This window comes from Oryctolagus cuniculus, chromosome 11 (genome assembly GCF_964237555.1).
Source record: "Oryctolagus cuniculus chromosome 11, mOryCun1.1, whole genome shotgun sequence".
In the NCBI taxonomy this organism is placed as follows: domain Eukaryota; kingdom Metazoa; phylum Chordata; class Mammalia; order Lagomorpha; family Leporidae; genus Oryctolagus; species Oryctolagus cuniculus.
In genome coordinates this window covers 92,253,040-92,397,218 of record NC_091442.1, presented here as the reverse complement: position 1 = coordinate 92,397,218, position 144,179 = coordinate 92,253,040, and the positions used below count along the sequence as shown (strand labels likewise).

The 144,179-nt window shown below is 38.9% G+C and overlaps 1 protein-coding gene across 1 annotated transcript; it reads left to right on the top strand.

Annotated features, from left to right (window-relative positions):
• Positions 1-28,434: 28,434 nt before the first annotated feature.
• ATP2B1 (ATPase plasma membrane Ca2+ transporting 1) lies at positions 28,435-143,399 on the top strand (the record flags this gene model as incomplete). Its single annotated transcript, NM_001101719.1, is given in 21 exon segments — positions 28,435-28,545; positions 87,059-87,487; positions 98,838-99,035; positions 102,235-102,489; positions 102,579-102,704; positions 106,652-106,792; positions 108,970-109,008; positions 109,768-109,929; positions 111,703-111,917; positions 114,071-114,313; positions 115,915-116,156; positions 119,080-119,317; positions 124,296-124,475; positions 125,164-125,251; positions 125,617-125,723; positions 130,038-130,229; positions 130,456-130,669; positions 131,123-131,334; positions 133,465-133,572; positions 135,231-135,413; positions 142,660-143,399. Coding segments are annotated over 20 exon segments (3,663 nt in total). The 3' UTR covers positions 142,972-143,399.
• Positions 143,400-144,179: the final 780 nt, after the last annotated feature.

Genomic DNA, 144,179 nt, shown 5'->3' with positions numbered 1-144,179 from the left:
TCAAAAGTGAAGCAGCCAGCATGACAAGAGCCTCGAGTGATCACTGACATCATAAATAAGAGTGTCAATGGTTGAATCAACAACAGGAGTCACTGTGCACTTGTTCTCCATGTAGGATCTCTGTCCTTAATGTGTTGTACTATGAGAATTAACAGGAAAGCTAGTCTTCAAACAGTACTTTATACTTTGTGTGTCTGTGTGGATGCAAACTGTTGAAATCTTTACTTAGTATAGAGTTGATCTTCTGTATATGAGCATAATTTAAAAATGAATCTTAATGAAGAATGGGGTGGGAGAGGGATTAAGAGGCGGGATGGTCTGGGGGTGGGAGGGCGGGTATGAGGAGTGTGGGGAGCAACCCAGACTAGACTAAGTTACTGGAATTAAGACTTATTTTATGCATCTGCTCTCACAATATGGCGCTGGCAGAGGAGAAAACAGCTTCTACGCAGCTGCCTCTTGCCAACTTGAGTGATGACCTCCAGGAGCTGATCCTGCTCCTGATTGGAGGAGAGCAGCGTACTTGGCGTGTGGGTAGCAGAGTTGGGATTGGCGGAAGAGGACTATAAAGGAGGAGAGAGACAACATGCACGAGGAACATCTAAGGGGAACATCTATCTGAAGGAACACCTGTGCAGCCCCCGAGAGAGCCGGCCGGCGGTGTGCCACTCCCCCGCGGAAGTGGGGAAAGTGGCCAGGGGGAACCGCCCTTCTATGGAGGTGGAAGGGACGGCAGCCAACCCGGGAAGAACCAGCAGCAAACCCGGGGAGGGCCGAGCAGACAAAAGAACAGCGCAGGGTCCTGTGTCGTTCCTCCACGAAGAGGGGGAGTGACAAGGAGAAGAACCGCTATAATCCAAAAGCTGTACTTATGAAAGTTATATTTATTAAATAAAAGCTCTCTATTAAAAAAATAAAGAAGTGGAGCAACCAGGACTTGAACTGGCACCCATATGGGACACTCATACTGCAGGCCAGGGCTTTAACCTATTGCACCGCAGTGCCAACCTGTTAACTGAGTCTTGAAAAATGTGTTCACCATGAAGTCATAGTGGAGAAAAGCATTCCAGGGACAATAGTCTAGCAATGACGTAGAATCCTGTATCAAAGTAACTATAACAGGGGAAGATGTTGGGAAATGCAAGACATAATTTGAAAGTCTAATCAGCAAGATTTGATGAGAGGTTGGTTGTGAGTGCTGAGAAAGTAGAAGGTGTCCAAGATCATTTCCACATTTTTACCACAGGCAACGCACTGGTGGTAATGCTGATGGTTAGGTAGAGATTAAAGGAGAAGTAAATGGTTGGGAAGGGGAGAAAATTAGCAAATCGTAGAACAGACAGAATTTTAGGGATTGGAGACACTTTCAGGGACAGATGATAAGGAAATAGAAATATAACCAAATGTGAAGGAATCGCTGGGGCACAGAAGGAAACCAAAGCAGGTGCCCCAACGAGATCGAGCTCACTTCACTGAGCACCAAATCAGTCTCGCTTCTTTCAAACGAGTGACCTCAGGAGGCCCTCCACTCAGGCTGGCTCTGCTGCTACTACTGCTAAAAATATTTTAACACTCCTTTTTTAGGCCATTCTTTAAAGTGAATGAGTTTTTTTTTTTAATATCTTCAATAATGTAAATCTTCATTGTTGCAGGATGAATCTGATGGGGGGAATAGAAAAATGTTGAAGGGCAAGTTCAATAAATAAAAAGAGTAAGTGACCACATCATTTAAGTTGATTTTGACTTGAAAGAGTGGATCAACAAGTAGAAGGATTTTCTTATTTAACTTATAAATGCAATATTTTTTCAAGGAACATTTATTTATTTATTTATTTGAAAAGCAGAGTTACAGAGAAAGAGGGAGACTCAGAGAGAGAGAGAGAGAGAGATTTTCCATCTGCTGGTTCACTCCCCAAATAGCTACAATGGCCAGGGCTGGGCCAGGCAGAAGCCAGGAGTCAGGAGCTTCATCTGGGTCTCCCATGTGAGTGGCAGGGGCCAAAACACTTGGGCCATCTTCCACTGCTTTTCGAAGGTGCATTAGCAGGGAATTCAAACAGAAGTGGAGCAGCTGAGACTAGAACCAGTGCCCATATGGGATGACAGCACTGCAAGCAGCAGCTAACCTTATGCCAAAACACTAGCCTCAGAGCTGGCACTGTGACACAGTAGATTAATCCTCAACCTGCGGTGCCAGCATCCTATATGGGCACTGGTTCTAGTCCCAGCTGTTGCTCCTCTTCCAATCCAGTTTTCTGCTATGGCCTGGGAAAGCAGTCCAAGATGGCCCAAGTCTTTGGGTCCCTGCACCCAAGTGGGAGACCAGGAAGAAGCTCCTGGCTCCTGGTTTCGGATGGGCCCAGCTCCAGCCATTGCAGCCATTTGGGGAGTGAACCAATGGATGGAATACTTTTCTCTCTGTCTCTCCCTCTCTTTCTCTGTGACTCTATCTCTCAAATAAATCAAAAAAAAAAAAAAACAAACCAAAAACTAAAACAAAACAAAACAAAACAAAAAAAAAACCTAGCTCCATAAATAGAATCTCAAAGCAATATTAATCCAACAAATATTCATGCAGTGTTTTGAGACAGGTGCCATATTCAAATGTGCATAATAGCAAAAAACAAAAAAAACAAAACTTCTGATATGTTTTCAGCTATTGCAGTATCCATTCGAATAATTATTCAGTTTCCCAAGTTGGCCCCTTGGAAAACATATGACTTACAGAAGTATGAACTCTTCCTGGTTTCCACATGGCCGGGCTAATGCTGATTAAAGAGCTATAAAGCTATAGGTGCATATCTTTTTGATAGCATATTCATAGATGCTGTTATTTTCCCTATATGACTGATTGCCTCACAGGACATGATTATCTTATTCCGTGTTTAATGCAGTGCCTCACACAGAGTAGTGGCAAATAAATGGTTGAATGAATGGGTGCACGGATTAATAAGGAGTGAGTGACTGAGTAAATGCATAGTTCTAAAATGTCGTTCAGATTTGTTCTCAAATGAGCAATCCTCTCAAAGGACTTTCCTAACCAGACAATCTAAGTAGCCCTACATACTTATTCCTGTCGATCTCTTTTTACATTGCTTCATTTTTTTACATGATATTTAGGAATATGTGAAACTAGTGGTTGTATGTATCTGTCTATGTGTCTGTCTCTGTCAGAAGACTATAATGGTGATGGTTAATTTTATGTGTCAGCTTGAATGGACTGAGGACTGCCCAGATAGCTGGTAAGACTTTATTTCTGAGAATGTCTGTGCAGCTGTTCTGTAAGAGATCAGCATTTGAATTGGTGAACTAAGTAAAGCAGATGTCTCTCCTCAATGTGGGTGAACATGACCCAATTGATAGAGTATCTGAACAAAACAAGAAAGACAAAGGAAAGGTAAATTTGCTGTCTCCGCTTGAGCTGAGCTATCCCTTTTCTCCTACCCTTGGACATTGCAGTTTGTGGTCCTGGGACTTTCATACATAGGCTGGGACTTAAACCATCAGCACACCCCACCCCGCAGTTCTCAGGCCTCAGGACTTCAATTGAATTATACCACTGACTTTCTTGGTTCTCCAGCTGGCAGACAGCAGACTGTGGGACTTTTTGGACTCCAGTACTGTGTGAGTCAGTTCCTATAATAAATCTCTTCATATATTTACACACCACACACCACACACCACTCTCTCTCTCTCTCTCTCTCTCTCACACACACACACACACACACACACATGCACTCATCCTATTGGTTTTGTTTCTCTGGAGAATGCTAACAAATACAAGCAGTGGCCTTGGTTAGATTGTTTATGGATGCATCCCTCAGTGCCTAGAACTGTTGCTGGCAGAAGAGTGTCTTTTAAAATAAATAAATGCACACTTCAGTTATCCATTGCTGTACAATAAACTGGCCCAAAACTTAGTGGCTTAAAACACCAACCATTTTATTATACCTTATGATTTTGTGGGTCAGGAAATAGGGCAGGACTCACTGAGAAAATTATTCTGTCAACGGAGGAATCCTGGTGATATTTAGCTGGTAGATAGGCTGGTCTGGATGGCCCAGGATAGCTTTATTTAAATTCCTGAACCTTAGCCGAATAACAGAAGACTAGGCTTAACTGGCTCTGGTGACTGGAGTGCCTACACATGCACTCTTCAGCATGGAGGTCTCAAGGTAAGTAGACTCTGGCATGGCCTTTGAGAGCTCCCAGAGTGAGCATTCAAAGAGATATGAACAGAAGATGCAAGGCTTCTTATTACTTGGCCTCAAAAGCCCCATTTTGTCATATACTATTCATCAAGTAAGTCACTAAGTCTGGCCTACATCAAGGGAAGGAGAATCCTCTCAATGGGAGAATTAGCAAAGCATTTATGGGCATTTTCTAATCTTCTACATGCATGAATGGAATACATGAATATGTAAAATTGGGCAAGGATGTAAAACAGAATACTAATTGCCAAATGAACCAGACATAAGTAGCCAAGAATAAAAGAATTTACAACCATACATTTTTTCTCTACTCACAAAAACAGCATATTTTACAGGGAGATCAAAATCTTGGAGAAATGTCTATGAAATACTTACTATGTATCAGCCATTCTATTGAGCACTCTATATGCATTCTTTCATTGAGTGCTTACAACCAAACTACTGAGTATGTATTATAATCATCCCCTTTTTCCAGATGATGAAACTGAGACACGGAGGCATCAAGTAACTTTCAAGATTTCATAATTAGTGAGTGATAGAAATGAGCTCTGTCCCCAAGTAGTTCAATCACAGAGCCCACACTGTGATCCACCAAACCACAGGGCTCTCAAAGCACACATTATAATATATGAGGGGACTTCAAGAAGTTCGTGAAAAAATGGAATTAAAATAAAAGTTTATTTTGGTCACAATTTTTTTAAATTCATGTGTAAATTTTTCATAATATGCACTTCCATAAGCTTTTTGAATTCCCTTCGGATTGCAAGGCTGATTTTCTCCCTGAGAATGAACAGAACAAGCCTATTTTAAAAGATGAGAAAAACATGAGCTTTAAAATCAGCTGTGTCATAATTCTAGTACTAATTGTGCAACCATACCCAAGTTATTTAACTTATTTTTAAGATTTATTTATTTATATATTGGAAAGGCAGAGTGACAGAGAAAAAAGGAGAAAGAGAAACAGAGATCTTCCTGGCCCAAGGCCTTGGGCCCCTGCACCCACATGGGAGACCAGGAAGAGGCACCTGACTCCTGGATTCGGATTGGCGCAGCTCTGGCCGTTGCGGCTACCTGGGGAGTGAACCAATGCATGGAAGACCCTCCTCTCTGTCTCTCCTTCTCACTGTCTGTAACTCTCTCAAATAAACAAATAAAATCTTTTAAAAAAAAGAAAAGAAACAGAGATCTTCCATCTGCTGGTTCACTCCCAAATGGCCACAACAGTAACAGCTAGGGCAGGCTGAACCCAGGAGCCAGGACCTCCATCTGGATTTTCCACATTGGGGGGGGGGGGGGGGAGGAGCAAAGTATTTGCATCATCTTCTGCTGCCTTCCCAGGTGCATTCGCAGGAAGCTGGATTGACAGGGGAGCAGCTGGGACTCAAACTGGCGCTCTACTATGGGGTGCCAGCATCACAGGTGGTGACTTAACCCACCTCACACAAATTGGCCCCTATTTAAACTTGATTACTCATTATAAAATGGGGATGATAACACACAGTGTGTAAGGCACAGTAAAGATTAAAGAGAATATTTTAAAGCGTCGAGAATAGAGCCATCACCTAGAAAGACTTAAAAAGTGTCAGTTCCTTCCTCAGATACATAACTAGTGCCCTACTTTCAGGGAGAATCAATCCTATGGTGTGTCACAATTTTTCAGAAGAATTTCTCATGACATAATTAAATATTTATATTGAGAGGGGAAAAAAAGTGCTCCAGAAATTCAGATTTAGCTATCTCTTTCCTTACCCTATTCAGATCCTGCCCTACCTAGTGTGAACAATGGAATCAGTTCTCTTAACAAAAGCAAGTTTACCATGGGCAAGTTAGTAGTATGGAGCTGTTAACACAATTTTTCATTGGTAATAGATATAGTTTTATGCAATGCTGATGTTTTACTTAGATTGACCCACAAAATAATATTAGTAAGAAAACGCTCTAATTCATGTCCTACTAGATATCATAGGGGAAGAAATGGTGATATGATATCAGCATTTCTAACTTTCAGAATCTTCCCAACATGATTAGCATGAATATTTTATTACTATATCACCATTTCATATGAAAATTATTTCTTTTTCTACAGCTAAAAGAATAAGATTGGCATTAAGCCACTTATGTATTATAATTTATACTACTATTTTAAGTCTTAAATTACCTTCTTGCCTACCAAGTAACAAAGAATATCGATTGCATTTACCTTCCTCAAGTTTTATACTTTGTGAAAAAGGATGAGAAATAAACCTGAAATCAAGCAGAAGTAGGACAGCTTGCAGCAACCCAAAGAAAAAGAAGGAGAAAAAGGTAGCTGAGAGTTAAATGCAAAATAGTTGAATATAAAAGCCTAGTAGATGAACACGTGAAAACCACAAAACGTGGAAACATTCCTGACTTTTAATAATGCTGCACATGTAAGTACCACATTTAAAGACCATAGTTGCTTACTAGTATAGATTTTTTTTAAGATTTCTTTTTATTTATTTGAAAGACAGTTACAGAAAGAGGTAGAGACAGAGGTCTTCTATCTGCTGGTTCACTCCCTAGATGGCTGCAACAGCCAGAGCTGAGCTGAGCTTTTTCTAGGTCTCCCACAAGGGTGCAGGGGCCCAAAGGTTTGGGCCATCTTCTACTGTTTTCCCAGGCCATAGCAGAGAGCTAAATAGGAAGTGGAGCAGCTGGGACTAGAACTGGCGCCGTATGGGGTGCCAACGCTTCAAGCCAGGGCTTTAACCCGCTGCGCCGCAGCACTGGCCCCACTAGTATAGATTTTATAATGCTCTAAGTTACAAAATAAGGGTTTTGAATCTTAGAGAAGGAGGAGTCCTCTAAAGCAATAGGATATGAGAATTGCAGATGTTAAGAGAGAAATGGATGGGAGAATCAAGTCTAGTGATTCTAATGCTCTTGAAAATTATGAAGTCATGCTTTAATGTTACAATTGAGGAGATCGGCAGAGACATGTGGGTCTTGAAGAGAAAAGATTTAAGAAGAATTTAAGCATGGAGGGTCAAGGAGATTGCTTAGACTTTGAGAAGCAATCTTCCAGGGTGACACTGAACTGTTGTGACAGAGCAGTAGCAGAGGTAACAGCAATTATTAAACAAAGTCTTTTATGGCCAATGTTTTAAAAGGAGTCACAAATCTCTGTTAATTATATAATAAGTGCATTTCTAAAAGCCTCCTATGAATTAACCAGTGGAGACCAATTACAGGGATAATAGTTACTTGTTCATTAAGTTACTATCAGAAAGTTTGGCAGCCAGACAAGGAAACAAAAACAAAAGAAAATGGACTTTTGTCCATGGAGGGCATAAAAACTCTTTACAGTCATGGAAAGTTTTACAAATTGTTGTGCTTGAGACTTTTGTGATTAGCACATACACTAAATGACGTACAGTGGAAAAGTGACATAGGGGAAAGTCTAAAAGTCACATGTCTATCCTGAGTCATCGTCCTTGAAATAATGTGAATGGTCGGTTGCTACATATCTTCTTTTTTTTTAAGGGCCAAGTATAGAGATAAACGTTTGCACAATGGAAAATGATTGCATGGTAACTCAGTATAATATTATACAGGGCCATTTTATAAGGAAGGTGTTATCATCATAGGCAGCTCTTTTTATGTTCTATGACTTGAGACTCACCCAAAGGAATATCTGCTTTAGAATTTAAAAAAATGCCTTCCACTGATTGAAGTGTCTGAAATTCAGATGAACACTCATCACTTTAGGTTTGCACAGCATAGATAGAAGACCCTAGCAGTGTTGTGAAGGGAGAAAAGGAGCCCAGGGTGGAGCACCCGAAAGAGGGAGCCTAGGCAGCAAGAGGGTGCTTGGTATTCAAAAGACAACATACAAAAGGCAGCAAAGGGCAAATGAAAAGGCAAAAAATAGCCTTTCCTAGTATTGTCCATGATTTGGACCAAAGGGAAGGAGAGTTTGATACTGCATATCTTTTTATCATACTCACTGAATTGGCCATCTTTGGACTCAATTATTTTTGCTTCTTACTAAGTTGTATTTTGTGTATTTATTAAGAAGCCTGTTGTTTTTATAGAAAGTGATTATTTTTCATTTTGCTCCTTCCAACTCAATTGCTTCCCAATCACAATTAATGGCTATTGATTGAATGTGACAATTTTAGTTTCAGATGAAATAAATGACTTAATAGACGTCTATATCAGGTCCAAGATATATTTTTACCTAAATATATAGTTTAGTGCAGATAGAGTGATTATAGAAACCATATGTATATTCTAAAGAAATTTTGGGGGGTTGGAACCATGGTGCAATGGGTTAATCCTCTGCCTGTGACACCAGCATCCCATATGGGCGCCAGTTCTAGTCCCAGCTGCTCCATTTCCAGTCTAGCTCTCTGCTGTGGCCTGGGGAAGCAGTAGAGGATGGCCCAAGTGCTTGGGCCCCTGCACCCACATGGGAGACCAGGAAGAAGCTCCTGGCTCCTGGCTTCAGATCAGCACAGCAACGGCTGTGGTGGCCATTTGGGGAGCAAACCAATGAAAGGAAGATGTTTCTCTCTGTCTCTCCCTCTCACTGTCTATAACTCTACCTCTCAAATAAATAAATAAATAAATCTTTAAAAAAAAAGAAATTTTTGTATATACAGAACATTCACACATGATATATGTGTGTGTGTGTGTGTGTGTGTGTGTGTATTGTATTATCCACATACAGGATGTGGACCAAAGAGAAGGAGAGTTATTTTTATCTTACTCGCTGACTTGGTTTTTTATTACCTCAATTATTTTGTTGCTTGCATATCAGGTTACATATGTAGCATATATGCAAATACACATCATTTCTGTCTCTACACATACATATGTATGTATGTCTCAGCCTATATATATATTATATGTATAAATATATGTGTGTATTTATTATATAAACGTGTATATATAGGCACTTAGGAGTTGTATGAGATATACATGCACATTTTAAACTTTAACATCTTAAGACATTATCTTTCTGGATGATTACTCATATCTGGATGATTTAATTTATATCAGAATCCTCTGAAGTCTTCCTCCTTCCTACATCACTTCCCTGGTCTATTTCTTCCTCTTGAGTTACCAACTGCCTTCCCAGACAGTTGTCCTTACCCCCTGCCACCATTAATTCATAATGCTGTCAGAATAATTTTCTCATACAAATTAGATCCCATCCCCTATTGCTTAAAACCCCGTAATGGCTTCACATTGCCCTTCAGGACAAAACTGAGACTTCTTGCCATCCTGTTCAAAACACTGGTCCCAGCCATTCTCTCCATCTTCACTCTCATTTCCAACTTTCAGTTGTGTTCCGTATTCAGCCATTGTGAATCATCTGTAATTTGTAAAGAGCTAGCTCTTTCCTCACACCCTCCCTATCATTTTGTACATGTTGTTTCTTTTCTACCTGTAAAGCCTCCTACTCTTAGGACTCCCAAGGCCAAGCCAATTTTTCAAAAATTCACCAGAGGCGTCTTTTCCTCTGTGAAGTTCTCATTGTACCTATGCGTACTTGGCACTTATTACACTGAAACATAAGGGCCTTCCTTGTGTTTTTCTACTAGACTGTGAGCTACTTACTCTTTTTTTTTATTTTTTTATTTATTTTTTTTTTTGACAGGCAGAGTAGACAGTGAGAGAGAGAGACAGAGAGAAAGGTCTTCCTTTGCCGTTGGTTCACCCTCCAATGGCCGCCGCGGCCGGCGCGCTGCGGCCGGCGCACCGCGCTGATCCGATGGCAGGAGCCAGGAGCCTTTCCTGGTCTCCCATGGGGTGCAGGGCCCAAGCACCTGGGCCATCCTCCACTGCACTCCCTGGCCACAGCAGAGGGCTGGGCTGGAAGAGGGGCAACCGGGACAGAATCCGGCGCCCCGACCGGGACTAGAACCCGGTGTGCCGGCGCCGCTAGGCGGAGGATTAGCCTAGTGAGCCGCGGCGCCGGCCCGTGAGCTACTTACTCTTAGAACCCATCATACTGTTACGGAGCCTGAGCTAGGTACTCAATGTTGGACGCACATGAAAGATTACTTCTACTAGGCAAAAAATTATCTATTCAGGGCTCTACTACCCTGTCCATATAATAGTCCTAATATTTGAAGGTAGCTATTGTGTCTAAATTTAACTTCTTGTACTTAACATCTCTAATAACTCAACATTTTGATCAACTTCCTTGTGGTGATCACAAACTCCTTTTGAACAGATTTCCTATCTAATCTCATCTTGCTTTCTGAAACTCTACTTCCAAAACTCCTTAACATACTACCTAAAATTTATCCAATTTATTTTCCAAGAGTAACATTAGACTTCCAAATAACTCATTTCCTCTTTTATCTCTTACTCGTAATGCTGTCTGCTCTGAGAAAGGAACTGATGATAGCTCATTTTATGAAGTCATCTAATCTTTGCCTCAGAGCCTTCTTCCAAGCAATACCCTAAGTGTGGCCAGACAATCACTGATCAAGCAGTTACAACAATCATTGGGGCCAAGGGCAGGAGCTTTCCATAGCATCTTATTAAGGGAATGTCTGGCTTGAACGAGCTAGAGAGCATATTTGTAAAGTTCTCATGTCTTGGTTCATAGTGTTAAGGCTGCTGGGAAAATCGACCAAGCTAATGAAGTTTCTTTGTTTTCATTTAATTAGCTTTAAAAGCCCAATCTTGAGAAAGTCTCTCATTTCTACTTAGAATAATTTTTAAAAGATATTTGGAGATTCCAGCAAAGAATAAATAATTTGACCAGCGGCGCCGTGGCTCACTTGGCTAATCCTCCGCCTGTACCCCAGATTCTAGTACTGGTTGGAGTGCTGGGTACTAGTCCTAGTTGCTCCTCTTCCAGTCTAGCTCTCTGCTGTGGCCCGGAAGGGCAATGAAGGATGGCCCAAGTGCTTGGGCCCTGCACCCACATGGGAGACCAGGAGGAAGCACCTGGCTCCTGGCTTCGGATCAGCACAGCAACGGCCATGGTGGCCATTTGGGGAGTGAACCAATGGAAGGAAGACCTTTCCCTCTGTCTCTCTCTCACCGTCTATAACTTTCTCTGTCTCCCTCACTCACTGTCTAACTCTGCCTGTCAAAAATAATAATAATAATAATTTGACCAAAGTATGGCACTCCTGTATTGGAAAAGGACTACACCATACATCTAAAAGCTAATCTAGGACCGGCATTGTGGCATGGTGGGTTAAACAAATGCTGTGACACCAGCACCCAAGATGGATGCCAGTTCAAGTCCAGCTTCTTTACTTCAATACAACTCCCTGCTAACACACTTGGGAAAACAGTGGAAGATGGCCTAAGCACTAGAGGCCCTATTACCCATGCAGGAAACCCAGAGGAAGCTCCTGGATCCTGGCTTCAGCCTGGCCCAGCCCTGGTCATTATGGCCATTGGAGAATGAACCAGTGGTGGAAGATTTGTGTGTGTGTGTGTGTGTGTGTGTCTCCCTCTCTCTGTCTCTCTCTCTCTCTTTAACTCCACCTTTCAAATAAAAAGTAAGTAAACCTTTATCTTCTAGTAGAATCTGTGTGAATTGATAAGAACATTTATACATATCTGCTTAAAAAAAGTTGGCTGAGTTAGTCCTGTTAACAAGTTCACCAGCAGATTTTCTTTGTCTCATTCAAAGTATGGTGTATGTAATACGAATTTCTGTATTCCATATTTAAGTTTTTCATATTTCAAAATGAAAGCTAAGTATAGTGTATAAGAGACATGTAGGAAACTCCCCTCACATTACTCCATGACTTGACTTAAATTTGTAAGCCGAAGCATGTATGTCATACGTCGTTTATTCATTTGTCTATAGGAAGTGTCTCTCTAGGCTCCCACTGGCTGTTCAGAATATTTTTCACCTGCAATGTTAAAATTTTTTAACTGTTAAACTGTTCAAAACTGCTGCCTCCCTTTCTTACAGCACTGGAAGGAATGTTAAAACAAGTGCTGCTGTCCTCATTTTAGAACTAAGTGAATAGGACTGACAGGAATTCACTGACTTGAGGGCAGCAGATTGGCGCAGTGGTTAAGTCACCACTTAGGAACTCCACATTCCATATCCCAGAGGGCCTGGTTTAGAGTCCCAGGCCTGCTTTCTATTCCAGCTTCCACTAACGCACACTCTGGAAGGCAGCAGGTGATGGCTGAAGTACTTGGACCCCTGCCACCTACATAAGAAACCTAGATTGAGTTCCCAGTTCCTGGCTTCAATTGGACCAACCCTGGCTGATGTGAGCATTCAAAGAGTGAACTAGCAGATGGGATATGTCTCTTTCTTTCTCTCTGGCTCTCAGAAGATTTTGTTTACCACATTCTCTCTCTCTCTCTCTCTCTCTCTCTCTCTCTCTCACAAACACACACACACACACAAAACACGTGCATACTCTTTTTTAAATAAATAAATAAAATTTTTTTAAAAAATTCATTAATTTGGGGCTGGCGCTGTGGCGCAGTAGGTTAATCTTCCACCTGCGGCACCAGCATCCCATATGGGTGCCGATTCTAGTCCTGGCTGCTCCTCTTCCCGCCCAGCTCTCTGCTACGGCCTGGGAAAGCAATAAAAGATGGCCCAAGTGCTTGGGCCCATGCACCCACGTGGGAGACCTGGAAGAAGCTCCTGGCTCCTGGCTTCAGATCGGCGCAGCTCCGGCCGTTATGGCTATCTGGGGAGTGAACTAGCAGATGGAAGACTTTTTTCTCTGTCTCTTCCTCTCACTGTCCATAACTCTGCCTCTCAAATAAATAAATAAATATCTTTTGGGGGCTGGCACCGTGGCTCACTTGGTTGATCCTCCTCCTGAGGCACCGGCATCCCATATGGGCACTGGTTCTAGTTCTGGTTGTTCCTCTTCCAGTCCAGCTCTCTGCTGTGGCCTGGGAAGGCAGTGGAGAATGGCCCAAGTGCTTGATCCCCTGCACCCACATGGGAGACCAGGAGGAGGCACCTGGCTCCTGGCTTCGGATCAGCGCAGCTCCAGCCCTGGCGGCCATTTGGGGGGTGAACCAAAGGAAGGAAGACCTTTCTCTCTCTCTCACTGTCTATAACTCTACCTATCAAAAAAAAATCTTTCAAAAAAAAAAAAGGATGTACTAAAAAAAAAAAATTCATTAATTAATTTACTCCTTGTCTTCTTGAATCCACTACATTAAGTTGCCTGAAAGAATGTAACCTACTCTATGGCCTTTAAAAAGTTTCCAGTCACTCCATGTCTCTATATCTTAATTCTATCCTACTACCCATAAGTAGTAGTATCCTACTACCCATGTGTAATAACTTAAATGATGATAGCTGTCAGCATTCACTGCTAAAGTATGATTTTTGTTTATTATTTAGGTTTCCAGATATAAATTTTGAAGCCCATTTATTAAGGTTAATTAAGAGCGGAAAATGTTTTTCACAATAGTTTAAAATAGTCTTGCCTTACATGTCCCAATTATTACTGATTTATTTATGTTAATTAAGTGTAGAACTGCCACATAATTCAGATATATATATCTGAAATATTATATATAATATCAGTGATCATCAATATGTCATTTAGAATCTTCAAACTAAGCATTTAGAGCATAAATTTATTTATAAAAATGCTCTTAGAATATCTAAAGTACTATTTTAGGAATGCAATAGCCTCATTATTTTGCTTAGAAATTCACTGCTGAGTTTTTGCATCTATATGAAGGATCTCAGAGGCTCCATCTATAGTAAGGAGCTTATCCAGTATGTTAATTTTTTGAATGCTTCTCAAAAAAAAAAAAAAACCACGCTGCCGCCTTCTGATAAACTGCAGACTTTAATAACACGTCCTCCAAATTAATTCTGTGAATGTAGTACTAAGGTTCAGCACAGCAATCCAGGCTGTTTGATTAGCTCACAGCTGCAAGGCTGGGAGAGCATTTCTTGTCAAGGAGGTGGCTTTGTCGTCATTATTTGGGCTCCGGGTCAGAGTTCGGTGGTCATCTCAAGCTCTCATGAAGAGTGGTTTGTCTTTGTTTTCAGCGAAGCATATGCACTCTGTTCCTTAATCATCATCCAGAAACATGTGCTTGCTTTGTCTGTAGAGCCATGGAGTTGACCTTAACAAAACATTCATGAGAATCTTCTAGAAATAGAAGGCAACTAGATGGTACAAAAAATAATCTAAGTTATTAGTTTAACTAATATATCTCACACAGAGAGAGCCTATATCTCAACTTGTGTACTGTTTCAAAATGTTTTAAACTTATAAAATCTTTTTAATGATGAATATGCATAGTGAATTTTTCAATCCCTTTGGAGCTGTATAGATTTAACTGCACTTCCAGTTAATGATATTATTTTTATATGCACTAGAGAATATGAAAACAATATAAAATGTGGCAGATTATGTGGGAAAATGATGAATTTAAATATCAATTCATTGAGTACCACTGGAAACTACATTAGCTAATATCAACCTCATCAGAACCCTAGAAAATTGACCATATTTTACATAGGAGGACAATGAAGTATCAGAGGAGCTAAGGAACTTGCCCAAGATCACACAGCTGGTAAATTTCAAAACTGGATAGGCACCCGGGCCTGCTTTACATCAAAGCTCAGGCTCTTTCTAAATGTCATGTTGCCTCCTCCTCAAAGCCAAGTTTAAGACTCATCTTTCCCATAATAATCTTTCCTGTTATTTTGAAATTCCTCAGCATGAATGTTTACAGTATATACATATATACTGTAATATGTATAAATTACATAATATATATGTATACACACACATATATATATAAAATACTGCCACATATTTATATCTTTCCTTATAATTGTTTTTCTTGCTGTTTCATGCCAATGCTGCTAGCTGTATACATTCCCTAAGTTCAAATATTGTATCTTCCACTTCCACTAACATCCCCACAACAAGAACCGTTCTGGACAAATTGCAACAACTTTTTACCCTAATAATATCAATGTTAAAGGGAACTTTCACTTTTTACACCATATTCATATGCATTTTTAACAGAAAATATACCCATACATAAAAATATATAATGAAAAATATCTAATATGGAAGATATTAGGAAAAAATACAAAATGTGTGTGTATGTGTGTTTTACAGTTTAAATTCTTGCAGATAAAAAAAGGAGTTAAGGGGGATATATCATAATTACAGTATTTTTAGAATTTACAATAGTAATGGATACAGTTTTAAAACTTTAAGGGAAAATGTCTAAGGCACAGAAATAAGAAGAATATAGGCCGGCCGATGCTGCGGCTCAATAGGCTAATCCTCCACCTGCGGTGCCGGCACACTGGGTTCTAGTCCCAGTCGGGGCGCCAGATTCTGTCCCGGTTGCCCCTCTTCCAGGCCAGCTCTATGCTATGGCCCGGGAGGGCAGTGGAGGATGGCCCAAGTGCTTGGGCTCTGCACCCCATGGGAGACCAGGAGAAGCACCTGGTTCCTGCCTTCGGATCAGTGTGGTGCGCCGGCCGCAGCGCTCTGGCTGCAGCGGCCACTGGAGGGTGAACCAAAGGCAAAAGGAAGACCTTTCTCTCTGTCTCTCTCTCTCACTGTCCACTCTGCCTGTCAATAAAAAAAAAGAAGAAGAAGAAGAATATAGCCGGCGCCGTGGCTCACTAGGCTAATCCTCCGCCTTGCGGCGCCGGCACACGGGGTTCTAGTCCGGGTTGGGCCACTCTGCCTGTCAAAAATAAAATAAAATAAATAAAAAAAGAAGAATATGAGGTTAAGTACTCAATACTTAGTCTTTTCATTAAAGTATTTTATTAACAATAATTATACACATTTATGGGGTATAATGTGACATTTCTTTTTTTTTTCTTTGTGCTCCTAGAAGCATTTTTAAAATTTTTTAAGATTTGGGATGAGAAATTCAATGCTTAATTTTTAAAGATGTGAAGAGGAATTATAAATAGTGAGCATTAATATCACAGTCAGAGAGGGATGGTAGAATGTATACAAAACAGGCCGGCGCCGCGGCTCACTGGGCTAATCCTCCGCCTGTGGCGCAGGCACACCGGGTTCTAGTCCCGGTCGGGGCACCGGATTCTGTCCCGGTTGCCCCTCTTCCAGGCCAGCTCCCTGCTGTGGCCAGGGAGTACAGTGGAGGATGGCCCAAGTGCTTGGGCCCTGCACCCCATGGGAGACCAGGAGAAGCACCTGGCTCCTGCCATCGAATCAGCGCAGTGCGCCGGCTGCAGCGCACCGGCTGCGGCGGCCATTGGAGGGTGAACCAACGGCAAAGGAAGACCTTTCTCTGTCTCTCTCTCTCTCACTGTCCACTCTGCCTGTCGAAAAAAAAAAAAAAAGAATGTATACAAAACAAGCATTAAAATGATATCAGGAAAGAAAGATACACCATATTCCAGAAAATGGGGGGCCGATGCCGCGGCTCAATAGGCTAATCCTCCGCCTGCAGCACCTGCACCCCCCGTTCTAGTCCCGGTTGGGGCGCTGGATTCTGTCCCGGTTGCTCCTCTTCCAGGCCAGCTCTCTGCTGTGGCCAGGGAGTGCAGTGGAGGATGGCCCAAGTACTTGGGCCCTGCACCCGCAAGGGAGACCAGGAGAAGCACCTGGCTCCTGGCTTCGGATCAGCGTGGTGCGCCGGCCACAGCAGCCATTAGGAGGTGAACCAACAGCAAAGGAATACCTTTCTGTCTCTCTCACTGTCCACTCTGCCTGTCAAAAAAAAAAAAAAAAAAAAAAAAAAAAAAAAAAAAAAAAGAAAGAAAATGGGAGGAAATAAAAGGATGTCCCTTAGACTGCAACTACCCTCCCTCTTCAAAAAAATAAAAACATTTAACACAAATCCACAAGGTCATTTATGTATCAGTAGAATAATGGTAGCCCAAAGAGAATTTAACTTGAGCAAATCAAAATGACCAAATTTTCATTCTTTTTTAACATATTATTAATGTAGCAGTGTTCTTGTATTAAAAAAAAAAGGCACTATTACTTGGAAAATCCATTTTTCTTGGTGAAATTTGTGCTTGATAGTAGAGTGACTACATATAACATATCCAAAGAAAACATTTAAGGAACATATGTTTTTTTAAAAAATTAGGTGTATAAAATAAGAATTTGAAATTAATAAGCAAACATTTAACTCTTAATGCTGGGATTGTGATTGATGGTAGCAAAGCATTAAAACAGGCAAGAATTTGGAACTGGAAAGATAGAAGTACAAAGAAATATAGAATTTTGACAAGGCAAGAGAGTCAACCATCAGGACTGTTTTTTTTCCAGAAACAGGCATAATTACAATTTTTTTTTTTATTTTTTTTTTTTGATAGGCAGAGTGGACAGTGAGAGAGAGAGACAGAGAGAGAAAGGTCTTCCTTTGCCGTTGGTTCACCCTCCAATGGCCGCCGCTGCAGCCGGCGCACCGCGCTGATCCGATGGCAGGAGCCAGGATCCAGGTGCTTTTCCTGGTCTCCCATGGGGTGCAGGGCCCAAGCACCTGGGCCATCCTCCACTGCACTCCCTGGCCATAGCAGAGAGCTGGCCTGGAAGAGGGGCAACCGGGACAGAATCCGGTGCCCCGACCGGGACTAGAACCCGGTGTGCCGGCGCCGCAAGGTGGAGGATTAGCCTATTGAGCCACGGCGCCGGCTCATAATTACAATTTAAGATGTGCCCTTGAGGTCGGAAACTAAACAATACACAAGCAAAGAAAGTATAAATAGATGTGAGAAGTCAACCTATTCAGTGGGTCAGAAACTGGGTAGGTGTAAGGCAAAATTGAGAACCTGGAGGACTCAGGTTCTAAAAGCAAAAAAGGAAACAGAACTTGGCAGCTCTTCTGGAACCAAAAAATGTACAATGGCCAGGTGAGTAGAGTAAAACAATCTGCTTCTGTGACAAGCTGACCCCTGAAGTTTCTCCATCATTACTACAGAAAAATCATCAAGAAATCATCATTTCTAGATCGAGAGAGAAGAAATAAGAATATGTGCCTAGCCAGACACACCTACTGCCGGATTTTCAACATGATAAGCATTCAGCAGTCTTACCTACAAAATGTCAAGGTCAGGGCACCCTGCCTGTCTCTACCACCAAGTAACTCCTTGCCTATCACCTCAGCCCTCTCCCTAGAAAACTGCCTAAGCCCTTTTTATGTAATGATGATTTCCATCACTTTATCTCTTCCAGTTCCTCATAGCGATTATTCTTATTATAACGTTTGCCTACCCATTAGACTATAATCTCTAGCTCAACTCAATGAGGTTCTTTTTCATAAACAACTGATTTTAAACAGGATCCAATGAATGTCTCATCCCTGCTCCTGAACAATATCTGAAACAGATCCTTGAACTTTCTAGGACTTTTCAATTTTGGAAATTTAATCCACTGTTGTTAAAAACTTGAATCTCCATCTGAGTCAAGATTTTCTCTCCATCGCTGTCTGTGTACATTCAGGGAAGGCAATGCTCAGTCATTGTAGTTTAATTCCCCACTCCCTCTCTTCTGGTAGCGGTGGCCTTTCCAGTGTTGAGGACAGGGAAAATGGAGGAGAAAAGGGCAGTCTTTTTTTTTTTTGGTTAGACTCCATTGTAATCCTCGCTGGCTGTAATGCCTTCAGTGTGGCAGGAATCCAAACACTTTTGTGGGTGCCTGTGGGAGTTTTTAGAAGAGCCCAGCAAGGCTTTCTACTGCAATTTCCAAATATGAGAGATAGGTTGCCTCAACTCCCTCGTCCGGAGCTGCAACCTTGTAGTCCCTGGACAGGTGTTCTCTTCTGATCAGTAGCTACCTTCCAAATTGTCCCCACGGTGAAACTCAGACATTTATGCTGAGCCACGCAATGGGCAAATAGACAAGGCCATTGGTACTCCAACCCTTACCCTGGCATCCTTCTCCATTTCTGCCTATTCTGCTAAGGTATTGGGTATTGATCAACACATCTGCTGCCTAAGCAGACATCCAGTTAGGGCATGCAGAAATCCCCAATGTTTAAGTGTATGAGTGAGTACCTTGGAAATCCTGATGTCACCTTAGTGAAGTGATCTTCTCTCCCCTTCTTTTAACATTTTAAATAACAAAAACCATCTGCTAATACTGTGAGTTACCTGTGACTAGTCTTGTGACTGCTAATGTTTGCATAAGAATTTCAGGAACCTACTGAAATAAGATGACTGGGATGGCAGATCTTACATCCAGTTAAGCTCCAAATCAACTGATTTCCTGGACTATCATCGGAACAAATCTTGAAAATCTGCCTAATTATCAATCGACTGGACTCATTTTTGTTTTTTTAACCTTCCCCTGCAGCCAACACTTAATATTGAAAACTCCTTTTTACTGGCTTAGTAGTTGAAAGAGCACATTTTGGATCCAGAGAATGCTCTTTGCCCAATACTTCCAGCTTCTTGAAATAAACCCTTTCCTCTTACCACCTCTCATCTCTGGAGGAATGACTGTCCAGCACTGAATATCAAGGACCTGAGTAATTGGTAGCAAGAAGTATATTCTCTTAGTGTTTTTCTGAAGGAAATTTAAAAAAAAATTTTATTTATTTGAAAGGCAGAGTTACAGAGAGAGGGAAAGACAGAGAGATGCTCTCATTTGCTGGTTCACTCCCCAAATGGTCGCAATAACTGGAACTGGACCAGGCCAAAGCCAGGAGCCTGGAACTCTATCGGGTTCTCCCACATGGGTGGCAAGGGCCCAAGCACTCAGGCCATCTTGCGCTGCTTTCTCAAACACATTAGCAGGGAGCTGGATTGAAGTGGGGGATCCAGAACATGAAGAACCAGTATTCACATGGGATGTGGGTGCTGCAGTAGTGGATAAATCTCCTGTGCCATGACACCATCCCCATGAAAATGTTTAATTCACCTTCACTCTCATTTAATATTTTGGAATTCTAGGGAAGTAGTTTTCCATAAGAACTTTGAAGATTCTTTCTTTACCCTTGGTCTGTGTTATTGCTAATATATTGTTAACTGTCATGATACTTTTCCCCCTGTTTTAGCCTCTCTGGTTACTGCTAGGATTTCTCCTTGTCTTTGTAGTCATGCAGTTTCTAAGTGATGTATCTTTGGTAGATTTATTTTATGTATTTCATCATTGGTTCCTCTTTCTCAAAGTCCTGGGTAGAAGATAAGGCTGTCTGATGTTTGTTTGTAATTTTTCTGGGCAGGGTAAGTTGATAGGAACTATACCTGCTAGAAAGCAGGGTTTTGGATTCACATGGTATCTTACTTACATTCTGGCTGCTATAACAAAATACTATAGACTGGATAGTTTGAAAACAATATAAACTTATTTTTCACAGTTCTGCAGGCTGGGAAATCCAAGCTCAAGGTGAAAGCAGTTTTGGTGCTTGGTGAGGGCCCATTTCCTGGTTCATAAATGGTGTGCCCTGACATGGCAGGAACATCAAAAAAGTTCCATTTGGCCTATTTTATAAGAACACCAGTCTCATTTATGTGTGTTCTGTTCTCAAGACCCAATCATTTCCTAAAATGTTGTACCTCCTAATATCATCATCTTGGAGGGTGGGATTTCAACATACAAATTTTGAAGGGGACATGAACATTCAGGATTCAATCTCATGAGGGTTCAATTTTAGCTCTCTGCTTTCACTCAGATCCAGCTACATCTTCTATCACTGAGAGTCCATGCTGTAACAGTTGTTTAGCTGAGCACTTAAGATGCCTGGGTCCTCTATCCAAGTGTTTAGGTTCAATTCCAAAGTCTTGCTCCTGACTCCAGTGTCCTGCTAATGCAGACCCTGTGAGGCAGTGATGCTGGCTTAAGTAACTGAGTTAATGCCACCCATGTGGATTCTGTTCCCAGTTTCCAGCCCCAGCAATTGTGGGCATTTGGGGACCAACTCAGTGGATGAGAGCTTTCTGTCTCTGTTTTAAACTCCATGCTCACATATTTCTGACTTCCATCTTCAATAATTTTCTGGGCTAAGATTTGCTTACTGCATACTTGTTGCTCTACCTTTGAGTTTCCTATTTCAAGAATTACAGATTTCTTGTTTCTGCACTCAGTTGTATATTAACGTTGTTTCTTATATTTTTCTCAAGTATTTATATGCACCACATGCAAATATTTGAGGAGTGGCATTGCATAATGCAGGAAATCTATTCCAGCAGATCTAAAGAAGGACTCTCATATGTGAGTTCTGAAAAAATACTTCCAAATGAGTCTGTTTTGGTCTAAATTGTGTCTCCTCAAAATTTGTATGATGAAGCCCTAACCTCCAATGTGACTGTGTTTGGATAAAAAGCATTTAGGAGGTAATTAAGATTAAAGGAGGTTATGAGGCTTTGGTGTCTAGTTCAACAGGATTGGTGTCCTTATAAGAAGGTGAAGAAGAGAGAGAGATCTCTGGCTGTAAACATTCACACTGACAAAAGGACATGTGAGGATACAGTAGGAAGGTAGCTGTCTACAAGCCAGATACAGAGACCTCCCCAGAAACCAACCCTGATGGCACCAGCCACAATCTTGTACTCCCAGCCCCTCAAATTGTGAGGAAGTAAATATATGTTGTTTTTGCCACCCAGTCTATGGTATTTTGTTACAGCAGTTTGAGCAGACTAACAGGGTCTGATTATCAGTATCATGTCCATTCCTGCTGGGAAGCTCTGCACCACACTCTTTTGAACTCTTAACAACTATTATCATGATGGGAAAACCCAACTCTGAGCCATGAAAGAAAACTGTGCAAGCCTGTATTGTTATAAAAATTGTATTCTAAGTTTACTGGAGTCTAGGGTAACTTTCTTTATCCTTTGCTCATCCTTCAGTTTCTTCTTTCTTTTTTCTTAAAGATTTTCATTTATTTATTTGAAAGGCAGAGTTACAGAGAGAGAAGAGAGGGAGAAAGGGAGAGACAGAGATCTTTCATTTGCTGCTTCACTTCTCAGATGGCTGTAATGGCCAAGGCTGGGGCAGACTGAAGCCAGGAGCCAGGAGCTTTATCTAGGTCTCCTGTGTGGATGCAGGGGCCCCAGGACTTGGGCCATTTTCTACTGCTTTCCCAGGCACATTAGCAGGGAGCTGGATGGGAAGTGGAACAGCTGGGTCTTGAACAGGTGCCCACATTGGATGCCAGTATTGCAGGCGGTGCCTTAACCCATTATGCCATAACGTAGACCCCCATCCTTCAGTTTCTTTATTCTGCCCATTTCCAGTCTTTACTCATTTCTGGGTCACTATAAGCACCTATTATACAAGTGATATTAAGACTGATATTTGTATGTGGTTGGCGCTGTGGCATAGTGGGTAAAGTGGCCACCTGCAGTGCCAGCATCCCATATGGGTGCCAGTTTGAGTCCCCGCTGCTCCACTCCTGATCCAGCTCTCTACTGTGGCTTGGAAAAGCAGTAGAAGATGGCCCAGGTCCTTGGGCCCCTGTACCTGCGTGGGAGACCCAGAGGAAGCTCCTGGCTCCTGACTTCAGGTAGGCGCAGCTCCAGCTACTGCGGCCACCTGGGGAGTGAACCAGCGGATGGAAGATCTCTCTCTCTCTTTGCCTCATCTCCGCCTCTCTGTGACTCTGCCTTTCAAATAAATAAATAAATCTTCAGAAAAAAAAAGATTGACATTTGTATGGCTGTGTCATCCTTCCTCTAAATTTAAATTTATGCTCTTCCTTTTCCTTCACATTCCTTTTTTTTGAAACAATACTTTTTCTTCTACCTCAGATAAAGAGATACTAATTTTCATTTTCATGTGAATCCACTCTATGAGTTCTAGATCCCACCTTCCTCTTGCTTCTCTACCCACTCCCCAATATTTTTCAGCTTTCCTTCCTGACCCCTTTTCCACTGTTATCAAAAATGCATGGGTCAACAAATTGCCTTTCAGTGACTTGCTTTTGATGACTGGTGAATTGGCTTCTCTCCATCATTTGTTTTTGGAAGAAAAAAAAAAAGACTGACTCTGAAAGAAGTTCCCTTGAATCATTAGCATACAAAAAGACTGTGGATATAAATTTAGAATTAATCATTGGAGAGGTGATAGTTCACTGGCTTGATCATTCATTTGAGCCAAATTTTTATTTTAAACATCTATTTTGTGCCAAATTCTGTTAGGCATGGCATGTACTAAAAGTCCTTAATAAAAGTTTCTTTGTATAAATGAATAGATGAGCCATTATAGTCTTCTTCCTCATTTTTGTACCTTAGTAACCTGAGAAGACATTTGTCAGATCAACAAATTCTTGACGAATAAACAAGTGAGTAACATTATCCTTGTGTTCAAGAGGCTAACATCATGAAACTGGTAAACACTGTAGAAGTCAGGATAGAAAAATGCCCAAGTACAAGAACCTATTACAGGAGACAGCCAAAGGAAGAAAAAGAACTAGTGAAGAACACAAGCAGAGAATGTTGTGACAGAGGAGGGAAACACACAATGTTTGGAGATAAGACCTTTAGGGAGTTAATTAAGGTCAAATAAAATCTTAAAGATGGGTCCCTAATCCAATAGGACAGGTGTTCTTATATGAAGAGAAAGAGATCTCTCTCCACCCTCTTGCACCAAAGCACTGTTTAAAAATATTTTTTTAAAGCAGATCTGCTGGCTCTACTCCAAAAACCCCGATTAGAAGCTCTGGAGCCCAGGATTCTGCATTGCAAAGTTCATTATGAAAGTTCTGTGTAAAAGAAAAGGTGGGTGACAATAAAAAAAAAAAAAGATAAAAATACAAGCAGCAACAATCTGAAAAATGTAGGATTCACTACAAATGTGAGAAAATCCTAAATTTTCTTATTGATCACATATGCTATATATACTGAAAGCTGTGAGCCTGGATTATTTTCTCTCTCTTTTTAAAAGAGACTTTTTAAAAAAATTTTATTTACGAGAGAGCACAAAAGAGAGAGATTGATTTAGATCTCCAATCTTGACTTCTGAACTAAAACTGGAAACTGGGAATGCAATCTAGGTCTCCCATGTGGTGGCAGGAACCCAGTCATTTGAGCCATCACCACTACCTCCCAGGGATAGTGTTAGCAGGGAGCTGCAATCAGAAACTGGAGCTGGGAATGGAAGCAGGCACTCAGTTATGAGACACAGGCATGTTAACTGTGCTGTCTTTGACTACTAGGTCAAATGCCCTTCCTGAGCCTGAATTTTTGATGGTTGTGTTTAGCTGCTCAATTAAGCATATCATCACCTACTTTGAACTTCTGATAAATCCCAATTTATTAAAGCCACCATTAGTTCAGTTTTTAGTTACTTGCAGCCAAAAGCACATCTCACTGATTCAGTAAATTTAAGATTTTATTTGCTGGGAGGAGGTTTGAAAGATCTTAGTCAAACTGAACAACAATTAGTGATTAAACTTGGTATGATTTTAACAGGATCACAGATAGTGTCTATCTCACAGGAAATAATTCTGCTCTACTAACCTATTTGACTAGACAAGTAAAACTAGTCTTTGTAGTACATTTATGTGGTGATAAGGGGTAAGGAAAGTTTATGAATAAAAATGACAACATTTATTGAGCATCAAGCACTATGTTAAGAACTTTATATAAATATCTAACCCAAGCCTCGTAATAGTCTCATGATACATCATAACTCACCACTGTTAATGGGAAAATTAATGAGCTTCCTTATGGGGGTGAAGGATATCAAAGGTAGAAAATATATATTTCTTGGATAATGAAAGGCTAGGAAAATAAGGGTGGCAAACTTATTAATCTCAGGTAGTTTTCCTGACATTTCTATTTTGTACCTTCTTTTGCATGAACTTAAATCCCATATACCTTTGGTGGCACACGTCAAGTCAAATCTTCCTTAGGAAGCCTTCCTCAGTGACATTTCCGTAGCAACTTTGCCTTTTTTGATTGTCTAGAGTTTGGATTTAGGACTACACTAAATGACCTAGATTATACAGTACCTGGGATAGGAAAAAAAAGCCTACACCTAGAGGAGCACAGGGCATTCAGGCAATAAATAATTCCTGTCAGATGATGACATCTAGCCATTTTGCATTTTTCACATACAAACACTTTCCATTATGTGACTTAAAAATTTCTATTTTAGGGTTATCTGCAATTATACTCCATTTAATTCACCAAATATAACGAATTTGTTACTAATAGATAACAGTTCTCTGTGATTTTCAGTTAAATAATGTTTCTCTTGACATTTCTCTGTGGTGATCCAGGTGAACTGAAATTTGAGAAAATTTCAACTATGTGTTATGAAGTTCCTTCCTCCCCTGCCTCCCTACACCTGTCAGTCCTCTTTAGCATTCTGCAAGGATAAGGACTGACAGATTCACATATGTATAACTGTGTATTTGAGGAAAGGATAGGGTTTTAAAAATACACTACTGTTATGTCTTTGTCCTATTGCTAGATGCATGTGGCAGAATTGAGGGAATAAGGAACTTAATTGTAATTAATTACACTGAAGATTTTAGAAAACTATCTCCTTTAGTTATACATCTTTAGTTATCGGCTTATCAGCAAAGACGTCAATAGTTCAATTTATGACACTAAAAGGAACATAAAAGTCTGCCAATTATTTTGGAAATACAGCTTACCTTCAAACAATGTTAACATTCCAAATAGTAACTTTTTATAAGGTTTAAATATTTTTAAAAATTTTATGGGGTAACTGAAAATTATATTAACCTTGTAAGATTATTTCAACAATAAATCATATTATTGTATTATTCCTTATTATGTAATTAGGTAGCTCTAGAACAATTAAATCTATGGGGTAAGTTGTGTCTAAGATTCAGAAGATATGGTCATATAGAGTGGCACCATTGAATTGAGGATAGTTCATTTTTTTTAAGGCAACACTAATTGAGTCACCCTATATTTTCTTTTTCTTTTTTTTTTTTTTTTACATTGTGAAGTATGCCATTAAGGGAGGTTTCAGTACTAAGCTTCTAGGAGAAAAGAGCTGAATATCTTAATGAGATGTGCATGGTTATTTCTATACTGCTTTTAGCCTTTATTTTCCACTTGAAGAATGAAAATATAAAAAGAAAACTATACAGTACAATTATCTTGACTATGACAGTAAAGCTTTATCATTGTATGTGACTCATTTTTCATTAAAATGCATACAAATATGTTCAGAGATATATCTATCTATATAGATCTATAAATTTTCATTCATGGACCTATACATAGATCCATGAATAAAATTTTTTTTTGAAATCATGTTCTAAAAGGATACTCAGTAATTTTTTGACCAGAACACTTTAAGAGCATATATTGTATAATTTAGAATTGTGACAAACGCACAAAATGAACAGATGCTAGTTTATTCTATTACCCATTTTGCTAGCGTACTATTGCAATGACTCATATATTACTTTAACGTCAAATTCTTCATTAAGCAGAATGTATAAATCAATTTTCCACTGTGACTTCCTTGGAGGAAAAGTTGGAATAAAGCCAATGATTCTTAAATAACTCTCAGCCCTTTTGAGATGTATTTCAGGAGAAGAGGATACTGGATACTGGAATTTACCTAGGTGAAATTTAGTTAATTTGCTCTTCTGTTAAGCAGATTTGCGATAGTGTCAGCAAGAGCTATTTATTGCACCATACCAACAGATTCTCTAGCAATGATGAACTAGAAGAAAAATGTTATCACCCTTCCCAGGGTTATTTTTCTCGTGAAGGGCACAGCTCAGAACGTTGGTAATGTCTAACCTGGTGAGCACATAAACCGATGAAAAAAATAGTTTTCAATGGCAGTTCCTTGGAATTTTTTGTTTTTAAACTTCTTTTACGTATTTTGATTCTAAGCCTTTAAAAAGGTTTCAACATAGATGCGGTCAGGTAGTGAACATACAAAACACAGCACTTCCAATCGCTAGTGTGCTCTTCAGAAGGCTATGCAAATTTAAATGTGTCCAGCTTGGGAGTTAAGAACTGGAAAACTGCAGAATTTCTCTTCTGGTTCTGATTTAGTGATAGCGAAAATAACACCGGCCAGGTCTCGGAGCGAGAGGGGATCATTAGTTCAAACAGGCGATTAGATGAAAATGGAGCGCGCAGGAACTTAGGTGAGGTGCACATCTTTCGATACGTGTGAGCACGGGAAGGAAAACCGTTTTATTTTAAAGTAAATGTCACGACGGGTGGTTTTCTTTTTCCTTTTAACTTGCAAAAATCTTGAAGGTGCGGACCGGGCGGGTTACCTTTTAGCACCTAAACGGTGCAGGTTCTCCGAGTTTTTCCATTTCCTCTTCCCCTCCGGAAAGAAGGGTGCTGGATAAGATGCCACACGTGAAGTCAAAGAGCCACCAGCTCAGCCAGGGCTGGAAAAGCAACCCCCCCAACGAAACCCGGGGGCTCTGAAGCGGCGATCCTGCGAGGCCTGTCCGCAGCGGCCGAACGCCGCGTTAACCCTTCGCGTGCCGCAGCGGCGATGCCCAGCCTCCGCGGACCCTGTCCGCAGGAGCGCGGCCGCGGCCTCCCCGAGCCCGCAGCGGGAACCAAGCCGGCAGGCACCGTGGTCGCCCGGGGCGTGTGCCACGGCCCGGGACAAGCATCGAGTCCGGTGTGGAGCCAGGGCAGAGACGCGGAGAGGAGCGGCTCAGAAGTCCGCTGGTGGGTGGGTAGGTGGGGGGGGGCTTCGTCTCAACCTGTCCTCGCCAGGAGCGCTCGCCCTAGCTCGCCCAGGTCCTGGGACCTGGAGGGACGCACGTCTAGGGACCCCAGGTGAAGGACGTGTCCGCACTCCTGCGGCACTCAGCGCTCGCCTGCCTCCACACGTCAGGAGCGGCCGGGCCGCGCGCCGAAACGGCAGCTGTGACTGACGGAGTCACCGCCCCGAGAGCCCGAGCCACCCCCTCCTCCCCCGCCGCCCCCTCGCTGCCCCCCCCTCGCCCCGCACACTGACACGTCATGGAAACACGGACGTCAGAGCCTGCCAGCCAATCGCAGGCGTCGGCAGGAGGGAAAGGGCGAACTGGAGGGGGCGGAGGCAGCGGCGAGCCGAGGCGCTCGGGGAAGGAAGAGAGGGAGGGGCGCGGAGGCGCGAGTTCCCCCGCCCCTCACTCCCGCCACCCTTTCCCGACCGCGCGGCAAGTTTTAATCGCCGGGCGCGCGCGGGGCCGCCGGGGCCGCGCCCGCCGGGTCCTCCCCTTAAACGCCCTCTCGGTGCCGCTGGGCTCTCAGTGCCGGTCCCAGCCGCGCTTCCTCCGCGCGCGCGCTTGCCCGCCCCCAGGCTCCCCGCGGGCCGCGTCACGTGACCGCGCCCAGCCAAGGCGGCAGCGGCGGCGGCGAGAGCTTCGGCGGCGGCGGCGGCGGCGGCGGCACTGGCAGCGGGAGCAGCTGGGCCGCCAGCGTGGAGCGGGAGGCGTGTGGGTGTGAAGAGAAGGGAGCGCCAGACCGGAACGGGTGAGCGTTCTCTTCTCCTCGCCTACCCCGGCGATCTTGCTGGTCACCCGGTGCAAACGGGGGGCCCTGCCCGGCGCTGCGCGCAGCCCTCGCGTGCTCGGCCGTCTGCCCTCCGGTGCCTAGTGGGGGGCCCCCGCCCCGATCGGGCCGGGGCTGCGGTGCTCACTGAGGGGGTTGCACCCCGCCCGCAGCTGCCGTTGCGGACGGCGGCGTGGGGCTGGCGGAGCTGCCCGTGCCGAGCGCGGCGCACCCTGTGTGCGGCTCTGCGGAGCCGAGGAGGCGGGTCCTGCGGGGACGCGGGCGGCCACTCGGCGGCTGCCGGGCTCTGGGCGGGGGCCGGCCGGGCGCCGCCTCCTCCTCCTTCGCCGCTGCCGCCGCCTCCTCGAGGTGCAGCGTGAGTAGGGAGCCCCGGGTGGTGGACGCCGAACCTCTCGGCTCCGAAGCCGCCTCCTCCCCGAGGTGCAGCCGCACCTCCGCGTGGTGCCCCGAGCCCTGCGAGCGGCTGCGGGCTGCGGACGCGGCGAGGACGAGCCCCCATTCTCTGCGCTTCCCGTTTTCCCTCGCTGCTCCCTCCCCCGACCCTCCTGCAGCCTGCCTTTCCTTCCCCCCTCGGAAAATGGTTCCCGCTGCCGGGCGAGGTGAGTGGCGGCCGCCGCCCGCCCGCGGCGGGGGCGGTCACCTGCAGGGGAGGCCGAGCGGAACCCGGAGGTCGGGGGGCGTCGCGGCGGGGGTCCTGACGGCCGGCTGCGGAGTGGATTTGGGAGGAGTTGGCGGGGGGCGGTCGGGTGGCCCCTCGCAGGTTGTCCTCAGCCGGTAGCTTCTAAAGGTGAGCGGGCTCTTCGTCGTGCGCCTCAGCGCCGGGTCTGGCGGGGGAGTCGCTGCCCCGGGCCTGAGGTCGGGCTCCACGGGGCTTCTCTTCTACACCCACAGCCCTTGGACGACTTCTCAGAGTCGCCTTGCCCCCGCCACAGCCCATCCCGCCACTGGTAGCCCCCGCCCCGGCGCGTGGTGACCTTGAGGGCAGCAGTGGCCGTCACTCCCTCTCGGCGCCCTGGGAGGGTCACCCCCTCTAATCCCCGGCTTCGGCCCCCCAGACGCGTTGCGGGCGGGGAGCGGGGGTCCCCTGGCTCGGGGTAGCGGATGGATGCGTGTCTGGCAGGACGGTGATTCCCTCAGAGTTGGAGAGCCGCCTCGCCCGCTCTCCCCACGCCTCCCGTCTGGCCCCCCAAGATGTTCACAGCTGCTTCCGATTCGTGTTTGTGGACTTAGTTGAAAAGGGGAAAAGGAGACGGGAAAAAAAAAAAAAAAAAACCACCCTGGCGCCCCCTCCCCGTTTTATGGAAGGGTCGCGGTGGGGGAGGACGGTGTTCCAGGCGCGGGGGTGGGGGCGTGCTCCCGCGACTCGGTCCCGGCGAGAATGCGGTGGCGTGAGCCAGTTGGCGACCCCTGGTTCCGCGCCGCGGCCGCCGGCCGGTTCGGTGTCTGTGCGCATCTTCATTCACCAGTTTTCTGCGGGACTCGCGGCGCGGGCGGTGCTCGCGCTCTGCGTGCTGGGACCGCGATGGGCGGGCAGGGTGGTCTGGCAGGGGGGGGGATCTGCAAAGGCGCAGTGGACTCGACCCTCCGCGGCAGGCTGCTTTTCTTCCTACCTTTCCCCTTGGGTTCGAGCGCTGCAGACAGCCACATTCGGCTGCTGTGCGCGCTACTTCTCCGGGTTATTAATAATCTAATGACTCCTGTTGGTATCGATTGCTGTTCTTGATAAATTAATTCTATGGATTTTTTTTTCCCTCCCATACGTGTGTAGGTATATGCGTTTCTCTGGACTGTCTGCCTTTCAACATGGAAGCCTTTGTTTTTGTGTTTAACCTCCCCCACCTGAGGACAGTCTTGTTTTAAAATAAGGCTCTTGTTCGGCGTGGGTGGTGTGTATTTTATAAGAAGTACTTGCAAGGGCCTGGTTTGTAGGAGGCTCTCACCGGGCAGCCCCTTGGACGGTGGCCCACGGAGTGAAGGGCCTTCACCACTTGCCCTGCTACCAGTCTTCGCCGTCCTTGTGTGTGGCACGGGCGGATTGGGGGAATTAAGAGGGATTGGAAGAGACTCTGCATTTTGTACTTGTGCCTTTCGTTTGGGTCCCCCTCCTCCTCCTCCTCCTCCTCCTCCTCCTCGTGAATTGAAATTTGAAGTAAATAGAACCATTTTTCCTATCGGAGCCTGTGAAAGCCTGGTAGGGGCTTATTTAGCCCTGATTTTGGGGGGGGGGGGCGGTTTAGTTCCCACCTTCCTTTGCATACGACAGTTAAATTGCTGTAATTAAGGGTGGATCTATGTCCTGATTTTGGCTTGGGTGTAACTGCAAAGATCTTTGAAAAGTAACTGTTATTTCCTACCATATAGTCTGCAAAAGTGAGTCACTTTCGGGTGAGTTGAGGACAGAGCGCCACCTTTTAATTTAAAATTTAGTGATTTTTCTTTTATTAAAATGGTGAAAATTCAAAGGATGCCTTCTTGATTTTTCTATCGTAGTGGTCATTACTGACATCCCTGTTTTGACATATTAGGGAGGATTGTCTTCATTTTTCTGTAATTTTTCATTCTTCGGGAGGGATTTCTGTTAGGCAAATAATTTTTTTTAAACAAGGCTTGGGATATAATATTCTGAGATGAGAAACTAGTTTTTATTCCTGCTTATGATGAAATAGTAAGAATGGTCTGGACCAAGTTAGGAAAAGAAGGAAAGTCATAGCAGCATTGTAAATAGATGTCTTAAGTTAGCCCTTGCCTCCAGGTAAGGTACCAACCAGCATAATAGTAGTTTTACAGGTTTTTTTTTTTTTTCTTTTAAGGCTACTGGGCTATTAACACTCAAAATTGGTAAAATTTTTAGCCTCGCTTGAATAAGGTATAGTAACTTTGTCATCTTCCGACAACTTGCCTTTTGTGGTTTTACTGATGATTTTACAATTACTTGTTTAAATAATACAAATGAGCACTTCCAGCAGGAGCACTTAACATTCAAAGTTTAATAAAGGCTCTGTTGGAAAAAGTGGTTTCTATATATGGCAAAAAGCATCTCATACAGAAATAAATAGAGTTTTTAATGCTTAGAAGACAAACGCTGTAGGGACAGATGAATTGCTGAGATTTCCTTCTTTGCTCTCTTACTCTCTCGCTCCCTCTTTTCTCCCTCCTATATCAAAAAGTTAAGGTACACTGTCTCTTTAGGCACAGGGTATTTTTTTTTATCATTATACTACAGATGTAACATGAAAAAGAAAAGATTTAGCTCTCAAGTGATGAATAAATTAACATATGAATGTCACCAAGCCTAGTTTTAATTGCAAAGTACAAGACACTGCCCTTGTATCTGCATTTAAGTTTTAATTGAACACTTGCCATTTCTACATAGACTTCTGTAGAGCATTAGCTATTGGGGTGTAGGTAAGTCTTTATTTAGCTAAAGTTAAAAAATCTGTTTTGAGATGGAAGATGGTTTATGGCTGTGGATTACAGTCCCAGGTTAAAGGATGGTATTTGAGTTACTGGATTGTTGCATGCAGAATAATTTTACATTGATAGGTATGCTTTGATAAGAGCCTTGATTTGGGGGGTAAATTTACTAATTTCTTTTGTTTGACAGAACTATCAGTCCTTAGCATGTGAAATGAGTTTTAGAAGAAATGGCCACTTAGATTAACTATTGGTGGTCTTCTGCTAACCTGAACAGAAAAAGAATATTTGCTTTTTTTTTCCCATTTTACACATACATAATATTAAAACTGATGTTTTCACTTTTTAATTCTGGAATCTTGTCATTAATGAGCAAAATACAAAAAAAAAATAAAGAAGCAGAAACTCTAAGATTTAAATTTTTGCACCTTGGGTAAGAGTATTTACTCCGCTAGTTGGAAAAAAATAGTTTTCTGGTAGGTGTCAAGATTTATAGAAAGGTACTATTATTTGGGAATATATAGAATCTGATGTAACATTATAAGGAGAATTATATATAATAGTTTATTTATATTTTAGAAAAATATTCCATAACTTTAAGATTTATTTTTTAGCTTTTAGAAATGTTACCTGTACACACCAAATACCTTGTTTTGTTAAAATTTAACTATAGAAGTTGTCTATATGTGGAAGTAAGAGGAGGATACATTTACTCACCATTTTTGACAGTTATCAAAACTTGTGGCTCGTCTAATTTCATTTATGTCTTAACACAAGAAATGGATCAGTTGCAAATGGCTACAAAGGACAGGTAATTGAATAGAATTCTTAGGTTTTGTATTTAGCTTACAGAATATATTCAGTAGTGTCCAATATCTAACTGATTCTGAAAGGTTAGTTTTTATGTTATTCATTGTTTTATGGGATACACATTTTGATTTTTCAGCTGGTGTCGAAAGATAGCATTATATCACAGCAGATACCTAAACTATCTCAAATTTTGCTACCTTTGATTTATGAAGTTCTTTGCAGCCTCCCAGGGTGTATTTTCATACTGTCACATTTGATTCTCATAATAAAAAATCCTGTGTATTGAGTAAAGTAGACACAATTGTATCCCTTTCTTTGGTAGGTAAAATGATTTCTAGGCCCTAAGGTCAGTTAGATAGAATGGCAAGAAGTGGAGTCAGGGGAGCTTCTAGTTTTGTTCCTTGCTCATCCCATTATACATGTTTATGTGAATGTAGGAAAACTAAGGTCATGATCAAAATAAATTTAATAGTGGGATATAAATAGATTTCTTTGGGTTTACCTTTGTAAATTCAATCATTGCTTATATTTGGTATAATGTGAACAATTTGTACCCTGATTTATTTAACTGCTAAGTTAATTTGAACATATATCACATACTGTATTTTTAATATTGTGGATTTTTTTAAGTTAAGAATTTGCTTTCAAACCTGTTGGTCTTTGAAATGACTAGGAGTGTCTTAAATCTTGATTTAAGAATAAAATGTGCTATACTAAGTTTCTTTTAATTCTTTCTGTAATTTCTATGCACTTGTTTTTCTGCCACAGCACATTCCATAAGTCTTTTTGAAATCATCAATTTATGTACTGAAATGTAAACATCTAAAATGGTCCTAGATGAGATTTTAGTTCCTGAAATGCAAAGTGTTATTGTAAATCTCACAAGGAGGTAATGATTCTTAAACACGGTGTGCAGTGTGCATGGAGATCTCTTGGGGGTGTTACTGGAAGTGCAGATTTCTTGGCATTGCCCATACAATTCTGATTCAGCACGTTTGGGGTAGGGCCCGGTAGTCTGCGTTTTGAGATACACTGGCATTGGGTTTATAAATGAGTTAAAATTATGTGGTAGAGATAAGCAGGAGACCATCATTGATTCGATTCTGAACATAATTAAATTACTGTTTTTCAGTAGTAGTTTTAAATATAGGAAAGTTTGCATTGTGGACAGTGTTGAGTTTTGTTAGAAATTTAAAAAATTTCTATAATCTACATGTGCACAGTCAGAAGATCCATTTTAGGTCACCTTTTTTCTTTTTTTTAAAAAGACTTATTGGAAAGTCAGAGACAGGGAGAGACATACATATATTTATGTAGACAGAGAGATCTTTCATCTGCTGGTTCACTCCACAGTTGGCCGCAATGGTCAGGGATGGGCCAGGCCAAAGCCAGGAGCTTCATCTGGGTCTCCCACGTGGAAGGCAGGGGCCTCAAACGCATGGGCCATTTTCTGCTGCTTTTCCCAGGTCTTTAGCAGGAAGCTGGATCAGAAGTGGAAGAGCCAGGACACGCCCATTTTGGATACTGATATTGGCCCCTATGGTGACTTAAGTTACTTACAAGCACTGTTCATTCTTAGATTATGCTGTTTTTACTTTCAAGTCTTAATGTCTGCCATTTCCAAATGACTTGAACATGGAGGCTTATTCTGATAAAAATAACACATGCTGTGTCATTACAATATATAGGCTTTAGCCTAGTTCTTTTTGTTAGAAGGACTTTGTATACTCCTTCAAACTAAACCGATATAAATTGGTAGGTAATATTTTTCCTTACTAATTTCAGTTAACAAGCAGCTACTCCTGCAGGTTAATGCTGAATGGTCTTCCAAGCATGAATGAATGAATGAATGGTTTACCATTCTGTACTATGTATGCAATAAAAAGTTATTGTGGTTTCACTTAAATAGTTTGTGTAGTTCTGTAATGTACCGCATGGTCCATTTGATCTGACTTTTGGAACTATTTTATCTTAATACTGTATTTACCTGCATTTAATAATTTTCATATTTACGATCAGTTTTTAAATGCAGTTGTTTTTGTTTCATTTATAACAGTATAGTGAATAGTATGTACTTGCATTTAAAAATACATTTTATAATGAAATTGATTTTTAAGCAGGTCTATTTCAAGACTTGTGCTGACCATGTTTTTTCTTTGTTCCAAAAGCTTAGGCTTGTTGGCTACACCTTAGAGTGAATTTAGGAGTGACAGGTTATGATTTACTAATGATGTGGAAATCGAAATTAATAAAGATTTCTGGCAGAGAGGTCCAGATATACTATGGGCAAACTTTTCACCTTATTCTTTAAAAGCCACTTTCAATTAAATTTTCTAGGTCATTGTCAACTATTCTAATAATGTGATGTTTTTATTTACTACTTTGGTAGGAATATTATTTGGCAGTTTTAAATGTAGTAACCTCCAACTATATAGTTCCTGAAAATCTGGGATACCTGCATTTGTGTTAATATTGTCACCTGGGCCTCTTTGGGGACGACCTAGGATAGGTTTGAATGGACCAGATGCTTGCTTACACTGTGAAATCTGAGACTACTCTGCTTAACTGTAAACTGGTATGACTGCTGTACAGGCCTGATGGATTTAAGAGTGAAATTTATGTTTTCTGAAAACTAGATCTTTAAAAAAAAAAAAAAAAAAAAAACCTGGTTAACTTAAAAGATGCTTTTAAAATAATTTTATTAATAGTGATGTGGACCCATTGTTCATTTTATCAACCTCAGTGATTTCTCCCCAGGAGAATTTTTTAAAATAATCCTGTACTCTCAAGAGTAAAGTCTGCTACTTTATTTATTTTTATGATTTATTTTATTATTTATTTGAAAGGCAGTGAAAGCCAGGGAGAGAGAGAGAAAATTCTTCCATCTGTTGGGTCCCTTTTCAAATGGACACCACAGGAGCTCCAGCCAGGCTGAAGCCTGGAGCCAGGAACTCCAGCCAGTGTCTCTTGTGGGTGGTAGGGTGGTAGGGACTCTCATGCTTGGCTACCTTGTGCAGCCTTCCCAGGCACTTGATTGAGCAGGGAGGTGGATTGAAAGAGGAGCAGCTGCGACTGGAACCAGAGCTTTGCTAGGAGATGCTGGCAATACTGGCAGCTGTGTTTTAACCCACTGTGTCACAATACCAGTCCCATTTATTATTTTTTTAAAAATGTACTTGAGAGGCAGAGAGAGAACAAAAGAAGGGAGACCAGAGAAGTCCCATCTGCTGATTTACTCCCCAAATGCCTGTTATGGCCTGATCAGGGCCAGGAGCTGGGAACCAGGACCAGCATCCAAGGCAGGAACTCAATTACTTGAGGAATCACAGCTGCTTCTGAGGGTCTGCACTAGCAGGAAGCTGGAGTCAGAAGCTGCAGCTGGAAATAACCCAGTGTGGGACATGGATGTTGTAACCATTAGGCTAAACTACTTGTTCTTGTGATCTGTTTCTTTAATCTACCATTTATTATTTTTGACACTTTTGTTTTTAAATCGTGTACCTGCTGTCATTTTTTCACTAGAACTTTCAGTGGTTCCTCATTTTTCTGTTTTTCAAGATGTAACCTGACTCTGAAGGCCTTTTATAAAGTTAGCTTCCTAAATAGTGTCCTAGAACACTGGTTCTAAGAAATATTGAGAGGACTTTTGGTTCAGGGGTGGGAGGGAAGGGGCAGAACTAAAATCCAGACTACTGGTTTATGTAGTTTTCCCATTTGAGACTTTCTATCTAAATGTATTTAGTATTTTGTCCCCCTTATTATACATACCATCCTTTAGTGGAGCATCTCGCCCATTGCTTTTCTATACCACCTAACTAGGGTTAGTGCTTTGCACACCTCCAGAGGGTAGTATTCACATAGCACCCAAAATGAGTCACATTTCCAAGAGTCAAGAGCTTTAGAACTGTAGATTATACCCACAGTGTGACAGGTGCATGGTGTAGCAGTCTCCTCTTTCCCATTACTGTGAGTTCATTTGTGTTTTTCTCCTGGTTAATAGGCTCCTCCTTCTTGTAGTGTGTTTAAATATGCCCACCCTTCCAAAATCTTCCTCCACCTTTTCCTGTCGTCCCTCATAATGTTCTTATTTGAATGCCTCTACATTTGTAGCCTGGGTGTTTCGCTTCTCATCTATTATTACATGTCCTTTTTGTCTTGGTGGTTTCATTTGGTGATAATATAAAGGAGATAAGACAGGGCTTCTTGAGGATATGAAGAATTTTATTCATCCAGTATATGTATAGCCAGTATTCAATGAGTATATTTTTGCATATTTAGAAGTTAGACGTTGGGTAGATTGGTGAATGTGTCAAGCCTTTTTAGCTTTGAAATTTTTAGTTTGTTCAGGATTCATTGGGTAGTCTTTTACTTCTGGAGGATGGTCACATTTTATAGACTATTCTTATTATAGAATTGCTTTTGAATAGGAAGCAACCTTTCCACTTCTGAATTTTTTAAGATTTATATATTTGAGAGGCCGAGTTACAGAGAGAGATCTGCTGGTTCACTCCCTAAATTGCCCCAGCAGCTGGAGCTGGGGCTGATCAGGAGCCAGGAGCCAGGAGCTTCTTCCGTGTCTTCCATGTGGGTGCAGGGACCCAGGGGTCCACTTGGGCCATCCTTCCCCACTTTCCCAGCCCATCAGCAGGGAGCTGGATCAGAAGTGGAGCAGCGGGGACTTGAACCAGCAGCCGTATGGGAAGCTAGTGCCGTAGGCAGAGGCTTAACCTACTATGACACAGTGCTGGCCTCCATTTCTAAATTTTAAAATGATAATTAATTTGGCCTCATGTTAGGATTTATTCTAATGGTAATATTAAAATAGTTAACATATTTTTTGAAGTTTTATTGATTTATTTATTTGAAAGGCAGAGTGGTTTAGGGGCAAGTAGAGAGATCTTCCATCCCCTGATCTTTCCCCCCAAATGGTCTCAGTAGCCAAACTGAAGCCAGGAACCAGGAGCTTCTTCCAGATCTCCCACATCGGGGCAGAGGCCCAAGGACTTGGGCCATCTTCTACTGCTTTCCCAGACCATAGCAGAGAGCTGGATCAAAAGTGGAACAGCCGGGGCTGGCGCTGTGGTGCAGTGGGTTAAAGCCCTGGCCTGAGGGGCCGGCATCCATTATGGGCGCCAGTTCTAGTCCCGGCTGCTCCTCTTCCAATCCAGCTCTCTGCTATGTCCTGGGAAAGCAGTAGAAGATGGCCCAAGTCCTTGGGCCCCTGCACCCATGTGAGAGACCTGGAAGATGCCGGCACTGCAGGTGGCGGCCTTACCTGCTACACCACAGCACGGGCCCCTCGTTTTTCATTTGCTTGTACCATCTTCCTTTCATCAGGATTGTTAAGATTTGCTGTTGAATCAGTAATTTGGTAGTATATTACATGATACAAAATGCCATAATTTGAAGCATATATATATATTATGATTTAAAATACTATGCTCTTGTAGTTACTGTTTCTTCTAGATAAGTCTTATTTATTTATTTATTTATTGGCAGAGTGGACAGTGAGAGAGACAGAGAGAAAGGTCTTCCTTTGCTGTTGGTTCACCCTCCAATGGCCGCCGCGGCCAGCGCACTGCGGCCGGCGCACCGCGCTGATCTGATGGCAGGAGCCAGGTACTTCTCCTAGTCTCCCATGGGGTGCAGGGCTCAAGCACTTGGGCCATCCTCCACTGTACTCCCTGGCCACAGCAGAGAGCTGGCCTGGAAGAGGGGCAACCGGGACAGAATCCAGCGCCCCGACCGTGACTAGAACCCGGTGTGCCGGCGCCGCAAGGCAGATGATTAGCCTAGTGAGCCGAAGCGCCGGCCCTAGCTAAGTCTTGAAAAATATATTTGTTACAAGCTCTAGTTTTTTTTTTTTTTCCCTCATGAACTAAGAATGAACTGTTAGAAACGTTGGTAGATAGGCATCAGGAAGAAGTATAGGTCCCTGTTAAAATTTAAAGCATAGTAATTTGGTTTGTCTTGCAACTTGCCCTCTTCCCTAAGTCAAGATGAAAAGCCTGTACTTGACTTTATTATTTCTATTGAATGCTTGTGTGATACATAGAATAGCAATTTCAAGCATTAGGTAATTAATGATTTATATACATTTAACGTGTAAACTGTTACATTAAAAGATTCTTAAAAATGAAAGCTGCTCTCCAGAAGTTACTCATTTTCCAGTGAATAGCACAGCTGAGACTATATAGGTGCATTGCTGTTGAGTATTCTTTCAACCCTTTTAGATTTTGTAGATTTAATTGTTGGTAAGTTATTAACAACAAATTACTAGGGCTCACTCCTGTTTTAGCATTCTATTAATAATCATAGTAAAATTGTCGGTCAAAGGGAAGCATAGAAGTGGTTTTGGTAGTGAAAATCTGAAGGCAGCAATCAGTGGAACTTGGCAAAAGTAAAATGAGTTAAAGCAGTATGTCTTGTCTTTTTAATACTGATGCTGATGTGTATACTCCACATTGCTGTTCTGATACCTAAAGTCATGTTAGATTTTCAGTTCTTACCCTGAATTCTGGCCTCTACTCATCATCGGAATCAAGTGCGTGATGCTGCAATTGCTGAGTGAATTCAGGTACCGTGTACATTTTCTGACAACTAATGCCATGGTATGGAGAACTATTGAGTTAGAAGGCACTGATGTAAATAGAGTGCTGAAAAGAAGGATAGCTGGCCAGCTAAATGGTACCAAGACTGCATAGCCCAGGAAAAGGATCTCCTTCGGCCATTGAATCTCCTCTACGTGTCAGTTTTCAGAAAAACAAATATCAGTCAGCCAGCCTCTCTGTGCACATTTAGTAGATTTAGGGTGAGATTCAAATTGACTTGCCTTTGAGCTTAAACACCACCACTGTTTTTATATGTGTAGTTGAAATCTGGAGTCTCATTGCCGGCCTTTTTGCAGAAGCATATGCTACCTTTCTTAGAGCCTGTGTATCTATTCCTGCGTGTAACTGGACCTAAAACTTTTGGGTTTAGTATTTATCCTGTAGTGTCTTAAGGACTTTCCAGATTTAAATTTGAGTTTTGTTTGTGCTACTAAAAAGCCTAGTGGCCTAGAGCAAATCACTTTTGTTTCTTTGTTACCTGCCCGCAAAATATATAATAATTAGTCAGGGAGTTTTATTAATTTTTTCTCTTGGAATTTTTATTTTCAAGAAAATTTGAATACTGCCATGGCAGTGTCCCTACCAGTTATTTTTTTTAACCATTTATTTTTTATTCTGCTAGGTTTGCCTTTTGATTTGGTCTTTTAACTGCCTCGCCATCATTTAGTATTTCATTTGTAATATGCTATGTTTCATTTGTGAAAATACTTAACTTACTGAAAAGGTAAATTCTCTAAGGTTTCCAGTTAAAGAAGTGGTTTATAACTGGCTTTCAACTCTGCTGCATGCTAAATGTACGCTGAAATGAGAGTAAGAGAATTCTTCACAGAGCTGAAAATACACAAGGGAGGAGAGAAACCCACACCAAAATTTTGGAAGGAGATGACTTAGTAGACCCAAAAAGCTGAATTCTAAGCCAGTAATGGAAAAGTCCAGAAGTCACTCAGTTTACATTACAGATTTCCCCAAAGGCTCAGAGTTGGGAGAATGGGATTCTTCTGGGGGAGAGGTGACTGGACCACTGGCTGAAAATTTTAAGAATTTGATACCCAAGTATCTTCCTCTACTCTATAGTGGGAGATTTCCCTTTCCCCTTTTTGGAAGGCTGGAAGCTTGTCTGGGGAAGGCTCCGTACTCAGGAATATAGTTGAAAACTAGGGTACCACACTCAGAACCAAGTGAGGCTGTACATATTTATGTTGAGATTCCCAGCCACCTTTTATCACTTAGCTCTCAGAATACTGGCCAGAATAGAAGTATCTTTAAGTAAATGACCAACTAAGGATAAAAGACCTAAAAATTTTGACTGTGCTTGTGCGTGTGTGTGTGTGTGTGTCCCCTCATAGAAAATGTCCCTATCAGATCACCCTACAGTGATTTAGTTAGCCACATATTTGGGTCCAGAACTTATGTTTAGCTTAATTGTGTCATGTTCTTTTCTGTAATAATTTAAAAGATTTGTTACAGCCAGGTCAAGGTACAATTGACACACAGTAAATTTTATGTATTTAAAGGGAAAAGCTTGAATTTCGACACGTGTATTCCAATGAAAAGGTGCCATTCAAGTTAGTAGGCACAATTATCCTTTAAATTTCCTGTGCTTTATTTTTTTTCCTTCCCACTTCCTCACTGATCTGCTTTTTCTCATCATGGATTGATGTTTACAAAACTCTTACAAATATGGAATCAGTATGTGCTCATTTTTGGTCTAGTTTGATTCAGAATAATTATTTTGAGACTCACCCATGTTTCACGTATTAAGAAAGAGTCATTAGAAATTCACTCAGATATCAAGTTCTGCTGGTAATAATTTCACTGACCACAGTTTGTTTATTCATTCTCCCATTAATGGGCATTTTTGTTCCAAAAAGGTATGCTCTCATTATTGTGTTGTAAAAGTACCTGGGAAAGCAGTTTTGTTTGTGCTGAGGGTGGGAGGCAATGAATGATATCTATGAAGCCTAAACTGAAAAAGCAAGACTGGAGCACTGTAAGCATTATTTGTAGAGATGGAATTAGGCACTAAAATGAATATCAATTCAGTAAATTTTAAGTGCTATTCCTGGTTTTCTCTAGCTGGAGAATGGTGTAGGGTGATTAAGAGGACTGTTATACAAATATATATGCATATATATATGTACATATATATACACACATGTATGTAAAAAACCATGTGATTCTGTAAGCGAACAATGCGTGTAAAAGTTTGTCAAAATTAAAAATGAATACACGTATGGATAAGGAGTTTGTGTGTAAATAATACAGGTATCATTCAATTCCTGTCTGTATGAAGTCTTGTGTTACTTAGAAACACTTCAGTATTACAGTATTACTTTGGATAAAACAGTTCATTTTTATAGAAGTAATGTAGCCTTGAGTAAACTTTTGTTTTGGACGTGAAGATAGTCTAAGGACAGTTTAAGGTCTCCTTTCCCTTGATTTCTTTAAGTCTTTTCCACTTAAGAAATTCAGCTTCCTTGTTTATTATGTAGATTAGCTCCATTTGGAGTCTTCCAGGGATTTCCCTTTCTACCCCACTACTGCACACTCCAATTGGCTCATAAAGACCTATAAAACCATTCTTTTCCCAAATAATTACATATAACTCTTCCTGATAAGAGTCTACTGTGTAGGGGCCTGCTCTGTGGCAGGGGCCCAGGACTTGGGCCATTTTCTGCTGCTTTGCCAGGTGCATTTGCAGAGAGCAGAGCAGTTAGCATTGCGGGCAGCTGCTTAATCTGCTGCTCCCTATGTTGACACCCCCATTGATCTTATATTAAACTTCCATCCCCCCATTCTTGTCCTATCTTTGAGGAACTTGATAGTTGATTGAATTTCTAATGGCTCTTTCTTTAGAGGAAATAGAATCTCAGAGGGAGGAAGCAGTTACCTCTGTAGAGGTACCTCTTAGAATTCAGAAGGGGGGAAAAAAAACTAATGTTTGTTTCTCATGGAGCCATGGAAAATAGCCCAGCTTTAAAACACTCTAGTTAACTTTGACTAGCCAAAAGGAACTTCAAATTATTGAAACAGTGGATACCTGTGCAGCTGCTTTCTGCCTGTTAGGTACAGTTCTAAAAAATTTACAAATATTAACCCTTTTAAATAAGTTTCTGTAGAATTTGTGGGTGTGATATAATATATATTATATATAGAAAAAGATGAAAGGGGTTATTAATGATTTTAAAGTCACTGTAATACAGTGACTTATAACTATTTTAACAATTAAAAATGTAACAACATTGTCTTATGTTTAGAAAATATAGAACATTGTATGTAAAACAAAATTACACATAATCTTGGGAAATAGGTAGCTGTAACATTTTAATTTTTTATTATTTAAAAATTTGTATACCTGTGAATATGCTTGAGATAATGTAGGTATGATTATGTACTTTTAGAAAACTGTACCATTTTCTTGTTATTAAAGTTTTTCATTAGCATTGTAATGAGTATAATATTCCATCCCAATGCTAATTGCTTGTTATTGGATGTTTTGGCTTTGAGTTTTTCCTCTGTTAAATAGTCCTCCCATGAGCAACTTTATTCGTAGATGTTTGTCTTCATTGATGATTACTTCTTTTGAAATTACTGAGTTTAAAGGATTTGGGTAGTTGTGATCTTTTGTTTATCATTTATTCCACCATCCCTTCTTCCCCCACTTCTTTGGGGCTGGTCAGGGTGGTGGGATTCTTTATCTTTTTTGTCCGTGTGTACATTGTGTCACACTCACTCTTAGGTCTGTTCTCTGCTTTCTCAAATTCCCATAGCACTTCCAAAACCATGTACTGTGTGTGCTGTTTACATGTTTGACACCTCCATGAAGTACTTGATTGGAAAACAGGTGTTAAATCTAGTCTTTGGCACAATGCCCTATTTTTACCTGTGATCTCTTTAATGACTCTTGAATGAGCATCCTGTGTCCAAAACTTGAGCCCAGAGTGATGTGTCAGCTGAATGACATAATTGAAGATGAGAAATACTTAGTTTTAACTACACTCTGAAACAAAAATTCCACCATCCCTGCTTCTTAGGACTGGGACAGACTACTAAGTAGACTAGAACACTAAAAAGAGGCCCATAGAAGTGAAAGCTGTTCCTTCAAGATGTTAATGAATAGATTAGGAGTTTTTCTAAAATACTTCTTACCAGAATAATGTACTGATCTTTTTTTTTTTTTCCTTAAAAGCATCAAAACTTTCAAGTGTAATTCTGTGTTAAGAGTTCATCGAAAAAAGTTACTGTTTTTGGTTATTGTTAAAGTCAAACTTAAGGAAGTTCAAAGTATCCTGTCACACTTTTTCTATGAGCTTTCAACTTTTGTTTAATACTCAGATTTTGAGTGGAAAATGTAGGCTTTGAAATAGAGTCCTTTAGAGATTATTCACATCACTATGCTGAACAGTAACTAATGTGATCTCCTGAGAAGAGATGCCGGTGTGGCTCGCTAAGTGTGTCCAGCCGCTGCTCCTTGGCTTTCTTTTTTTGTGTCGTGATTCATCAGATGCTGTATGCTTCCAGGAACCAGAGTAGGTTTATGTACAAGTCCCCTTCCTGTTCTGGATTCCTTCCTATAACAAATGAGGATGTACTGCTGTTTTCCTCTATTTTTACACACATACAGAAGAAAAGCATTCTGGAATTTGCTGTCAAATCTACAAACCTTAGTAGTTTTGCTAACGTTGTATCCTCTTCTTCCAGTTCTTTGTAGTGATCTCTGTTCTCTACCTCTGTTATTTTTGAGAGATTTTCTGAGCTGTGTTGAACTCTGCTTGTATCTACACACATCCAAAGTAGTGCCGCTAAGCTGTCAGTTTTGAGTTGCATCATAATATTGGACTACTGTCTCTGTATACCAGTAACACTACACTCCAATTGAATGTTTCCTCAATACAACTGTATTATCAATGTCTTTGTCCTGAAAGGAGGGACAGTTCCTCCTTTGAAGAGAGTTTTTTTTGCCTATGCCCTTTCAATCTATTTGATACTAGGTAGCCCCACTGACAGATGCTCCAGGCAGTTGAAGAAATTTTGATTGGTTTGGGTTCTTAGGAATTGACCTGCAAATGTGCACAAGGAATTGAGATCATCATTGAATGTTACAGGTTACAGCAGCATTGGGGGCTTTTAAATTAAGATGATAACTGCAGAAGTGGGATGTAATTAATGGAGGAGAGGGAGTAGGATAGGTAATGTAATAGATACACATTTGTGGGGCCGGTGCTGTGGCCTACCGGGTAAACCCGCCACCTGTGGTGCTAACATCACATATGGCGCCGGTTCTAGTCCCGGCTGCTCCTCTTCCGATCCGGCTCTGTGCTGTGGCCTGGGAAGGCCATAGAGGATGGCTCGGGTCCTTGGGCCCCTGCACCCACATAGGAGACCAGGAGGAAGCACCTGGCTCCTGGCTTCAGATCGACGTAGCTCCAGCCGATATAACCATTTGGGGAGTGAACTGATGGAGGGAAGACCATTCTCTCTGTCTCTCCCTCTCACTGTCTGTAACTGTACCTCTCAAATAAATAAATAAAAGTCTTTTAAAAAATACACATTTGTATATGCATATTTGAATATTCAGAACAGGTTTTTTTCTCATACTCAAGTAATGCCTCTTAATTACTTAGAAAAATTATAGGTGTAAAAAGGATCTATAGTAAATTAACTGTACAGTTCATCTAATGTTGAGATCCAGGAAAACCAATTTTCTTCTCCTTGAATACAACTTTAGTGGACTAATTGCTATCTGCAATGCTTTTAGAATGGGAAAGAATCAAAGAAGGAGCATAAATAGAAAAAGAATGGGGAGAGATGTGGGGTAATTGTTCTCCTAGCCAGAGGCTATTATTTATCCAGCTTCCTGAAGCATGTAAAACAAAGTAGAGAACAAGGAAATTGGCAGAAAAGGCTTCTAAGAAACCAGAAGTCCGTATATCAGAAACACTTATTACCTCACTCTGTCTTAGGTGTGTGCTTGGTATGTTTCCTCATAAATTTTGATTGATTGTTTCCCAGAATACTAGAAATGAGAGAAGATTAGAGAAACTGCAAATGTTTAGAGTCAAACACAGAGTATCACAAAAAAGAATTGGAAATTGACATTTTGACAGACTATAAGGAGTTCTAAATTTTTATTTTCTGGTGGCTGGCAGTCTGATGCAGCAGGTTAAGCACTGGCTGCAGTGTAGGCACCCCATTGTGGCACTGCTCTGCTTCTGATTCAGCTCCCTGCTAGTGTGCCTGGGAAAGCGGCTGAAGATGGTGCCAGTGCTTGGGCCCCTGCACATACTTGGGAACAGATAGGGTTCCTGTCTTCTGGGCTTTAGCTTGACCTAGTCCCTGCCATTGCAGCCATTTGGGATGTGTACCAGCAGATGGATGATAGCACGCGGAGCGCTCGTGCGCGCTCTCTCTCTCTCTAAATGCCTTTCAGATAAATACATCTAAAAAAGTAAGAATTAATAACATGTAGTATTCATGGACAGTTTGGACATTAAAAACAGTGGCTGTGTCATTGTACCTGGAGTATCTTTGTCTGTACTGGCATGTTTTAGGATTCATGCAACTCCTTCCTAAGGCCCTCCTGTCCTCTTCAGAAGATAGGTACTTCTCAGATGGTCCTTACTGAACTGATGTGTGTCTCGTTAGAGACTGTGAGCCTATACTGACTCATCCCTACTATTACACAGTGATCAACTCCAGTCATAAGAAGAGTTAGCTGCCTGTATTACGGACATGGCACACTCTGTTCATTTGTATATCGTATTCTCCTTGCCTAAGTTCCTCAGGTTACAAAATACTGCTCTACATTTGAGATCCACTTTAAAGGTCATTTCTTTGACGAGGCAGGCATGCCCCCAAGTCACCCTTAGCAGATACATTTCCATGTTTGTGTTCCAGATGCTTTATGTTGACAGTGTTTCTCTGATTTGTGAAACATCAGTTAGAAAATAAATTGCTGATTTGATAGTTGGGGGAAGGGTAAAATGAAAATTAAATACACATACACGAGCAGATTCACTAATTGACAAAAACATGTTCTACTTTCTTCAATGTAAGTTCCAATTCAAGTGTTTGTGAAAATTTTTTAAAAATTTATTATTTGAGGGGCCAGTGCCGTGGCTCACTTGGTTAATCCTCCACCTGTGGCGCCAGCATCCCATATGGGTGCTGGGTTCTAGTCCCGGTTGCTCCTCGTCTAGTCCAGCTCTCTGCTGTGGCCCGGGAAGGCAGTGGAGGATGGCCCAAATGTTTGGGCTCCTGTGCCCACATGGGAGACCAGGAAGAGGCACCTGGCTCCTGGCTTCGGATTGCTGTAGCTCCGGCTGTAGGAGCCATTTGGGGAGTGAACCAACGGAAGGAAGACCTTTTTCTCTGTCTCTATCTCACTGCTATAACTCTACCTGTCAAAATTTAAAAAAAAAAAAGTATTACTTATTTCAAAGGCAGAGTTATAAGAGGCAGAAGAAGGCAGTGGGGAGGGTAGAGAGGTGTCTTCCATCCACTGGTTCATTTCCCAAATGGCCGAAACAGCCAGAGCTGGCCCAATTTGAAGCCAGAGCTTTTTCCGGGTCTCCTATACAGGTGCAGTGTTTTCTCAGGCCTTAGCAGAGAACTGGATTGGAAGTGGAGCAGCCAGGACTTGAACCGGCACCCATATGGGCTGCAGACACTGCAGGTGGTGGTTTTACCTGCTGTGCCAGAGCACCAGCACCTGTTTGTCAGTTTTTAAGTCAGCTAAATCATTTTTCTTTTTGATGAAGAATAACGTTGTAATGACATGTTGTTGCTTTTTATAAGCTATGTTCTGTGATCTTAACTTCCTCTACAATTTACTAATAACTTTGAAACTTTACCAAGTGTTACAAATTTTCTTTAGATTTCCTATTAGTTAATCTCAGTATTTTATATTGTCTTTGTGTTTTTGTTTCTGGCTATGTCCTTAATGTAATAGTGACTCTGAGTGCTAATGCGTGAAAAAGCTACACTGACATTTCTTACTTTGAAATTATGAGAATTGGTAAATTCTTTTCTTTTTAATTGCTTTTCTTAACTTCTGACCATCTGGGTATAAACTCGCTTTTGGTTTCAGCGTTACTTCTTAATTATAGACTTAAGAAAGTATTTTAAACAAAAATAAGGGATTCCAGGGACTCAACATGGAAAAAAGGGTGGAATTTCCTGTTTTATGGGCTAAGAATGCTGGGAAGTGGAAACAATGATTGCTAAAGTCAGGGAAACACGGTATTTCTGAATATCTTTTTCTTTTGTAGTTGTCTGCTTGCAAGTCTGTCTCCCTAGATTGAGTTCTTTAAAGGCTGATTGGTGATAGTTGTACATAAGGAAATAGCATAGTACTTGGTGTATTAGGTCTTAAAGAAATGAGTCGTTTTCTTGAATGATCATGTGTTGGTTTAACTATGCCTGATTTTTAAAAAATGCCTGATAATTTTGTGATATGCTGTCAGAAGATTTTAATATGAAACATTAAAATAAGGTTTTTCTATCTTTGAAGTTTTAGCTTATAGCAAAGATCTCATAACTAAATTTTACATAATGAATAAAGACTTTCAATATGGAGAAGAGTTTGAATATTGTAATAATAAAAGACACAGACCCAGATCATTGCTTTAGTGTAAGAAAATGGATTTGGCTTACCAGCTTTAATATTTGAGGTCATGAAGATAAAAGACTCTGATTCTTTTTTACAATTAAAGAGGAGAACTAGTTGGGTCAGAAGCATACTGCATCTAATGCTTGTTATCATTTAATTTGTATAACAGTCCCATAAATAAGATGATGGTTCCTTTCACTAATGACAGAGAAGTGAGTCAGGTTGCCTTCCCCGGGTGCAGATTGGTGGAAAAAGACACTTGGGCCCCCGCGCTCTGTCTGTAGTCTACTGTTCTGCCTTCTGCACTTGTCGCTTTGGCATGTTACTAGAAGTTTAAAGTCATATCAAGAGCCAGATTATTTTCCTCCTACTTTTTTAAGATTCATTTTATTTATTTGAAAGAGTTACAGAGAGAGGTAGAGACAGAGAGAGAGGTCTTCCATCCACTGGTTCACTCCCCAGATGGCCGCAACGGCTGGGGCTGCGCTGATCTGAAGCCAGGAGCTAGGAGCTCCCTCTGGGTCTCCCATGTGGGTTCAGGGGCCCAAGGGGCTATCTTCTGCTTTCCCAGGCCATAGCAGAGAGCTGGATTGGAAGAGGAACAGCCGGGACTAGAACCTGCACCCATATGGGATGCCAGTGCTTCAGGCCAGGGCATTAACCTGCTGCACCACAGCGCTGGCCCCTACTACTTTCTTTTCTTGGAATGAAAATGTTCTTGGATAATTTTTGAAATGCTTGCCTATTTTCTCAAGTATTGAAGAGAAAGGTACCAGAGACTAGAGATTTGGTTTATTCATATTTACCCTAAATATTGGCTGCAAAAAGGCAGATTTAAATCTAGTTCAACTTCATTATGGGAAGAGTGTTCTATACATTTACAGTGACAAGCAATGAACACTTGATATCCTGATCTTAAAAAGAAGACTTCATACTACCAGGGTTTAGGGGAAAATTGTAATTGTTGTTGAAATGTAGCATTTCCAATAATACCAGGGGAAAAATTTAAGGTCCGTAGTAGAAAAACACTTGAGATTCTGGTAAGCAATCATGTCAGAATTAAGTGCAAGTAATAAATGGTAAAACATATGTGTATTCATTTTTTTAAGTGCATAATTCTGTTGAATTCATCCCACAAGAAGGAACAACTCATTTGGGCTTAGAGCTTTGACATTCTGAGTTGATTCAGGAGGTTCTTTATTGCAAAATAATTGCCTTTCAAAGGGACTTTATGTGATAAACACAGTTTCTATGATATAATTTTTCTACCAACCTCTCTAGTAATGGAATTTATTAGCAAAGTTACTCTTGATAATACATCTTTTGAAAAATAGAGATTTGCTATCATTTAAGATATTTTCTTTAAAAAGCATACCAGGCTCTACAGGAAATTTTAAAATAGTACAACTGTTTTGTTTCCTTTTCTTTTCTTGTTCTTTTTCTTATTTCTTTATTTGAAATGCGGAGCTAGAGGATGGAAGAGATAGAGACGTTTTGTGTCCAGGGGTTTACTCCTCAAATGTCCATAAGGACTGAGGCTGGGCCAGGCTGGAGCCAGGAGGAGCTGGGAACATCTCCCACATGGGTGGCCGGGACCTAAGCACTTGCACCATGTTCTGCTGCTTTCACAGGCCATTAGCAGCGAGCCGGAACAGAAGTGGAGTAGCTGGGACTCAAATCAGCTCCCATAAGGGATGCCAGCATCGCAGGTGGTGGCTTAACCCACTGTGCCAAACGCCAGGGCCAGTGCAGCTGTTTTAAGTAATGGCACACTTATTAGTATGATTTCAGGTTAATTCTTCATACAAAAATAACCATTTTCAGGCTATGTTATTTACTTAACCTGCATAGTAAGCAGCATCTAGAACAGAGTCTTGGATATATTCTAGGTTCAGTAAATTCTTACTTGAAAGAATCTTAGCACTATAGAAAAGTAGAGCAGTTGATGTGAGATTTTTTTGAATTTTTAAAATTTTTAAAGAATTTTTTAATTTTTATTTGAAAGGCAGAGTTAGAGAACAAAGCGAGAGATCTTCCAGTCACTGGTTCACTCCCCAAATGGCTGCAACAGCAAGGGCTGGGCCAGGATGAAGCCAGGAGCTTGGAGCTTCTTCCGAGTCCCACGCCGGTGTAGGGGCAGAAGCCCTTGGCCATCTTCCACTACTTTCCTAGATGCATTAGCAGGGAGCTGGATTGGAAGTTAAGCATCAGGATCCCAAACCGGTGCACTTGTGGGATGGCAGTGTCACTGGTATTTGGCTCTGAGGTTAGGATGTCTGCGTTCCATATTGGAGTGCCTGGTTTGAGACCCAGCTCCACTTCCAATTTGAGCTACCTGCTAATGTGTGCCCTGGGAAGCAGCAAGTGATTGCTTAAGTACTTGGTTCCCTGCTATCCATGTGGGAGATCCAGGCTCTTGGCTTTGGCCTGGTCTGGCTTACCCCCTGCTTTTGCAGGCATGTGGAGAGTGACCCAGCAGATAGAAGTTTTTTCTCTGTCCTTATGCCTTTCTTCCTTTTTTTTTTTTTTTTTTTTTTTTTAAGATTGATTGATTGATTTGAAAGTCAGAGTTACACAGAGAGTGGAGAGGTAGGGGTAGGGGTCTTCCATCTGATGGTTCACTCCCCAGTTGGCCACAACAGCCGGAGCTGCACTGATCAGGAGCCAGGAGCTTCCTCTGGGTCTCCCACATGGGTGCAGGGGCCCAAGGACTTGGGCCATCTTCTGCTTTCCCAGGCCGCAGCAGAGATCTGGAGTGGAAGTGGAGCAGCTGGGTCTCGAACTGGCGCCCATATGGGATGCCGGCGCCTCAGGCCAGGGCGTTAACTTGCTGCGCCAGCACCAGCCCCCCTTCTGCCTTTCAAATGGAATGAAAATAAATACATAATTTAAAAAAATTAATTCCTTGTTTGTCATTGGGTCAGTGTAACTTCTGTGTTAGTACTATTCTACATTGACATTTAGTATTTAGAAAGTGTTAGGAAAAGAATGCACATTGGTGCTTCCTCACATGGGGCACCAAAAATGTTAGGAAAAGAGGCACAGAACAGAGGAGACAGAATACAGACTTGCAGCCAGACCGAATTCAGAGAAGATAAATCTGCAGAGGTTGATCAACTGCCATTTTACTCAGACCAAACACATGGCAGAGGCCTTGACCCCAGCAAGCTGAGCCCTTTTATATCTTAGGTGGGCTAGGGGTGGGAGTGGGGGGTGGTAGGCAGAGATGAGCTTCCCCATACTGGTTCTTCAGGTTTGGCCTACCGGCTTCCAGGGAGTAGGGTGGGGAACAGCACAGGGTGTCAGACTGGACTGATCTCTTGAAAGAAGTCAGGGGTAACAAGAATCCTTAAATAGCTGAGGCTTGTGTCCTTGTCCATCAGTCCAGACTCTGTGTATAGATAAGGACTTGGGGCACCTGTTTCTTTCTGGCTATTTCCTGCAGATACGGGGAGTTGATGTAGGGAGGGGTATCTATACTCTGGATTGGACTGATTGAAGAAGAGCAGTCTTGTGTTTGCTAAATTCTGATATAAACAGAAGATTAGGGGGAAGTATAGGGATAAAGGTGGTATGAGAGTTTCTTCTCTATCTGGTTTATGATACCTTAAGCGAGATACACACTTGGAAATGCTAGTATAGCAAATTAAAGAATAGGGAATTGTTAAATCATATTGAATGTGGAATTAGAGCTGCAAATTGGGAATTGGATGCTTTTAAGTTCCCTCTAGAGGTATGGTGGTTATTATAATGTTTCTAGCCTGGGGCCAACAAGCCCAATGTAAGGGGCTGTTTTACAATTCATTTCCAATGTCTTCTATAAGTGGTAGATTGAGACTAGAGTAAGATGAAGTTGGCTACTGGAAGAATCAATTTCCTTCTGAATAACAGAAAGGTTAAATTACATTTGGTGTCCAGTTCATTTTTTAAGAACTAATTCTTTGAGATGTATTTTATAAAATAGAAAGTTGGAGCCAATTAGAAGCAAGTTGCTGGTAAATATTTTTTTTTTTAGTATAAATGTCCCAAATGTTGCCTGTGACATACCTGTTTGATTGTCTGAAATTTAAGGGGATGTTCTGTATTTTGTTTGGCAGTCCCATTAGAATGTGACAAGATAGGTGTTATCAGGGAGTCTTTTGTCTAAGTTCTAAAACAAGAGCCTAAACAGACCATGCATATGCCAATATCGAAAATAGTTTGAAGAGGATTTATTCATTGCCAATCATGAAAGACAAGGAGGTGTTTAAATTCAGATTGGAAGCAACTGATATTAATACAGTGACCCAAAGCTCTGAACCCTTAAAGTGAACTTGATAATGAGTAAATTGTGATGCTTGTGACTTCTTCATGTGTATTTTCTGGTAGAGAAGACTGTAAGCAAAAGGTAGCTCCAACACCATGGATGGAAACACTAATATTTTTGATGTAATGAAGGACAACATTTAAAAGGACACAGATTTTAAAACTAGAAAGATCTTGTAGAACCTGGTCCAGCCTCTCTTTTATAGATGAGAAACTGAAACTCAGACACACTGCAACTTGACCAAGATTGTACCGTGAGGATGAAAACCTAGATGGGATTCCTACCTTAGTGTCCATGCTACCGTTCTGTGTTATGCTTTCCTGAACCTTGACAGAAATGGTATTCATTCAATAAAATATATGCCAGCTGTAAATTGTGCCATCTTAATTTCCGGTCCAATGTTGGATGCTGGGAATAATAATGGTTAAAGCAGGTAGTCTGTGTCTTATTTAAATGAAAATTCCTTTCTTTTTATCATAAATACTTAAGAAAGGATAAAAAATAGTTTCATTAAAGTATGTACTCCAGAAGCCAGCATTGTGACATAGTAGGCCAAGCCTAGGCCTGCGGCTCTGGCATCCCAGATGGGGCGCTGTTTGTGTTCCGGCTGCTCCTCTTTTGATCCAGCTCTCTGCTCATGGCCCAAGTGCTTGGGCCCCTGAACCCACATGGAGGAGGATCCTGGCTTCAGATCAGCCTAGCTCTGGCCATTGCAGCCATTTGGAGAGTGAACCAGCATCTGTAACTCTGCATGCATCTCAAATAAAAAAAGTATATAAAATCTTCTAAAAAATGTATTTCAAGCTAGAATTCTTGGCTGTTGATCCCTGGAGCTCTGTTGCACATTTTATAATAAATAGTTGTGCAAAACTTTATGTGGGTCTCCAGATATAAGTTAAAACATTTGTGCAGCGATAGGTTTGAACTGCTCCTATATAGTTTTACTAGATATCCTCTGTAGTGGAGAGGAGCATTGATGAGATCTTAGCAGTTACCTGAAAGAAAGTGCTGTAAATTTATCACCTGGACAGACAGACAAAAATCTCACTTTGGCTAAAGACCTCAGATTCTCCTTTGGTTAGATTCTTGCAGAGTCTTGATAGGGGAATATCTAATTTATAAAAAGGTGAGTGCCTTTGGGTACTCACATAGGAGCTCTGGATTGGTCAGCACTGCTCCTGGTTTTCTTCTCACATGAAAATAAGTGTTCTGTGTATCCTTGAGTTTTGTTTTGTTTTGTTTTTATAATTACCTGCTTTAGCATTCCACATACAACTGAATCAATGGGAAAGATGATACTATACATGCTTTATGAATGTTACTTCCTTATTTTGACAATCTAATGAATTCTAAGATATCTTTTAGTGATTCCTAAATAAATATATGTATATATTTGCTTTAACACTGGAAAAGGAAACATTAATTTATTAGTTGTAAAATGATAACTAAAACTTGCCATGTAAATGACATTTATTTTAATCCCATGTTGAACTGATTTCCAAAATATTAGTATTTTTCCATCTAAGCAAATATAGTGGAAGGAATAAAATCTAATATTTATTTTATTCCAGTGCCCTAGTTTTTTAATTTTCAATAGTAGCTCTTTGGAAGAATGAACTAAGTTTGTATGTTTCCAGTAATTCAGGTTTAGAATATGTTTTTAAAACATCTTTTTAATAAATAGGCTACCTTCTTTAAAACAGAGCAAAATTTTCTAATTGAAAAATCAGAAGTTTTATACCATTTTAAAAGCATTTTGTGTGGTGATAACTTTCTGAAAATGAAAGGGCCTTGATGATTAGATTGACCGCTTTGTTGTCCTTGCAGTTTAATAATTAGGAAGACACTACTAGTTTCTGTTTATAGAAAATGAGCAAGCCCAGAATATCTTACATTAAATTAATTATGGGTATGTGGTAGAGACATGAGCATATATCTATCTGCAGTTATTTTCTCTTAGTGTATGTAAGCTACTGTAGTAGTACTTATTGTCATTTTAATGTAATGTTATGTACATCTGTACATGCACCCACACCATGTAGATGAAATGGGAAATCCTTCCCAAATTATGTAACTTAACATTGAAATTGAGTATAAATGTATCATGCACTGAAATAGGCGTAGTAAAATATATGGAAGTGGCCTCTGTCCAGAAGTGCTCTTAGACCAATTAGGTTATGATTATGTCTGGTTGGCGAACATTCATTTTTTATACTGTATTCCTTAAAGAAAGAATGTTATCAGTGTTAGCAATATTTTTGTCAACATTTCCTTGTTCAGTAATGTGTTCTGTTGCATTAGATAAAAGGAGAAATACAGTGTGGTTTAAAATCCTAATGACAGAGTAAGATAAAAGTTTGCTCAAAAATATATCAGTTATCTGGCATTCTTATAGGAAGGAAAAAAACAGGATAGGAATTCAAGAAAGGAGTCTAGTCGTTGCTTAGGGTAAAGGATAGTTCTAAATCAAATTAGCATGGGTTGTAGCTATTGGAAGCAACACTATATTGTCCTTGGAAATAGATTCCTAACAGCTTAAGCTGGATTTACTGGTTTATCTTCTGGGTAGTAGATATAAAAGAATCCTTCTTTTAAAAAGAGTAAAAGATGAACTTGAAGAACAGATGCTGAAGGGAATTTCAGAAATTTTTTCATTTTAAATAAATTTTTTATTTAGGGGCTGTGGCATAGTGGGTAAAGCTGCCACCTGTAGTGCTGGCATCCCATATGGGCACCAGTTCAAGTCCTGGCTGCTCTACTTCCGATCCAGCTCTCTGCTACGGCCTGGGAAAACAGTAGAAGATGGCCCAACTCCTTGGGCCCCTGCATCCATGTGGGAGACCCAGAAGAGGCTCCTGGCTCCTGGCTTTGGATCGGCACAACTCCAGTTATTGTGGCCATCTGGGAATGAACCATTGGATGGAAAACCTCTCTCTCTCTCTTCCTCTTCCTCTCTTCTTCTCTCTCCCTTTCCTCTCCTGCCCCCTGTGTAACTCTGACTTTCAAATAAATAAATCCAGTCTGGGCTGGACCAGGCTGAAGCCAGGAGCCTGGAACTCAGTCTGGTCTCTGGCAGGGATCTGAATACTTGAGTCATCATCTGCTGCCTCCCAGGATGTGCATTAACAAGAAGCTAGATTAGAAGTAGAGCAGGGACACAGACTAGCGTCTGCATTATGTGATGCAGATGTCCCAAGCAGTGTCTTAACTGCTGCGCCTAAGGCCTGCTCCAGAAAATTTTCTTCTAGCAGTGGTGGGTGTTTTCATTCCACACACAGATAGAGAAGGTTATTAAAATTGTTGATGCACATAACAGAGGTTATAATAGTGTGCCAGGGTTGACTTTAAACATCAGAAATGTATTTTTCTTACAGTTCTCTAGGTTAGAAGTGCAAAATCAAGGTATCAGCAAGGGCTGGTTTTCTCCTTGGCCTTATTGCTGTGTGAACACACCACAAGTGTCTCTTGCTCTTAGAAAGGATACCAGTTCCACTGGATAGGGTCCTATGATTAAGGCCTTATTTAATACTTATTTACCTGCTTAAAGGCTGTGTCTCCAGTGTGGTCTCATTGGAACTCAAGGTTGCAGCATAGGAGTTTTAGGGGAGCAAACAGTACAATCCATAAAAAAGCAAAGAAATTCACACCCTGGTATCATTTGCAGTCAACTAGAACGTGATTCTCAAACTTCTACAGGCATCAGAATCACCTGTAAGACATGATGAGTCCTCACCTGCAGAGTTTCTGATTCAATAGTTCTAGAATGAGTGTAAGCATTTGCCTTTCTTACAAGTCCCAGGGTGCTACTGATATTGCCAGTCTTGGGGGTCGTAATGTGGTAATCCCTGTTGTCAGATTAGTGGGGTGGATTAGGAAGGGTTCCTGGAGGCTCTAGCTAGAGTAAGGGAAACTCCTGAGGGGTGGGAGTGATGAGATGGACTGCAAGAGAGATAGAAGACACAGTGCTGATGTTGAGCAAACGTAGTTGCTTCAGTTCAACAGCTATGTCTGCTCTCAGTTCCCCAAGTATGAGATTTTGATTGGAGGTTGTAAGCAAGCACTTCTGTTATTTGCTATGGGAGAAAAATTGACTCTCAACTTTGTTATTAAGGATCCTAATTGCTGGAATTTATCACCTAATTGGAATCTTTGGTCAAGTCTGCCCGTCTGTGAGGCATTCACTGAAAATCATATTAAGTTGCTTCTATGAATTTGGAGACCTATTTCCAGTAAAATTGGGCAAAGGCAGAGGCTACAGTGAAAAATATAAACTAGGAGTAGTGCCTGAAGGCTCAGAATTTAGAGTTTACTTAAACAGTCTTTTTGGTTTTAAAGTATAGTCAATGAGTGAAACTGTAATAGGCTCCGGAAGTTCTTTTTTGTTGATTTAGATCTTGAAAGAAAAGTTTCCTTAGAACTACAACTGTAGGAAAGCTGCCACCTGGAATGGTTCAAGTCCCAGGTGCTCGGCTTCCCATCCAGCTCTCTGCTTGATGCGCCTGGGAAAGCAACTGAAGATGGCCCAAAGTGCTTGGGCTCCTGCACCTTCGTGGTGACCTGGAAGAAGCTCTTAGCTTCTAGCTGGTCCACTGCAGGCCCAGCCCCAGCCATTACGGCCATTTGGGGAATGAACCAGCAGACTGAAGATCTATCACTTGTCCCTCCCTCTCTCTCTATAACTCTGCCTTTCCAATAAATAAAAGTAAAAAAAAAAAGTCAACAAAATCATAAAAGGAAAACAAATCACTATAACTACTAGAAGGAGTTCTGGGAGTCCCGATCAGATTAATATAGATAATATAAATCTCAGAGCTAAAGAGAAGAGTAATTTTTTAGAGAGTAAATGTAAAGCTATGTATCACATGCTCTAAAATGCTTTTTTCTTCTAAAAATTCCTCTTGGTGTGGCTAATTTTAGCTGAGGGTTGAAACATTCCTAATTTATTTTATAGTCATATTTGAATGGCCAAATATTTCCCTAATCCTTTAAAGGTTCTTGTATTTTAGTAAGTGTATAGACATGTACAATATATTTGCATATGTATGTAACCATTTACAAGTATATAGGAAATCAGGAATTCATACTGATCCCCCTAGTTCCATCTAGGTCCACAAGCTTTTTTCTTTCCATTCTGTATCTCTGTTCTTCGATAGTGAAACCTATAGTTCAGAGCATTATTGCTTTCCGTTCTTCACTTCGGTGTATATTGGTACACATGATACAGCTTGACAGCTTCTACAAGCGTGTCACCTGGAAAAGCAAAGGCTCTGACATAAGTTTAACATTTATTTATACTGCTCCCCTTTCCATACTCCGGACCCCGACTCCCCCAGCCTTTAAGAGCAAATAGTTAAAATTAGAGTCAAAAAGTTTCTTGTATTAAGGTTCTCTCCCTGGCGCTGGCGCTGTGGCGTGGCAGGTAAAGCTGCCGCCTGAGGCGCTGGCATCCCATGTGGGTTTGAGTCCTGGCTGCTCCACTTCTAATCCAGCTCTTTGCTATGGCCAAGGAAAGCAGTGGAAGATGGCTCAGGTCCTTGGGCTCCTGCACCCACCTGGGAGACCTGGAGGAAGCTCCTGGCTCCTGGCTCCTGGCTTCAGATTGGTGCAGCTCCGGCTGTTTTGTCCAATTCAGGAATGAACCAGTGGATGGAAGACCTCTCTCCCTCTCCTCTCTGTAATTCTGATTTTCAAATAAAAATAAATCTTTTTTTTTTTAAAGGTTCTCCCCTACCTCTCTTTCATTGTTCTTTTATACACTTGAAATTATAGTTGGTCATTTATTTTATGCATTCAGTTTTTGTCTCCCCCCACCAGCCCTTTTTGTTTAGTTTTATATTTTGAACATATAGAATAATAATGTGCTTTGGAAAGTGCACACAGAAAGTGTGCACTGAATTCTTTCCTTTTCACTTTCCCTTTCCTGTTGTTGGTTCTGGAGTTTCATGGTCTAGGAGTCTCATCTGGCAGTGGCCTTGCTGGGAGAGTCCCTCCATACTACAGGACATCACATGGCAAGAGGTGGCGAGCCTTGGCTGTGTATCACTATGTGGTCTCTCTGGCCCTGCTTACAAAGCCATCAGGATTGAATCATGAGAGTGCCACCTTAGTGACAATTGTTTCCCAAAGACCCTACCTCTGTAAGTTCCCCCGCCCTTAGTACTATTAATTTATGTTTCTGCAGTTTAAACTCCTGCCTTAGTTCAGGAAACAAATCATATTCAGACTGCAGCCATGATCTTTTATGATCTAACTTGAAGGCCTTCTGTGATACTCTTATTAGGTAAAGAAGTCGGAAGTCTGCCTAGATTAAAAAGTAAGGCTATGTAGACTCCACCTCTGTATGCATGTAAAAAATTTGTAGTGGAGTTTTAAAATTGCCATATGACATTTTTACATACTTTGCTAGTCAATTGCCACTCCCAAAGTTGTGACAAATAGTTCATTTCTGAGCTCTTGATTTAACTTTAATATGCTTGTTGAGAGACAGTATTTCAGCATAGTTTGGATTTGCATTTCTCTTATGATTGAAGCTGAACATTCTTCCCTATTTTTAAGTTCTCACTTTATATTTTCATTTATTATATGGGGCTTTTGATAATTTTTCTTTAGGGTATTCCCTTTTTTAGGAAAATTGAATTTTTCTGTGATATTACTAGTAGTTTCTCCAAATTTATTATTGTACCTTGATTTTGCTTACGTTGGGTTTTGTTATGGAGAAGTTTAATTTTTGTGGCCAAATTTATGAATCTTAATGGGTCTGAATTTTTTAAAAATATTCTCTTTATCTTTTTCATTTTTTAAGCTTTTTATTTATTTGAGAGTCAGAGTTACAGAGAGAAAGGTCTTTCATCACTGGTTCACTTCCTCAGATGGCAGCAATGGCCGGAGTTAGGCCCATCCTAAGCCAGGAGCTTCTTGCAGGTCTCCCATGCGGGTGCAGGGGCCCAAACACCTTGACCATCTTCTGCTTTCCCAGGCAATAACAGAGAACTGAATCAGAAGTGGAGTAGTAGCAGGGACTCCAATGGGTGCTGCATGCAGCAGCTTAACCCATTGCGCTATAGCTATACCTTTTTCTTTTCTCAGAAGGATTAACCATGCTTTCTTCTAGCTCTATAGTTTTTTCTTTTAGTATTGTTCCATTTGAAATTTATTCTTATGGCATAAGAATCGTATAGATCGAATTGTTTGTTTGTTCTCTAGCCCCAGTAAAATTTATGGAAAAGTCCATCATTTTCTTCCTGATTTAAGTTGCTACCATCCTAATACACTAATTTCTGTATGTAGTTTGGTCTGCTGTAGGCATTCTGTTTTATTCATTTTGACTTCTCATGTAACTGTATCATTTTATTTTTAGGGGTTTTATAGTTTGTTTCAGCAGTTAGTGCTAATCCTTTAAAAATTTGTTTATTTATTTATTTGAAAGTTAGAGGCAGAGAGAGAGAGAGATCGATCTTCCATCCACTGGTTCATTTCCCAAATGGCTACAATAGCTGGAGCTGGGCTAATCCAAAGCCAGGAGCCAGAAACTTCTTCCAGGTCTCCCACGTGGGTGCAGGGGCCCAAGGAGTTGGGCCATCTTCTTCTGTTTTCCCAGGCTATAGCAGAGAGCTGAATCAGAAGTAGAACAGCCTGGACTCAAACTGGCACCCATATAGGATGCCAGCACTGCAGGTGGCAGCTTTACCCGCTATGCCACAGTGCCGACCCCAGAGCTAATCTTAACAAATTGTTTCTTTGCTGTGGTTTTCTGGCTGTTCTTGTGTGTTTCTTTTTCCATATAAAAAGCTGTAGCATCAGCTTGTCTAATTTCTGGGAAAACCTTGTTCTCATTAAATTTAGAATTCTGACATATATTGGTAATGTTGAGAAGTCCTAATCATGAACAGACAGTGTTTCTCTATTCAAGTCTGTGTTGTTGTTCTGCAGGTGTGTTTCACTGTTTATATAGATTTCCAACATTTCTTAAGTTTGTCCCTGAGTATTTTTAATTTTATCTAGTTGTTGTGATGGAGTTTTCTACCCTTTCTACTCTTTGGTAATTGGTTTTATATATAAAGGATGATGATTATGCATATTAACTTAATCCTTATGTATTACTCAATTGTTTTATTGTTGTTCGTTTTCATTGTTCCAGAGTCTATGGTTTTCCAGTTATAGTCGTATTATGCTATCTTTAGAGACAGTTTTATTTTTCTGTCCCAATTCTTAATGTCTGTAATTGTTTTCTTTTGTCTAATTCATTGGTTAATACATTCAGAATGATGTTAAACAGGAACTAGAGGGCATCCTTTGCTTTTGATTTTATATTGAATACCTCAATGATTGTCCATTTATTAAGATACTTTAGGATTGAAGTTTATATAATTTATTATGTTAAGTATCCATTCTTTCCTATCCACTAATAGATTTTCTAATATTGGACTGTTCTTACATTCCTGACATAAAAGTATTTTTTTCTTTAATGTGATGTTAGAACGTATTTGCAGAAATTCTAACTAAACCATTAGCATCAATTTTTTTTATTTGACAGAGTTAGACAGTGAGAGAGAGAGAGAGACAGAGGGAAAGGTCTTCCTTCCATTGGTTCACCCCTGCCCCCCCAATAGCTGCTACGGCCAGAACTACACTGATCGGAAGCCAGGAGCCAGAAGCTTCTTCCTGGTCTCCCATGTGGGTGCAGGGGCCCAAGCACTTGGGGCCATCCTCCTCTGCCTTCCCAGGCCACAGCAGAGAGCTGGACTGGAAGAGGAGCAACTGGGACTAGAACCTGGTGCCCATATGGGATGCTGGCGCCACAGGCGGAGGATTAACCATGTGAGCCACGGCGCCGGCCCCATTAACATCAATTTTAATAGGTGATATTGGTTTATATTTTTCTTAGATGCCATTGTTTTACTTGCTTCATGAGAAACTTGAAAGTTTTCCCTTTTTTTCTATTCCTTGAAACAATTTTTAAAGAAGATTTATTTATTTTACTTGAAAGGTGGAGTTACAGAGCGGGAGAGGCAGATCTCTCTCTGGTTGGAGAGAGGTCTTTAATCCACTGGTTCACTCCCCAAATGCCTGTAAAAGCTGGATCTGGGCCAGTCCAAAGCCAGGAGCCAGGACCTTTTTCCAGGCCTCTTACGCAGGTGCAGGGGTCCAGGGACCTGGGCCATCTTCCACTGCTTCCACAGGCACATTAACAGGGAGCTGGATCGGAAGTGGAGCAGCCAGGACTTAAACCAGTGTCCATATGGTATGCAGGTACTGCAAGCACTGGTTTAACCCACGGTACCACAGCACCAGCCCCTCCTTGAAGCGATTTATTTGGCATTAGGACTCTAAATTTCCAGAGATTTGGTAGAATTTCTTCCATGCAATTTTCCTCTGTGCTGTTACTTGGTTTTGTCATTTTATTTATTGTACATGTGTTAATTTTTTCTACTTTGTCAGCATGTATAACGTGCACATTCTTGTAAAGATGTTCCCACCTTTGATTCTGCTATTGAATGTTCACCATTAGTGCCCATTTAGTCACCCCATTTAGTTCTGGGATGAGTGAAGTTCATTCTCTAGTAAGTTCTTCGTGCAGAGCACATAGACACATTCATTCTGAGTTCTTGTCTGTTCAAACCTTTTTTCCTTCTGTAGACTTAACATTGGAAGGAAAGCTTGGCTCCCAAATTCTTAAGATTCTTGGAAAATGATGCTCCACAGTTGCCTTTGTTGTTTTTAAAGTCCAATTTTTGTACTTTTTAAAGTAATTGACTTTTATGCCTTGAGTTTTTTCTGTGTCTTAGCTCTAGTAGTTTCACAAGAATATATCTTGAATAGATTGTTGTAGGTCCCTTCCGTTTTGCCGGAATACAGCAGTGCTAGTTTAGATTCTCTTTCTGGGAAGATATCTTGAGTTATACTTTTAAATATTCTGTTCCATTTTTTTTTCTTAAAGGGCTTCAGTTATGTGTTAGATATCTTGTACGTCGTCTTCTATTTCAACTGGTTCCTTATAGCCTTTTTTTTTTTTTTTACTTCTTTGTCTCATTTTCATTCTCTTGCCTTCCTTTCTCACATGTCCCTTATTAGATTTTCACTCAAATCCATTCTTCCTCGGATAGTTTGCATTTCAGCTTTTAAATAAATAGTTACCTATTTGAAAGTCAGAGTTACAGAGAGGGAAAGACAGAGAAGATCTTCTCTCTGCTGGTTCATTTTCCAGAAGGGGACCCAGGAGCTTCTTCCACGTCTTCCACGTGCTTGCAGGGGCCCAAGCATTGGACCATATTCTGCTGCTTTCCCAGGGCATTAGCAGGGAACTGGATTGGAAGTGCAGCAGCCGGGACTGGAAACCGGCACCATATGGGATGTCAGTGTTGCAGACAACAGCCTTATGTGCTATATCGCAATGCTGTCCCCTTACCTATTAATGCATGTAAACATGTAAATGAGAAACCCTTGGAGAATAAGTTGCGGATATACCTCCAAAGATTTGTTAAATTTTAAGAATTTATACCAAATGATTTTGACTTTTTCATGGCTGAAATTGAAATTGTTTTTGGCAGTATACAGGTTCACTTCTTAAGCCAACTCTTGATGTGTTTTAATGAGACAGACGTAAAACATGTCCCTCTTTTCCAAAGGAAGGGCACGTCCTTAGTCTTAAAGCTGTATGGTGTTGTCTGAATGTGTTGGAGGTTGTGCCTGAAATCTGTATGCATGGATAACTGTCTTTCTCACTTCTGGTTTTCCCCAGCAATAATAGTAAATGGGAGTCTTTTCATGCATGAGATTCACTTAAGGAGCAAAGCAGTTATTTGGGAGAGGGATAAATAACATGTGTTACAGTTGAAAGATGAGAACAAATGGGGCTTTAGTTAACATGTTCATTAATCATGGGGCATCACTGAATGTCTGTCATCTATTAGAAGAAAACGTGAAGTGTAGGCCAAATGACCACTTTTTTAAAACATAATTTAAGGTGCCAGTGTTGCGGGTTAAGCAGCTGTATGTCTTGCCAGCATCCTATATGGGCGCCTGTCTGTCATGGCTTCCATTCCAGCTCCCTGCTCCTGGGAAACAGTGGAAGATGGCCCAAGTGGTTGGGCCCCTGGACCCATGTGACCATTAGCAGGTTGGCAATTTCTTTTTATGCAGCATTCTTGAATCTTCTTTGTTTTAGAGATTTTTTATTTTAATTTTCCTACCAAGCAGGAAAAATGGACAAAAGTAGTTACAGCGTCGTTCTTTCACTTCTTCCCCCACCTCTATGGCCCATTCTTCACAGAAACCAGAATAATCTTAAAGTATAAATAAAAACTATATCACATTGCAATTAAAATAATATTCAAACATCTTGCTGTGGCTACAAGTTCCTCAATATCTGGCTATTTGCCCAAGTTGTTGCTTACTGGTCTCTACCTGTACACTGTTCAGAAGCTACATTGGCCTTCTTTCTATCCCTTTTTGGATATTTGAAGCTTATTCCTACCTTGGGATCTTCTAGTTCTCTCCACCCAGGGTGCTTTCCTCACTTATTTTCTTGAGGCTGCTTTCTTGTCATAGGTTTTTTTTTTTTTTTTTTTTTTTTTTTTTTTTTTTTTTTTTTGGAAGGCAGAGTGGATAGTGAGACGGAGAGAGAAAGGTCTTCCTTTACTGTTGGTTCACCCTCCAATGGCCACTGCAGCCAGTGTGCTGCAGCCGGCGCACCGCGCTGATCCGAAGCCAGGAGCCATGGTCTTCTCCTGGTCTCCCATGCGGGTGCAAGGCCCAAGGACATGGGCCATCCTCCACTGCACTCCTGGGCCACAGCAGAGAGCTGGCCTGGAAGAGGAGCAACCAGGACAGAATCCGGTGCCCCAACCGGGACTAGAACCCTGTGTGCTGGCGCCGCAGGTGGAGGATTAGCCTAGTGAGCCGTGGCACTGGCCCTTGTCATAGTTTTAAGAAGACTCTCAAATACTTCTCTTCATCCTTAGTAAACTAGAGCTACTACCTTTCACACTATCCTTTCAGGTTTTGTCCCTCTTAAAAAAGATGTGGAAGACAGATAATTAATTGAATTTAAGGTTTGTTAGGGTAGAAACACAACCATATTTGCTGAGTTGCAGGGTCCTAAAATATTGCCTGGTACACAATAGACACTCATGTTGGGGAATGAATGGAGGTTTTGCCAGTCTGTATGATTTTTTTAAATTTCAATTATCTTTTTCATTACTGATAAAATATGAACATCCCCCCTGCTCCTGCATTTCTCTGAGTGGAGGTTAAGGCGGAGCTTGGAAAGGGACCTGGTGATAACTCTTTGAATTCTTTGACTGTCCCTGACTGTGGGAGTAAAGTGTTTGTTTTGTTTTAAAGGTGAAGGATTTCAAGTGTTTCATGAAAATACATAACAGTATATCAGAAACTGCTGCTAGAAATGTTGTCATTAGTTGTCATTTGGGGACTGAACCAGAGAACTGAAGTGTGCACTTGTTCTCTCTCCTTTCAAATAATTTTTTGAAAAGATAAGTTCAGTAGAAACATATAATTCTTAGTTCCATGAATTAGTGAACAAAGAGTTGAATTTACCCGTACTTCTGTTTGATTGCCAGGAACCATGAAGGTTGCTTTTTGTTTCTAAATAGGAGGATGGTTTGTGTGCTTTCCCTAGAAGCATCTGAATTTAGCTTTCTGTTGAAGTGACTTCCCCTTACACATTGATTCACAGTAAAATGGAAATCATCTTTTAGTGCATTCAAGTCTTGACGTTTAAAAAAAGATTTATTTATTTATTTGAAAGGCAGAGTTTACAGAGAAGCAGAGGCGGGGGTGGGGGTGGGTGCAGTGGAGAGGTCTTCTGTCCACTGATTCACTCCCCAAATGGCCCCAACAGCCAGAGGTGGGCCAATCCAAAGCCAGGAGCCTCTTCAGTCTTCCACGTGGGTGCAGGGGCCTAAGGACTTAGGCCATCTTTTACTACTGTCTCAGGCCATAAGAGAGCTGGTTAGGAAGTGGAGCAGCTGTGACTAGAAACGGCGCCCGTATGTATTGGGATGCCTGTAGTGCAGGCCACTGCTTTACCCACTATGCCATGGCGCCGGGCCCAGAAATCTTGACATTTTAACTTCCTTCAAAACTGGTTAGGTTTTCTCAGTGTCAATTACTTACTTATTCAGGCAAATAATAGTTTCCTTAACTGTTTTCTTCAAAATTTTGAGTATCTGTTGCCTTCCCTAATACTTAATGCTGTGGTGTGCAGACAGGCTTAGATTGAGTTTATAGTAAACTAAAACCTATAGATACTTTTGAAGATTTCTCCATTGTATACATTCTGTGTATGTTTTCCCTCCTTATTAGTATTTGTAGAATATCTTCTTGTCCTTTTTGAACATGGTTTGCTGCCTGGTTGTGGTATTTCAAAATTCTCTGCCACCTGATTGTATTTGAAAATTGTCTTACATCTTCATTTGTGTTTTTGATTCAAATCAACGAAAAGGATGAACATATTATTTAGTTAGTATTCTGTCATTGGTGGAATTCTGATTTTCTAGAGAAGACATGAACAGTGATATAAGATTTGGTACCAAGAGAAATAAAACAAGAACAAACTTGGGGGAAGCAGTTCATGTATCTTAAAGGAAGTCAGTGTAGTATTACTTCCAGTAGAGTTTCTCTTTATAGATACAGGAGGATGCAGAGAGGGTGCGTTTGTTCTGTGGCATTTTCCGTCTTGAAATGAGCAAACCAAAAGTTTCAGTGTAAGCTTGGTCTTGTGTTCTATTTAAAGCGTTGTGAATCAGATATTGCCATTAGTGAGTTAAGAGGAGAATGTTTGAAGGACAAATTAATCTCAGTTGGAGACTATTCCTTAAAATATTCATTAATGTGCTAGAAAGATTTAGGGGAATGTATAATCACTACTTCCCACTTGCGGCACACAATTGAAATTAAACTCCTGTGGATAAATCACTCAAAACAGCTGGGCTCTGCATAGGACTAGCTCAAAAGCTGGGTGCTAGGTCTGTATAAAATGCAAGGTGTTTAATATCCTTTAAGGGCTGTGTTCAGTATCATTTGGCAATGATAAAGGAAGCTTCTATCCGGTGATCCTTCTGTTACTCTACTATGTATTCTATTGGATATACAAAGTAATTAATCTTCAAAACTGAAATGTTTTTCGGAGTAACACTTATTTTGTGTGTGGAGGGGTTGGTTTTGCTTTTAAGAGAGAATGAGCTGTGATTTTTTTTTGTTGATCCATACTGAGTACTTGTTCTGCAGTTTCATTCTGAAAGAGTGTATATGTGATTTGCCACTTTTTTTTAAGAGGCTCAGTTTTTCTTATGCTTGTGTTCTGTAATAATTTTTTTGAAAAAGTCTGCATTGTAAATCTGGGAATTCTATTTTTAAAATGAAAATTTAGAAGGATAATTATGTTTTAGGAATGGTGGAGCCAGAAAGTGGCAATATCTATAAAATAAATATGCTGCATCTGTCTGAAACTTTTATACCTTAGTTTAAATTAAAGCAGTATGAAGAGTTTTCAATAAATTTATGGAAAATGAATTATGAAAAAGCTGTGCATAGATTCAGAAATCTTTTTGCACCAATATAAATATGTAATTTCATTTTTCAAAAACTTTCTGAAGTACGCCTGTCTCTTTACATAGGGAAGACTATATCTCCAAATTTTGCTCACCAGTTTATTCTTGTTACTGTAAGTAGTGTCTGCGTAATCATTAATAATAGAAGTATTCTTTTTCATTTAGAAATTGAAACATAGTACATTCTTATTTTTCAGACCTTTTCTAAGAGGATTGTGATTTTTTGGAACTTTTTTTTTTTTTTTAATTTTTTGACAGGCAGAGTGGACAGTGAGAGAGAGAGAGAGACAGAGAGAAAGGTCTTCCTTTGCCGTTGGTTCACCCTCCAATGGCAGCCGCGGCCGGCGCACCACGCTGATCCAATGGCAGGAGCCAGGTGCTTCTCCTGGTCTCCCATGGGGTGCAGGGCCCAAGTACCTGGGCCATCCTCCATTGCACTCCCTGGCCACAGCAGAGATAGGCGCCGGCCTATCATTTGTTTTTGAAATGATACCTAAAAATAAATGCTGCCTTAAAGTAAAAGCAGCATCTTCTCCCAGAAAGGAAATAGCATACCCATTGTTGGGATTGTAGTGGTGGCTAGGGTAGCCTGGAAAGGACTCCTTCCTTACCTGTTTTTATCATAGAGGTAACTAGTGATTGACTTATATGAAATGTTTTTGATGGTTCTGTGATTGAGTTGTGGTGGCCACTTTTCTGGAATGTAGTAAAAGCACTTCATAGCTTTTTATATATGTTATATATTGAGGAGGGTGTAAATTTTATATTTGCATGTTTTTTTATTATACTAAAATCAAACTGTATTGTTTGTTCATATAGCAAGCACTTAAGTATTACCTGCCAGATCACATGTTCTACTGTGGGGATAAAAGATGAACGTATTGAGCTCAAAGTTGAGAAGAATGTTAAAAGAATGAAAAGTGGTCTCTGAAAATACTCCAGTTAGCTTTTTGAATATTTTGACTATGAAAGAGAAAAATTGACATGTAACAAGATTTCCTACATATGGTTACGAACTGTATGTGTTCACTGAAAAGCATGATCATAACTTTATTGCTAGAATAAGCTGTGGTTTTCTAGTCCATTTTTAATGACGAATTCTCTTCTCAGTTTGTAATCTGAGCAAGACCTTTTCCATTTTCAGCTTCATATTTCCCATAATGTAATACAGTGCTTTTCACATGAGCTTCAGTAAATATAAATGATAATGAAAACCCCTGATCTCTAAAACTTAGGGTACTTCAGTGTTAAAATTCCCAAGAATTTTAGACACAGCTTACTCAGTATAACGACCCTTCCCTTTTCCCAGAGTTTCTGGGATACCTTTTTAAGAATGTTTCAGATTTTGATTTATTTTAGCAGCATGTGACGGTCTTAAGTGTTGAGATATCTGATTCAACTAAGTACAGCTTGTATAATGGCCAGTGTTTCCAATAATGTGGGATGATATTTCACATTTACTCGGTAGGATGTATTTTGTTTAGTTGTTTGATCATCTTTTTAATTGTATATGCTGTCATTGAGTTATGCACATACACATACGTGTCATCTCAGAGACATAGGTGTTATGCTTCCGTGTGCATATGTGCAAAGGCAGGCAGAGCAGGCTGATGAGGAGTAATGACATTGAATGTAGATCTCTGTTCTACCCCTTGATAGCTGTGTGACCTTGGATAAATTACTTAATCTGCCTTGCATTAGTTTCTCTCTACTGTAAAATGGAAAGGAGTAGATCTCATAGGACCATAGTAAACATTATATAAAGTTAGCTATCATCTTTATCATTCACATTGTATAAAACTGACAATATAGTGCTGTCTATATAGTGAGCACTGAAAGTTGGATGGTTTTTCATTTACATTTGGTAACAAGCCAGAGGTCGTATTCTGAAGGTGTGTTTACCATCACGGGCACAATTTCAAAGAATTTGCTTCCAGTACTACTTTATGCCAAAGATTACCTGTCTTCTTCCAAATCCTTTCCATTTTCTAGCCAGTGTCAAAAGATTTTCAAGCCTACATGAGCTTCATGCTCACTTTTTCTTTTTACTGAATTATGATAACTAAAATGAAGATTTTATCAACCAGTGTATTCTTAATTTCAGTTAAGTAATTGTATTAATTAGTAGCATATTTGCATTTAGATATCTTCTAGGTACCTAACTCTGTATATTTAAATCCTCCAAAAGGTTGTAATTCTGTGGAAACAGGGATTATTCTGTTTTGCTTCAGACTGTATTCCCTCATCTGGAACTCACCTATGCCTTGAATGAGGAAATAGTATTTGAATACTTGCTCTTTTTATGCTAATGTCAATAAAGGATTAAAATAATATATATGAATGACAGTTTTCACCTCTTTAAAAACATAGAGGCTAGTTGAGGTACACAATACACAGGTATAAAGTTAGAAAAACTCAACTTTAAATGCTTTAATAAATGAAAATTAGCTATAGATTGTTACCCAGTCCATACTTCCCAGTTATATCTTGGAGAGAATGGTAACTAGTGCCATCTGTGACTGCCCCTGTACTGCTGTTGTTACTCATACCATATTTATGTTATCTTCATTTCCTTCTTTCTTCATTTAAAAGTCCCTAGTCATGCCTGAAATGTAGAGTCCCTCTGTTGCCCTTATCAAGGAAATGGAAATCCTTAAACTTTGAGAGAAAGTTTGGTATAATAATTTCCAACTACCAGGAAGAAATGTTGGGTGCTTATGAAAGAGTGTATAAGATGTCATGTTCTTTTAGTCCTCATGACAGTCTCATGGTGTTGGTAACATATCTAATATTTATTTTAGAGGCAGAATCTAGTTTTTATGAATGACAGGATTTGGAACTCAGAGGTTTTAGGGGGAATATAAAGGAGAAATGTAATAAGATTGGGAAGAAAAAAGATTTTAGCTATTGGTTGGATATTTGGGGGAGGATGAGAAAATAGGGTGCTTTTTCATTTAAGTGTAGATACTTTGACTGAAATAGGAAAGACTAGAGCAGTATTTCCTAAAGTATTCTGTGAACACTTGTTCCAGGAGATATTTATAGGTGCCCCATGGAAAAAAGAGTAGTTAAAAATAAGTTCAGGAAATGCTACATATACTATTTCCCTCTTGTAGATGCACAGTTGTACAAGGTTATGTTATAAAAAGTCTGCCTTACGACACCTGTTTAATTCAGCTGAACGAAAACACCTTTCTCAGAGCAAAGCTATTAACATTCTGTTAATTAACCTTCTCTAGGAAGCCAGTTTGGAAAAATCTGGTCTAGTGGAAATAGGGAATTGGTAATAGGAATTGAGTTTGCAGACTTAAGGTTGAAGTTAGGACTGCAAATTAAGTTGCTGAAAAGGGTTTTGGAGATTTTAGAGATGAGAAAGAAATGAGGCTTGGAAATACAGTTTTGTCATTGACTAAGTGGAAACGAGGCAAATTTGAAAATAGTAATACCCAGTTGTAGTTCTGACCTTAAGGTTATTGAACTACATGTGGGTCTTTCAATAAAGGCACAGGTTTTCAGTACCTCAGAAGAGTACAAATTTATACTGGACTCTGTGATTCACGGCAGGCAGGGAAGTAAAATAGGTAGCATTTATAAATACACATCTGGTCTTAACTGTGAGTGCTGATGAGCTAGTAGCAGACATCAAATTCCTGGAGTGGTATGGAGGTAGTGGTTGGGTAGGGAAAAGCAGAAAGCAGGGAGGAGAGCCAGTCAGAGCGACAGAGGATGAATGCTCAGATAAATATAAAATAGAAATTCTACTTGGAAGGTGAGAGAAGAATGTTTTCATGGACTAGGCAGTCACAGGTGTTAAGAAAGGCATATAAGATCATTTGGCCAAGACCTGGCCTGGTAGCACAATACATTAATATATACCATATATTATTCCATAATATAAACCATAAGTACTGCACATATACCATATCGGAGTGCTGGTTTTAGTCCCAACTCCTCCCTTCCAATCCAGCTCCCTGCTAATGCACCTGGGGAAGCAGTGGAAGATGGCTCACGTACATGGGCCCTGCAACTCACGTGGGAAAACAAGATAGAGTTCCAGGCTCCTGGCTTCCATCTGGCCCAGCCCCAGCGATTGTGCTTAGGTCCCTGCACCCATGCGGGAGACCCAGAAGAAGCTCCTGGCTCCTGGCCTCAGGTTGGCCCAGGTCTGGCCATTGCGGTCCTTTGGGGAATGAACCAGCAGATGGAAGATCTCTTTCTCTTTCTGTCTCTACCACTCTGTGTTTCAAATAAATAATAATAAAGAATTAACAACAAAAAGATCATTGGTTGCAATCCCAATTCTTGTAAATTTTATATGTGGAGAAAAATGAGACCAAGTCAGATAGTGATTTGCTTAGAATTAAGGGCTAGCACAGCAGAGTCAGAATCAGTTTTTTCCCCTGTGTTGTTGCTTTTGTGTACTCTAGAGGTTTTGAAAAGGAAGAAATTGCTTTGTTGAGGTATCTCCTGTCTTGGGGGAAAGAGGGATTGACTATCCCTAAAGGGACTTAACAGGAAGGGATTATATCTCTTGGTAGATTTACCATGGCAAAGAATCAGATTTGCAAACACTGAAATCTAGTTTATCTATACTTATAGATATTTTGGTTTTGGCTACATTAGAAAAGTTCATGAGATTGAAGTGAAAATCAGAATGTCAGATTATTAATTTACATCCAAAAAAATAAAACCATCTTGGGAAACAGACGCTCAAGTTCTGGCTAGCACATTCTCTTCCCCATAGATTTGCCACACGGGAAACCACGTTATAATTAGATGGTTGCTTGGTGAGTATGTAGGCAGAACAAGTGGTATGTTTGGAATGTATAATGAAGTCAAGCTTTTCTCAACCTTTCCAAGACCAATTACCTCATCTGGCAGTTGGTGTTAATAATAGTACCTTGTTCTTAGTGTGTTAGGAGGATATGGTAGAATAGTATGTGTATAGTATAGTGTGAATTGCTTAGTATGGTACCTGGCACAGGTGTTCTCCTTTTACACAGAGAGAGGAGAGGCAGAGAGGTCTTCTATCCGATGGTTCACTCCCCAATTGGCTGCACTGATCTGAAGCCAGGAGCTTCTTCTGGGTCTCCCATGCAGGTGCAGGGGCCCAAGGACCTGGGCCATCTTCCACTGCTTTCCCATGCCATAGCAGAGAGCTGGATCGGAAGCGGAGTAGCCAGGTCTCGAACCGGCGCCCATATGGGATGCTGGTGCTTCAGGCCAGGGCATTAACCCACTGCACCACAGCGCCGGCATCCTCCTTTTAACTCTTGACAACTACTGTCAATGTTATGATTCTTCAAAGCTAGGATACAATTACAACTGGAACCTCATTAAAGCTTAGAGTTGTCTTCCAAACATTGCTTGAATGAGAAAGGCCTGACTGTTGCTTGGGCTTTCATGGTTGACTACTCCTCCTCCCCCCCAACACACACCTTTGTCTGTCTTTAAAAAAAAAAAAAAAAGACAAAGTTCTCATATATCTCATGGAGCCAACTCACTAGTCACAGCCCTATGTCCAACTGTCCAGATGATGGTGACATCCTCAGCTTGATATGGTTAAGATAGTGACCTTGATACAGCATAAATATGTGTGCTATCCATCTCAAGTACAATTACTTATAGACTCAGCTTGGCTCTTCTCCAATGTCTCCTTTTGGAATTATATCTGATTTTATTACCAGTTTTCTTTTTTTTTTTTTTTTGACAGGCAGAGTGGACAGTGAGAGAGACAGAGAGAAAGGTCTTCCTTTGCCGTTGGTTCACCCTCCAATGGCCGCCGCGGCCGGCGCGTTGCGGCCGGCGCACCGCGCTGATCCGATGGCAGGAGCCAGGAGCCAGGTGCTTCTCCTGGTCTCCCATGGGGTGCAGGGCCCAAGCACCTGGGCCATCCTCCACTGCACTCCCTGGCCACAGCAGAGAGCTGGCCTGGAAGAGGGGCAACCGGGACAGAATCCGGCGCCCCGACCGGGACTAGAACCCGGTGTGCCGGCGCCGCTAGGGGGAGGATTAGCCTAGTGAGCCGCGGCGCCGGCCTATTACCAGTTTTCATTCAAATGTATTTGGGAATGTGGCAGTTTTGTTTTTTGGCTAGGGATCTCTTGATTCTGAAGGTCTTGTGAAAAGACACGGCAAGGAAGAATCCGGTGCACTCAACCACGCTGCCATAGTAAAGGCAAAAAAGCATCAGTCTATTTTGATTTAATTTTTTAGCATTGAATTAAATTGGCTTATTCTGTATACCTGATGTCAGATATCAAGTCCTAAGCTTTATTTTGTCCTTTTTAGGAGCTTATGTTGAATGATCTGCTTATTTCATTCATTATTTTAGGGTGAATTGTATGAGATTGCTGATATTCTACAGATTTCATGTACAAAAATGGTAGTGTTGTTTTGCTTAATCTAATATAATTCCCAATTCTAATTCCTACCAGATGATTCCAAATGTTTCTATTAAGAGAGGCTGAGTCAGTTAATGAGGCAACACTCCCCCCACCACCCCACCTCCCCTTTTTTAAATGCAAAGACCGATACCATGATGTGATCAGGTTCTAAGAAGATTCTGTTGTATGTGTCTTCTGTATAGTTTATCACTTTTCTTTTTTACTTCACATTTAGTCTCTTATTTGCCCATGTCAACTTAACATATGAATTATACTTTTAAAAAAATGATTTTAAGGAGTTAGAGAGAGCTGCTGGTTCACTCACCAGATGGCTGCAGTGGCCAGGGCTTGGCCAGGCCAGGAGCTTCATCTGGGTCTCCCATGTGGGTAGCAGGGGCCCAAACACTTGAGCCATCTTCTGCTTTTCCTATGCCATTAGCAGGGAGCTGTCTGTATGAGATGCTGACATTGCAAGTGGAAGCTTTACCCGCTGTGCTACAATGCCATCCCTGAATTATACTTCCTTAATTTATTTACACTGTGCAGTTAATATTATATATTCTCATTGTTAATAACAGTCTGTGCTGCTCCAAATACATTTTGTGTATGATATCTTGGATTTTAACTTTAAAATGTTTGTTTTGGTAAAGAGATTGAGGAATCAGTACTAGGGTAAGCAGATTGTTCCATTGCACTAGAGTTTGATATACTGCTAATATACCAAACTCAGAATACCTAAAAAGTGAACATCCTTTTAGTTTTATTTTACACATATAACATCCAGAGCATTTAGCAAATACTCTGTTATTCTTTAGAAAATAGGATTGCTACTCTGACAGTTTACCTTATTTCCTTTCTCATTGTGTTTTGGCTTTTAACTATTTTCAGTATGTAAATAGTACATGATTATAATATACAAGTATTCCTGTGTTTTCTGCACCACAGAGACTTCCAGATTGATACTTAATTTTCTAATCATTAATTTTAAGTCTAACATAATCTTTAACCATCTAACTTTAATTGTGGAAAGAAAATTTTTTCTCCTTTTGAGGTGTCACCTGTGCTTTTTAAAGTATACCAATGTAGTTGGAGATCAGTTACACAATTCTAGATGTATGAGACAACCCTTGTGCTTTAATTCTTAAATACTGTTTGGTGTCATTTTATGTAAGGACAGCACATTGAAATACTGATTAAGTAAATGTCTTTGTCTATTGAACAAGTATGTATGAGTATTATATGCTTCCTATGAGTGTCATCAGGCCAACATAAGCCTTGTATAATGTGTGCTAAATATGACAGTTTATTGGAAACTAATTAAAAAATGTGTTGCTGCTAGTTGTAATAGAATAGTTACAGTTTATTGAGTGCTTAGTAGTAAGTGACAGGCACTGGTTTTAAGATGTCAGGATGAGTCTAAGGTATTTCATATATTCATTTAATCCTTTCAAAAAGTATTTAGTATATGGTGCTATCACTTAACAAATAAGGAAGCTGAAACACTGGGCTAATTGCCCAGAGTCACTCAGGTAGTATGGGAAAATGCTGGGATTAAATCTATAAAGTTTTGGACCTGCTGTTATTCAGGTTATCATTTAGTGGTGGACCAGGTCCTGAATTCTTGGATCCTGAAATCATTTTTTCTTCTTTTGAATTTACCGTCTCTTTTGCCGACACCTGAAATGGGACTACTATTTCTCTTCAGAGGCATTGCCACATCATCTGCAATTCATTTATGTTACCCTTTGAGCAATTGCTGTGGGCAAGGGCCGTTGGTGTGGTCACTAAGAGATAGAAAAATTACAAGACTATCCTGCCCTAGATCTTACAGCTTGGTCAGGAAGAAAGCTGTGTACACAGATATTATGGTACATATTGAATGTTTTATATAAGGCAGTGTGAAATGGATTTATTCCATGATGTGAGATCAGAGTAGAAGGGGCATTTTAATTGTTCCACGAAAGAGAATTTGATAGGCAAAGGGAATAAGGCTGGTTTCTGTCGGGGGAAACTTAGTACTACAGTAAGAGACTGTTAATTGAAACTTTGCCAAAAAAAATTTTTAAAGGAGTTAGGGAGTCCTAAGAGTGATGCTGGAACAAATGGATAGAAGAAAATTATCTTGGTATTTAGCACACAAGTGGAAGCTGTTAGTCTCCACAGTGCTTCTGTTGATCTATTGTATGGGTGATGGGTGATTTGTTGGAGACTTTCTGAAATGGGTAATGCTGACCACCTAAACACCGCCTAGTTAGGATTACCATCTAGAAAATACGAGGGTACTCAAAAAGTTCATGGAAAAATGAATCAAAATATGTGCTTATTTTGGTGCAAAAAAACTTTGAAATCCATGCATTTTTAAAAATATGTTTTCTGTGAACCTTTTTGAAGATCTTTGTATTCCTTCTTGTCATTGTGTGGTTCATTCATTTTATTTTTTGTAGTTGCTGAGAAAGCAAATTAAACGTGTTCTGATCTCAAAAGATGATGAGGATCTTAGTTTTAGAAAATGATAGCAAAGAGGGACAGGCATTATGGTGCAATGATTAAGCCACAAATTGGGTGCCTGAATTCCATGTTGGAGTGTGTGGAATAAAGTTCCAGCTCTGCTTCCCATCTGGCTTCCTGCTGATGTGCACCCTGGAAAGCAGCAGATGACAGCTCAAATAGTTGAGTTCCTGACACCCACATCAGAGCTTTGGTTGGAGTTCCAGGCCTGGTGTGAGTTTCCAAGTGAGAACATTGTAGAGAAGAGAAGCCCGTGGATGGATTCCTATGTGGTGATACCTTCATTTGCATATGATCAAGATTTTAAAAAGCCAGTGAATGTGGGCAGAGGAGGATTGGTTAGACATTTGAGAACTAAGTAAGCTGTACAGTGAGTAGGGAGAGAAGAATACTCTTAAGTGTCACAGAAGTATAGAGGAAGAAGAGGGCTGAGAAGAAAAACAGGGATCTTTAATCACCATGGAGAGCCACCTCAGTAGTGTGTGAACAGAAGGATGGATCCAGTTTGTCAGGGTTAGGGTGAGTGTGGGTGATCAGGAAGAAGCATTGAACATAGGCCTTTTTTTTTTTTTAAATCATTCCCTTCCTTTTATTTATTTTTTTATTTTATTTTATTTTTTTGACAGAGTGGACAGTGAGAGAGAGAGAGAGAGAGAAAGGTCTTCCTTTGCCGTTGGTTCACCCTCCAATGGCTGCTGCGGACGGCGCGCTGCCACCGGCGCAAAGCGCTAATCCGATGGCAGGAGCCAGGCACTTCTCCTGGTCTCCCATCCTCCACTGCACTCCCTGGCCACAGCAGAGAGCTAGACAGGAAGAGGAGCAACCAGGACAGAATCCGGCGCCCCGACCAGGACTAGAACCCGGCGCCCCGACCAGGACTAGAACCCGGTGTGCCGGCGCTGCAAGGCGGAGGATTAGCCTAGTGAGCCGCGGTGCCGGCCAAGCATAGGCCTTTTTATTGACATTTTGAGATAGAATGATAATTTTGAACAATGATAATTTGAACTGCTGAGGAACACTCTTCATACTATTTGTTGAACTCTTTACTTAGTACAGATAGGGTCAGTCTTATGTGTATGAAGTTATAGTTGAAAATAGATTTTAGTAAAAAACAAGAATGGGAATAGGAGAGGAGGAAGAAGGATGGAAGGTAGAGTAGGGTGGGAAAAATCACTATGTTGCAGAATTTGTATTTATGAAATGCATTGCTAACCTTAAGGTTTCTGGGGAAAAATTAAAAATAAGAGAATAAAAATAACATTTAATTCAATTATGGGAAGACACAGCAATAAAGGTCTTTTTGGATTACTTAAAAAATAAAAAAGAGCTGGGGTAAAAGGAAAGGGGGAGAAGATAAGTTGACAGGTTGATAAAATCCAAAGAGGCACACATTGTTTTATGTGGTAAAGTACATCTGAATATTGGCTAGGCTAACTGGAGGAACCAGTAAAAAGGTAATTGAAATTGAAATGGAAGTAATGGCAGTAGTAGTCCAAGAAGTAAGGTCTTGTAGCAGACTTGAGCAGCCTGGGTAGAGACAAGCACTAGAGTGGAAATTGAAAGAGGAACATGCTATAAATTAGACATGTGTTAGTGGATCACATACGACTGAGAAAAATAGGTTTTTAGTGGAACTGAGAACTCAGTTTTAACATTTTTATCAACATTGCTCAAGCAGATGGTATGTCTGTTCAAGGGTAGCTAATTACCAGATGGGTGTAGTAGGAGGATAAAGAGCAAGTGAGACTTCGAGTAAAATGGAAGCTGCTCACCTTTGGTAGTTAGGGGGCACATGTTGATCAGAAAGGATCTTGACTGACTGAAACTCAAGCTCAGAATGTACGCTCAAGATTCAGTAGATGTTGAGAAACATTTCTTTTTCCATGCAAATTGTTGAACTCTTTACTAAGTAGAGAGTTGGTTTTGTGTATAAAGTTAATTGAAAATGGATCTTAGTGGAGAATTGAACTGGGAATGGGATAGGGAGGAGGAAAAGGGGTGGGAAGAATCACTATACCTAAAATTGTACTTAGGAAATGCATGAAGTTTGTATTCCTTAAATAAAAGGTTTCTGTGGGAAACAGAAAAAAAAAGACAAAAAGATTCAGTAGAAATAAAAGGAAATTGTTGTTTTGGAGAGGATATCTTGAAAATAGAACAATTCCAAGTGATGAAGAATCCAATATGCAGCCCTACCTTGAGGAGTAGCAGCTACAGAGTTCAAAGCAGTCTTAGATTGAAGGTCAAGGATGTGTGAAACCAGAGAATTTGAAGGATTCTCAGTATGTTGTGATACAGTGGATTATGGCTCAGCATATCCCAAATACCTGTTTCAGTTTGTTGAATTAGCTGTAAATCAAGTTATTAGCTTTTTAATTTTTATTTTTTTAAGATTTATATTTATTTGAAAGAGTTATACGCAGAGAGAAGGAGAGACAGAAAGAGCGGTCTTCTATCTGCTGGCGATATGCTACAGCACCAGCCCCTGAAATCCTCTTAAAATATAGCTTATCTTATTTTCAGCCAAATTATTTGAATGTGTTGCAAAAGTGAGTATTGATTTACTGAGCTGTTCTTTCATAACCACAGCTGGAAATTGCAAATGACCATCAGCTCTCAGACTACAAATATAAAGGTGATCAAGAAATGATAAGTGTCTTCTGCCCTTACTTCTATTCAGTTTGTTCAAATACAGAAATAAATTATCCTTGAAGTCTAGAGTTCTTAATTAAGAAAATAGAAAGCTCATGTTAAAATTTATAGATAAAGAGTTATGCCTTTCTCAATATTGCCAACTTTATTTTTGTGAGCTTCTTCAGTGACATAATGAGCATCCTGTTTCCTTAAACATTTAAGTGTAGGTTCTTGTGAATTGACAGGATAGAAGCTCTGAAGAACTGAGTAGGCCGGCAGAGCAGCTGGTGTGACATTCAAGTGTTCATATTGCCATCTAGCTACTGAACAGAAGGAAAAAAACAGTTTTAATTTAGAAATCTCTTCTTTGACTATAGCTGGAAATTTCAACACCATTGGGACTAGAAAATGAGGCTAGAACATTTGGTTCTCATATTTAACTGGAGATATAGTATATTCTTAAATGTGGTAAGATGCACAGGATTATATAAAAAATTAACTTTTCTTATTTTTGAGCTTTTTAAAAGCTTATCTTTTTTTTTAAACTAGAAAATTGACTGAAAAGATCAAAGTTTCCTAAAATGCCTAAGTAGAACAGAATCAGAGAAAACAAAGCATAGCTAGTTTGGGGCAAGATCAGGCGAAGGTAAATATGTAAATTACAGTTCTTTGTTAAATATGTTAAGGATTAATACTTTTAAGTGTTTAAAATAATTGAACTTAAATTCACAATGTAGCAGTATGAATCTCTACATTTTTACTTTGAAGGAAATTGTTTGTATTCTTTTTGTAGTATAATGTTTAAAAAGAAAAGTATCAATACCTGTGTTATTAAATCAAAATAGAGTATCAGCTCCCAGAATAGTTTTGAAAAGTGGTGCACTTTCAGCATCTGTGCAAATTAAGAATAGCATAATAAAGAACCATGACTAATTTGGGTATATTTTTGTCAAGAAATCTTTAGATCAAGATGACAATCCAACAGTGTTTTCCTTTAGTCGTATTTCAAAGGGACACTTAACCTACAGTTGTGGCTCTCTCCAGACCACCATAACCATTGCCAGAAAAGTTGTTAGAAATGTAAATTCTCACTCTGTGCTCCAGATCTACTGAATTGAAGCCATCTTCTGCTGCTTTCCCAGGCAAAATAGCAGGGAGCTGGATTGGAAATGGAGCAGCCTTTCTGGGATGCCAGCACTTGAGGCCAGGGCTTTCACCTGCTGATCCCGCAGTCTGTGTTTTAAGGCCCCCTTTTTGTGATTCTGATGCATGCTAAAGATTTTGAACCACTAATATGCATTATATAGAATTAGCATCTTTAAATTTAATCCTGTTGGTGTATTTTCTTTTTGACTGAATATAACCTTGCAAAATTAGGCCAGCTTCCCAAAGGGATACAGTTATTAATGTTTGGGATAGGATGATACCAGTTGACTTGACCAGAAAGCAAAATTGTCTGTAGTTAACTTCAAGATATTTGTGTTTGAGATCATTTACATTTAAATATTATATACTGTGCTTAATTATTTTGGCATAACCAAATAAACTCTGGAAATGACAGTTGTCAAAAGCCAGAACAATAGTCTTACAGCCCAGGGGTGAATCACTAGTTTATAGAACCTCATCTGCTTTGGACGGGCATATTTCTTTATCAGACTCTAAGGAGTAGGAACTACTAAGGCATAGGAACTACTTTTGAGGTCCAGGATAGGAAAATTGGATTTTTTTTTACACACTCTGAGCCAGGTTGCTGTAGTGTGGTTTCATAATTTTAATTGTGAAATTCTGAAATTTGAGAGAAATAAAAATTATAAGTATGCCTTGTAAATATGGGCAAATAAATTTTTACTATTATTTATAAACCAATATAATTTGGTTGACTATAACTAGATGAAAACAATTAGGGTAAAGATTATCTGTGGCACCTAATCCGTCTCCGCTGACTTCCTTGACAGTATCTGAGAAGTGGACCAAGTAATGGAAAGTGGCAACATGCAGCCAGAGCTGACAGTGTGGTGAGAGCCAGAGTAAAACAGTGGAGGAATTATGGTAGCAGAACATTTCTGGAGTGAGGGAGTAGGTAGCTTAGCAGCAGCAAAGATTGCCGGTAGGTCGGGTAAGACAGAGTAAATGTTCAGTCCATTAGATTTAAGAACAGGAGTTCGTAGTCAATGCAGCATCAGAGAAGCAAGCAGCTAGATTGTAATGAAATGATCTGTCAGTGGGAGGCAAGGTAAAGTAGAAGCAGCAATTAGAGAATGATGTAGGGCGGAGGGTAATTTCTCAGATGACCTTTGCTCGGGAAGGTTTGTTTATTATTTAAACCTACTTGCTAACCTTATTTGCATATTGATTTTGCATTTATTTTTAAGCATGAATAATCATAACTAATTATTTCTCATATCATTTCCTCCATGGTTTATGAAATGCTGCAATTCAGTTTTATATGCCCCAAGGATTTAAGATCCTGCTTAAAAAAAATCACTGCCATGGAGCAGTCATATAATAATTGTGAAAATCTGAAATACATTTTTACTTCTGTTGTTAAAAGGACTTAAGGGAAGTTAAATTGATATATCCTGCCTACCCAGGTGGTTTGAAAATTCTTTAGTACTATGGTATCTCTTTTTTTTTAAAGATTTATTTTATTTATTTGAAAGAGTTACAGAGAGAGATAGAGACAGAGAAAGAGGTCTTCCATCCGCTGGCTCACCCTCTAGATGGCTGCAATGGCCAGAACTGCGCCGATACAAAGCCAGGAGCCAGGAGCCTCCTCCAGGTCTCCCACGTGAGTGCAGAGGCCCAAGGACTTGGGCCATCTTCTACTGCTTTCCCAGGACATAGCAGAGAGCTGGATCGGAGGAGCAGCAGCCAGGACTAGAACTGGCGCCATATGGGATGCTGGCGCATCAGGCCAGGGCTTTAACCTGCTGTGCCACAGCACTGATGCCAGTACTATGGTATCTCTTAACCCTTGTAACAAACTTAGTATATTATTTTAAATATAATGTTATAAGGCTTTGTTTTCTACTGTTTGAATTGTCCTTGCCTGTTTTTCAAATTGATTTCATATTGATTTTAGCTTAATATTCCAACAATAGTATTTCTGTTTGGTAAACATTGAGCTCCTACTTTGTTACAGACAGTATTGAGGGTTAAAAACAAATGGCACAATTCCTACCTTGAATTTAGTTCATTGGGGAAGCAAATCATCTCAACTCTGTAATAAAAGCTATAATATAATAATGAATTAATGCTTCCTCCATTCTAATCTTTTTGTTTCCCATCCTGAGAGATTTGCTCAGGCAGTCATGCCAGATTTATAACTGACAACCACTGTAACTTGCCCCATAAAGTAATGTATTTACTCTCTGCTTCTGGAATGGTTTACCAGATGATAAGTTACTTAGGGAAGTAGGACTAAGTTTAGTCAGCATAGCTGGTATTTGTGATTTTGTTGTGACTAATAGCTCAGGCATTATAGGCTGCTTATTTTCTGCTATATCAGTTCTATAAAACTGAAATATTAGCCGGCACCATGGCTCACTAGGCTGATCCTCTGCCTGGTTGGGGTGCTGGATTCTGTCCTGGTTGCTTCTCTTTCGGTCCAGCTCTCTGCTGTGGCCTGGGGAAGGCAGTGGAGGATGGCCCAAGTGCTTGGGCCTTGAAACACGCTTGGGAGACTAGGAGGAAGCTCCTGGCTTTGGATCCTCACAGCGCCAGCCATAGTGGCCATTTGGGGAGTGAACCAATGGAAGGAAGACCTTTCTCTCTCTCTAACTCTGCCTGTCAAAAAAAAACAAAAACAAAAAACAAAAAACTGAAATATTGTTTGGTGAATTTATTCTTGTTTATAGGAATCATTCTTTACTTGTCTGATATAAACTGCATTTCTAAATTTCTAATTAGGCTGAATAGGCTTTATCCTCTTTTAAATGAATTTTTCTTTAAGCCTCTTTAAAAAAAATGAGAAGTGTAGGTTCAGAGCAGTTTTTGAGTCATTCCTTTGGTGTTTTTGGACTGTTTCAGTGAAGTAATTTGAATATACCAAAACTTGGCTTAAAATAAAAACTCCCCACCACTTGAGATATTGAAGATATGGTTTGATATATGTAATACATCATTTGCTGTTTCTGCTGTTAGAGTGTGATGTTACATGCAAGTACTTACATATAGTAATTTACAATAAATTGTTATCATTTATGAGAAATAAATTACTGGAAGATTTCAAGTTTTTAGGGTCTGAATGATTAAAAGGTTATTTTTTTTCTTCCAGAGAAATAAATACATAAGAAAGCTGGAAAATCATAGTACCTCTTGCTGAGATAAGGAAATTAAAGATGCAAAGATATGGTTTTTGCCTTGACTAATTTTTTCGGTGTAACTGTCACGTGATGTTTATACTGTCCAATCCCTCGAAGTGCACATTTACGGTGGTGAGCTTTAGGCTGTCCCATAATGAGAGTTGGGTGGAGTAGGGCCAGATTGCTTAATTTATTAGGTAGCTTTCACTGTCAGTAAAATGTCAGTAGCAATCACAGTGATTAACTGTAAAGACTAGTTATCCCTCTTCCCATAAACTACCTGTCTACATGTAAAGGAAGTGGAATTAATTTTATGTTTAAAAAAATACTAAGAAAATGGAGATCACTTGCGTGTTCTTTTTTGAAGGACTGTAAACATAAACTGTTTTCATACTGTTGTTGATCAAATGGTGCATCTAATGGCTAGGGAGCCAATACCTATTTTTTAGTACAGTGCCAATTAATTTCCCTGATAGGAGTAGCCTCCTTAAAACTACATAATGTTGTGAGTTATCCTGTGACTTAAATTTTGGTCGCTTAGTGTTTTTAATAATTTTGTGTTGAATGCTTGCTTACCTTTATTAGAAGTACCTTCGTATGTTTTGGAAGAAGACCATTTTGAGTGGTGTCAGTGGCTGTAGATTTGTATTTGATCTCCAAGTCTCTTTTAGTTGTTAAATTCTAGGATTCTTTCCTTTGCAGTCAGGCAGGGCATTTCACTTGGGTGGTAATTGCAGGTTAGCAGGCCAGGAGTTGTTAAGGAAAATCCTCTTTATGGAAATCACAGGACAGACAACATACACACACACACACACACACACAAATCCTAATTATTTTTACCTGTTAAATAACAATCTATGTTAGGGTTAGTATTATTTTCAAGCCAAAAAATTTGAGGTATAGAAACTTGGGAAGGTTATAAAATAAATGCCCTTTCAAGTTAGATTATTATAATAATTGATGTGTGAGTAGGAGGGAACCTACTTTGCTTAGGAGATGAGCAAAATTGTTGATAATTGGACAAGCATGAATATCTGTAAAGTGGGAGGAAAGAAGCATTGAAAGAAAATGTCTTAGCAGAATCCACAACTATCCTTGCAAATTAAGCTTGAAATAAGCAGACTTTCCTCAACCAGTTATGTTCGATTTGCTGTTATTAATTTCAAGTTTTTGGCCCACTCTCAGGTTCATGATTCTTACCGTGTACTCTTTGGACCACAGCATCAGCATCACCTAGAAACTTGTTAAAAATGCATATGATGGAGCCCCACCTTCATCTTACTGAAAGTAAAACTCTTGATTTGGGGCCCAATGATCCATATTTTTACCAGTCCTCCTGGTGATTTTGAATCATGTTGAGCTATAAAGACAACACACCATGATTTGCAAGCAGATTCATAACAATTTCATAAGAAAAAGTTAGTTGTAGTTGGCAGTATATTTTCTGGTTCTTCATCAGTAAATATTTTACTTAGTAAATATTTGGGCGGTCTGGTGAATTTCTTGGGAAGGGAGAGAAATTGAAACAGTAAAATGGAGCTCAGCTTATCTGCCAAACAACCATGAGGAGCAGGAGGACTGAATTGCATCTTGTAGGCTTAGCTACAGTGGCATGCTGCCTATGTTTAAAACCAAATGTAGCAGCAAAATGCACAAGAGGTTAGGTGTGGGAGACACTAGAGGAAGAATCCAGGGGGTGGTGATTATTATAATTTGTGTAGAGGGAAGAGTTATATAGAGGAGACTATTCAAAGGAAGAAGTAACTTAATCCAGTTAACTGAGGCTGGAGAGGATGGATTCAAAGATGCTATAAGGTTTTTTCTTTGTGTTGTTTTTGTTTAAATCCATCCGTTTTTTGAAGTTATAGAGAGAAGTAGAGACAGAGAGATCTCCAAGTGGCTGTAGCACCTGTGGCTAGGCCAGGCTGAAGCTAGAAGCCAGAAGCCACGAGCTTTCTCCAGATCTCCCACGTGAACTTTAGGGCCCTAAGCACCTGAGCCATCTTCTACTGTTTTTCCCAGGCCATTAGCAGGGTGCTGGATCAGAAGTGAGGCCGTCCAGTGGGGCTGGGAGTCTGTGGGCCCCTCAAACATAGGTAAAATGTCCTTCACAATCAGGCTACCAGCTGTGGCTGGAAAACTTGTGTCCAGACTGACTGGCATCTCCCCCACTCATAGCTTCTTGTGCTGCATGTATGACCTTGTGGCTTCAAATCACACCTTCAGGGTGGGTACAGTCTTTCCCCTTGAACTGGCAAGGGAAGGGGCTGAGCCCCAGAGGAGGCTCCAGGAGATCCTGGCTATCTTGTGTGACCCTGTGGTCATGCCTTCAAGTTAGTTTCAATCTTCCACCCAGGGCTAACAGAGGAGGGGACTGAGTCCCTAAGGAGACAAGCCATCCCCAGTAGACGCCCACTATATCCATGAGCCCCACGCCAATCAACATACAGTATGTGAAACCTCCTTCCAGTGGGCCGCACCCCACAGAATGACCCAATGAAAGAAGACAGTGATGCCGCTCGGCCATTCTGCCTGTTCTTCTCTCGGACCAGACGCTTTTTCTGATGTTTGCCAATCAAATAAAAGTTTCCTTTCTATCTAATAAAAGTTTCTCTCTCTTTGCAAATTGTTTCCGGATTTTTATTTTTTTTTTTTTAAGATTTATTTATTCATTTTAAAGTCAGAGTTACACAGAGAAAAGGAGAGACAGAGAGAGAGAGGGAGGGAGGGAGGGGTCTTCCATTCGCTGGTTCATTCCCCAGATGGCTGAAATGGTCAGAATCAGGAGCTTTCTCTGGGTCATCCCACATGGATGCAGGCCATCTTCCACTGCTTTCCCAGGCCATAACAGAGAGCTGGATCAGAAGTGGAGCAGCTGGGACTCTAACCGGTGCCAGATGGAATGACAGCGCTGCAGGTGGTAGCTTTACCCGCCAAGCCTCAGCGCCAGTCCCAGCTTTTCATTTCTATACTAAGCTGAGGAAAAGAACCCATGAGACTTGCTCCAGCAACTGCCCTCCCCCTGGTGACCAGTAACAAGAAGTGGAGCAGCTGGGACATGAACCTGCACTCATGGCAAGTTGATGTTGCAGATAGTGGCTTTATCCGCACACCAAAATGCTGGCCCTGTTTTAAGGTTTTAGACCAAAATGATTATTATAATGGTGATAGCTCTGTGGGGAGTAAGATGAATCCCGTTTGGTTCATACAACTTCACTGTGATTGTGTAAAGGATTTACATGGAGAAAGAAGAGCTGAGAGCTCATCTTTAGGGAAGTTAGGATAACAGGAGGACTTGAACATACAGTGAAGGAATTAAAGTAGTTCCTGATACAATTTACACTGAGTAACCACCATGGATCTGCACAATTCTAGGTTCTCAGGAAATGGTAATAAACAAACATTGTCCTTAGAACAATTATTCCAAGTTGAAGGAGACCAAGTGGCAACATATCATTTCTAATAGTATTAAGGGTCAGCAAAAGAAAAAGAATGACAGAAAAAGACTGAGGTGTGGTAACATGACAGTAGTCATAATGGTAGGTAGTTTTAGGAAGCAAAAAAGATGGTAGAGTGACCAAGGAGAATTGCAGGAAACCCCATTAAAGGTTTTGTCATCCTCTTTTTCCTTTCAGGGGCTGTTCCATACACAGGCTTGGAGATAGTCCAGTTCAGACTTTTTAGAAAATATGTTCAGAAGGCACAATTTCTCTGAGCTTTAACTCTTCTCAGTAAAGTAAGAAGTAGTAACACTCTATAGGGTTAAATTGTTTTGATTAAATAAGAGAATGAATTTAAAGCAGCTATCATAGTTGGAATGAGCGCTCAAATAGTAACCATTAATGTTCCTATTGAATGGAATATAACAGTCTTGTTAAATGTGATTTTGTTTAATAATAAGATCTAATGTGTTTTGATACATAATTTTATTTAAAAGTTACAGTTGGATCATTTATCATCATGTAAATTTTAAAGGCATAAGTATTTTTACAGTTACATGGTATACATGGGTCAGCTACCTGATATCACTTTTAAAAACTATGCTTATAGCAGATAAAGCTGTCTGTAACGCCGACATAACATATAAGTGCCAGTTTATGTCCTGGCCACTCCGCTTCCAACCAACTCCCTGTAAATGGCCTGGGAAAAGCAGTGGAAGATGGCCTAAGTGTAAAATCTCCACATGAGACACCTGAATGAAGTTCCTCATTGTAGCCTTTTCTCTCTCTCTAACTCTGACTTTCGAATAAATAAATCTTTTTAAAAATATGTGCTTATGTCCATAATACTTGGATCTTGCTGACTTTTAAATATTTCTTCTTGCAGATGTGTACATCTCATGATTGAAATGAAGAAACAAGTTATGGGCCAAAGGTCAAGATACTTCTCTGGGAAATGCTGTTGCTGATGCTGCTTGACAAAGTCATACAATGAGTGTCTGGATCAAGGAAGATTGTTGTATTTAAAAGATTTTCATCTTGGAAATAAATCAAGTGAAAATTAGATTCTTTTGGGAAACATTTTCCTCTTGATAAATTATACCTGTAATGGGCGACATGGCAAACAACTCAGTTGTATATGGTGGTGTGAAAAACTCTTTGAAGGAAGCTAATCATGATGGAGACTTTGGAATTACGCTCGCAGAGCTGCGTGCTCTCATGGAGCTCAGGTCCACAGATGCATTACGGAAAATACAGGAAAGCTACGGAGACGTCTATGGAATTTGCACCAAGTTGAAAACGTCTCCCAATGAAGGTAAATTTTATTATGTGCATTACAGTCCTTTGTGCAGAGGGTGCTTTACATTTGGCTCATAAACATGCTTATATTGTCTTGGCTATTATATATGATTGTGACATAATCATGGTGATATTAAAAATGGATTAGTTATTAGATCAGTGCATATAAAGTGTATTTACATCAGGAAATAATGTTATAAATTTATGTATATGTTTTAGAGTAGGAATTGGAATTTAGTGTTGGAATATTTTGTATATGTATTATTACTGCTGTGTGTTTATGATCCTATGTTTGCTCTCAGGCTGTGGAGGATGGGATTCAGTGGCAATAAACCTTGCTTACTATGCTTCATTTTGTCACAGCAGACTTGGTTGGTTTTAGCTTATGGGATTTAACCTAAACCTTCATACTTAGTTTGCAGAGTCCTTAAACCAAAGGGAGTAGATTGGATAGCAGTTAAATTTTCCCCTCACAGACATTTTCTTTGAAATGTTCAGTCTTTGAATTATCTAATTATCTGTCAATCTTTTGCATATCCCCATGTTTATAGAAGGAAAATTCATTGTAACTTTATCGTATTATGACCTTTGAAATGACTTAATAAAGATGACCTTTTAAACATTGATGTTGAACATAAGGTTAGGAAGTTTCAGGAAAATCTTTCCAAATTGCAAAGGCAGGAGTAATTTAAGGATACGTATTTGGTGATTACAACTTGTTTCAGTAAGGATGGAACATTATTATTGTAAAATCTTAAATCTTACATATTATTAGATATTCCAAAACTGATTCAAGAGAAACAATGCAAATTTTTTTTTCTAACTTTTTTCCTGAAATATGCCATGCTACTGCTTTATAATATTCAACGTAACAGCAAAAAGTCATTTCCAGTGATTAAATCGCACCTAGATTATTTAATGTTTTTATGTAATTCTATGTGAATTGCTAACTTTTAATCATAGTTACTTTGATTTCTCTGAGGTAGGCAGTCTTGAGGAAACCAGTGTCAATATTCATATTTATTCTAAAAGGGCTTATTTAGACTACTTTCAGATTTTTTTTGAGATGTTGTAAAGACTGAAGCAACCCACTGTAAGAATTATTTGTGTTTATAGTTGTCAGAAATAAAAGTGAAAACAGCAACAGCTTTCATAAAATACTATTTCCAAAGGAATTTTGTGAGTTCTACTAGTAATACTTCACTAATCATCTAGGCAAGTGATAAATGTAGCATGATCAGGAAATAGGTAGATAGGAATTTGTATGCCCATGGAAATGATCAAGACAATGAGCACTTGTTTGTTTAAATTATCTGCTTACAGTCAGGGAAAGAGAATTAAAATGATTCTTCAAAATACATGATTTTTGATTAGGCAAAACAGTTTTTTCCTGTCTCTTTAGGTCTTTAATTTATTAATTCATTCTCTGACACAATCTTTCATCAGTCCTAGGATTTGATTGTCATGTATTTTACATACTCTCACTCTTCAAAAAGGAAAAAAAGTGTTGGCAATTACTAGAGGACAATTCTAAGTGTATAATTAAACTACACCCCAAATTCAGAGATTTTAATAAATTGTAAGAATATATACAAGCTAGAGTTGCTGGATTTATTTGGTGTTTGCTGTGTGACCAGGTACTATTCTAGACCCTGGGCATACGGGGTGAATAAAACAAACAAAAACATTCCTGCTGTATTTTCACATAAGGAAGAAAGTGATAGGACAACTAAATGAAATGCATAGTTATGTGTTAATGATATATGCTTAAGACAAAAATGGATGGAAAAGAAAATCAGGGGTGGTGATATTAAATTGCTGTAAAGTCTGGAAACAACCAAAACATTTTGTAAGAATGGCAACAATCGGGACCGGCGCCCTGGCTCATTTGGTTAATCCTCTGCCTGCAGAGGCGCTTGGCATCCCATATGGGCGCTGGGTTCTAATCCCAGTTGTTCCTCTTCCAGTCCAGCTCTCTGCTGTGGCCTGGGAAGGCAGTGGAGGATGGCCCAAGTGCTTTGGCCCCTGCACCTGCACGGGAGACCAGGAGGAAGCACCTGGCTCCTGGCTTTGGATTGGCATAGCTCCGACCGTAGCAGCCATTTGGGGGATGAACCAACGGAAGGAAGACCTTTCTCTCTGTCTCTATCGCTGTGCAACTCTGTCAAAAAAAAAAAAAAAAAAAAAAAGGCAACAATGAAATGACAGATAATACTTTCCGTGTCCAGCTGACTGTTAGTACATATATATTAACACATTATTCCAACACTTTTATTCTGTTTTCTTGGCATTCTTTATAGTAGCTTATAAATAAAAAATATTATCCTGGATTTGGGCTGATTCCATTTAAAGATATAAAAACGTAGTTCCATATGTGAATGCTATGTTTTTATTCTTTGATATCATGAAGACATGGTCAAAGTATACCAGTAGTAAGAGCTTTGCTTGCCTTGAATGAAAATATAAATTGCTGTCTGAAACAGCATGGAAGCCTGAATCAGCCAGAGGCAATCGCTATTGACTTCACCCTGCTTCTGGCCACATACTTTTTTTTCCCCCCCTTTTACCACTGTCTTACTGTTTTGCTTTTTCTCTTCTACCTCATTTTAGCCACCACAACTTATAAGCCTTAGCATTTCATTTACTTTCTTGCCCTTTGCAAGTCCATGAAGTTGTGCCTCTTAGAGAATACCACCTGGCACCTACCTTTAGTTTTCATGAATTTATTTTTATGCTTTGTTAATGTAGTACTATTGAACAAATAAATAGGTATAGGCCTGTATTCCAGAAATTGTAGCATTACAGAGTCTGCCATCCAATATAACATACAATACAGATAACAGAAGAACATGCTATAAAGTCTAGTGTAAAAATAAAAAGATCAAGAAATGTGATTTAGATGTCATTAAGAAGGTCAGTGTAGGAAAACAACAAAGATACCAGCGGTACCTCCAGAGTTTGTGGGGAAGTAGAAGAGATATTTATTTCTGTGCAAAACAACCACCTCATGAATTATTCTTTTCACAATTTGCATTTTTCACTAACTTTCTGAAGACCATTTTATAGCAAAGAGAAAATTATAAAGGTAATTTTATGAAGTTAGGGTGTTATAATTAGGTTATTTTGATATAAACGTACATTCTTGGATTTTTTTTTTTTTTTTTTTTTTTGACAGGCAGAGTGGACAGAGAGAGAGAGACAGAGAGAAAGGTCTTCCTTTGCCGCTGGTTCACCCTCCAATGGCCGCCGTGGCCAGTGCACCACGCTGATCAGATGGCAGGAGCCAGGTGCTTCTCCTGGTCTCCCATGGGGTGCAGGACCCAAGCACTTGGGCCATCCTCCACTGCACTCCCTGGTCACAGCAGAGAGCTGGCCTGGAAGAGGGGCAACCAGGACAGAATCCGGCGCCCCGACTGGGACTAGAACCCGGTGTGCCGGTGCCGCAGGCAGAGGATTAGCCTAGTGAGCCGCGGCGCCGGCCCATTCTTAGATTCTGAGTCCTACAAGACAGGTGCTCTAGCAGAGCAAAAATGTTGTTACAGGTCTCAGTTGGAGTTGACTTTGAAACTTACAGACCCAGTTCCTTTAAAAATAAAGTAGTTGGGGCCAGCGCTGTGACATGGTGGGTTAAGCATCCACCTGCGGTGCCAGCATCACATGGGTGCCAGTTCTAGTTTCTAGCTGTTCCACTTCCAATATAGCTCCCCATTGATGGCCTGGGAAAGCAGTAGAGGATGGCCCAAGTGCTTGGGTCCCTGAACCTATGTGGGAGACTTAGAAGAAGCTCCTGGCTCTTGGCTCCTGGCTCCTGGCTTTAGATAGGCCTACCTCTGGCTGTTGCAGCCATTTAGGGAGTGAACCAGCAGATGGAAGACCTCTCTGTCTCCCTCTCTCTGTGTCTGTAAGTCAACCTCTAAAGTAAATAAATATATCTTTATTTTAAAAAAGTAATCAGAATCACTGGGAAGTTTTTTTATGTATGGCAGGGTAAATCTTACCACATTTTCTTTGTTTATTTTGATTCTTTCAATCAAATTATAAATCTTAATTTTATTTAAAAGATTTTATTTACTTGAGAGGCACAGTTGTAGAGAGAGAGGAAGAGACAGAGAGATCTTCCATCCGCTTATTCACTCCCCAAATGGTCTGAACAGTTAGGGCTGGGCCAGACTGAAGCCAGGAGCTTCTGGATCTCCCACAGGATGCAGGGGCCAAGGACTTGGGCCATCTTCCACTGCCTTTCCAGGTGCATTAGCAGGGAGCTGGATCGGAAGTGGAGCAGCTCGGACTCAAATCAGCACCCATATGAGATGTGAGATGTTGTCACAGGCAGAGGCTTTACCTGCTGCACCACAACACAGGTCCCTAAACATCTTAATTTTAATCTATTTGAATACAAAATGGATTGTTATCCAATTGAAAACACCAGCTCTATCAAGATTCTTGCCATAAGTTGAGGTATTCCTAAGAGGTACAAATTTCACATTTCGGTGTTTTTATGTTTATGCACTCATCATAGAATACATAGTTTTTGGTTTGTTAGTGATAATTTTCAATTTCTTTCTCTTTGTAGCCTCTGTTTTCATTAATTACAATACCTGAAAACTGTAAAGTTCATATACCTTAATTTTGCAGTTCCAGTGATTTTTTGTTTTTAAATGAAATGTTAAGACAATTTGGAGGTCTCAGTTTTAGTCCTCTGATTTACCTAATATAGGTCACTCAGCTTTATTTACAAAGTAATACCAGAAGGAATTATCACTGGCAGTCATTCAGATTATGCCACAAATGTAAAGAACTCTGTTTACTGGACAAAAACATTCAGCTTACTGCTACATGCTCTCCTACAGGGACACTCAGTCTTTACTTCACATACTTCAAGTATTGTGAGTCACATTTAATTTTCCACATTAACTACTAATTTTCAGAATTAACAACCTGGTGGGTTCATGGCTGTGAACGGCAGTAGCCATAGACCAGAGCATATTGGACAAGCACACTGAGTGTCAAGCAGGATCAGCGACTTTGAAAGTTTCTCTGATTACTACCTACCAAGCTCAGGAGTTGGTGTATATGTGTACATGTTGTAGCCATTTGTGTTAAGCTGCATTTTATTTTTTTCAGCTAGCACCCTGAATGTTCTTGAAAGGAAAGAACTAATTATTTTGAATCTAGAAAGATTGGGATATAGCTGATAGCCTTTCCAATTTGCTCACAGATTAACTCAGTTCATTTATATCTCATATATTATTAAACATGGCAGAAGTTAGAAATAAACAATGAAGGTCTACCAAATCCGTCCCAGATTATTTTAATGCTACTATTAATAACAGTACTGTTGGCACAAGGACATAATAGCATGTTAGTTATGTTAATTGGACTTTATGGAGACCTAGACTATAGAAAAACTTTGATTGACATGGTAAGCATTATGATAGGAATGTCCAGCTGTGGCTGACCTCTCAGACACCCTTTTCAAATAACACTAGTTTAAGCCTTTGATTTTAAAAGTACTTTTTGCTAGCTGTATCCTTTCCTGTTCTTTAAGACAGCCTAAAATAGTTTGGCTTATAAAATGTGTAAGATATAAGCCTTTCCTGCAAAGAATTAAACAAATCCCCAAAATAAAATGTATTTTTATGGAATTGTCAGCCAAAGGGAAAGAAAACTCACTTGCTTTAGTTCTTAAGTAGCTTGTTATAATAGTTCACCTTATCCTACAGGTTCTTTAAATAGAGCCCAAACTCAATACATCCTAAAACTGTATCTACAGTACAGAAGATAGCATGAATCTGAAATTCATAGTCTTTTCCACCACTGCAAGAAATTTAAAGAAACAAATTAGGACTCTCTAACATATGAGGATACTTCAAAAGGTTCATGGAAAAATGCAGCTAATCTATAAGTTTGGGGCAGGCATTTAGCTTAGTCCACTGGGAAGTTTTAATATGAAAATCACACCTGATGCAAAATGCATACTGATTGGTACACTTGTTAACACTCTTCAAAACAAGCCAAAAAACGCTTCTCTTTTACAAAACAAGTGGTAATTGGTAAGCCATGAGGCACACAAATACTTTTTTTTTTTTTTTTAAGATTTATTTATTTGAAAGGCAGAGCTAGAAAGGAAGAGACAGACGGAGGTCTTCCATCTGCTGGTTCACTCCCCAGATGTCTGTAGCAGCTGGGACTGGCCCAGGCCCACGCCAGGAACCAGGAGCTTCCTCTGGGTCTCCCATGCGGGTGTAGGGGCCCAAACACTTCGGCCATCCTCCACTGCTTTCTCAGGCACATTAGCAGGGAGCTGGATCAGAATTGGAGCAGCCAGAGTCTGAACCTGAACCCATTTGGGTTGCTAGCGCTGCTTTAGGCAGCAGTTTAACTCACTACACCAGAACGCCAGCCCCACAAATACATTTTGATATTATGATTGTTGATCTCCTAACCATTTATAAGATCTCAAGGTTGGGATATACGAATTCTCTTATCTACTGCAATCCCCTACATTTGAATTCCAGTTTCCTGTAATAATTCTACACAGTGGGTTGTGTTTAATTTGTTGCTTCTCATTCTCCCTCACCAAACTGTGAGTTCGTAGAGACAAGTCCCAAGGAAAGGCATGCTGTCTCATTTCTGATTGCATAGTTAGTGCCAATCACAGTGTCTAGCACCTGGTAGGCATGTGGAAATCAATGCATAAATTTGATTTTTGCTCAGTTCTTAAAGTTGAGGCCAGCTGAAGGATCACTTACTCTTTCGAAAATCAGAATACAGTGAGGGATTGGCACTGTGGGGAAACTGGTTAAGCCACCATCTGGCAATGCTGGCATCTCATGGGCACCAATTCAGGTCCCTACTGCTTTGCTTCTGACCCACCTCCTTGCTAATTCCCCCCGGGAAGGCATTGGAGGATGGCCCCAATACTTGAACCCCTTCATCCATGTGGGAAACCCAAATGGAATTCCAGGCTCTTGGTTTCTGACCAGCCTACCTCTGGCCATTGCAGCCATTTGAGGAGTGAACCAACGGGTGGATGATCTTTCTCTCTGTCTTGAACTGTGTCTCTCAAATAAATAAAATATTTTTTTAAAAAAAGAATATGACATGGGCCGGCGCTGTGGTACAGCGGGTTAAAGCCATGGCCCGAAGGGCTGGCATCCCATACGGGCACCAATTCTAGTCCCAGCTGCTGCTCTTCTGACCCAACTCTCTGCTATGGCCTGGGAAAGCAGCAGAAGATGGCCCCAAGTCCTTGGGCGCCTGCACCCATGTGGGAGACCTGGAAGAAGCTCCTGGCTATGTGCTGCATATTAGCTATAATTTTCAGTTAAATCCTCAGGCCTCCAACATTCTAATGAACCCAGTGTCCCTGTTGATTTTGTAAATTAGTCCCAGAAGTTGAGTTGCTACCTTCTGTTGAAAAACATCAAGCAAAGTCTTGATATAATATGCATTTTATTCAAAGAATGAATCTATACTACTACCCACAGTGGAAGAGCCAGACCCCAAAAGCATATAATTCTGAGATTGCTTTTGATGGCTTTGGATATATAGGAGTGTGGGTGTGTCTAACTACTCCATAAGGTGATGAATCTCATGCATGACCTTGGCATCCTTGCCACTGCGTTACAGTCAACTGAGCTGACAGGAGTAGGCAGAAGATTTCTTATTGTAGTTTTCATAGCTTACTTCTGACAGTTTGATGTACCGTCTGTGCTTATAAAACTAGCTGCAGGCACTTTCATTATCCTTCCACCAGCTTAGCCGAGCCTTTTCTCCATAAACCCTGTTTTCTCCCTCCATAGAACAGAAGCCGCTTTTGTCTTCTATTATCCTTTCCTTTCCTGTATCATCAGTAGCCTCTTCTATTTACTCATATCCATTGGTAAGTAATTTGCCTGAATATGTCACCCATCTTTAAAAACAAAATGCGAACAAATCCCATTTTTAGCTCACCTTTGCTGATTTTCCCCCACTACATCATACTCCTGGAAAAACTCATTACACTGACTCTTTCCGCTTACTCATTCCCCTTGTGTTTAACTCTTTCTAGGCAGACTTCCTTCCACACCACTCCACTGAAAGATTCCTTTTCTAGATCATCAGCTTCCGCCCAGCAACAGAACATGGTCCATTTTCTGTCTTCCACTTATACTACCTGTCACACTGTAGTCAGCTCCATCATTCTTTTTACAAACATTTATATCTAGGCTCCTGTGGTACTGCATGGATATGTTTTCTTTCCCTTTCTGTCTTTTCCTTCTCAATTGTTTTGGCTTCCATCAAGTGTTGGAGTTCTCTAAGGTTTTAGTCTCAGTAGTGTTGTCTTGTCTGCTTACTCTTAACTTTCCTGAAGATCCTATTGAATCCATGGCTCTAGAATCATCTCTATATTAGTGACCACACTGCTCCCTGATTTCTGAGTATGTAGATGATGACTAGACATCTCTACTTCTTTTGTTTAACTTGTTTCTAGCTTTCCTCACAATTCTGCAATTCCCAAAGCCTGCCTTATCTTTTTTGGTAAATGACTATCATCCACCCACTCAAGTGCTTCAAACCAAAAGAAAATAAAGTCTAGATATCATTCTTTATTCTCCCTGCCTTTCATCCAGCATCCAGTTCTAAAGCAGGTTGTCTGATCTCCTTCCAAGATACCTGGCAAATCCAGTTACTCCTCTCTCTGCCTTTACTTCTAAAATTCAGAATCAAGCAACAGCCTCTCAGCAAGTCTTTTTTCCTCTCTTGCACTCACTTTATCCTTTACATAGCAATTTAGGTGGTCTTTCTAAAAATGCAGATTAGTTAGCACTACCCTGCTTTAAAACTTCCTAGTGGTTTCTTTCACACTAAAAGTGGATGCCAGTCTCAAGGTCCCCCATCATCTAGCCTCTAGCTGCTTTTCCCATTTCAATCCTGTCTACTTTTCTCCCGGGTCACTGGGCTCTACATACAGTGACTTTGTTTCTGGCTTTTGAATTTTACAACCTTATTTTTGTCTTTGGGCTTTGTATTTGCTTTTGTACTGTTGGGAATGTTTCGATCTGAAATTGTCTCATGATTAACTTCTCATTGTTCAGATTAAATCAAACAGTAGCTCTCTGGAAAAACTAATGTAATCCACTAAGAGAATCTTCATTGCCCTTTATGTCTATAATTATTTTAATTGCCTATTTGTCTCTCTCCTGTGTAATGTAAGATTGTTGAGTGTAGGTCTTGTCTTGTTCACAGTAAGTTATCAGCACATAGAACAGTCCCTAGAAGTAGTAGATGTGTAGTGCATATTTGTTGGTGGGAACAAATTATTGTTAAAAAATTCTTAGCATTGTTATTTAGTTTATGTAAATTTATTATTAGAACTTACCTCCCAAATGGAGTTCAATTCTATAGTGCTCAGTTTGTAACTTTCCTTCCCTCTTGAGTATCTTGGTAACAGTTACTTACCCTTTAATTTGTGATTTGCACACTGTATAGTTTGTCTTAAGTTCCTTCAAAAACAGTATTGCAAATGACACCAATAAATATTAGTTCTCCCTTCAGCCCCCAAAATGTTAGGTAACTTGCACAGGATTTTTCATTACTAGTCCAGGCAATTTTATTGTTGTAGAGTCCTAAGTGTGTGCTTGTGTGTGTGGTGGGAGAAATATAATCTCTAGAACCTTTTTTTAATTTCCTCAAGTCTCTCCAAGGTAATGCTTTTATGTTAATATCAAAAAACAGTTAAAGATAGCTTAAACTATTGACCCCTGTTAAAACCATTACAAATTAAGATCTGACCAATCATTTTTGTAGTTAGAATGATGATATTTAAAACTACCAGGTTTTATATGGATGCAATTAATGGTAGTTTTTATTCGTTGTGAGTTAATTTCTTAGGAAAAAATTGGAGACCAACTCAGGGAGAGGTAACAAAGCCTCTGTTTTGTTTGTTTTTGGCTAGTAAAGGCATTCAGTATGAGACAGGCTTACCTATTATCTAGTACCGTTGTTATTACTATAGTCCTTTTCTGCCTTTCCTTACATTCTACTCTGTCTCAGAAGCCTAAAACTCTGTGGGAGCTCTTGTTGGTGACATCTGTTATCATGACTTAAATTGCTTTCTGAGCTACCCAATATGGACCTTGTTGTAGTTACTAATAAGAATCATCTTGGGAAACTTTTTGGTACATTCATCAAAGTCATCACTTTGTATTTTTTTTCTCATTAATTATTCTAGCAATGTACTTGGTTATCTCTTTTCACTTACACTCTGCCTGCCTCAGCATTGAGCTTAACAGCTAAAGCACTTAAAGCCAGCAGCCTTCCGGTAATCTCCTGTTATCCTGTCTTCTTCCTCTGATGTTCTCTTGAAGTGAGCTGTTGCCAAAAAGTTGAAGTTAAGTTTCATATGACAAATTAAAAGTAGCTTTACAATGATATCTCTGCCCCTCTGAACATTCTTAAAACTGAGGAAAAATGTCATTTGTCACTGCTGTCTGTTGTTATGCCCCACAGTAAAGTAATACACACAAGTACACATTGCATTAGCTAATTGGGATATACCTGGGTTTGACAGGAGCAACATTGTAAATTAGAGGGGAGTTGGCTTGATCGGATCGAGTGAAGACAAGGAAGGTACAGAACCTAAGTTTGTTAACCTCCTCCCTTGTATTGTTCCAGTTCCACACTCCAGGCAGTAAATGTTCTGTACCTTTTCCCTTACCATGGCAGTAGCTGCAGTCTGTCAGTATTGGGTGGGGGACATGACAGCCTGTTTTTTGTGTGTGTGTGTGTGTGTTTTTTTTTTTTTTTTTTTTTTTTTTTTTTTTTTTTAAGGATCATCCTAAGTTTTCTGTTTTATGACTTGCAATATCTTTATCAGTCTTGAATATGACAACCATTTTATTATGGAAGCTTCTAAGAACATGTGATTAACTTTTTATTGTTCCTAAATAAACATGAACATCAACTAAATCAAATCTACACAAACTTTCCCATATTTGGATGGAAAACATAGGTAAAGGTCAAGGAAGTGTTTAATTCTGATGTAAAAGCAGTTGATCAACTACATCAGTTCTGTTTTCCAGCAGTCTCCAAGATGGTATACGCTAGTACGTTCAAAAATTAGCAGCTGGGAAAGTGAAGGTTCTTAATGTGGTCCTGAGTCATCTACTTAAAATGTTGTGTTAGAGTGCTGCATGTGTTTTTCAGTGATTTAAATTCTATACAGTTAGTCTAAAGGAGAAAAGTAAACATTTTGATAGGGTCTTTTTTTTTTTTTTTAAAGAGTTACGAGTTGTTATCTAAGTGACATGTTTCAAATAAAATAGCTATTTTCATTTGTTAAGTAGTAAAGCTGTTCACTGAAATTTGTTTCTTTTTATTAGGTTTAAGTGGAAACCCTGCAGATTTAGAAAGAAGAGAAGCAGTGTTTGGAAAGAACTTTATACCTCCTAAAAAGCCAAAAACCTTTCTTCAATTAGTATGGGAAGCATTACAAGATGTCACTTTAATTATATTAGAAATTGCAGCCATAGTATCATTGGGCCTTTCTTTTTATCAACCTCCAGAAGGGGATAATGCACGTAAGTAAATGGAAAAAAAAAATACTTGTGCATGCGTTCAGCTCATTCATTTACTTAGACATAATAGTAGCCAGCCAACGTTTTTGACTGTTTGCCATTTGCTAGGATAGATAATTTTTATAGCTTATATAGCTTAGATAATTTTTTACAATATCCCTATGAGTTAGATAATAAGATAGTAAGTCCATTTTACAGTGAGGCACAAAGGTTAAGTCACCTGTCCATATCTGCATACTATGCATATGGCACAGACATGAGCAATTATATCACATGGTCTGTTCTAAGACAGTTTTTCAGGTTTTTTTAGAACATTATTACTGTAACATAATTCCAGTTTCTAATTTTGTATTTCTTCTGGAAAATATCATTATGAAAGCAAGTTCTCCTCCCAAATGTAGTACTTTTTAAATTCTCAAAATGTTTTCTTATATACACCATTTAGGTAATTTATATTTACCAAATGCAAATAACTTTGAAGTACTTCAGAGTTCGGAGTTGTTTTTTTTTCTCCAGATTTTAGAATTATTTACATATATATAAAGAGGTATCTCGGGGATAAGACACAGATGGAAACATGAAATTCATTTATTTCATATATACTTTGTAATACACCATTGACACATTGTTGAAGGTAATTTTATACAATATATTTTTAAAGGTTTATTTTATTTATTTGAAAAACAGAGTAACAGAAAAAAGAGTCTTCCATCCACTGGTTCACTCTCCAAATGGCTGCCTCCGAAGCCAGGAGCTAGGAGCTTCATTTGAGTCTCCCACAATAGGTTTAGGAGCCCAAGGACTTGGGCATTTTCTGCTGCTTTCCCAGGTGCATTAGCAGGGAGCTGGATCAGAAGTGAAGCAGCAGGTACTCGAACCAATGCCTATCTGGGATGCAGGAGCTGCAGACCAGGGCTTAACCCACTGTGCCACAACAGCGGTCCCTGTACAATATTTTTAATTTGTTCAGTTACATGTAAGTCAGTTTTAGAGAAAAGAATAACCTCAGATCATTTAATTTTCAAAGTATAACCGAGTACTATTCCTGAGAATCTGGTTACATGAAATAGCAATATTTTTAGTGTAAAAGAATATAAAATAAGTTATATTACCTGAAAATAAAAATCGTCATATAAAGATATCTTTTGTTCCATATGAAAATCATGAGATTCAGTTTCAGTCAGCAACAGGTATGAGGAATGCAGAAAGATGGCTCAAATCACCACTAGGAAGATGAAGTACCCAAATTCATGTCGATTTTTTTTGTGGCTCCTTTAAAACTTTGTAATGGTTATCAGTAGGGGAAGGATTCAGATTCTAGATTATATATCTGTATCTACATATAAAATTTCTTTATTTGAAAGGCAGAATTAGAAGGAGAGACCAAGAGAGAGATCTTCTGTTTGCTGGTTCACTCCACAAATAGCCACAGCTGCTGGGGCTGAGCCAGGTGGAAGTCAGGAGCTTCATTCAGGCCTCCCGCATTGGTGCAGGGGCCCAAGGATTTGGGCCATCTTCCACTGCTTTCCCAGGCACGCAGTGCTGGCCCCTCTAGAAGTATTTTACTGGTGTCTATTTTAAGATCATTCTGTTCCTATTTATATAATATAGAATAGAAATTTATCAATGTGTCTTTGGTGTTTTTAAAGTTCTCTTGAAGTATTTAGTAGATTAATGGTAAATATGCATGAGGGTTTTTTTTAAAATCTTATTTTATGTATTTGAAAGTCAGAGTTATAAAGACAGAGTCAGAGAGTGAGGTCTTCATCTGAGAGAGATCTTCCATCCACTGATTCACTCCCCAAATGGCCATAATGGCCAGACCTGGGCCAGACTGAGACAGGAGGCCAGAGCTTCTTCCAGGTCTTCACATGGGTGGTAGGGGCCCAAGCTCTTGGGCCATCATCTCCTGCTTTCCCAGGTGCATTAGCTGGGAGTATGATCAGAAGTGGAGCAGCTAGGACTTGAACTTTTGCCCATATGGGATGCCAGCATCACAAACAGCAGCTTATCTTACTACACCATGACACTGTCCCCTAATTACATATGTTTTTAACTGTGTCTACATAACATGAATGTTTTTAAACATATTCAAAAATAGAAACTGGGGTTTGGTACTCAACACTCTGCCTGCGGTACTAGCATCCCATATGGGTACCAGTTCATGTCTTAGCCGTTACATTTCCAATCCAGTGCTCTTCTATGGCCTGGGAAAACAGTAGAAGATGGCCCAAGTGCTTGGGCACCTGTATCCATGTGGGAGACCCAAAGGAAGCTCCTTGCTCCTGGCTTCCGATCAGCCCAGCTCCAGCTGTTGCGGCCATTTGGGGAGTGAACCAGTGAGTGGATGGAAGACCTTTCTCTATCTCTCCCTCTCTCTGTTTGTAACTCTGCCTCTCAAATCAATCTTTTTTTTTTTTTTTTTTTAATAGAAACTGAATGAAAGGGTGAAGCTTAAAATTTTCAGTTTTTTAATTAGCCATAAAACTTTACTGTTAACCTAATTTGGGTCTAGGTATGATTTATCTCTTAACTTCGCTTCAGTGTCTGTTATAGCTGAAAAGCATGCAACATTATATAAACAGTTGTACTCAAATCAAAACTAATTTTCAGTTACACAGAGGTTCTGTTGAAGTATTTAGTGGTGTATTCCTTCTGATGGAAATCTGTTTTTAATGAATGACCTAAGAATCTAGCGAAATGCTTCATTGGAATATTTTAGCTGTGGTCTTCATGATATTTCAGCTTCATCTGTTCTTGAGTCCAGACTTGCTCTGATAAAGAGCTTAAGCTTTATTTTCTGGGTAGGAGGAAACATCTACTGTTTAAAAGATTGGAAACCTTAAGTACATTTAATTGATTACTATATACAATGATACGTGATCATTTCTTTAGCTTGAAAATAAGTGAGTCTCCAAAATAAGTAAAATGCCTTAGGGCTGAGATTTGATCTCTCTCTGTGTCCTTACTCTCTTAATCAGTATCCTAGACTGCCTTCCGATTCCTAGGTTCAGATTCTCAAAGGCAGGGAACTTGACATAGTAAGAATCCTTGTTGTGGAATGCAGTGAGTTCAGTAGAGTATCTAAGTAAAACTGGTGAAGTAAAATCATAATTAATGAAAACATATAGTTTGGACTTAGTGTTTGATGTCATGAGTACAGAAATTTTTTTTTATAACCATTTTCTTTCTTTCCAAATAGTTTGTGGAGAAGTTTCTGTTGGGGAAGAAGAAGGAGAAGGTGAAACTGGATGGATTGAAGGCGCTGCAATCCTCTTGTCAGTAGTGTGTGTGGTGTTAGTAACAGCTTTCAATGACTGGAGTAAGGAAAAGCAGTTCAGAGGCTTGCAGAGTCGAATTGAACAAGAACAGAAGTTCACTGTCATCAGGGGTGGTCAGGTCATTCAGATACCTGTAGCTGACATTACTGTTGGAGATATTGCTCAAGTGAAATATGGTAAGTAAAAAAATAATAAATCTGAAACTAAATATGCGATTATTATAATCTTGTTTACAGGTTAGCATATCATTTATTTTTTGTCTTAGGTGATCTTCTTCCTGCTGATGGTATACTTATTCAAGGCAATGATCTTAAAATTGATGAAAGCTCATTGACTGGTGAATCTGATCATGTTAAGAAGTCTTTAGATAAGGATCCTTTACTTCTATCAGGTAGGAATTTCTTTTGTAACTTTGAATTTTTCCTCTGCCACACCTGTGTACCATTGTCAATAAACATAGTTTCCCTGAGAGCTGATAATGTGAAAAAGGATCAGATTTTATGCTACCTTCCACCCTCGTGATTTTTAGAAACTTTTTTTTGGAAGCTGACATACATATCAGAGATCTTTGAATCCAGAGCTGTACTCATATATTTTTCCCATGAAGAACTTGAGTCTAAAAAAGTCGAGATTTGAAAGTCTGCATTAGTTCACATTAGTAGAATAATGAAGCTAAACTATAGGCCTACTGATACTATTAATTTTTTTAAAATCTTTTATTTTTCTGTTTGTTTTTTACCATCTGGTAGGTTTTTTTTCATATTAATGTGATCTGTTTTTCTGTATTTATTTTTTTTTTTAAATTATTTATTTACATGTCAGAGTTACACACAGAGAGAAGAGGCAGAGAGAGAGAGAGAGATCTTCCATCTGCTGGTTCGCTGGTTCGCTCCCCAATTGGCTGCAATGGCCAGAGCTGTGCTGATCCAAAGCCAGGAGCTGCTTCTAGGTCTCTGACATGGTTACGGGGCCCAAGGACTTGGGCCATCTTCTGCTGCTTCCCCGTATCATTGCAGAGAGCTGGATCCAAAGTAGAGCAGCCAGCCATATGGGATGCCGGTGCTTCAGGCCAGGGCTTTAACCCACTGCACCACAGTGCCGGCCCCTATGTTTATTCTTAAGACCAACAGAAGTAGGAAATTAAAGAATGTTTTTATGTTTAAAATAAGTTAATGAGTTATCTGTGATGGTCTACAAACTACAGGTTTTGAAAAAAATCATAAAATTCTTAAAATTTACTTTATCCAACTTCCTGATTTAAATTGCTGGATAACAAATGTGCGATATTCATAGGAGTAATCAGTAAGTCCAAGAGTAGCTCCCACATGAACTATTCAGGATTGAATTTGTACATGGTTAAGGATGTTCTAGGAATGGAAAAAGGAAAGATAGTAGGTGAGGACACATTTGAAAGGGGAAAAGTTGGTGTCTACTTGCAGGGCTTTACTGTGATAATTTGAGTTAAAGGTGATTGGAAACAAAGCACAAAGGATGATATGAAAAATTACAAGCTGCTTTTTAAACACTGAACAGAACTATAAGGACTATATTGTTAGACTGAATTTATGCTAGTTTTAAGGAAACCAAATGTTCTTTGTCTTCTGTCATTATCAGATATTAGTGGAATGCTAAAGGTACACACGGTGCACAAGATTACTGCCGATCTTCATTGCCAGCTGTAGTTTTCCAGAGCTCCGAGAGGTCCACATTTTAATTCAAAAGGCTTTTTCTGAAACTGAAGTCAAACTTACTTCATCAACACATGTCAGTTAGATTTGAATCACAACTTCAAAGCAGAACCTGTGTTTAGTCATTACCTTTTTGAAATGTAAATATTGTATTAGAGCAATTGTTTATATATACACATCTACCCAAACATCCTACTGTTAAAAAGATTACACGTTTGCATTTATATTATGTATGTATATAAATTATAGAGATAGCTTAAGTTCTAATTATAACATAGATGGATTTTTTCAAAAAAAATCTTAAGATTTCTTTACCTCTAGTAGCTACTTAGAACGCTTATGTCCTATTTGAGTTTTTGTTTGTGTTTGTTCCTGTAATTTATACCAAATAGAAATATCTTAGACATAAAAATATAATGTATTTAAGTAATGTATACTCATTCTGCTTATTCATTGCCATGCTCCCAAGAAACTAGTTTACCAAATAAAATCTTTAACCTTTCCAAAAGGAAGAGATCATACCTAATTATACCTCAGTACCAGAGACTAACTGGGCCATGTTATTTGGCTAACTGCCTTTTGCTATCTATACTTTGTGGACTTTTATGTACATCTGGCTTATTTACATAGTGCTTAGCTCTTCAGGTTGATTTCCTTTAACTGAACTTTGGTCTTTTTCTGTTTTAACAGAGATTACTGGTAAGCTTTGTGAGGACGCAGGTTCCTAACACACCAAGTATATTGAGAAATCTATAAATTTTCCATGCTTAAGAAAAGACTGAAATAACTTTGTAGAGTTCCTTATCGCAGCATGGGTGGGAAAGTTTTTCTGCATTTATTTCCCTGTTCCAAAAATGTACTAAAAAACATGACATGCATTTATTTTTAAATTTACTCTCATGATGCCATCTCTCTCTGCTGTTCTTGGCTTCTTAAATTTAGATTTTCAAAAGCAGTTTTCAGTTAGCAGTAGGGATATGACCAGAACAAAAACCCTTTACTTTGCCTGAGCACATTAACTGCCAACAACTAATCAGACCTGTGGTAAGAAAGAACAGAACATAAAAAATCTTCAGAAAGCCTGAATTGTTAAAAGAAACAAATTGTCTTTTATATGTAGTACTTAGATAATATTTCCTTTGTATTTTTCACTTGCGAAGAGGCTAATAACTAGTGAAATATTCAGAATATAGATTTTTTTAAAAGCAAGAAAAGCAAAGACATAAAAGATTTATGTTGGCTAAGTCACTTGATAATTAATAGATACAAATTCTTCAATCCTGTAGTAAGCAAGTGCATGATACTTTATGATCTTATTCAGCAAATAACTTTGAGCACTGGTTTATTACGTAGGATGGTGCTAATGGTTACAGACCCCAGCCTGGAAATAGGTTGTGAACTAGGAGATAAAATACAAATAAATGACAACATTAATAAAGAAGGTCATATTGAAAATAAAAAGAAAATAGAGAGTAGACTAAGTTTTGAAGACTACTTAATTTCCAAAACGATTGGAATGGAGGGATGGGAAGCTTTTTAGTAAAGGCCATTACAGAGGTGTGGGTATGCAAGTTAGAGAACTGTAGGTAAACATCAGTATAAGATTATACCCTTTGTCCTCTGAATGATGCGGAATAATTCTTTGCCCTGCACCTTGATACTTACTTAACTGAGGCAAGTTTATTGAAAATAAGAATAATAAAATCTGCCAGCTTGCAAAACTGTTGGGACAGAGTAAAAATGCAGTGTTCCTGTCTCTACTTGCTGGCTTTCTTTAGTGGCTCTTAACTTCCTGTGAATGCACTCCTTGATGGGTACCTCCCACCCTCGTGGGAGACATAGATTGCATTCCTGGCTTCTTGCTTTGGTTGGCCCTGCCCTGGCTGTTGAGGGCATTTGAGAAGTGAACTATGAGTGGAAGGTATGTGTGTGTGTGTGTTTGTCTCAGTCTTTCAAGTAGAATGAAGAATTAAATAACTTAAGATAACCTGAAAAGCCTGAAACATTGGTCTCAAGCTAGGGATCTTGGATTTAATGCAGTAGTCAGTGTTGTCAGAAATTGTGTGCCATGGAAATCATGTTTTATAGGAATATTAGAACAGATTTCAGGATAAACTGGAAAGGCAGAAAGACCAGGTAGGGAGATATTGTGGTAATCTAGGCAGTGAGTCTGGTCGAGTGTGGGAAATGTGACGTTCGTTGCTGAGAAATTTTTTGGGTTCTAAGTACAGCACTTTATAAAAATAATATACTTTTCAGATAAATGTTCCTCATAGTTTAGATTGTAATTAATACTAATGAGCATTCATTGATCCTTTTCAAATTCCAGAAAGTGAATTCTTTACAGTTATAGATATGAGAAGTGTAAATCACCTTACGTTTCTGTAAGCTGTTTCCATTTTACAAAGGATGAATTGAGATGCTATAATTTGTCTAATGTCAAATGGCAGAATAGTGGTAAAGTGATCTTTGAACTCAAATGTGACTGATTACAGAGTTAAAACCTTATACAGAAGAATTTAGGCTTTATTTAATGTCTTATTAAATGTATTTTATTAAGTATTAAGAATATTAAACACAGTATTACTGAAATTTGATGGTAGGAGTGAAATCTGTTATAATTTATGAGAAAAGTTTTCTGTTGTTGTAGGTACTCATGTAATGGAAGGCTCTGGAAGAATGGTAGTTACAGCTGTAGGTGTAAATTCTCAAACTGGAATTATCTTTACCTTACTTGGAGCTGGAGGTGAAGAGGAAGAGAAGAAAGATGAAAAGAAAAAGGAAAAGAAAAGTAAGAATAGCAAATTGCTTTAAAAACTGCTGTTTGAAGACATATCAACTAGATTATAAGAACTGGTACAAAAAACAGACTTCTTTCATGAAACTTGAATATAAAAAATTCTGCCACAAGTTAATTAACCAGTATTGTATTTTCAAGTGGTGAAACTAAAGAAGAGAATCTTTTTTTTTTTTTTTTTTTAGATTTAATAGTCCATTAAAGGGCCTTCATTGATGTCATCAATACCGTTACCCCAGCAAATACATCATCTACTTGTACACTTCCATTGGCTTTATTCTGTTCTTGAGTTTTAGTCTCACCTGTCACTTGATGAGTAAAAAGAACTTGAACATTCCCTATTTGGTTTGTTTGTTTGTTTTCCTTCTGTTACTTCAGTTGTAACCTCCTTTGTCAACTGTATCATATTTTGGTCTCATTGAGCTTTTACCCTTTTCAGATTTCTGTTCACATTTCCAATTCTAATACTTGGACAGTTACTTTCTGATGCAAGCCCATGGCTTTATTTTGACACCTTATGTTTGTTGTGTTTTATGTATTTGGCCCATTATTTGATTGCAAGACCTTTCAAATTTTGTTTGATTCATTGTATCTGCTCTCCCTTTGAGTGTTCCTTCCTCTGCAACCTTGATAACCACAGCAACAAGGATCTTCTATGGAACACTGTCACGTGTGGGGCAGGAAGGCCAGTTTTAAAAGCTCTCTTCACCCTTCTTAGAATCTGCTGTACCTTTCTCTCACACCCAGAATCATTCCTCTGAATCATTTCCCTTTAGGTTGATAGCAGTTTACTGTGGTTTGCCCAGTTAGATTTGTTTAATTTTATTTAGGATAGTAAACCCATATTTCTCTTTCTTATATGGATATTTTGAGATCTTCTAAATAAATGCCTTTCTAAATAGAATTTTGGCTTGCCCTAACTACAGCAGTGTCTTAATATTTAAGTAGTTTGTTCTTTGAGTTTTATCTTTAACTATGAAATCCATTTCAAGTAAAAATGTAGTTGGAAAGTGGTGGCTAAAGCTGAAGGTAGCAAGTTCGACACTCTAGGTTTTCCTCTCTCAGCTCTTGATGTTCCTCTATAGCTTTCTTCAGTCAATAAGTCATGATTCTACTTATTGAGTGCTTTGCATGAATTGCCCCATTAGTCCTCATAACCATACAAGGTAAAGACTTACTCTTTTTACTGATCAATAAACCAAGGATTGTGGAGGTTATGTAACTTGTTACAGGTCAAAGTATTAATAAATGCCAAATCTTCTTTTCTCTGGCTCAAGAATCTAAATGCCCCACCCTAATAACGGGAATTGAAAGTTATCATCCTCCGCTGATAAAGTTGTATCATGACTTTATTCTTATTGACCAAAAAATATATTTTTCTAATAAGCGCCTTTTCTCCTCATGTCTTTTTCTTAATACAAAAAAAAAAAAACTAAGGAATTAACATTAATCCATTGTCTACCTTTTTTTTTTTTTTTTTATTTCTTAGACAACATCTTTTCATCTGTGGACTGCTGACACTTTTCCCATTCCCTTTATTATGTTGGCAATTACTCAGCAGTCCAGGGCAATCTGTCTTAGTTCCTTTAGTAGCTTGGAATGTGGCTGATTGGTCTCTCCAAACTTGAGCTTATTGAAAATACCTAGGTGTTTTCTTACTGTCTCCTTGACTCTCTTGAGCTTCTGTTTCTTCTTGCCCAAGCTTTACTACCTGGCCTTTCCTGTCTTTTATCCATACCGTTTTTATTCTTATTCTCATCAAAGCTCTCCTGTGTGCCTGTTTTTCTTTTATTATATTATTCTCTTCCCTCCCTCCCTCCCTTCCTCTTTCTCTCTCTTTTTCTCTCTCTCTCCATCCTGCCTTTTTCTGCTTTCTTAGGGTTGGATCTATCTATATTTGGTTTTGAAAGCTTCTTAGGCTGTATTTTGGTTTATTATAGCTTATAAGAGTAAAGTTTTTTGGCAAAAGAAAGCAAGTAGAGATACCTTAAATTATTTTGGATTAAACAGGCCACATGGTACAGGCCACATGTTTGATAATCTCTAGAGACAAACTAAAACATACCCCGATTGTGTAACAATTCTATTACAGAAATGTGAACTACTTCTACATAATTTAGCATGACTGTTCAATTCTTTGGAAACCCTTAATTCCTATTTTGTTCCTACAGATAAGAAACAAGATGGAGCTATTGAGAATCGCAACAAAGGTAAATTCAGGAGGATAACAGTTCCCTTAGCTTGTTTTTATTATATCCAAAAGCAGTTCTATTGTGTGTTACATTCATCTGAACATAGGATACGTACTACAGCAGGAAAAATCAACAGTAAATGTTAACTGGGTTGATCTTGTCCTGCTACTACCTTAGTCACGTTTTCTCTGCAGTGTTAATAAGATTTTTATGTGATTTCTGGTAAGCTTATGTAGGTAATTTTCAACCTAAGTGTTTCAAGTATTTTAATACTGATTATTATATAGTTAGTAAAAGTGATAAAGGAACAAAAATAGAACATAAATGTCTTTTGCATTTATTTGAGTACACATATACATACATATTTATACATGTACATATGCATATTTCTCTGGATATATGTGCATGTGTAATGTTCTATTTATGGTGGTAAGTTGTATGGGAGGGATTTATGATGTTCAGGTACTACCTAACAATACCGAAGAAGAAAATGATTCAGTATTCTTTAGTTCTTAGTTTAAGGAACCTGTTTCTTCTTTCACCTCATCCCCTTACCTAGCACAACATTCTCAAATCTGTTAGAAAGTTTCATGACCTAATGTCACTATTGTCTTATTTTCTTTGTAGACACTCCCCCACCCTCTCTGCATATATTCCAGAATACCTATGTGTTTTCTCGTTTCTATAAAAAGCTGATTTGTTGTTACTTGTCTTCAAAATGTTAATAGTGATATGTGCCTTTAAAGTGTAGTGAAGTTACATTTGCTGTTGATATAGCAAAAGCTCAAGATGGTGCAGCCATGGAGATGCAGCCTTTGAAGAGTGAAGAAGGTGGAGATGGTGATGAAAAAGATAAGAAGAAAGCAAATTTGCCAAAAAAGGAAAAATCTGTTTTACAAGGGAAACTTACAAAGCTAGCTGTCCAGATTGGCAAAGCAGGTATAAAATATAGAAAAACATAAGGTGCCTTGTTTTAAAGTACACCAGTTTCCTGCTTAAGAATTGTCTTTTGATATAAGGCCAGAAATTACTTTTTTGTTAGTGGTAGGGTAATTAAGAAAGTATTTTCATTTTTATCTACAATGTGCCAGGCCCTTGGAGTTATTACGTTGAGTAAATTGTCTTCTGTCAACTTGCTTTTCCAGGTAATAGTTTAGGACTAGCAGCCATGTCGGTACATTTTATAATCCCACACATTCATATCTGAATTTCTCAATTTCTGGAGATGGTAGAAGAAGGGCTAGCAATGAGGTTATTTTTCAGTACAGATTATCCAACTATATCATAGTAAAACAAATTATCACATATTTTGCTTTTCCTTTCACTATGAAAAAATTATTTTTTAAAACAATAGTTTAGTTCAGCTGAATGGAATTTTCATATCGAGTCTCAAGTTACTAAATAATTACCATCTCTAGAAAATTCTTATTAATAGAACCATTCTTTAGGATAAAACCAGAGCTGGTAGATGAAGAAGAGCATGCCTTACAACATTATCATCTTTTTGGTTAATCAGCATATATTGTTAAAATTACTTAATTCTTATCATTCTACTTCCTTAGAAGTATGTTAGAAAAAGCGAAGTTTTTGTTTATGTCTGCAAAAAACTTACCTATTAGCAAATATCTGCTTTATTTATGAATCTAAATATCCCAGAAATTATATAACTGTTTTCTAATACATGATTAACTCTTGATTTTATAAGAACATATCAGAAATAAGAAATAATAATTCATTTTATTATATAATATTTTTAAATATGGGGTTGAATATTTAATTCTAGCACTCTCCATTGCTCAGATTCTTACCAGCTTCTCTTTCATCATTAGGCAACTTTCCTCTTGACAATGTAAATCACCGGCTTTTGATATTTTCTTTTTTTTTTTTTTTTAAGATTTATTTTATTTATTTGCAAGAGTTACAGAGAGAGGTAGAGACAGAGACAGAGAGAGAAAGAGAGGTCTTCCATCAGCTGATTCACTCCCCAGATGGCCGCAACGGCCGGAGCCACACCAATCCAAAGCCAAGAGCCAGGAGCTTCTTCTGGGTCTCCCATGTGGGTGCAGGGGCCCAAGGACTTGGGCTGTCTTTTTTTTTTTTTTTTTTTTTTTTTTGACAGGCAGAGTGGACAGTGAGAGAGAGAGACAGAGAGGAAGGTCTCCCATGGGGTGCAGGGCCCAAGCACTTGGGCCATCCTCCACTGCACTCCCTGGCCACAGCAGAGAGCTGGCCTGGAAGAGGGGCAACCGGGACAGAATCCGGCACCCCGACCTGGACTAGAACCCGGTGTGCCGGCGCCGCAAGGTGGAGGATTAGCCTAGTGAGCCCCAGCGCCGGCCTTGCTGTCTTCTACTGCTATCCCAGGCCATAGCAGAGAGCTGGATCCAAAGAGGAGCCAGCAGGGGCTAGAACCAGCACTCATATGGGATGCCAGCACTTCAGGCCAGGGCTTTAACCTGCTGTGCCACAGTGCCGGCCCCTTAATATTTTCTTATCATTGCCTGTCTCAGCTTTAGTAGCAGACGGAAGATACAATTAATTCTAAGAAAATATTGTAAATGCTACTCTCCTAATTAGTTCTCTGGGGGACAGGGCTATATGCTGAAGCAAAATTAAATCTGATAGTGTTCAGTGATGAGTTGGGACCAACATGTAACTGGCAGTGGTTACTGTCTGGAATGTTTAATTTGTTTCTTTCTTTAATTTTGAAAGGTCTATTGATGTCTGCCATCACAGTTATCATTCTTGTATTATATTTTGTAATTGATACCTTCTGGGTTCAGAAGAGACCATGGCTTGCTGAATGCACACCAATTTACATTCAATATTTTGTGAAGTTCTTCATTATTGGAGTTACAGTTCTAGTGGTTGCAGTGCCAGAAGGTCTTCCACTTGCAGTCACTATCTCACTGGCTTATTCAGTCAAGGTAAGTGGATAACAGTAGTAGATGTGTTCTATATTCCACTCATGTAGAAAAATGTGTATCCTTTTCTGGTCCTGAAAGTGGAGAATTTCCATAAATGTACACTGTTTTCTTTCGAAATTTCATTGATAGTTCCATGCACCTCTCCCTTTGAATGTCTCAGTATATAAAGACGTGTGTTCCCTGGAGGGCAGCCATGACATCATGCTGAACACAACTCTGCTAGGCAGAGCTCTAGCCTGATTTTATTAAGTGGCAGTCATAAAGGCACGTCTCTTTCTCCTTTCCATCTGTAAAGTAAAGGTGATGATATTAGACATTTAGCTTTAGTATAAGAGTTTCCCTCAAATCTGAACTCCCAAGGCCTTCCTGTTTTCTATTTAGCCATCCCCACAGTTGACCCACAACCTGATTGTCACACTTTGTAGGCAGACTCTATTTCCAAAATATGTAATTCAAATAATGTTATTTCCTCACAAAAAATCCTTCACTGTCTTCTCATCATCCCTAGAATAAAGTCCAAACACCTTACCATGGCCTCCAACATGCTGCCCAGTCTGGCCCTTGCTTATATGCCTCTCACTTCTCACCTTTTGCCCTGTTATCCTCAGGCCTGGCCTTGCCAACCCTCCTGCTGGTTTTCAAAAATCCCAGCTGTGTTCTCACTTAAGTACTCATTTGTTTCTTCTTTAAATAACCCACTCTCTTACTTTATTCACGTCCCTTCAAATGTCATGTTCTCTGGCCACTGAACTTAAACTGGCTCAGTCTTTATTTTCCAAGTAGAATGCTAACAAATGTGCTTTGATGACTTCTGTAAACCTAAAGTAATAATCTGTTTGAAGGTTATTCACTTGTTTATTAATTTTATAACTTATATGGAAAAGGTTTATTGGAGCTTTTAAAGGTTTCGCTTGGACGGTGTTTACCTTTCTTTCAAAATGGTTTTTCAGGTAAAAAAGTGTACACTTAATGGAAGACTGCTGCTCTAGCAAATGTTCAAATGTTAATTAGCAGTTCTCCTTAGGCAATATTGCTGATTGTGAGCAATATAAAGTAATTATTCATAGTTTCTGCTCTCTCCTTTTATCTTCAGTATTCCAAAATGTTTTACAATGGACCTGTCATGATAAGCATGTTTTTTGCTTACTGCTGCAGTTTATTTTCTTTTCAGACATTTTATACTTTTTCCCAGAAATAAAGCGATAAATGTAATGTATCAAATGATGAATTACAGTATGAGCAGCTATTTCTCCTTTTTGGATGTTTTAAAAAAATTAGAACTAATTGGGGTAAATAAAATTGATCAGTTGTTTTACTAATCCTACCACTTCTTCTTCTTCTTCTTCTTTTTTTTTTTTTTTTTTTTTTTTAAGATTTATTTTATTTATTTGAAAGACAGTTACAGAGAGAGGTAGAGACAGAGAGGTCTTCCATAAGACCTCACATAATCTGAAAGATATAGGCAGGATTGATTTGAGTTCCTTAAATGAAAAATGAATAAGAGCATGTTAATTACTTTAAGCATTTTATTCAATGCTCATTTACCCATTATGATCTCAGTTACTGTTCTCTTCACTGAGGTGCAGTTTCTTGGATCCTCTGTGAGTGTTTCACAAAATTAAACACATTTTATTTACTACAGAACTTCATTCTTTTAATCTTTAATACACACATTACTAGTAATTTGTGGTGTTACATATCTCTCAAGTTGATTTCTTCAAGGAATCTTGTATATTCGTTACAGAAAACATCTTGTAACAAACCTTTGTAGTTTTTAACTCATTTTACATGTATATTGAGAATTGTATTTTATCTTAAATGCCCTTTGGAACTACTTAAAACAACTCCAGTAATTTTTTTTAAGAAATTATCTTTTCAGTTGCTCTAAATGTGAGACCTAAATGTAAGACACTTTTAAATCCTTTGGGTGAAAATACCAAGCCTACCAGCTTATGAGTAGATAAAAATGTTTCATTCTGATTTTAATGTATTGAATTATCAGTTTAAAAAATCAAGCAGCCGAATGCCCTTAAGCTCTTTACTGATAAGCTTAGAAATTCAGTTCAATGTAAAGCAGTTTATAATCATTTTTCTGTAATAAGGTGGTTGAATTTATATGTAGCTTAACTAGATTTTGTTTGTTGTCACTGTAGAAAATGATGAAAGATAATAATTTGGTAAGGCATCTGGATGCTTGTGAAACCATGGGAAATGCTACAGCTATTTGTTCAGATAAAACAGGAACATTGACAATGAACAGAATGACAGTTGTTCAAGCTTACATAAATGAGAAACATTATAAAAAGGTTCCTGAACCAGAAGCTATTCCACCAAATATTTTGTCATACCTTGTAACAGGAATTTCTGTGAATTGTGCTTATACATCAAAAATACTGGTAAGATTTCTTTAATAATTAACTTATATACATAACAAGTAGTATTTACATATATAATTTTAGATCATGTGTGATTGTTAAAGCCTACCATTAAATTGAATTGTGTTCCTATTTTAAAGGCATTTTTCTGTATAATGTATATTCATTTCTTTTGATATGATTTTACTGTGAGTAATGACTTGATCAGCATTAGAATTATTTATTTTTCTCTTGTGTTTTGAATTTCTTAAGTTTAGAAATTCTCAAGTTTTATAATTAGAACATGTCATAATCTAAAATTCTAATTAAGCTTATTTTGTGAAAGACCCAGCTTTTTCATTTTTTTTCTTTTTTGAAATTTTATACTTCTAAATGTTCTCTCTTTTTTTAAGATTTTATTTATTTGAAAGGCAGAGTTAGAGAGAAAGAGAACTTCCATCTGGTGGCTCATTCCCCAAATGACTGCAGCAGCCGGATCTGGGCAAATCCAAAGCCAGGAGGCTGGAGCTTCTTAAAATCTCTCACACGGCTGCAGGGGTCCAAGGACATTGGCCATCTTCTACTGTTTTCCCAGGCCATAGCAGGGAGCTGGATTGGAAGTGGAACAGTCAGGACTCATACCAGTGCCTATATGGGATGCCGGCACTGCAGCCAACAGCTTTACCTGTTACACCACAGCGACGGCTCCAAGACCCAATCTTGGACTGTAGACAGTCAGTTCGTAACTTTGTTGGGAAAAATACAAAGCCAGATTTAAGCTTACAATATTTTAAATATGTTTACTTCTTCAGTTCATTTATGATTAATGCAATAAAAAATTCTGGACTTACATCATCTTACATTAAAACATTTTCTTGGCAAGGTTTAAAAATCTTAATTATAGCAGCATGCATGAAATCTTTGACTTGATAACTAGTGACTTACGAATTAAAATGAACAAAAATAATAGTAAGTAGTTAGTGCAAATATATATGAATTAGATGATTCGACTGGAAAGTTATGGGATCTTGGTTCTAGATCTGACTTTGCTTTTTATTAGCTGAAAATCTGAGCTTTACTTTATTTAGTTGTTCAGTAAATATGGTCACTTCTGACCTAAACAGATCTTTGTGATGATTATATAAAGTAGTATTTGTGAAGGGACTGTCAAGGAAGTAAAGCTTTTCAATATATTTAAAACAATAAAATTGGTAGATTTAATTTTGAATTACTAATACAAAAATATTTAGTAAAAACAGGAAAAGAAAAGGGAAATTAGTTAAAATTTTAAGTCTCTCAGTATATCAGGAAACAACGGTAAATTCTGTATGTTTTATATCATTTAATTCTTGGGTCATACATGCTACTGTTTTGCAGATGCTGAAGCAAGGACCACAGCAGTTGGGTAACTTGACAGATGTTCATGTAACTAATATCTGGCAGGGCTGACATTGGAATCCATGTCATTCTCACCTCAAGCTCCTTTCTACCTGAATTTTCTTTGTCCTCCTTTGAAATGTTGATATTAGTAAATGTTTCCTATATAATTTTGTTTTATTGTGTCGCATTCTGTTTTACATTACAAGTTAACTTTTTCCTTACATAACAAGATGATTCTAGATTCTAAACTTTTTCTCTTACAGCCACCAGAAAAAGAGGGTGGATTACCGCGTCATGTTGGTAATAAAACTGAATGTGCCTTGTTGGGACTTCTTTTGGATTTAAAACGAGATTATCAGGATGTTAGAAATGAAATACCAGAAGAAGCACTGTACAAAGTCTACACCTTCAATTCTGTTAGGAAGTCCATGAGTACCGTCCTGAAAAATTCAGATGGAAGTTTTCGAATATTCAGCAAGGGAGCATCTGAGATAATTCTGAAAAAGTAAGAGTAAACTGCTTCTATGAATAAATTGCTGACTATAGTTGCTTTATGGAATACCTTCCTTGTTGTTGATGTTGTTTTCTTTTTGTGAACATCAGATATTTGATCGGACCTCAGCTTTTTTGCATAATTTGTGGTATTCAGATTTCTGCCCGTAGTATTCTGCCATTTTCACACTTGAGTTTTTCTTATTTCTTAGTATTTTGCTATAGGGAAAATAAGTCCGTTACATTCAATCTGGTAAATTTAATGAAGTAAGCTTTGTCATTTTTTTTCTAGACATATTTACTTCATTGTTACATAGGATCGTGAAAAATAAAAGCCTTCTGTGAAGAAAAATTGAGATTCTGTGAAGAAAAATTGAGATTCATATCATCAACAATGCAGTGTAATTAGTAGACCCTGAATGTGATCATTTTAGAATAGCAAAGCATTAAAGTTAGATCTTAAAAATTCATCTTTTATATGACAGTTTATCATATTTATGCAGTTGCATTATGATATTTAAATATCTCCTGTCATTTTGAATAATATTTTTACTGTCCTTTTACAGATTATAGCTTTAGTTTTGACATTAAATATTTACGTATAATTTCCCTAGTATTTCTCTGTCATTACAGGTGTTAAATTATTTTGGTTTCTTTAATTCCACTTAAGAAGTAGAAAAAAGTAGTTTTACAAAAATCCTAAAGTAGCTTTAGAAAAATTAATGGTAATTTTAGAAATTGGAACTCATTTGAAATTTTAATGTTTAAAATATTTCTACTTTTTTATGTATGTTTAGAGTATAATTCGTTGTTATCTTAATGGACACTTGATTGCTTGAATGCAGTGTTACAGGTTTAAGATACAAGTACATAAATGAAAAGACAGCATATGATAAACAGGTGCAGAATTTTAAGGAGAGATTGCACTATGGGAATGTGGCATTTAAGACAGTTTTTACTGTAAGGTGAGAACCTTAAGGTGAAGGAAGACACAACAGAAGAAGGGAAATGGGACATGCAGGTTCTATTGGGATTATTCAGTTGTTGAGTGTCCATCAACTCAATAGCGATGGGCTTTTGTGGCACATGGGCCATATAGAGCTTTCTTCACTTCCTACGTCACTTGGTTATTTGGTTAGAAATGTTTCAACCCTCGCTTGCTGGGTAGTAGATACATGGTATAGGAAAGATTCAAAATCACAGCCAGTCAAACTTCACCCCTGCAACTACCAAGCTCTGGAATCTGGGGCAGAATTTCTCCATAGATTCCATTTTCTTTCACTGGGAAATAGGTGGTAGCCACTAACTCTGAGAGGGAAATAAAATAATGTATGTAAAGTGTCTAGTATAGATACTGATACATAGTAGTATAAAGTATATACATATATGTATGTATTATACTTTACCCTAATATAATATTCATATTCTATAATGAATATTAAAAAATATAAACTGCTAAGCAGTTAGAGCTTACATTGGCCAGATGGTGCAGCTGGAATGATTTTTATCATCAGGTAGTGCAGCCATACATACGATGACAGAAGATAATTCTTGCATCAGGGAATAAAGTAAGTTGGGGAAAGAAGGGATGAATTAGAGACAATTTCATTAAAAAGCTATTGCTATTACAACAGTTTATCTTGAAGTGAGTACCAAAAGAAGATAATAGCAAGGAGAATAAAAAGGAGCAGACACATTGAGTAGACTAATTATGTAGGACTTAAGAGCTCATAATATATAGGTGATAAGTGAAATTTCTTATGATTATCAACATAATTCAAATACAGGGGTTGCCAATAGATAGGCAGTAAGGAGGCCACTAGCAGACTTTGATGCAATAAAGTTAAGGTATGGGCTCAGCATTTAGATGGAATTTCTCAGCAGTGATGGAAAAACACTCAAAACAGATTTGGATACGGGCGTCATCTCCATTAAAGCAGGAGGTTGGCCGGCGCCGCAGCTTACTAGGCTAATCCTCTGCCTTGCGGCGCCGGCACACCGGGTTCTAGTCCCGGTCGGGGCGCCGGATTCTGTCCCGGTTGCCCCTCTTCCAGGCCAGCTCTCTGCTGTGGCCAGGGAGTGCAGTGGAGGATGGCCCAAGTGCTTGGGCCCTGCACCCCATAGGAGACCAGGAGAAGTACCTGGCTCCTGCCTTCAGATCAGCGAAGTGCGCCGACCACAATGTACCGGCCGCAGCAGCCATTGGAGGGTGAACCAACGGCAAAGGAAGACCTTTCTCTCTGTCTCTCTCTCTCTCACTGTCCACTCTGCCTGTCAAAAAAATAAAAATTAAAAATAAAAATTAAAAAAAAAAAGGCAGGAGGTAATATCACCTGGAGATAGAAGTATAGAGAGTTATTGTGAAAAACAAACTTTATGTAGGGAACTGTACAGCATGACTTTTATTTACTACATAATTTTTTAAAGTTTGTTTTTTAGTTTCTCTGTAAATAGTGCTATTTTGGCATTATCTCTCTTTGATAGAAAGCTTTTTTAACAGTAAGGTTTTTTTGTTTTTCGTTTTGTTTTGTTTTTTTGTTTTTGTTTTCATGGTTAAAACAGTAAGTGATGAAATAACCTCTCAGGTAAGGAATTGATGAAGGTTGATTTTTTTGTGTTAATTAAAATCAATGTCTAATTCTGTACCAAAATGGCCAGGTGATAGTTTATTCTCATTTGACACTAGGGATTCTTTGTGTAAGTTTTAAACATTGTATTTCCAAAATGGGAGGTTTAGAGAGTGTCTCTAGAGTAATTGGAGTGGGAGAGAACTATAACTCACAGGTCAAAACTGCAGAGTGAAAAGTGAATATGCGTAATTCTTGAAATTTCCAGATTATCAGATCCCATGATTTCTAGCCCTTCCAGTTCACTTAATTGGCATTAACCATTATTTTTGTTATTTATTGATGTTTGGATTCAACATTTCCTTTTAGGTGTTTCAAAATCTTGAGTGCTAATGGTGAGGCAAAAGTATTCAGACCAAGGGACCGTGATGATATTGTAAAAACTGTGATTGAACCGATGGCATCAGAAGGCTTGAGAACCATATGTCTTGCATTCAGAGATTTTCCAGCAGGAGAACCAGAACCAGAGTGGGATAATGAAAATGATATTGTCACCGGCCTTACATGCATTGCTGTTGTGGGGATTGAAGATCCTGTGAGACCTGAGGTGGTGAAACATTCTGTGTTCTGCATGTGCAGAATCTCTTCATATAGAGGACCTAGGCATTAACTGTAACCAGTTTTCTAGTAAAATTCTTGGTGTTTGTGATTCTTTTGTTGCATATGGTACCTTTTTGTGGGTTGTAATTAGCCTCTTTTTGAGATTTTTTTGTGTTTCAAGCACTAAAACCCACATAGAACAATGCCCTGAATTTGTTATGTTTTTCAATTTATATTTATCTTAAATTAAATCATACATGATAGGAATTGAATTGTTTTCATAGTCCTGAGTGCACTACTGTCCAACAGAGCTTTCTGTGATGATAGAAAGGTTCTATTTATTGTTTAGTATAGTAGCCACCAGCTATGCAAGGCCACAGTGTTCTTGATATGGCAAGTGAAATGCAAGACTGATCTGTTTTATGTAAACATCTGGCTAGTGGCTACCACATTACTTTACTTTTTGTCCTTTTAAGATTTTTCTTGGTTTGTTTGCTATGAACTTACTCATTTATTAAGGTTTTTTGAACAGTCTCTGTGTTCTAAATAGTATCCTAAGTACCAGGGATATTAATAGCTTTGAAAATCTGGTCCCTAGCCTTGAGGAAGTCATTGATTTGGGTGGATATGGGCAAACACCTAGGATGTTAGTGCATTGCTGGATAAGTATATGAAACATGGTATTATGAACAGAGAACACAAACTTTCAACCTAAAGTAATAACATTTTTCTTGTTGAATTCTCACTGTTTGCCAGATATTATACCAAGTGAGAAGAGATGAGGTTTGGCCTTGCAAAGTTTAAAGCCTACAAATTTTATTTTAAAATTCGGGTTGGGAAAGTTATATGATTTATGTTTTAAAGTACTATTTTAGGTACTCTGTAAAAAAAAAATGGATTAGAGAGATTAATGCATAGAAGAGGGAAACCAGTAATATTACTGCAGTAATCAGTTGCTGGCAGGAAATGTTCACAGTTTGCACAACACTTGTGTCAGGGAACATGGAAAGAAAGGTGCAATTTTAAAGTAAATGGAGATGGACCCCTAGAAATAAATGTGTTTAGTTTAAGTATACTGGTTTTATTTTTGTTTTAAAGATTGATTTATTTACTTGAAAGTCAGAGTTACAGAGGGAGATCTTGCAGCCATTGGGGTAGGGACCCAATGGATGGAAGATTTAAGTATAGTTTAAGCATACTGGTTTTATTTTTGTTTTAAAGATTGATTTATTTATTTGAAAGTCAGAGTTACAGAGGGAGATCTTCCATCCATTGGGTCCCTCCCCCAATGGCTGCAACAGCTAGATCCTCGTCTCCCATGTGGGTTCCTGGGACCCAAGCACTTGGGCCATCTTCTGCTGCTTTCCCAGGCACATTAGCCCGCAGCTGTATCAGAAGTGGAGCACCAAGGACATGAATTGGCACCCATATGGGATACTGGCCTTGTAAGTAGAGGCTTAACCTGCTACACTACAATGGCAGCCCCAAAGTCACTAACTGTTTTTACATTATTGTAGTGTCTGAGCTATCCAAATGAGTGCCAGGTGGGCCTTACGTCTCATGTTCTCAAAGTGACTAAAAGGCCTGGAGGAAGTGTGAGGTAGCAGCACAGTTAAGTCTGAAAAAGGAAGTAAAATTAGTCTCTCACTTGGATATTTGATGGGTGTTGGGGGGTATTGTCAGTGTATGAAGACAATCAGAAGGAACAGCTTGTCAAGAGATCAGGATAAATTCGGGTTTTGGGTGTTGGAGTTTCAGATGCTTATGAAATAACAGCCAGATGTTAGCCAATCTTTGGTGATAGGAAAACCATTCAAGGTTTTATGCATTGATTTATATGTTGCCTAAAATCTAATCTGGATGTCTACAACCTATGTTTTCTGGAAAACATTATGTTTTTGGCATTGAGGTTAATTGAGAGTTTTACCTCTTTAAAAAATTTGACTTTTTTTTTAATATCACAAAATGAGATGAGTACCTTTATACTAAAATGTATATAATGTACTACATATAAATGCATATACTATACTAAAGTGTATATGAAAATACCCTAAGAGGTATTCCAAACGGTGCAGTTTTGAGGTAGGGAATGTTGATTAGGTAACTAGAACAAATCTAGTTTTCTTGTGTATGCATAGGTACTTGAGCAAGATACTTGGCCTTACTTCAGTTATTTGTAAAGGTGAAGGTCATTAGTTTAATTTTTTTAAAAGATTTATTTATGTATTTGAAAGGCAGAGTTACAGAGAGAGACGATCTTCTATCCTCTGAGGGTTCACTTTCCTGATGGCCATAATGGCCAGGTCTGGGAAGCATTTGAAGCATCTTTCTCCACTTTCCCAGGTAGTTAGTAGGAAGCTTAATTGCAAGTGGAACAGCCCATACGGGATGCTGGCATCACAGGTGGCAGGTTAACCCACTGGCCCCAGTTAGTGATTTTTTTGAATAAATTAATTAATTTGAAAAGCACAGTAAGAGAGAGAGAGAGAGGCAGAAGCAGAGAGAGAGATGTTCCGTTCTTTGTTTCACTCCCCAAATGGCTCCAACGGCCAGAGCTCAGCCAGGCCAGAGCTTGGAGCTTCATCCCGGTCTCTCATGTGGGTACAGGAGGCCAAACACTTGGGCCATTCTCCACTGCTTTCCCAGGCACATTAGCAGGGAATTGGATCGCAAGTGGAACAGCAAAGACTTGAACCATTGCCTATATGGGAAACAAGCAGTGCCATCCCCAGCTAGTGAATTTTAAGTTCAAATAAGTGGGCAGTAAATATTAGTTTGGCTTTGTTAAACATTGTTTGCAACATAGTTTTAACCCCAGATCAGTTTCCCCCTCCTACTCATTGTTTCCTTATCCAAATAATCAGTATCAGGAGATGCATTACATTTATGGCCCAGACTAATGTTTTCAAATTTAACTGTAGATGTTTTTTCAGAATTTGAACTTGCTCAGTCATTGCTAGGACCTAGCACATTTAAGGAATGTCAGTTGAATGAATACATGTGATGGTCCCCTCAGAGTTGACTAGATAGAAGCTAATCTTAAAATTTACAGATATGTGTTTACTTAACACGCAGTATCCATGGTACCATGTCTGGAACATATCTCCCTTGAAAAATGTCCCTTGAGCTGGTGTAGTGAGTTGGGCTGCTGCCTGCGACACCAACATCCCATATGGGTGCTGGGTTGAAGGCTTGACTGATGCACTTAGAGGCCAGCTCCCTGCTTGTGCTCTGGGGAAAGCAGCAGAAGTTAGCACAAGGACTTGGGCCCCTGCAGCCACATGGGATTCCTGGATGAAGCTCATGGCATTAGCCTGGCCCAGCCCTAACCGTTGTGACCATTGAGTAGTGAACCAGCAAATGGGAGATATTCTCTCTCTCTCTCTCTCTCACCCCAATGTCTTGTCTCTGTAACTCTGCCTTTCAAATAAATAATTTTTTTTTAAAAAAAGAAAAATGTCCCCTTGGTGACTCTTTCCTAAGATACTTAATTCAGTACTTTAATAGTCCTTTTGTAACACTGAACTCCCATTATATGCGGGGAACCTGTTTGTTTAATGAAAGGAAGTATACTAGACATTGATGTTTCAATAATGAGGTAAGATTCTTACCTTGAAAAAGCTCATTGGGTTGCTCAGGACTCAGGTGAACCAATAGTGGTAATACCTCTCTGTACTATAGGTATAATGTATAGTTTTTCAAGGGAGGTAGGGCAAGAAAGCTCCAGAGAACTTCAATTTAAACTGGATTTACAATAGAAGTTACAAAAAGTTTGCAGGCTACCTTGAGACTCCAGTCAGGTTATCCTTAGCCGTGTGTATGTGTGTGACCCTGAGACTGTACACAAATCTGGTTTTCTGCTTTCTCTTGAAGTCATAGGTCTGTTAACAGTGAGCTCTCATTCCACCATGACAAAAATAGACTAGAGCTGAATATCTTTCATAGACATTTATCCTGGATTTGTCATTTTCTGTATGCTTTCTTCATTCTATGCTTCCTGCCATGGCCCTTTAGGCATTTGAATTCACAACTTCTGCTACAGTAAGATCAGTATGGATTTTCTGATTATAGAGAAGAGCAGGAAAAAGGAAAGGATCTTCTAAGCAAAGGAAACTGAGGTAGCAGAAGTACAGAGATATATTTAGACTATTCACTGTCATCAATGTGTGTAGCAGAAAAAATTTAGCCTGAATTGTGATATGTTATACCGAGAATTTTATCATATATTTTAAGAAAGTATATTGATAGTTAATAAAAACATCTACCATTAAGTGGGTCTGATGTTTTAAAGGAGGAAGAACATAAAAGCAAGGGTGCCAGTTAGAAAGCCCTTAAGATAGCTTGGACAACAAGCATTGACCCTTAGGGTTTATAAAGAGAAGGGAGATGGTAAGGAGGTGCAGGTGCCCCTTAGGTGTTTCCAGATAAATTTAGAGAATATGTTCTTCCTTTTAGTAATACAAATCCTCATGATCCCTCTTTGAACTAGAATTGTGAATCCAGCTCTCAGTGACTTGTCGGGGAAGGATATAGATTTTAAAAGTCAATAGCACATGGATGGTGTGGGAGTAGATGAGGTAACCCTTTGGGGGAAATAAGAGCCACCTATAGCTCTAAAGAACTAACATTTGCTATAGTGTGGTCTGGGCAATAAAACCGGAAGCCATCCAGAAAAGACTTAGCTAATGGTTCTCAGGGAGCAAAGGCTTTGAAAAGCTTTTTGTAAATAAGTAGTACAAAGAAAGTAGGATGACAACTAAAAATGAAGGCTGAACTTACTAGTAAGACTGACTGCGGACTAGGAAAGAAGAGATTATTGGCAGTTATTCAAGAAATATTGAGCATTTTCAGATGAAATTAAAATGACCATTTTTGGTGGGACTGTGAAATAATGCATATTTGTTCAGTGAGACTTCCTCCCCTTCCCCCTCTGGAAATTCTAATTTTCTTCCATCATAGGACTTTTTTTCTTCATTTTAAATCAGGTGCCAGATGCAATAAAGAAATGTCAGCGGGCTGGAATTACTGTGCGGATGGTCACTGGTGATAATATTAATACTGCTCGGGCTATTGCTACAAAATGTGGTATTTTACATCCAGGGGAAGATTTCCTATGCCTAGAAGGTAAAGATTTTAACAGAAGAATACGAAATGAAAAAGGAGAGGTAAGGAATTTGTAAGAAGAAAAAAGAAACGTATGTTTTTAGCTAATAGGATTTTAGTGTAATAGTCATTTTATTTAACAAATATATTTTGACTATGCACTAAGCTCATATAGGCACTGTACATGAATAAATGTCATCTATTCCTTAAGAAGCAAAAAACTAGCATTCTAGGAGATAACAAAGGACACGTAAGTGATAAAGAAACTAGCCCTGAAGGAGTGAGCATTTCTTTCCTGCTGTGAGTCTAGGGCTAATTTCAGAAGAATAATTAATATTTTGAAGGGGTAATTGTAGATGAGTTTTGAAAGGTAGATATGTAGAGAGAATATTTTAAGGATTCTCAACTCTGAACTTTGTTAGGCTAAGTTAAAGAAGTTCTATTTTTAGAGGAAATGGAGGGATTTCTAAAAACTGGTCTTACATGTAATATGGTTCTCAAGTGTGTGTGTGTATCAGAATCACCTGAGGAGCTTGTTACAATACTCATTTGCTGAGTCCCGCCCCCATGGTATTTGATAGGCTAGTCCTGGGTTCGTGCCCAACAGTTTGCTTTTCCAGGTTCCCAGGAGTTTCTCATGAATTGGTCTGTTTACCACACTTTGAGAACCACTGATGAGTAAAGTAGATAGGTAATTTGGAATTGGGAAACTATGTTTGGGCACCTGTTAACTTTGGTAAAAATTTGTAGATTGAGCAAGAGCGGATAGACAAGATTTGGCCAAAGCTGCGAGTACTTGCAAGATCATCCCCTACTGACAAACATACACTAGTGAAAGGTGAGTAGATATTACAGTTAGTTCAAGTTCACAATTTCGTGATAATACAAGTATGTTTTGCCTCCTAGTAGATACTGAATTATTAGATTAAGTAATGGATACCATCCTTTCCAATAAAATCAAAACACACTTCCTTTTGATAGCTTAGGTAAACTGTTTTTCTTGAGTGATTAAAGAGGATATTGCTCCTAATGTAACCTTCGTTTCTGGAGTTTGTTCTTGGTCAACATATAAGCAGTTTCGATTTCTGCTTAACTGTTTATTTTTAACCTTGAGTCTATAAAACTAAGAAGAGTATTCTGTAAAGTCACCTTATTAATGAAAGAAAATGAGTTTTATGGCACAAATATTTACTTTTATTTAAGGTATAATTGACAGCACAGTCTCAGAACAGCGCCAGGTAGTAGCTGTCACTGGTGATGGTACAAATGATGGCCCAGCACTAAAGAAAGCGGATGTTGGATTTGCAATGGTAAGATCTTACTTATTTAGGTATTCAGATGTAATTTACTGGCTGGGTTGTGTATTTATTGAATAAGTTACTACTGATCTTAAACACTGTCCTTCAAGATTATTTTGAAGGATAATCAGTAAACCTATATTGTCTTATAAGTCTAATTTATGCAGTCTTATGCAGCACATGGGTTTAGAATAGTTACATATTTTTAAATTAGAATCTACCACTCAATTGCAAATGTTTTCTTAAGGAGTAACTGAATGTCATCATTTTATATAGATGTAGCTTAAATATTTTATTTTCTTTTAATCTCATTCTACTTTTGGAAAATGCCAGGTCCACATTCAAAATTCTCAAATCCAAAATTATCAAAAAACTGAAGTTTCAAAATTGAATTTGTAGTAGATTTGTTTAGCTGCGGTACTTGTTATGAACTGATGTTTGGCTCTTTGTCCCCTTAAGTGTGAATATTAACAGCCTTTAAAGAGCTATTAATGTATTTTTATGGTGTGCTAACTAGCCCCTTGGGGAAGAATTTGTGATATAAGGGATATCATTATCATTTTAAAATGGGAGAAATTTTGACTTCTGAAGCACCATCTGGCCCTAAGGACTTCAGATGAAAGCTTATGTACCCACGGCTATTTGCATAAATTATCTGCACCATGGTATTTTGCTGTTGAAATCTGGATTTAGAAGAACCACCATTGTGGCAGACTTTAAACAAAAATGAGAGAGGAAAAGAAAATCATGTGGGTAAATTTCCCTCAGCCAAAAGCAGTGAATCCAAAGATACCCTACCCCATCCCAGATTTTTTTGTTCGGCAGCTGCAACAGTATGAACTTGTAAAGATTTGTGAAAGGTAGCCAGAGAGGGATGAGGAATAATTAAAAGCTTTTCCATGGTCATTCACTGGGAACACAGGAACATTCATTGCTCCTTCTCTTGAACTTTTAGTGGGATTCTTTTGGTAAAGATTTATTTTTTTATTTGAAAGTCAGAGTTACACAGAGAGAGAAGGAGAGGCAGAGAGAGAGAGAGAGAGACAGACAGACAGACAGACAGACATGTCTTCTGTCCAGTGGTTCACTCCCCAACTGGCTGCAATGGTTGGAGCTGCACCAATCCGAAGCCAGGAGCCAGAAGCTTCTTCCAGGTCTCCTATGTGGATGCAGGGGCCCAAGGACGTGGGCCATCTTCTACTGCTTTCCTAGGCCACAGCAGAGAGCTGGATTGGAAGTGAAGCGGCTGAGACTTGAACTGGCACATAAGGGATGCTGGCTCTGCAGGTGGCGGCTTTGCCTGCTACACCACAGCGCCGGCTAGTTCGATTTTTTTTGCTCTTTTCATCTGGACAACTAACCAGGAGGGCATATATGTAGACTGCATTTTAAAATAAGCTTTCTTCCCCAAATTTGAGTTTAAGATGGATACTTTGGGTTTTAAATAAATATGGTAAATATAGCAATGCCAAAAAAAAAAAAAAAAGCTGCAGTAGGATGGCTAGGTTGTGTATTTCTAACCTCTGAAGGTTTTAGCCACAGTTATACCACTTTTAAAAATGGTAACATCAAGAAATCTAAATTTATTTCAAAAACAGGAAATACACTTAGTAGCTTTGACTTGAAATCACTATTGCTCAAGCTTGAATTTTACTTTGGTTTGTGCATTTGTCAGTTAAAACTTAAAAACAAAATTATTTATCTTAGGGATGTTTTTAGGTACCCAGGAAAAATTGCTTTTCATTAGTACTTTCTAAATATGTCAATTAGTTTTCAGGCAGAAGTGGTATTTTTGAGCTTAATTTCAATAGGAAGAGAGAAGGGCATATTCTTTTTTTTTTTTTTTTAAAAAGGTCCTCTAAAACTTTATTACTTATTACCCATAAACATATATATTATCCAACATAATGAAATGGCAATGTTGAAATGCATAAGGTTAGTAACATATTTCAGCAGTTGATCCCTAAATATGTCCTGTAATAAAATGACTCCAGAAACCAGTTCTCTGCAGGCTGAAAGTCAGAGAAGGGTGGAGAAGAGGAATTGAAAAGAAAGTAGCACGGGTGCAGAATTTCAGAAACATTGTTGTGACCTTCACAGCCCATCAGTTCTCCTTTAGAGAAGAGTTACTGTAGATGGATGGATCCATCCACATCCATCTGATCCAGCTTCCTGCTAATACGCCTGGGAGGCAGCAGGTGATGGACCAAGTTATTTGGGTTCCTACCACCCATGTGGGAGAGCTGAGTCGAGTACTGGCTTCCTAGCTTTGGCTTGGACCAACCCTGCTGGTTGTGGATGTTTGAAGGGTGAACCAGTCTCTCTTTCTCTGTCATTCTGCCTTTCAAGTAAATAGATAAAAATTTATAACAGCAAAGTAAGACCTACAGAGGACTCTAAGTAAAATGCTTACAACATGGTTCTGTAGGTTTTCCATTTAATCATTTCTCATAGAATTACTTTATATTTCAAACCTTCATGGTACATTTAAAGTTTTTTATTATATTCATTATTATAATTCATTTTTTATTATATCCATTAAGGAAAATACCATGTGTTAAAGATAGCAAGACAGGATATTCAGCAGGTGAAGGGATGCATAATATAGTAGGCATAGAGATCTCTATATAAATAGTCTTTGCAATGGGGAAGAGAGTTTGGGTTCTACCCTGACTCCAACAAGGTCCTATCAGGATTTATAAGCAAGAAGCAGGGGTGTGCGTCAGTGAGTAGAAAATTACTAAGAGGAAACAGCAAGAAAACAGGGCTCCAGGCTAAATTAACTTGATAGACCATTATGGAACGCAGACCAGGGTGATAAGCTAAGATAGGAGTTCTTAGATGTGTTAAATATAATGTGTATTATAAGTAAAATATTCAGATTAAGAGCTGGAGAACAAAAGTGTAAGTGCGGATTGTTCATTGAATAATAGAATTTTCATTTGAACTTTTTGTGTTTATCAGAACAATCTTTGCAAACCATTTTAAAAGTCAAGTCCTTCTATAAAACCTAATACTAAAACCCCCTACCACATTGTTCCACCCCATTTTTGTCTCTTCAGAGGAAACCAGCTCTGTTAGCTCATTCTTTCTCTTAGTTGTATAATTCTTTACTTCTAAATTACATTATTTTAGTGCTCTTTTGTTTTTGCTTTTTTAATATACAGCATTAGCTATTGACTTTTCATTAAAGATGACAACTTGATATTTTGGTTTTCAAAGGCACATTTGCTGCCTTCATTCCACGTACATAGTCATGCTTACTACTTGTCCCATTATCACCCAGTAGGGTGATATCATGGTTATATGATTCTGGTTACATCAATATTCAGTCCTTATTATGACTGTGAATGCTGAGCCATGTGTTCTATTGTAGTTTTCTCTCTTTACACAACTTTGTGTATTCCATGTAAATTGTCATTTTTTACTTGCTGCCTTTGTGTTACTTTTCTTTTGCTATTTTACTTTTTAAAATTTTGTAGGTACTTAGTATTAATTAATTTCCCAAATTGTGAGTGAACACACTTGGATTATCATAAAACTTCAGAAATGCCAATCATATTCCCTTCTAATTACATCCCCATCTCTCTACAAATATAACCAGTATCCTGAAGATACTGCTTTTCCCATTTTTGAACTTTTATATAAGAATTATATGTTGAGTCCATCTTCTTTTATTTAGTATTATGTTTATGAAATTCATATGTTGCATTTAGCTGCCATTCACTGTTTCTATTAATCTATCCCAGTCTTCTGTTGGGACGAATAACTTTGTTGTTAGCTTGAGTGCTTCTTCTGTGCCTTTGGTAGGCTTTCAAGAGATCCTCCTGTTTTTATTCCCACCTTCACACCCTTTCCATTGCTTCCTGGTACTACCAAGACCTGAACCTTCTGACAGTTCTGTAGGGCAACAAAGACTACTTTTCTGTTTCCCCTACCAGTCCTTAACTTAGTATGAGCTTTCTTGGGTCTACTGAGTTACTCCCAGCCTCTAAGTTTTTCTTGCAGAATCTCCTTCCCCTTTGTGAGTAGCTAGTGCTGAATATATCTTTTTCTATGACTTTTGGAAGGAACTTAGAACCTTTGTTCATTCCTCTATTTTTTTTTACCCAACATGAAGTTTATTTTCAATGTTTCATTCTTTGTTTTTGATATCTATTGCCTCAGAATATCCATGAGATCTTAAAATAACTATATTACTTTCTTGTAACATAAATTTGAGTCAGTATTTATAAAATATAATGGGAAAGATAGTGTGTATTGTGCATTATCCTTTTGAAAAATTTTTTAAGCATGTAGTCTGATTCACAGAATTTCTTTTAACAGGGTATTGCTGGAACTGATGTAGCTAAAGAAGCATCTGATATTATTCTCACAGATGACAACTTTACAAGTATTGTGAAAGCAGTTATGTGGGGACGAAATGTCTATGACAGCATCTCAAAATTCCTTCAGTTCCAGCTTACTGTTAATGTAGTAGCAGTGATTGTTGCTTTCACAGGCGCTTGTATTACTCAAGTAGGTGACAATTTGCTTATTAAAAACTTGTTTATTTTATAGCAGAAATGTGTATATACTGCCCTGTAAATGAACTTAAATAAGCTGAAGTATAATGTTTTCAGTTAATTAGTGTAAAACTGTGGTCCTGTTCTGTTCCTTAAGTTTTTAAATCCTAAAGGCTTCCTGAGAATTGCTGAGTCCCTGAATAGCTGTGAATGTCTATTAGGAAACATATCTTTTCTAGGATTCACCACTTAAGGCTGTACAGATGCTCTGGGTAAATCTCATAATGGATACGCTTGCCTCCCTGGCTCTGGCAACGGAACCGCCCACCGAATCCCTCTTGCTTCGGAAACCTTATGGTAGAAATAAGCCTCTCATCTCACGCACGATGATGAAGAATATCTTGGGTCATGCATTCTATCAACTTGTAGTAGTCTTTACACTCTTGTTTGCTGGTAAGAATTCAGTGTCTAATAAAGCTTCAGTTATATGTTGTGAGCTATTATTATCCAAGGTGTGTTAATGTTAGCAAAACTTAAAGGACCTAAGTTCTGGTCCTGATTTTCATTTATCTTAACTTTCTCCTCTTTTTCAGTGGGTGATTAGTGAAGTTTGGGAGGCAGGATGACAGATTGTGGGGAGAAAATGAAAGAGTTGATTTCTTAGACCGGCTCTGCCACTAACTTAGATATGTAATCTTGTACAAGCACCATAGTTTGGGGGAGGGTTTGTTTGCTCTTCTGTTAAGGAAGAGAATTGTAATAGATAATCTCAAGTCCCTTCTACCTTTTTTATGCTGTCATTCCAGATCAAATGGAGAGTCTGGCCAAGTTTTAATATTAAATACTTCCTTGAAATGTTGTTTCTTAGTGTGATAATTACAAAATAGTAATATTTTATTTTTTCAGGAGAAAAGTTTTTTGATATTGATAGTGGAAGAAATGCTCCTTTGCATGCTCCTCCTTCAGAACATTATACCATTGTTTTTAATACCTTTGTGCTGATGCAACTTTTCAATGAAATAAATGCCCGGAAAATTCATGGTGAAAGGAATGTGTTTGAAGGAATCTTTAATAATGCCATCTTCTGCACTATTGTTTTAGGCACTTTTGTGGTACAGGTGGGTAACTGGAAAAGGTAGTTTCAAATTTATTATATGGGAGATAGTACGTAAAAAGGTAGACTTTTGAGAATTGACTTGATAGCTGGTGGCTGTGGCGGGGAGGAGGAGGCAGCTGGTTGGCTTCTCTGTATTGCTTTGATATCCCGCAGTAGCATGCTCATCTAAGGTGCTGTTTAAAGAACATGGAAACTTTGGCTTTCTTGTTCTTAGATGCTAATGCCACATCTAAATAATTTTTTTTCTTTCAACTCTAAAAGTAAACATTATTTTTTATGAAGCTAGATCAGGATATGACAGTTAAGTAGCTGCCAAATATTGAAATTTTAAAAACTAAACATCCTTCACAATACCAAAAAAGGATAAAATGTAAATTACAAAAAATGTATATATATTGATTTTTTCATACTTTTATTTTCTTGGTTTACATACACAAGAACGTTATTGCAGTTTTATATCTCTGTTAAGTTCATACCTGGTTGTCAAATCAGTTTTTCTCTGATTGAATGTAGTATCAACAAACCAGTTAGCAATTTGTATACAAGTGTACAATCAAGGGGCCAGCATTCTGGCACAACAAGTTAAGCTATCTCTTGCAATCCTGCATCCCTTATTGGAGTGCTAGTTCAAGACTCAGCTGCAAGGATAGAATTCCTGGTAATCAGTATACAAACAATCTTGACATTAAAGTATAGTTAGATTGAAGAAATCCGGTATTCTGTTGCACAATGGGGTGACTATAAATAGCAATAATATTAAATATATAAAATAAATAATATAGATAAAATATATAAATAGCAGTATTTCAAAAAACATTAGAAACAGGATTTTTAACGTTTTTAGCACAAAGAAACGATAAATGTTTAAGGAGATAAGATAGGGACAATATATAGTGGATATATGTATCAAATCATCACTTGGTATCCCCTAAGTATATATAGTTTTCCATGTGTCAGTTTAAAAAAAATACAGTGGGATTGACAAATACATGTTACTTGAACTGGAGTAAAGCATAAACTACAGGGCTTGCGCTGTGTCACAGCAAGTTCATCCTCCATCTGATGTGCCGGCTTCCCTTATGGGCGCTAGTTCTAGTCCCAGCTAGTTCTAGTCCAATCCAGCTCTTTGCTATGACCTGGGCAAGCAGTGGAAGATGGCCCACCCAAGAGCTTGGGCCCTTGCTTCCTGCATGGGAAGCCCAAAGAAACTCCTCGCTCCTGGCTTCAGATCGACTCAACTCTAGCCAGTAGGCCATTTGGGGAGGGAGTCAGTAGACCTTTCTCTCTGTCTCTTCCTCTTTCTGTCCATAATTCTACCTCTCAAATAAGTAAACAAAAAATAGGGGAATAAACTACAAAGAATAGAATTTGTAAGTTTTTTTATAAAAAGTTTGAAAACAGTAACTAAAATTAGTTGAGTAATTACCTTTTTTTAAGGAATTAATATTTGGCAACTACTTAACTGTCATATCAAAAGAAAAGCTTGTCATACTCAGAACAGGGTGGTTATTGTTACTTAATTCTTAATATTTCAGTGTAAAGTCTTTTAGAATAAGGGAAGCATAAGCTGTATGTTATGAGTGTTATTTATGCACATCATTGGACTGCATTCCTTACAAAGGAAAGTGAATTTCTGAGATCACACCACCTGAGTTAGCCCATATTTCATAAAACTTCGCAGGTTCCTTTCTTTCCTTTCAGTGTGCATTCATAGCTGTTGGCTATGTGTAGAAAGAAAATAGTTTTGTTCACTTTTCTATAACCTATGTTCTTTTTGCAAAAATATACTATCATTTGTGAAAGGCCTAAATGTTTCAAGGAATTATACTAAATGCTAAATATGGAATGAAGTTACTTGGTATTATATTAGAAGCAATATACAGATACTCACAAGATTTTTAAAAATAATTTTTAGTAAGCATTATTGAGACATGAAGCACATCATTTAAAATTGGGGGCAGATATTTCACTATTTCTTATTTCAGTTATTTTCAGCTGTGTCTATTGTAGTTCATTGGAATGGTATTTATTCAACTTGACTTTAAGGGACATAATTTTGGGTATTTTTTAAAGTGTATGAATTTTAAGGTTTTAAAGATTTAAATAAATTTATTCTTGATTATTCCTCTAGATAATAATTGTGCAGTTTGGTGGAAAACCTTTCAGTTGTTCAGAACTTTCAGTAGAACAGTGGCTATGGTCAATATTCCTAGGAATGGGAACGTTACTCTGGGGCCAGGTAAAACATCTCAGTTTTTGTTAAAACCTAAAATGACTTTAAAAAAAATCTAGTGTGTGTTTTTTAAAATTAGTTCTTTAAATAGTTACCATTTAGATCAAGAAACAATCTGGGGATATGTATTTATAATAGGAAGCTAATGCCTGTATCTTTTATTCTGTGATGTATTTTTACATTTTCAGGATAAAATCTTTACAGCAGTATATAAAAGTAACATAATTATTTCATCATTTAGCTATGTAATTTAATCCAAGATACAAGTATAGCCAGACAAATCTTGCATTTCATTTAGTAAATGTTTGCATAAAAGTATTGGTATCTGGAATCACATTTTAAATTAATTAATCTGAATAGTTTTAATGGTGTGTACAAAACTACAGTACCTGAAAAGTGAGATATACCTCTTTGCTATAGTCAGCTTATTTGCCAATATATGTCATTTTTTAAAGGTAAGTGGTAATAATGGCATGTGCATTAGAAGCCTGTTACCATTGCTTATAAAGCTACCTGATAATATATACTAACATTTTCATAAAGGAATGTTAACATGTTATGAAATAGAACCTGTGTGAACCAGTTTATTGTCATTTTTTGTAAAGCAATCAAACCAAACCTTCCGTTTTACTTACATTTAGCTCAATCTTCTGCTTTTTCTCTCACTTTTTTCTGAATTGTGTTTCTAGGTTGCGGGTTTCTCTTCCCACTCATTTGAAGACCTCATTAATAGAGATCTTCTTTTTTTTTGTTTTTGTTTTTGTTTTTGTTTTTTTGAGATCTTCTTTCAAGTAGGATTCTACATTTGGTCCACATCCCTTTTTTGATTATCCTGCTACTTATAATGTTCCTGATAGAATACAGCCTCCAAAAAAAAGTCTGGCTTATTTCAGGAAGAGGAAATGCAACACAGCACACAGATCCAATGTTGTGTGTTGATTGTAGGAAGAACACTGGCTTTGGTGGCCAGTACACCTACTTTTAGTCACTCCATATGTCTGAGCTTATTTTGCCTCTATGAAATGAGGTGGTTGAACTAGAAGTTCTGTATCAGTTCGATATCAGACTACATGCTTGTTTTCCCCTAATAAACCCAGTTTCCTTAGGGAACAACTGCTAACACTAAAATACAATTTATTGATTTTCCTTTGCACCCTTTACATTTTCTGGGACATGTTGTTGCTATTGGGTGTCATTATCAGTCAATGTTCATTCAGTTTTAAATAGTTATTTTTTATATTTTATTTTTAAAATTACTCTCTAAAACCATTCTCAGTGTAACCTTGATAATTTAATTTGCATGTTTTTCTCATTGAATTCTTAACAGCACTAACAAAATATACACTTGTTTTGTGTTCCAGTAATGCCACTTGCCATTTTTATTTTCTTTGAAATAGAGTTCAAGTAGATACATTTATAAGAGTATCGTTGTACAATTTATTGTCTTGAGTGTTCTAATTATAATGTGAAAATATAATCAGATTAATTTCCATTTAGGAAAACTTTTTACCCTTCCAACTTGAATCTTGTAGCTCAGAGAAGAATTTTTTTTGTTGTTCTGGGAGAGAAAGATTGGTAAACATAGTTGGATGCCTTTTGTATAAAGTTGATCAGTTTAACTTCTTGATAGGATTCGTTTCTAAGTTCTTTCCCCTGTGTTGTAGCTTATTTCAACAATTCCTACTAGCCGTTTAAAATTCCTAAAAGAAGCTGGTCATGGAACACAGAAGGAAGAAATACCTGAGGAAGAATTAGCAGAGGATGTTGAAGAAATTGATCACGCTGAAAGGGAGTTGCGGCGTGGCCAGATCTTGTGGTTTAGAGGTCTGAACAGAATCCAAACACAGGTATGGGCCTGGTAGAGAGGTAGGAGAAACCATGGGAGCTTTTGAACCTGGGGAGGAGGTTTGTGTGTGCTCCTTAACTTCCTTTCTTGCCTTCCCAACCCTCAAAATTTATTGTTTTTAGAAAATAGTTCTGGTGTCTGGAATGAGTGAAACTTTTAACTGATTACGAAAGAATGTGTCTATATGCCCCTAAGCTCTTTTTTTCCTAGCTCCTCCCCCAACCCCTTCATCTCAAAATGCTACCTTTGCCTATTTATCTGCTCTATTAAAAAGTGCCTTTTTCTTTACTTTTTATATGTTGATAGATGGAATGGTCCTTTCTCTTGTTCTCTCTCTCTCTTGCTGAGCAAGCTGTCACAATCTCTGATTCCTTGCAGATGGATGTAGTGAATGCTTTCCAGAGTGGAAGTTCCATTCAGGGGGCTCTAAGGCGGCAACCCTCCATCGCCAGCCAGCATCATGATGTAACAAATATTTCTACCCCTACACATGTAGTGTTTTCCTCTTCTACTGCTTCTACTACTGTGGGGTGTGAGTGTGTGTTCCTAAGTGCATGAAATTAACATTTCCTACTTCACACACCTAACGTTTCTCATTTTCTCCTTAATGTTTGAATTCATTGTTCAGGCTTTTCATAAAGCTTTCTTTTCGTAAAGTGGATTGAGACCTCAAAGTGTTGTCTTTGTTGTTTTATTTCTTAGAGGGCTAAATAACAGGTGGAGCAATTGCAACCAAAGATTAGATATGAAATCTGTGAGCTTATCTCTGTTAATTTTTAGTTATAATTAATATGGGGAATAAAATTGTAGCTTAGAATTTCTGAAACTACTATAAATTTTTGAGTATATGCCTTTAAACATGTTAATACTGCATGGTCCCAGAAGCATGTGATTTGAAACCGAGCTAACAGAACAAGGAAATCGCATTTTTAAAGCTAAAAATAAATTTAGCATTTTAACTCTTTATCTTGTCCGGTTTGGAAAGCAAGTTGGTAACTTCAGGTACGCAGTACGGGTAGCCATTTTAACCCAAACTTTATTGACTTTATTTTCCTTCCTTTGGTTGGTTGGTTTGTTTTTGGTTTTGGTTGCTTGATTTCAGTGTAGGGATACTTTATTTACTATATTTCTCAGTCTAATTTTCCAGGTTTTATATCACAGAGTCTGTTTTAAGACACACTCTTCTCCCTGGCAAAGCTACATATGAAACCTCTTGAGTTACTGGGCTCATGTGGCTAGGGAACTAGTTTAAACTTCGGAGGTAAATACTTAAGAGAGTGGCAAAGCCACGTCTGTGATTATTGCTTTATCAAGTTTTGAGATGTTTACTGTAAATATATTTCTGTTACTTTAAATTTCATTCAACCTTGCTGATAGAGAATTGTCTTGGATAGGACAAGACCTCAGCCAGTACACAGAATTAAGAGTGTTAACGTGTTCAATGAAAGGTTTAATTTTCTTGCTATCATTTCTGACCTAATATAGGCTTAGAAATATCTGTGAATATTCAGTTTCTTTGACTCAGAATCTTTGCTTTGCTAAATAAAAGAAACAGTAACCCAGCTCAACTTTGTCAAACACTAAACTGGAAATATCTCTGAAGAGAACATCTTTTTCCTTAGTCAGCTCTTTACTCCTTCTTAAGATCACTAGAGAAAGCATTCTGTAGTTTTTCTTTCTTATAAATTATACTATTCTAATATGTCTTCACTATTAGTGGATTATCTTACTAAGTAAGTAGCTAAGCCTTCCTGAAAAGCAGAAAGAAAATTTGTTCTTCTAGCAAACTATAGCTTATGCTCCAAATCTGTCCTTTTGCCTAATTTTTATTAGAATAAAGCTGTGTTCATTCACAGTTTTTGCACTGTAAAGGCAGAGTTGAGTTATGGTAGAGATTGTGTGATCCTTTATAGAAAAAGTTTGTCAAACTCTGTTCTAAATAATGAAAATGTTGCACGTTAAAATGGATGAGCATTTGAGAAAATTTAATATGTAAGCACCCGACTTTGGAAAACAGCCTACAATTTTCTTTAGTGTTGCAGAGTATCTTTCACCTTACCATTGTAGTTATTCAAACTAAACACACAGTAGAAGTAATAATGAATATAAATTTCAAAAACAGGCAATCCTTTGTAGATATATTTAAGCTAATAATTAATTATCTTACACATTTAGAGCCACCAATTTGTATACCATGTTTTGAGCAATAATCTTATTAATTCTTTGTTGTCAAAAAAGATGGTACAGTTTTAGAAAAATGTATGGTTTTGAAGGAGTTATGCTCTTGAAGTCATTTGGTACCTTAATGTATTTTTCTGAAACCATATTTCCTCTATTCTCAACCTACAACAATTAACACAGAAGACTTCTGCTATCCCTATATGAAGAATTCTCATCACCAAGAATCTAGCAATAAATTCTACAGTGAACACCAACTGGATGTCCTTGAATTCAACTCGCTTCTGACACTACCTGGAAATAGTGTCAGGTCCCACTGACTGAGGGCTCTGTCTGTCCCTAAGCTTGTCCCCATTCTCACATCAGTTACCTGTCACAAGCCCTAGGTAACTTTGCCTGTGCTTCTGACTGACTGGTTATAAACTGAGCTTTTCACAGTCTCCCCCTCAGGCTCAATCCATTGCTCCAGTGATTCACACAACTCACTGCTCCCTTCTGTACCTGGCCTGATGGGTTTTTTGTTATTGTTTTTAAATTTTATTTAAGGTATACAGATTTCATGTGTTTACTGTATACAGATTAAGAACACAGTGATACTTCCCACCCTACCCTCAGCCCATACTCCCAACCTTCTTCCTCCTCCCTCCTCTAACCCCATTCTTCTTTTTTTTTATAAAGATCTATTTCAATTAGCTTTATCCTCATAGGATAAATTCTGCACTAAATAGTATGAAAATAAAAATGCTGTTCCTCAACAGTTGAGACAAGGGCTGTTAAAAATCACTGAATCTGAAAAGTGTCAATTTCACCTCTATAAATTACCTTTTAGGTACTCTTTTTTTTAATGATTTATTTATTCATTTGAAAGTCAGAGTTCCACAGAGAAAGGAGAGGGAGAGGGAGTCTTCACCCTCTGGTTTACTCCTCAATTGGCTGCAACAGCCAGAGCTGCACAGATCCAAAGCCAGGAGCATCTTCTGGGTCTCCCTCTTGGGTGTAGGGGCTTAAGGACTTGAGCCATCTTCTACTTTCTCATGCCATAGCAGAGAGCTGGATAGGAAGTGGAGCAGCTGGGACTCTTAACTGGCGCCCATATGGGATGCCAGCACTGCAGGCAGCAGCTTTACCTACTACGCCACAGCTCCAGTCCCTAGGTACTCTACTAATTACCACAGATCAGGGAAAACATACGATGTTTGTCTTTTTGGGGCTGGCTTATTTCATTAAGTATAATGGTTTCCAAATGCATCCATTTTATTGCAAGCAACAGGATTTTATATTTTTTTAACCACCATAGTTTTATATGTACCATAATTTCTTTATTCAGTCTTTAGTTGATGGACATCTGGGTTGATTCCATATCTTAAGCTATTGTGAATTTAGCTGTAATAATAAACATGGGTGTAGAGATAACTCTTTCAATGCTGATTTCTTTTCCTTTTGGTGAATTCCCAGGAGTGGGATGGCTGAGTTATATGATAGGTCAATATTCAGATTTTGAAAGTATCTCCATATTGTCTTCCACAGTGGCTATACCAGTTTACATTCCCACCAACAGCGGTTAGGGTACCTTTTTCCCATTCCTCCCAGCATTTGTTGATTTCTATATGAGAGCCTTTCTGACTGGAGCAAGGTGAACCTCATTGTGGTTTTGATTTACATTTCCCTGATGGTTAGTGATCCTGAGCGTTTTAAGTGTCTGCCATTTGACTTTCCTCTTGAAAAATGCCTGTTAAAGTACTTTGCCCAGGACTGGATTGTTTGTTTTGTTGTTGTTGAATTTCTTGAGCTGTTTACAGGTTCCAGATATTAACCCTATATCAGTTGCATAGTTTACAAATAGTTTCTCCCATTCTGTCAGTTGTCTCTTCACTTTCCTGAGTAATTTTGCAGTGCAGAAGCTTCTCAATTTGATATAATCCTACTTGTCAATTTTGGCTTTGCTTGCCTGTGCTTCTGGGGTCTTTTCCAAAGTTTTTGCCTATGCTGATGTCTTACAGAGTTTCCCCAGTGTTCTGAACTAATTTGAAGGTATCAGGCCATAGAATTAGGTTTTTCATCCATTTTGAGTGGATTTTTATGTAAAGTGTACAGTAGGTGTCTGGTTTCATATTTCTGCATGTGAAGATGCAGTTTTCCCAGTGCCTTTTGTTGAAGAGACTGCCCTTGCTCCAGGGATTGATTTTTAGCCCCTTTGTCAATGATAAGTTGGTTGTAGATAGATGGATTGATTTCTGGAGTTTCTATTCTGTTCTGTTGGCCTATACATTTTTTGTTTGTTTTTGTTTTTGTTTTTGTTTTTTGCCAGTACCAGGGTGTTTTTATTATAACTGCCCTGTAGTATGTTTTGAAATCTGATATTGTGATGTGTCTGGTTTTGTTTTTGTTGTGTAAGATTGCTTTAGCTATTCAAAGTCTCTTATCAAGTTTGCTGCCTGATGCCCAAATAATATTCTACTTCATACCTGTTTGCTGCTGGAGTTATCAAGGACAGTTATCTGTTTGCTTTGTAAATTAAGGACAGTTGGGATGCTTGCTAAACATCCGCGTGTATTAAATGTGATTTGTCAGACTTGACAATACAGCACTAAGGATGATTTATAATAGTATATTTAGCACAAGCATTGTTAACGTGCCAAATATAAAACATTTAACGTTGTACTAAAGGGGAAGGGGAAAACAACTAATAAATAAATTGAAACTATATTTGCTGCTCTTTGTCAAATTAAGGAACAAAGGTCCAAACATATGGAGAAATTGGGTAAGAGTGTCAAAACAAAATGAATAGATGCTGCTTTTCCTAGTATGCGTTGTGGACCATCAGCATCCACTTAGTTTGTTAGAAATGCAGTGTCCAGGGGCAGGTGTTTGGCCCAGTAGTTAAGGCACCCCTGTCCCATATTGACATGCCTGGGTTCAAGTCCATGATCTAATTACCAATTTGTTTATATTGTAGCCCCTCGTTGGTAGTAGGAAATGGCTGAAGTAGTTGGATTTTTGGCACCGCACAGGGAACCAGAATTGAATTTCCAGCACCTGGCATCAGCCTAGCATAGGCCTGGCTGTTGCATACATTTTGGGAGAGTCAGCCAGTGGGTGGACTTTGTCTGTCTATCCATCTATCTATATATCTGCCTCTCATTAATTTAATAAAAAAAAAATGTTGGCCTTTTGGCCCATGGTGAATTAAAATCTGCATTTTGACAACATCTCAATTTAACTCATTTGCACATTAAAGTTTGGGAAGCATTAGTTATTGATGCTTGAGGCAACACTGTTTTTGTAATATACTAATTTAATCTCCCAAAACAGCACAATAAGGGAGAAAATATTGTTGCTTCCCATTTTATATTGTTTGACCAGGATTCCTCAGTTTGTAAGGGGCAGAGCCAGAATTCACTCAGGTATTTTGCCTCTCTCTCACACTTTGACACTGCTGTGCTTTCTATATAAAGACCTAAGTTAATATCGACCAACACACTTTATGCACAGTGCTTAGTAAATCAGAGAAGATACCTTTGAGGAGGAGAGGTAAGGTTATAAGCAGAGGTCAGCACATAGCCCTATACTCTACATTATGTTTGAGAAATATGCTTTCAGATATCCATTTGAATAAATCCCATTGATTTATTCAGTATTGTCTTATGTGGTGATTTTAGTTAACACACCTTTTTTTCTAGAATGTGAAAATGGCAGTTACTTCCCTAAACATAAGTAAATGATGTCTTTATTATTAAACAGGATTCATTAGAAGCAAAGCAAAAGCAAATACCATGTTTGAGTTGACACAAAGTAAATGATCACCTATGTTGATCCTTTTTTTGAGAATCTGAGTGTCACTGGGTTAGTGAAACTTGATGCCTGTGGGCAACTATGTGTTCAAGTCTGACTACCTATTAGCCTTTCATTCATATAGCAGATTTCCAAGAAGGTGGATTGTTAGGCGATATCTATCTTTAAGAGTTAAAATTCGAGAAATCTTTAGAGGATGGCGCTGTAGGTTAATCCTCCATCTGTAGTGCTGACACCAGTTCTAGTCCTGGCTGCTCCTCTTCCAATTCAGCTCTCTGCTATGGCCTGGGAAAGCAGTAGAAGATGGCCCAACTCCTTGGGCCCCTGCACCCACGTGGGAGACCTGGAAGAAGCTCCTAGCTCCTGGCTTCACATCAGCTCAGCTCTGGCCGTTTTGGGATCATTTGGGAAGTGAACTAGTGGATGGAAAATCTTTTTCTCGGTCCCTCACTCTCTTTGTCTGTAGCTCTACCTCTCTAATAAATAAATAAAATCTTAAAAAAAAAGAAAGAAATCTTTAAAACATTCTTCTCTTGGAGAAATTTTTCACAGAAGAATCCTCAAGGAGTTGTTTGATATTGTTTTTATCTGTTCTTCCCCCAAGAACTATAGTAATTAATTTGTTTTAATTTGTTATAGAGAAAAAACACTAACACTTCATAGATAAATGGCATATACTCAAACATTTATAGCTGTTTAATGGCACCTAATAGATATTTATTTGGGTTTTGTCTTTATTTTTTAATTAAGGGAATGGGGGTAGATGTGAGTTCATTGTGGCATTCAGCTTATATTTGCTTGGCTTTTTCATAGTCGGTGACACCCTAATTCCTAGCATGATAAATAGTAACCCTTTGTGCTTGGTTTTGTTTACCTTATTTGAAGTGTTTTCAAAAATACATTTTGTTTTTAATTTTTAAAAAAATCAGCTAAGCTTGTGTATGGTTAAGTTTTTGTTTTGTTTGCTTTTGTTTTGTTGTGTTTTCTTAGGGAAAAAAATCCTATAAAATGGCTATTAAATATTTAGCCAGTGATACTAAATGAGATGATTACTTTGAATTCTGTACCTCTTAATTCATGGAGTATGTGATTTTGTTGTTCTGTAGTGTCCTACTAAAATATTCATTTTTTTTACAGTGTATTGCAAGTTCCACTGCATTACATGCAAATATGATTCACTCATACCTAGCTGTTTGTGGATTCAGACTCATAAATGAACCATTTTTATGTTAAGTGAATGGTGTACTGACATCCTTCTGTGTTTTCTGATATTACAGATTCGAGTGGTGAATGCATTTCGTAGTTCTTTATATGAAGGGTTAGAAAAACCAGAATCAAGAAGTTCGATTCACAACTTTATGACACATCCTGAGTTTAGGATAGAAGATTCAGAGCCTCATATCCCCCTTATTGATGACACTGATGCTGAAGATGATGCTCCTACAAAACGTAACTCCAGTCCTCCACCCTCTCCCAACAAAAATAACAATGCTGTTGACAGCGGAATTCACCTTACAATAGAAATGAACAAGTCTGCTACCTCTTCATCCCCAGGAAGCCCACTACATAGTTTGGAAACATCACTCTGATTGTAAGCTGAATGTTAACACACTAGCTGCATTGTAAAGAATCAAATTGAAACTGGGTCTTTTCACATATTGTGACGGACAAGATGATATTCTTGTCTTTGGACTTCAACAGAAGACACACTTGTACGAATGTAGATTTATTTTTTTAAAAAAAAAGCAAAGCTTTCTGCCAGACTGAGGGTGCTTTTTGGGGGGTGGGAGAAACGAACTGACAGATAAACAGTAACTCAGTGTAAGTGACCCGTGGATCACCAGTAGTACCCAAGGATGGTCCTGAACAGTGTATTAGCAGAGCTTTAGTTTATCTCAGTCCTTGATGGGAGAGAGGGAGGAGTAAAGGTGGGCAAGACAAAGAGCCCTGGATCATTGAATTGATATTTTAATTTCTGCTGTTGGCTGTTAATAATTTGGATTATTTATGTTTATAAATGATACAGATCTGTTTACAAGGTTTGTAGATACTTTTTTTGTTCCTGTTCATAGATGGGAAGCTTCCTTATAACTGATGCAGAGAAAAATTAGTCCTTCAAATACTGCTGTATTTTCAGGAAAAAAAAGGGGGGGGGGTGTTTCTATTGAAACTGTACTAAATTTTTGCCTACAATTTACCTTGTTAAATATTGTAGATAAATTGCTAATACTAATAGCCAAATAGATAACACTAATGCTTTGTTTAAAAAAACAAACAAAAAAAACAAAACAAAACAAAAAAAAAACATGAGCAGTGGTGTTCTAATGAAGTTATGGCATCTGTCCTAATTAGTTTCTTAAATACATTTACTACTTAATGGTTTTGGAACAACTGTTTAATTTTTAAAATTTTTGAAAACTTGCTAATAACCTTTTGTTCAGAATTTAGTAGATTGTTTAATGCAGGACATCAACTACATAATGAAAGATGCTTGAAATGCTTTTGTTATTTCAGGCAAATCAAATTAAATCAAACTATCAAACTACAAGAGAACCTTAGTCCTTTTTGTTTTTGTCTAAACTTGTGTTAGTTCAGTGATGTCTTGGTGAACTGTGAGTGAACTGTATTGATTTTTCTAATAAATCCTTAGAGACCTTCACACAGCATGAGGGCTGTTGGCATTTTGAAAAAGGTTAATAAATGGAAGCATCCATGTTTTCCTTTTGTTTTTGAAACTTGTTTGTAAGCATAAATAAATATGCCCTTTTATTAAATAAATTCATGGCAATCTTTTTTT